Raw genomic sequence first — 144,179 nt, 5'->3', positions numbered from 1 at the left:
ACGATGGGAATACCCTTGATGGTGTTGTGCCAAGGAACAGGAAGCTGTACAAAAGCAATAAGATGCTCTCGTTCTGGTTGGCTTTCCCACAGATCACGAAGGCATCTAGGAAGAGGCTCACCATGAGCCTGGCCTACTCGGAGAACCACCAGGTCCGCGTATCCCAGCAGGACTACAGGCTCTTCCGCACCCTCTTCCTGCTCATGGTCTCCTTCTTCATCATGTGGAGTCCCATCATCATCACCATCCTGCTCATCTTAATCCAGAACTTCAAGCAGGACCTGGTCATCTGGCCATCCCTGTTCTTCTGGGTGGTCGCCTTTACATTCGCCAACTCAGCCCTGAACCCCATTCTCTACAACATGTCCCTCTTCAGGAATGAGTGGAGGAGAATTTTCTGCTGCTTTTTGCTCTCAGAAAAGGGAGCTATTTTTACAGACACGTCTATCAGGCGAAATGATTTGTCTGTTATTTCAAGCTAGCGAACCAAGCCAGATGAGCCACGCTGTGCCTCTGCAGGGAGTAAGGTCTGGGGACATAGTGCTTGTCTGAGTCAAGTGCTTGTCCTGCAAGTGTGAGGACCAGAGTTCGACTCCAAGTACCCAATGTAAAAATGCCAGGCATGGCAGCTCGCACCTGCAATTCCAGTGCTGGGAACGTGGAGACACGAAGGTCCTTGGAGTTCACTGGCCATCCACCCTAGCTTAATTGGCATTCTCCAGGCTGATGAGAGAGGAGACCCTGTCTCAAGAAGAAGTGGGTGACCTTCCTGAGCATAACACCTGAGGTTGTCCCCTGGCCTCCACCTGCACGTATGTGCATACACACCTGCACACATACATCCCCCCCCAGACGTGCGCACATGCACACACACACACAAAGTTAATTCCCAGGACTGCTCATGAGTGTACCTGCTTTAAGAAAATGCAACTTGGAACAGTACACATCGACAGCACCACCAAATTAAGGAATGATTATTCAGTATAAAACACATGTCATTTATAAAAGACTTACTATAAGATTCTTTTCAACATGAACTTTTTTGTGTGTTTGTCATAAGATTAATAAATTGTTATTTATAACTGTTCCTATATTGAAAGCCACACCTCTGGTTTCTGCAACGAGCCTTGTAACTGATTGTGGACTCAGATATCCCTGTAAAGGCCCTGACCTTGGGCTCACTAGACTTTGGGGTCACTCATTAATGTCAAGACTGCTTGAGGAATTTCCATGAGACAACCAAAGGTGATTTATTTTCATGTTTTAAGAGATGAACTGGGGATACAGCTAAGTCATAGAATGCCTAGTAAATGTGTGGATCTAGGTTTAATCACCAGTATAAAAAATGTCATAGGGAAGCTGGGGAGATAGTTAAAGGCACTTGCTTGTAAAGCCTGATGACCCAAGTTCCCCAGTGTTCATGAAAAGCCAGAGGCACAAGGTGGTCCATGCACCTGGAGTTCATTTGCAGGGGCAAGAGACCCTAGCATGTCTATTGTCTCTCTGTTTCTCTCTCTCTCTTTCCCTCCTCTCTCTCTTAAATCAATAGTAAAAATTTTAAAAGCTGGGCATGGTGGCGCATGCCTTTAAGCCCAGCACTCGGGAGGCAGAGGATTGCCAGGAGTTCGAGGCCACCCTGAGACTACATAGTGAATTCTAGGTGAGCTTGGGCTAGAGTGAGATCCTACCTTGAAAAACAAAAACAAAAAATAAAATAAAAATAAAAATAAATAAATAAATAAAAGTTTTAGAAAATGTTACAGAGCCCTTTAGGAGAAGCAGTGCCATGGCATCAGTGAGGTGAGGGTGGACCCAGATATTAGAGAACGAGATCAGGAATGGATCCTTCATCATTCCACCCATCAGAGGCCTGTGAAACACCTGCTGTCTCCATGCAGTGTTCTACGCTGGGAATACAGTGTTGAAGCAGACACCCCACCCTGCTTTCAGTGAGCTTACCTTCTCATTGGGGTCAAACACCAAACAGAAGGCAATAAATCACGTAGCATCCTCAAGTGAATAAGCATCCAGGAGAAAACGCAACAGGGTAGTGCAGTCATTCAATGAGAAGGGGAACGTATGAAAGCCATTGAGGTTTGCAAGTGAATAGCAAGAAAGAGTCGGCCATGTGGTCCAGGACACAGAGCTTTGCGGGCAGGAGAGAGAGACTGAATCAAAGAGCTGGCTTGCTTGTGGGACAGAAAGAAGAGCGCTGTGTGGTTGAAGCAAAGCACGGCTGACTGAGCCACCTCCGCACTAGACAGTGTCCTTCATGCTAGAGTAGTAGAGTGCCCTGCTGGACCCTGTCAGTAAATGCCAAGGAAGTCCCAGGGTTCGGTCAGGCAGGGCCTTGGAGGCCAGCGTAGGGAGTTTGTTCAGTGCTCAGAGGGCAGCACTGTTGGTTTGCACTTGGAGATTGATATACCTGATGAATGAGTTTATGGCTGCTATGTAAGATGCAGATTTTAAGAAGTAAGAATGAAAGTAGAGACCAGTTATGTCTCTTATAGCAGTAAAAGTTGATGGGGACCATAGAAGTGTGTGGTATTAAAGAAGGATTATGGAATGCACTTTGGGAAGATGGAACAAAGACACTTTATTGATGTGTGAAGGGATGCACAATGCAAAGGAAAAAACAGGACTCCCGGGAGACTCCAAGATTTTTAGCCTAACATTTTTCAGATGGTGGGGCAGGCGATAAAAATGAGACAGGCTGGCTGGAGAGATGGCTTAGCGGTTAAGCGCTTGCCTGTGAAGCCTAACGACCCCGGTTCGAGGCTCGGTTCCCCAGGTCCCACGTTAGCCAGATGCACAAGGGGGCGCACGCGTCTGGAGTTCGTTTGCAGAGGCTGGAAGCCCTGGCGCGCCCATTCTCTCTCTCTCCCTCTATCTGTCTTTCTCTCTGTGTCTGTCACTCTCAAATAAATAAATAAAAAAAAAATGAGACAGGCTAGGAGGAAAATGGAGGATAAAACCAAGTTTCGTTAGGGTGTATGTTTGAAATCCCAGTGAGGATCCACACAGAACAGGCAGCTAGAAGCAGAGATAGAGAGTCAAACCAAGAGATAAAGTTTTGCTGGGAGACACCAATGGCGTCTGGAGACCTGTGGTTTTCCAAAATGTCCTGGGAGAGGATGGAGAGGAAAGAAAGCAGAGCCAGAGACTGATCCTTGGGTCAGGCCAACCCTTGGAGGCTGGGCCAGTGGAACACACAAGGCCTGGCTCAGAGTAGGTGCTTAACAAATGTCTTTAAAAAAATTTTTTTTGTTGTTCATTTAATTTATTTTATTTTTTTGAGGTAGGGTCTCACTGTAGTCCAGGCTGACCTGGAATTCACTATGGAGTCTCAGGCCTTGAAGTCATGGTGATCCTCCTACCTCTGCCTCCCAATTACTGGGATTAAAGGCGTGCACTGCCATGCCTGGATTTTTTTGTTCATTATTTATTTATTTATTTGAGAGCAACAGACACAGAGAGAAAGGGAGAGAGAGAGAGAATGGGCGCGCCAGGGCCTCCAGCTACTGCAAACGAACTCCAGACACATGCGCTCCCTTGTGCATCTGGCTAATGTGGGTCCTGGGGAATCGAGCTTCGAACCAGGGTCCATGGGCTTCACAGGGAAGTGCTTAACCACTAAGCCATCTCTCTAGCCCAACAAATGTCTTTTTCCCTAGGAATTAGCATCATTCATGGAGTTTCTGGGATAGTTGCTTCTGAGGTAAGATTTATAGCAGTCATAAGCTCAAGGATGAAATGACCTTGGCTCTGTAATTCAGCTAATGTATTTGGTAAGTGGGTGTTCTTTTTGAAGGGATGTATGGCATCTTTTGGGTCATTGGGGTTGTCAAACTGAAGCTGAAGATCCAGGCTCTGCCAACTGGTTGTTCCATGAGAGGGAATTTGTGCTGTCAAATGCATGGTCATGTCTGTATGTCTGTCTTTGGTGAGAACAAGGTACATGGGAGTCAGGGGCCCGGAAGCTCCCCCATGGCCCCTGGAAATACCAGCATCCCCCCACTCCCAACACACTCCACAGATGCCCATCTGGTACAGGCAGTGTGCCCAGCTTCTGAGCCCCTATCAAACATTGCCTCATTGACGCTTCACTGAATTCCACCAGGCAGGGATGGCTTCCCCACATTTAATGAGAGAAATCACATAATCTGCCCAAACCATACGGCCAATATCTGAACTGGATTAGACTTAAGAAGGTCCAGAGGCCCTTTGCAGCAACTTTGCTGCTTTTCTACACTGAGAATAGTGTTTCTGTTTCTTGGAACCGCTGGGAACCGAGGCAACGGGCTCTGCACCCAGTCACGCCCCCTTGGGAGCATCAGGTGGTGCAGGACACTGCTGCTCTTCCTCAGCACCTCCCACCGCTGCTGCCTATTCCCTGCCCACTCCAGCTAGGGGGCTCTGGCTTGCAGGCCCCTTCCCCAGCTACCTCCAGATTTGCCCACACCTGAAATCTGAAAGAAATGGCACACTTCAGACAATGATGGGCAGGGCTGTTTCCTAGAGCTCACCCATGCATCTTGGCCACTCAACCCCATTCAGGGTAAGCCCTCCATCCTACCCACTTTGTGGGCCCTGGGCTGACTGAGCCCTGGGTTTGTTGGTCTGGCCTGGTCATACTCACTTCCTCTTTAGGCTTCAGTGCCTTGGCCAGACTGATGTTAAGGTATTCCTGGAATACTGAGGAAGTCCCTTTCTCAGGAAGTTGGGAGAAGGTGGTGTTTCATCATGAAAATCAAGCACCCAAATGGACCAAATGACACAGAAAGTGAGAATTAACAACATTTTGGAGGCTGAAGAGATGGCTTAGCAGTTAAGGGGCTTGCGTGTGAAGTCTAAGGACCCATGTTTGACTCTCCAGATCCCACCTTAGCCAGACACACAAAGGTGAGGCAAGGTACCAGATGCCACTAGGTGATGCAAGTGTCTGGAGTTTAACTGCAGTGGCTGAGGCCTTGGCGTGCCAGTTCTCTCTCTCTCTCTCTCTCTCTCTCTCTCTCTCTCTCTCTCTCTCTCTAAAATTAACAAAAAAACCCCACAAGAATATCTTGGAATCTAAACGCACATCCCACCTGCAATTGGACCACAAATAAGACTTCAACCAAGAGGAAGCTGGTCTCTATATTTTAATGAATCAAAGTTGGGAATCCCAAGCCTCAGATAGTCCCTCAGGGAGCTTAAGTAAAGTATACATTTGGATGAGAAGATTCAGTCATTCCTGCATGTATTTTGTGTGTACTGAGGGGACATGGGAGGGGGAAACTAAACTTGTAAGATAAATACAGATAAAGACTGAACGAAAGTAAATCACAAGTTGTAAAATGTAACTACATCCTTGATGGTGCTACAAAATGTTTCCTGAGAGTTTGCTTTGACAGTAACCTGAAACACAGAAAACAAAGCCATTAGCGGTGGGAAGGGGGACCAGCATTCCTGCAGCTAATGCCACGGCTGCCTCAGAGCCCGGCGTCAGCCCTGTCCTTCTGCCCTGGCTGTGGATGATAAACACTCAGAGCTGTTTCTCACGGGCAGCAGGGCTGAGAACATAGGACCTGCTTCTGTTTAATTCTGCCAAACATGCCTCTCTACTGTTATCTGAGACTGCCTCGCTGCCCGTCCTCCTGCGTCAGGACGTGAGGAAATGTCAGCTTGACCCCAGCCTTACTGCTGTAGTTTCATAGTTGTCACTATGTCCCTTCTATGCACTGTATCCTTGCTACGTGTCACAACCATCTACGTTTTGCCGCCACCCCAGCTTATTACTGGAGATCTTGGGCCATTTCCCTTGTGGAGAATGTGGATGACAAGTATCAACTTCACAAGGAATTTTCAAGGGTTCCCTGTGGTGATTCAGGCAAAGGGTATTGTGTGATGCCTTGGATGTGATAAAATCCTTCATTAGCTCCTCATGCAGGCTGCTCTGCAGAGAGGCGCCTCCACTCCTGTCTGTGTTTTAGGTCTGAGTTCACATGTATAGTGGGTTGGTCAGGTGCTCAATAGAAACATTCTTTTGTCTACCCTTTAGCATTACCCTGTTTGGATTCTGGAACTCAGCTTCCCACAGACGTGAGTATTAATTCAAAATAGCACACATTTCCACTATGTTCCTCACTTTGAAATCCAGGGTCAGGAAAGGGCAATATCTGTCAAAAGGTTCTATAGTTGTTCCAAAAACGCCTAAGTGATTATTTGATCTCACAGAGAATGAAGAGCATTGGCTGGCATCATTTCTTCTGAACTTGCTATGCTGATGCCTCAGTTTATAATTTTACATAAAATGGCTGTACAAATTGCCTGTGGTGGTTTGATTCAGGTGTACCCCATAAACTTAGGTGTTCTGAATGCTTGGTTCCCAGCTGATGGAGATTATTATTAATTGGGAATTAATACTTCCTGGAGGGAGTGTATTATTGCAGGTGGGCTTATGGGTGTTATAGCCAGTGTCCCCTTGACAGTGTTTGGCATAGTTTCCTGTTCCTATTGTCTACCTGATGTTGGCCAGGGGGTGATGTCTACCCTCTGCTCATGCCATGTTTTCCCCTGCCATCATGGACCTTCCCCTTGAGTCTTTAAGCCAAAATAAACCTTTTACTTTTTTCCCCACAACTGTTCTTGGTTGGGTGATTTCTGCCAGCAATGTGAACCTGACCGCAACACTACCAAATACTTCACTGGGGACCTTCCTCTCCCATAAATGCTAATTCTGGCACAATGGTATTTTATTTGTTGTTGTTGTTGTTTTGCTTTTTTGAGGTAGGGTCTCGCTCTAGCCCAGGCTGACCTAGAATTCACTATGTAGTCTCAGGGTGGCCTTGAACTCACAGCAATCCTCCTACCTCTGCCTCCCGAGTGCTGGGACTGAGCAACATGACCTGGAGTAGGAGGATGAATAAAAGGTAGGGTGGCCCCTACAGCTTTGCTTATTACAAGTGCCAGAGTTTGGGGAAAAGGCCTTTGGTCTCTCTGATATAAGGCCCAAGAAGAACCAAACCTTAGTCTAGAAAGAGGGACCTCAGACTCCTTTCTTTCTCTGGTGTGCAGATACCCCCCCTTTCTCATTGGACCAGCCCTGCTGAGTGCTCAAAACAAGTCCCTCACCGTTGTGTTCGATCCACCGGTACTGCCTGTCCAGGCACAGCTCCTCCTGCCGCTGCCTCACCAGCTTCCGTGTCTCCGGGGGCAGCCCATTGGGGTCACGGGAAAACACGAAGGAGTAGCTGTCAGCACAGGTGCCATCCAGGTTTAGCAAGCGGCAGGAGTACTGCAGGGCGTATGTGTCGTAGTCAGTGTCAATGATCCAGTGGTCATCGTCTGCAAGTCAGAAAGCCACAGGCTCATGCAGAGATTTATGACAGCCTGTATAAACCTGGGCAGCGAGAAAAGGCACGCTTCCCTCCTTTACAGATAAAAGTCCTGGCATAGAAGGCACCTCACTCATGTCCATGACTGTCCCTGACAATAGGTGACACAGGACCTGTGAGACTACGGTCATCTTCAACAGTTACCCTGCAACAACATCTGTGTCTCTGCCTAATGGCTGCCAGCTTGTTATCCCCAACGTCAGGATGCGTCTTCTGTGACGCACTGCAGAAGCTGCCTCCGCATCTCTCACTTAGCTCCCGTGTCTTCCAGCCTGCGTGGGCTCGCAGGCACTTCTCTGATGTGGTCATTTTCCTGGCTGCACCTTCATCATACCTGCTTAGGCATTTTACTCACTTCCCTGGACTGGCAAGAGAGTTTTTGCCTTGGGGACACAAGATGCCCAGGATCCACCATCCTTAGAGCTTGTCCTTCTCACGACTCCCTGGCAGAGGCAGAGTAGAGACCCTAGGGAATTTAGGTTACATCCATTCTTTTCAAAGCGGGTGTGTGAGAACGCAGAACAGGGTGAAAGAACAGGAGGGAAACATACCCGCAAAGGCAGGGTGGGGACGAATGTTAATGAAGCTGTCCAGGAGTGGTCAGAGAAAGATAGAGGCAGCTTTATCAAAGGCCCTGTGTGGATAACTGTTCAGTATCTCAATTTTACCTCTTCAACACAGACCCAAGGCTGGACCTCCTGAGTACTAACCATGTGTCAGTCTCGGCAAGGACATTTGTCATATGCTATCTCAGGTATTTCTTGCATTGGCCTCAAAGCACACACCCTGTTTTACAGATGAAGAACCCTGAATAATGCACCTAGACTCCTAAAGAACAGGGCAGAGAGGGGCTTAAACCAGAAGGTGGACTCCCGAGTCCACATGCTTAACATACATCACAGTACGTCCAGACACTAGGCAAACTGGGAGGACAGGGGTGAGAGCAAAGGGGCTTATGTCTCCACCTCTCACGCAGGTCTTTAAGCAAGGGACGGTTTGCCCATTTCAGACTCCATATTAAAGCAAGACAGAAGGGCCCAGATGACCCAAGCAGTGGAGGGGGTGGGGCCATCTCATATGTTCACCCCTAAGTCACCTTGGGGTCTGTCTGCCTCTTTGAGAACCTCTGAAGTGCCAACCTAGGATGGGACTCAGCCCAAATCCAAGCCCTGCGGGGGACTGCACAGGAGATGTGCAACCTCTTCCCTTAGCTCACCCCTGACCTGACAAGAGGAAGAATGAGCCAGATACATGCCTTTCAGGCTTTCAGAGGCCAGGCTTAAAGGGCACCCCAGACTCATGACTGATCTGCTCAGAGTAACCATGAAGTTCCTCAGCAGATGGGCCAGTAATAGAAGCAATGTAGTAGCTGCTGGTCTCTTCCTGGCCACAGATGCCCCCTCCCAGGCTCCTGAATACCTGGGTAGTCTGTCCATCCCTGGATGAAATCATTCCTTCCCTATTACGTCACCATGGGCAGTCCCAGGAGTCTGCCCTAGACCCAAAAGAGCTCACCTTTGAAGTCTTATCTCTACTTATGATCTAGGTAGCTATTAGCTCGGTAAATAGACAGCTTAATTTTTTCCCTCAAATTGTTACCAGAATATGAAATGGGACATAGGAACCAAGTAACTTTCAATGCATGATATCAGTTCAGTGCACTTGGTTACTATTCTTGGCATAAAAGAAGGGATAAGTTGGTTTGGTGTATCTCCAGGTTCTTTTTGGAAGAACAATTGAACAAAGAAAAGTTTAAATCTTAACAACTTTGGCCAGACTCTCAGTAATCTCAAGCAAAGATCTGCCCAGGGCCTCCAAGAAAAAGTGAGTTCAGCCCTTCAGCTCCCCTCCCACTGCTAGACAGGGAGTCCTTTGGTTTCCTCTCCCCTAGCTAGACAGGTCCCCCTGAGAACCAGACACCCCAGCTGAACACGGCAGACATTGAGGTTGTGCTGGAGGCAGAAGTTATGTGGCTGATAGCCCCTAATGACCCTGAAGCACCCCAGGAAATGGGGTTACATTACAGCTGTGGTTTACAGGTTTGGATTGCCAGGCCCCAAGTGCCTGGCAGAGGGAACTATCATGCTGAAATGTTTCCTTGGTTCCTTAGAACAATGTTCTTCAGTTATCCCAAGTTACAAGACCAAGTGAGATGCTGTCTGAAAACTTCTGTGAGGACTTAAATGTTCAACTGGACCAGCTAGGAGAGATTTTTCCACCATTCCTAACTAATCATCACAATGACCCCACAGCCCAACCAAAGGAATGGAGGATGAGACCAGATGCTCCAGTTACCTAGACAAGTGGTTCTCAAGCTTCACTGAGCAGAAGGAGTACATCTAAGGAGCATATTAAAAAGGCAGTCTCCAGAGCTCCACTTCAAGAGTTCCTGTCCTCAGTAAGACTGGATCTGGACCCATTAATCTGCACTTAAAAAAAAAAGTACTGCAGGTCTGGGGAGATCGTTCAGTAAAGACACTTAACTTGCAAAGCCTGCTGGCATGGAGTTTGATTCCCCATTTTCCACGTAAAGCCAGATGCACAAAATGGTGCATGGGTCTGGAGTTCATTTGCAGAGACAAGAGACTCTGGCACACTCACACAATCTTTCTCTCACTATTTCTCTTCCTCCCTGTCTGTCTCTCACAAACAAATAAATAAATAATATTTTTTAAAAAGTACTTTAGCTGCCAGGCATGGTGGTGCATGCCTTTAATCCCAGCACTCAGGAGCCAGAGGTAGGAGGATTGCCATGAGTTCGAGATTTCGAGGCCACCCTGAGAATACAGAGAGAATTCCAGGTCAGCCTAGATTAGAGTGAAACCCTACCTCAAAAAACAAACAAACAACAAAACAAAACAAAACAAAAAGGACTGTAGCTGATTTAGATATAGGCACTATGACTTTGCAAAACCCTGCTCTTCACATTCAAGCCTGTGTTGTTATGCTGCTTGACAAGGAGCTTTTTGCCAACAGAGTGACAAAGTTTATTTGGAACAAGGACAAAAGTAGTCTTTGTCTATGTCTTTTTGGGACAGCCCACCAATAATAATGATAAACTAATATTTGCTAGGCACTATGATTATTCTTTCAACAATCTTAAGAAATGGAAACTATTCTCTGACAACATTTTACAGCAAAGGAAAATAGAATTTCAGAGTCTACTTCACAATGAAGACTGCGTTCAGCAGGACAGGTTGATGCCAACAATCTTAACTCCTGAGATGTCTCAGTCAATGGCGGCGGAGCTGAGGGAGAAAGTCACCAGACCAGAGCATGTCCAAGCACTCCAAAGCAGTGTGTTAACACTGATATTGAAAAGTTAACTACAGTTGGCCATGTAGCTCAGTGGTAAAGCTCTTCCCTAGCATGTACAGGTTAGATCCTCAGGCCATCCATACCAAGAAACAAACAAAAAAAGATAAAAAAATGAGGAAAAGACAATTCAAAAGGACCAGCCCTTATTTCACTCAGGTGACAAGCTCAGAATAAGCAGCTTGCCTTTAGCTCTCTAGCCTACAACTAGGGTTCAGAATGGCTGGAATTTTCCTACAACTCCAACTAGAGAGGTTTATAGACTTTAATTTGCCTCTGTGTTATTTTCTGCGCATAAGAATGCCTCGTTGCAAATACACCCTTTTGGGGAGATGCAGTTGTAGACAAGGGGAGAAACAGAGTGCTGACCTCCAAGTGGCCTCTCACATGTGGATCCCAACTCTCCTGTCCACCTGCACGCTGAGTGTGGGCATAAGGGTGCGGAAGAAAGAAGTTAGCATAGGGCTGGGGTGATGGCTCAGCAGGTAAAGGCACTTGCTTGCAAAGCCTTCTGGCCTGGGTTCAGTTCGCCAGTACCCACGTAAAGCCAGACGTACAAAGTAGCCCAGATGCCTGGAGTTCATTTGCAGTGGAAAGAGGACCTAGTGCACCCATTCATTCTCTCTCTTTCTCTCAATAAATAAATCAAGTTATTTTTTTTTTCAAAAGAAATTAGCGGGCTGGAGAGATGGCTTAGTGATTAAGCACTTGCCTGTGAAGCCTAAGGACGCCGGTTCGAGGCTCGGTTCCCCAGGTCCCATGTTAGTCAGATGCACAAGGGGGCGCATGCATCTGGAGTTCGTTTGCAGAGGCTGGAAGCCCTGGCGCGCCCATTCTCTCTCTCTCCCTCTATCTGTCTTTCTCTCTGTGTCTCTCGCTCTCAAATAAATAAATAATTAATTAAAAAAAAAGAAATTAGCATGAGGAATGCAAGTAGAGTTTGTGATGCAGATCCCAAAATATGCATCTAAGAGTGGAAGGAAAACCCAACAAATGATGGTCTGTGATACCCTCAGAAGATTGGGTGGGGTGGGGACACAGTTGTTGTCACTAGATCCACTGATTAGTTGTGTTTAACTTCTTGACCACAGGGGTAGCTAAGAAGCAACATTGACAAAGAGAGCATTTATATCCCAGGTACTTCCCCAAGTACTTTCTACAAGTGAATTCATTGCAGTCCCATAACACAACTCCATGAAGTAGGTGCTATGATTGCTTCCACTTTACAGAAGGGAAACTGAGGAACAGAAAGAGCAAAGAACAATTCAAGGTCCCACAGGTGATGGTCTAGTTGGGATTTGAACTCAAGAATGGATCTGGAAAATACCAGACTGAATGAAGTTACTCAGGCCCAGAATGACAAAGCCGTGGATGTTCTCGCTCATATGAGGATCCTAGTTTTGAAATTTTAGCTATGTGTTTAAACTGAAGTGAATGTCTGTAGAGGCCAGGAAGCTAGAAGGAGGCCATTGAGGGCAGAGGGAAGAGCTTAAGGGGGGAAAAAATCTCAAGCAGTCTAGTGTGTGTGTGGTGCCTTGTGCCTATGGGCAAGCACCCCACCACTGAGCTATGTCCCCAGCTATCTGGATGCTTCTACTCAGATTACCAGTTGAAGAGCATCTCCCTGAGCAGCTGCTCCAGGGTGCAACCTTACCAACAGGACTTTGCAAAACCTGGTCTATATTAGAAGACTCTATATTAGAAGTTCAGGGCCACCAATCTGAACCAAGGAGTTGGAAACCCTGGCTTCTGATATTGGCGCTCACAACCCTGATACATGATCTTGAAGAAAACACTCCCTTGTTTGGGCCTCAGTTTATGCACCTGTACACTCAAATATTGAATCTCTTGTTTAAGGTTAACGTTCTCTCCCTCTGTGAGATCCCATGATATGTATTCCCTGGTCTGAGTTACTGTAGTTACCAAGTAGCCTCCAGATTGGAAACTCAGAAGGCTTTGGAGAGAGTGTGTGTAAGAGCATGTAGATTGTGTGTTCTTACAAGTAGCCTAAGTTTTAGGATGCCGTGCTGAGAGTTCTCCATATCCTGACTTACATTAGGGAAAGGAAACAGGCTACTGCCATAAGAACACTACCTGGTTCGTCATTGCCCTGGCAGGGTACTGGGCAGTGAGTCAACCAGATTCACAATGGTCCCTTCATTAGGCTAGGAGGGGTCCTGGGTTGTCACACTGTCTCAGGGATTGCACCCAAAGGGACAGAGTTGGGAAACAAGAAGGAAAATTATGGAGCAGGTTACATACCTTAGCACAGTGGGCTGCCATTGAAAATGTCACCTGGCAAGCCCAAAGGCCCTTCTGAAGTTGGATGGCTATTCCTAACCTCAATCCCCTAACCTCAGCGGGACTCAAGGTTTCCACCACTTGCAAACCTTCTCACTGGCAGTTCTTTCCAGTGAGGAGAATAGACCAATCACTGGAGACGAAGCCCAGCGATTTGGCCAGGTATGCTTCCCAGGCCCAAAAAGGCCTGGCAGAGCTAAGTACTCACTTCCCTTCTGGAGAAAGGAGGCTACTCCCCAGTACTTCATCTTGAACTTGGCAGGGTCTTCGGTGTCTGTGAAGGTGCCCACCATGTCTGCACACACTTCCCAATTACTGCAAGAGCCAAGAGGATCTTGAGCCAAACCAAGCAAAGGGTTTCTCCCGCCATCCCACCCAAGGTGCTCCCTTTCCCAGTGAGTGAGGTGTGGGTGTCCAACCCGGCAGGGGCAGGAGGGACCTTGGAACACGAGGCACACAGCTGACCACAGTCCACTGACCTCAGAAGACGGACTCGACCCTTGGCCGTGGCGCTCATGTGGCCATTCTCGTCCACGGCGAACTCAGCGATGATGTTGTCTTGCAGAAAGAGGCCCTCGGGGTCTTTCTTGGCTATGGCGTACCATGTCCCAGAGAACTGATGAGAGAGAGAGAGAGAGAGAGAGAGAGAGAGAGAGAGAGAGAGAGAGAGAGAGAGAGAGACACCGTGAGGGAGAGAGAGAGACAGAGAGAGAGAGAGAGAGAGAGAGAGAGAGAGAGAGAGAGAGAGAGAGAGACGGAGAGAGAGAGGATGAGACAAGTGGAGTTTGCTGTCTTGGGGGGGGTCCAAGAGTGCAATTGAGCTGGGCTTCCAAGGCCGATACCTACCCGAGCCTTGTCGAAGTTCTCCTTGACTCGGAAGCTGCTCACCCTGCAGTCGCGCTCGGCCCGGCCGCTGCCCAGCGCGGCCAGCAGCACGAGCGCCCACATCCACTCCATCCTGATCAGGCCCACGAGTCCGCCCTGCGGGGAAACGCGCCGTGAGCGGCGGGGCCCTGGAGACCCCCCTTCCCCCCCGTCCGCCCTCCTCTCCCGTCCCGCCCTGGGGCCCGGCCCGGCCGGCCGCCGCTCACCGGCGGGAGATGCTCAGTTCGGGCGCGCGGGCGGGCGGGCAGCGGCGGAGGCGAGCGCCGGGCCCGCGGCTTTATAGCGCCGGGGGAGGGGGTCGCGCTTTCGTAACCGCGCGGGGTGAAAGACCGCGGGGAGGCGCCGGCCCGGGCGGGCGGGCGGGCGGGCGGGCGGCGGGGCCAGCACTTGCATCACGCGCTGACTCACCGCCAGAGTCCCCCGGTGCCAAACTCACCGCCAGTGGCGCTGCCACGCAGGGTGGTCTCGGTGGGGCCAAACTCTCCCGCAGAGGCGAGCCACCCGGCCAAACGCTTGGCTGGGCGACCCAGCCTCTGTGCCAGCCGCCGTGGCAGGCTGGGGCCTCCTGGATCCGATGCTGAGGTTCAGATCAGTCTGGTATGGAGACAGTGGCCTCACTGAGTGAGAAGGGCTCTAGGATGCAGCCTGGTACATTAGTGCCCAGGCCCTGGTTGTGCCAAGTTGGCCCCTGCATCCTTTAAGGGCCAGTGGTGCAGGGTTTTGGGATATTTGGGTCAGGTTGTTTTTCCTTTGATAAAGGTTATATTTTACTCTTTGAGAAGAGTTGTGGTGCCCTGTGCGTCAATATTTGCTCTTTAGTTTCAACATGTTTAGAAGAACTAAAATGCCCCCTGTTAAATATTCTCTAGAAACGCAAACCTGGTCAGGACAGGAAATATTTTAGCAGCATTGGTGGCCCAGTGGTTGCTTGTCCACTTACATTGCCGGACTTCCCTGAAACCACTTTGAAAGGCCTAACTGCCAATTGTTTATGGGACTTTTGACTTCTAAGCCATATTGGAATTTTATTTTCAAAACATTGAAGTCTATTGGCTCAGCAGTGCTCAAAAAGAGTGAATAAAATTCAGTAATGTCAATAGTAAGTCACAAGGCTGCTGACTTGTTGATTTTTCTTTTTCTTTTGCCAGTTATGGCACAATTTATTCATTAATTTTTTTCTTGCTATTTATTCAAAGTTCAGTAATCTGATCAAAGCAGCTTAACAACAGATTTCAAATGAATAAGAATTAGTGATACTGCAAGAAATGTCCTTTATTAAAATTCCTTCCATGTATCAGTTGCATCTACATTTGCCCAAATTCCCAGGAATGGAGATCAATCTGGACCATTTTGTTGTAGGTAAATTTGAAATAAGAGGAGATGGAAACACCGAACAATGAAGCAAGGAATTGATTTATCCTTAGACCAGCTGCTTCTGACACCCCTACCCACTAAAAGTAGTTTCCATCACCTTCCTGTGACTTTTTGTTTCTGTTTGTCAAGGTAGGGTCTCGCTCTAGCTCAGGCTGACCTGGAATTCAGTATGTCGTCTCAAGATGACCTCGAACTCACGGCGACCCTCCTACCTCTGCTTCTCAAGTGCTAGGATTAAAGGCATCTGTCACCATGCCCAGCCCAGAAAATATTTTTTTATTTGTGTGTGTGTGTGTGAGAGAGAGAGAGAGAGAGAGCACTTGACACTGCAAATGAACTCCAGACACACCTTGTGCATCTGCCTTTATGTGGGTACTGGGGAACTGAACATGGGCAGACAGGCTTTGTAAACAAGTGTCTTTATCTGCTGAGCCATCTTCCCAGCCCTCTTATGACTTTTAAGTCATCTATCTAGGCCTGGAGAGATGGCTTGGTGGTTAAGGCACTTGCCTGCAAAGCCTAATGACCCCAGTTTGATTGCCCATTTCCCACATAGAGCCAGATGCACAAAGTGGCACATGCAGAGTTTGTTTGCGGTGGCTGGAAGCCCTGGCATACTTAGTCTCACTTATGCTTACTCTCTTTCTCTGTCTCTCTGCTTGCAAATAAATAAAATAAATAAATAAATACACAAATACATAAATAAACAAACAAATAAATAAAAGACCTCTATCTGCCTGGTTCTCTGCTTCTATTTTCTATTATCCAGTACTGCATCCACTGGAGTCCCACCTGTCTCTGTGGTGCCAAAAATAATGTGTTTAACTCCATACTACTCTAGAGTTAGGAAAGACTGTATTTGGTCAAGCTCACTAGGAAACCTGGTTGGGTTACTTATAGAAAAAGATATACATACTTGTCCCTCTATATCTGCAGGAGATTTGTTCCAGTGTCCCCACGGACACTAAAATCCAAGGATGTTCAAATGTCTTACATAAAACAGTACAGTGTTTGAGTGTGATCTATGCATAATCTCCCATATATTTTGAATCATTTCTAGATCACTTATAATACTTAACGTGATACAAAGCTATACAAACAGTTGGCTTGCTGTAATTTTAGGTCATAACAACAAAATGATGTTTGATGCACCGATAATTTGTAGGGTAGTGTTATGCAAAGAGTTGCTAACTATATTGTTTGGGAAATAATGACAAAAGGTCAGTACAGACGCAGTCATCATAGGCTCAACTCCATAGTCCTAAACAAGACTGAAGGTGTACATTGTTCCAGCGCAAGTGCTGGGGACAGGCTGCAGGTCTGTGGGATGGTGCAGGCCACAGCAGGGTGCACCAGGCATCACTTCAATCGCAGGGATTCAGCTGAGGGCTGGGGATTCTGCACATTTAAGTTGTTTTGTCTTATTTTTAAAAATCTTTTTGGATTTTTTTTTTCTTCCAATGCTTTTGGTTCACTGTTAGTTGAACCCACAGATCAAAAAGACTAAGTGTAATCCTCAAATAAGGTGTGCTCCAGAGCTTCTCCTGAAGCAGTCATGTGTTTGGCTGTATAAGTGGTTCATAGTTATGTACCCTGGATGGGAGAGGACTTCAGGGCACTTCTCTGTCTCCCATCCAATGCTGTTTTCACTCTTCATACTCCAGAGCAGAGGTCTTCCTGTTTCTGCCTAATTCCTCCAGAGACAGTGAGCTCCTGGCTGACCATTGCCTTTGGACTGGGATTTTTTTGTCATGCAAATTATCTTACTGCCTTCACTCCTTTCAACTCTTTCTCCTAGAACACATTATGGCCTTGTGCATTGACAAATGCAGGGGGTTTAATGCATCTTATGGTGCTTGTTTTAGCAGCAGCAACAATAGCATGGCTTCATTTATATCTTAGTTGTTTAAAAGGCTATGTAACTGTTCTGTTCATTTCTACCCACCCTCACTCTCTTCTCTAACCTCAGTGTTTTAGACACTGGCAAAGAAAAACAGTTTTTTTGCTGTTCTCTCTTGGATTTCTTCATGATCACAACTAAGTGAATTTAGGTCAAATGGTGTTTTGAAACTGATCCTCAAAAATCAACTTTCCAGGGCTGGACAGATGGCTTAGTGGTTAAGATGCTTGCCTGCAAAGCCTAAAAACCCAGGTTCAATTTCCTAGTACCCATGTAAGCCAGATGCAGAAGGTGGGGCATGAGTCTATAGTTTGTTTGTAGTGGCTAGAGACCCTGGCATTCCAACTCTCTCTCTCTGTGCCTCTATGTCTCTCTCAGATAAATCAATAAATAAGTGAAATATTTTTAAAAATAATTTTACAAATGTAAATTTTATATTTTATAAATTTTATATTTTACAAATATAAAGAGTATGTAAAGGAACATATTCACAATGTTTTTACTCCTAGTGACAGAATTTGAGACATTTCAAATTTGTTTATTTATGTACCTTTTGTATTTTTCAAATTTTCTACAGGTAAGGTATTTACCCAGAAAATAAAACTAATACTTTCTTTGCCACCATTTTTCTTTCCTTTTTTCTATAAGCAAAATTATGCTCTGAGTTATATCTTACTGATTGCATGTAATGCACTCGGAATTCATTTCTTTGTCACACTCCTGGTGAGTCAGATCATGTTTCATTAATGTTGGTATCTGCTCTCCTTTTCCATGGGGTTCATCTGTGGAACATGTCATCTGTTCCAGACAGTTTGCATTCAAGCTACCTGCGCAACCAGCCCTGTTTGCTCTTCTCTTCTCTGCTGCTCAGTGGAGCTTCCAAAGCCTGGGTCTCCTCTGGTGATGGAATTTACTGCAGGAGAACTAAACAGCTACTGGATGAAACAACTGACATTGAAGGGATTGCCTGTAACAGAAATTAATTTTAACACTTACCACAGCAAACAAGCAACCTACTCCTAGAGAATACTGGAAGATGTTTTACCCATAATGGAGAGAAGATTTAGTTCGAGTCATTTATGTTCTCACCATCAAACAAATCGGCATTTCCATCCACTCCATTTTGTACACATTAACATTGAAATCAGCAAGTTGATTGGGATGTCAAGCAATATGAAATACAAGGAAATCAGGCAGCATTTGTTTTCTGTCTACATTTAAAAGATGCCAAAATTATGGCTAAAAAATAAAAAGGTTAGTTATCCAATATTTTCAAGAGCTCCCCCCACCAAAGTTAGGGTCTTGTTCCAGCCAAGTCTGACCTGAAATTCGCTATGTAGTCTCAGAGTGGCCTCAAACTCATGGCAATCCTTGCCTCCTACCTGCAGTACATTTCAGGCAGTATGGACATTTCAACAATATTAATTCTTTCAATCCATGAACATGGGAGGTCTTTCTACCTTTTAACATACTCACCAATTCTTTCCTTCAGTATTTTATAACTTTTATTGTGTAAGTCTTTCACATTCTTACTTTGGTCTATTCTTAGGTGGGTTTTTTTTTTTTTGTTTTTTTTTTTTGTAGCTACTGTGAGATTGCTTTCCTTATTTCTTTCCCAGTAAATTTATTGATGTATAAAAAAGTCACTTGTCTTTATATGCTAATTTTGTATCTTGGCTATTGTACCAAATTCATTACCTATTCTAATAATCTTTTGTGGGATATTTAAGTTTTTCTCCATCTAGAATCATACCATCTACAAACAGATAATTTGATTTTCTCCTTTCTTATGTGAATACACTTTGTTTTCTTCTTGCAAAATTTCTCTGGCTAAAATTTCTAAAACGACCTTGAGTAAGAGTGCTGGGATTGATACCTTTTTGTTCCTGATATTTGAGAAAATGCTTATATTTTTTCCCCATTCAATATGACACTGGCCATGTGTTTGTCATATTTTTTAATATATATATACATATATATATTATTAACAACTTCTATACTTACAGACAACAAACCATGGTATTTCCCTCCCCTACCCCAGTTTCCCCATCATAACTCTGTTCTCCATCATATCCCCTCCCTCTCTCTATTAGTCTCTCTTTTAATTTGATGTTATCATATTTTTCTTCTATTATGAGGGTCTTGTGTGGGTATTGCTAGGCACTGTGAGGTCTTGGATATCAAGGCCAAATTCTGTCCAGACAGTTGTGTGTAAGGAGTGGTACCCTTCCTTAGGCTTTTACATACTTTCTGCCACCTCTTCCACAATGGACCCCAAGCCTTGGAGGGTGTGAGATGTTCCCGTGCTGGACACCCCTCCATCCCTTCTTCTCAGCATTATGTTGCCTTTTGGGTCATCCCAGTGGTCATCGCCATCTGAAAAGAGAAGCTTCTCTAACCAGACGTGAGAGTAGCATTAACATATAAGTATGAACATTAGGTGTAGTGCTTTCAGGGCAATTTGATGAGAGTAATATATGCATTTATCCAGAAAAGAGCAGGGTTTATACCCCTAAGGCTCATGATCTCCCTGCCATAAGGCTTTTGATTATGTTTTCAGTACCAGGCATGTATTCCCTCCCATAGAGTGGGCCTTCAGTCCAATTTGAGAGCAATTGGTTTCCCCTAGAGCATGCATGCCACTATTGCACTTGTTCAGTCATTTGGCCTGTCTGGCCAAACTTGAGGTTTCCAGTGTCCACTGCTTACACTGCTAATGACTTCTGTCTCCCATAAGGTTGCATATAGTGCAGCTTTTTCCAGGTTTCAGTAGGCTGGGCTACAGGGAGAAGGTTTTCTGCTCAGCACCAGCTTTATTTCTGAGTGACTTTGCCACTTAGGCATGTGAAGTCTTCAGCAATAGGATTCTACCATCTCTTTCTCATGGGAAACCAAGGGCCTTGGAAATGGCCTATAATGTTTTGGAGGTAACAAGGACCTCCCAGGCCAAGAATTCACTGGAAGGTATCCCATCCCTGGCACTGAAAATTTTCTAGTAACGATCTATGGCTTCTGGATGTGCCATTATTTAAGAAAGTAGATTTTCATATGTCTTATTCAGAATATCTTGAGTGTTGATTGACCCCCCCCACACCTTTCTTTTATACAATCTCTTCCCCTGACCTTGCTTAGGCCTTTCACCTCCTGCAATTATTTCTTCTACTTACATATATACAATACTATCCCCTTAAGACCTTCCCTCTCCTCCGTCCCTTATAGCATTTTTCTAGCTTATGGGCCTCTGCTACTGAGTTTTGGTTCCAGATCACACACAAGTCTATACATTCGTAGCTAGGATCCACATATAAGAGAGAACGTATGATGTTTGGCTTTCTGGGTCTGGGTTACCTCACTTAGTATAATCCTTTACAGATCCATTCATTTCCCTACAAATTTCATAATTTCATTTTTCTTTACCACTGAATAGAACTCCATAGTGTAATGTACCACATCTTTATTATCCATGCATCTGTGAATAATATAATAATCTGTGGCTGGTTCCATTTCCTAGCTATTGTGAATAGTGCAGAAATAAACATGGTTGTGCAAGTATCTCTAAGGTAGTGAGAAGAGCCCTTAGTATATATGCCTAGGAGTTAGCTGGGTCATATGGTGAATCTATTTTTAATTGTCTCAGGAATCTCCACATTGATTTCCACAATGGCTGTACCAGATTACATTCCCACCAACAGTACAGAAGGGTTCCCCTTTTGCCACATCCTCACCAACATTTATTGTCATTTGTTTTCTTGATGGTAGCCATTTTCCCTGATGGCTAAGGATGTAGAACACTGTTTTAGATGTTTACATGCCATCTGTACTTCTTCCAGTGAGAACTCTCTATTTAGTTCCATAGCCCATTTTTTGATTGGGTTGTTCAATTTCTTGTTGTTCTGCTTTTTAAGTTCTTTGTAGATCCTGGATATTAATCCTCTGTCAGATGTTTAGCTGGCAAAGATTTTCTCCCATTCTGTACGTTGTCTCTTTGCTTTATTCACAGAGTCCTTTGCTGTGGAAAAGCATTGTAATTTCATGAGATCCCAGTAGTTTATTAGTGGTTTTATTTTCTGAGCAATTGGGGTAAAATTCAGAAAATCATTACCTGTGCCAATATGTTGAAGGGTTTCTCCTACCTTTTCCTCTATCAATTTCAGAGTTTCAGGTCTGATATTAAAGTCCCTGATCCACTTGGATTTGATTCTTGTGCATGGAGAAAGACAAGGATCTATTTTCATCTTTCTTTTTATTTTATTTTATTTTTTATTTTATTTTTTAATTTTTATTAACATTTTCCATGATTATAAAATATATCCCATGGTAATTCCCTCCCTCCCCACCCCCACACTTTCCCATTTGAAATTCCATTCTCCATCATATTACCTCCCCATTACAATCATTGTAATTACATATATACAATATCAACCTATTAAGTATCCTCCTCCCTTCCTTTCTCTTCCCTTTATGTCTCCTTTTTACCTTACTGGTCTCTGCTACTAAGTATTTTCATTCTCACGCAGAAGCCCAATCATCTGTAGCTAGGATCCACATATGAGAGAGAACATGTGGCGCTTGGCTTTCTGGGCCTGGGTTACCTCACTTAGTAAAATACTTTCCAGGTCCATCCATTTTTCTGCAAATTTCATAACTTCATTTTTCTTTACTGCTGAGTAGAACTCCATTGTATAAATGTGCCACATCTTCATTATCCACTCATCTGTTGAGGGACATCTAGGCTGGTTCCATTTCCCAGCTATTATAAATTGAGCAGCAATAAACATGGTTGAGCATGTACTTCTAAGGAAATGAGATGAGTCCTTTGGATATATGCCTAGGAGTGCTATAGCTGGGTCATATGGTAGATCACTCTTTAGCTGTTTTAGGAACCTCCACACTGTTTTCCACAATGGCTGGACCAGATTGCATTCCCACCAGCAGTGTAGAAGGGCTCCTTTTTTTTCACATCCCGCCAACATTTATGATCATTTGCTTTCATGATGGTGGCCAATCTGACAGGAGTGAGATGGAATCTCAATGTAATCTGCATTTCCCTGATGACTAGTGACGTGGAACATTTTTTTAGGTGCTTATATGCCATTCGTATTTCTTCCTTTGAGAACTCTCTATTTAGCTCCATAGCCCATTTTTTGATTGGCTTGTTTGATTCCTTATTATTTAACTTTTTGAGTTCTTTGTATATCCTAGATATTAATCCTCTATCAGATACATAGCTGGCGAAGATTTTTTCCCATTCTGTAGGTTGCCTCTTTGCTTTTTTCACTGTGTCCTTTGTGGTGCAAAATCTTTGTAATTTCATAAAGTCCCAGTGATTAATCTGTGGTTTTATTGCCTGAGCAATTGGGGTTGTATTCAAAAAGTCTTTGCCAAGACCAATATGTTGAAGGGTTTCCCCTACTTTTTCCTCTAGCAGTTTCAGAGTTTCAGGTCTGATGTTAAGGTCTTTAATCCATTTGGACTTAATTCTTGTGCATGGCGAGAGAGAAGAATCTATTTTCATCCTTCTGCAGATATATATCCAGTTTTCAAAACACCATTTGCTGAAGAGGCTGTCTCTTCTCCAATGAGTATTTTTGGCATTTTTATCAAATATCAGGTGGCTATAGCTACTTGGGCTTACATCTGGGTCCTCTATTCTGTTCCACTGATCTACATGTCTGTTTTTGTGACAGTACCATGCTGTTTTTGTTACTATGGCTCTGTAGTATAGGTTAAAATCAGGTATGGTGATACCACCAGCCTCATTTTTATTGCTTAAAATTGTTTTGGCTATTTGAGATTTTCTGTGCCTCCAAATGAATTTTAGGATTGTTTTTTCTATTCTTGTGAAGAATGCCATTGGAATTTTAATGGGAATAGCATTAAATATGTAGATTGTTTTTGGGAAGATTGACATTTCACAATATTGTTTCTTCCATACCAAGAACATGGGATGTCTTTCCATTTTCTTGTGTCTTCTGCAATTTCTCACTTGAGTGTTAAAACACTCAAGTTATCATTGTAGAGATCCTTTACTTCCTTAGTTAAGTTTATTCCAAGGTACTTTATTTTTCTGAGGAAATTGTGAGTGGGAGAGATTCCCTGATTTCATTCTCCTTATGTTTGTTTTAGTACATAGGAAAGCTACTGATTTCTGTGTATTTATTTTGTATCCTGCTACTTTGCTAACAGTGTTTATCAGCTCTAACAGTTTGCTGGTAGAGTTTTTAGGGTCTTTTATGAATAGAATCATATCATCTGCTAATAGTGATAATTTGATCTCTTCCTTTCCAATTGGTATCCCTTTTATGAGTGCCTCTAACCTCATTGCTATAGCTAAGACTTCCAGTACTATATTAAATAAAAGTGGGGACAGTGTACACCCTTATTTTGTTCCTGAATTTAGTGGAAAAGCTTCGAGTTTTTCAACATTTAGTATTATACTAGCTATAGGTTTGTCATAAATAGCTTTTATGATGTTGAGATATGTTCCTTCTATTCCCAGTTTCTGTAATACTTTTACTACCATGAAAGAATGTTGGATTTTGTCAAATGATTTTCTGCATCATGCAATTTTTGTCCTTCAGAGCATTTATATGTTGTATTACATTTATTGATTTGTGTATGTTGAACCACCCCTACATCTCTGGGATAAAACCAACTTGGTCAGGGTAAATAATCTTTTTGACATATTCTTGTATTCTGTTCACCAATAATTTGTTCAGAATTTTTGTATCTATGTTCATGAGGGAGATTGGTCTGTAATTTTCTGTTTTTGTTCTGTCTTTGCCTGGTTTTCATATTAGGGTGATGCTGGCTTCATAGAAGGAGTTTGGTAGAATTGCTTCCTTGTATATTTATGGAAAAGTTTGAGAAGCATTGGTGTTAGTTCTTCCATGAAAGTCTGGTAAAATTCACCAGTGAATCCATCTGGATCTGGTTTTTTTTTTGTTTTGTTTGTTTTTTTTTTCAGTAGAGAGACCTTTTTATAACTGTTTGGATCTCTGTACTTGTTATAGGTCTATTTAAATGATTTATCTCATGTTGATTTAATTTTGGTAGGTCATATGAATCAAGGAAATCATCCATTTCTTTCAGATTTTCAAACTTAGAGGCATATATATTCTTACAATATGTCCTGATAATTGTCTGAATTTCTTTCGTATCTGTTGTCATGGTGCCTTTTTCATCTGTAATTTTATTAATTTTTGTCTCTTCTTTCTTTCTTCTGGTCAAAATTGCTAAGGGTTTATCAATCTTGCTTATCCTTTCAAAGAACCAACTGCTTGTTTTGTTGATTCTTTGGAATTTTTTTTCATTAATTTCATTAGTGAAATTAATTTCATTAATTTCTGCCCTAATCTTTCTTCTCTTCTACTGATTTTTGATTTTCCTTGTTCTTCTTTTCCTAAGGCCTTAAGGTGAAGCATTAAATTGTTTATTTATGAACTCTAATTTCTTAATATAGGCGCTTAGAGCTATAAATTTCCCTCCTAGAACTGCCTTCATTGTGTCCCAAAGGTTTTAGTATGTTGTATTATCATCATTATTTGATTCTATGAATTTATTGATTTACTTTTTGATTTCCTCAGTGATCCATTGATCATTCTATAATGTACTGTTTAGGCTCCATGAATTTCTGTATGCTCTGTAGCTTTTCTTATTGCTGATTTGCAGTTTAATCCCATTGTGGTCAGATAAAGTACAAGGGATTATTTCAATTTTCCGAAAGTTGTGGAGATTTGCTTTGTGTCCTAATATATGGTTATTTTAGAGAATGTTCCATGTGCTGCTGAGAAAAATATATATTCTGCAGCATTTGGATGGAATGTTCTATAGATTTCTGTTAGATCCATTTGTTCCATGACATCATTTAATTCAGATGTCTATTTATTTTTTGATGGGATAACCTCTCAATTGATGAGAGTTGGGTATTGAAGTCTCCCACTACAATTGTGTTTGCTTTTATCTGTGACCTTAAGTCTAATAGTGTCTGTTTGATGAAACTGGGAACCCCCATGTTAGGTACATATATGTTTAGGATTATAATGTCCTCCTGCTGGAGTGTTCCTTTAATCAGTATAAAATGACCTTCTTTATCTTTCCTCACTAATGTTGGGTTGAAGTCTATCCTGTCAGCTATTAGGATAGCAACCTCTGCTTGTTTCCTAGGCCTATTTACTTGAAATACCATTTTCTATCCTTTTACCCTAAGGTGATGTCTATCTTTTATTGAGAGATAAGTTTCCTGGAGGCAACAAATGGCAAGATTCTGCCTTTTAATCCAGTCTGCAAGCCTGTGTCTTTTGGATGGTGCATTGAGGCCACTGATATTAAGAGTTATTATTGAAAGGTATGCATTTATTCTTGCCATTCTTCTTATTTTGAAGTGTTTCCTGTTTTACCTTTACTCATTTGTTTTAACTGTTATTTGGGTGTGGTTTATTTTTCCTATTTCCTCCTGTGTGTGTTTTGCTTTCTCTTCAGTATGAAGGATTCCTTCAAGTATTTTCTGTAGAGCTGGTTTAGTTGTCATAAATTCCTTTAGCCTGTTTTTGTTGTGGAATGTCCTTATTTCTCCATCAATTTGGATAGATAGCTTTGCAGGATAAATAATCTTGGTTGACAGTTATCTTTCAGAACTTGGAATACATCATTCCAAGCCCTTCTGGCTTTTAAAGTTTGTGTTGAGTGATCTGAAGTTATTCTGATGGGCTTGCCTTTGTAGTGACTTGTTTTTTCTCTCTAGCTGCTTTCAATATATTTTCTTTGGTTTGTGTGTTTAGTAGTTTAATTATAACATGGCGAGGAGAGTTTCTTTGTCTTTTTGGTGCTCTAAAAGTTTCTTGTATCTGCATTGGCATTTCTTTCCCAATTGGGGGAAATTTTTCTTCTATGATTTTGTTGAATACACCTACTAAGCCTCTGGATTGAAATTCTTCTCCTTCTGTTATACCCTGAATTCTTATGTTTCATCTTTTCATAGTGTCCCAGATATCTTGAAATTCCTATTCATACCTTGCTACTAGCTTGTCTTTCTCTTTGTTGGACTGTATTAAGTCCGCCACCTGGTCTTCTAGTTTAGCTATTCTGTTCTCTCCTTCATCCATTTTACTGGTGAGACTTTCTACAGAGTTTTTTTTCATTTCATTGACTGTATTCTTCAGAACCAGAATTTAGCTTGGTTTTTCTTCAGTATTTCTAATTTCTTACTCATGTCTTGTAATGACCTCTTTTTTCCATTAAGTTGGTTTCCTGTGTTCTTTTTCAGAAGTTTGGTTTCTTCTTTAATTCCTTTGTTTTCATCTTTGATTCCCTTCATTTCTTCTCTGATTCTTTTGAGCATAGATACCAGCATTTTCTTGAAATCTTTGCAGGCATTTCATATAAAACAGTCTCATTGGTGGCAAATTCTAAATTTCAACCAAGTAACATACACAATCATTAAAACCAGCACAATTTATGCAATTGTGAGGATTAAAACAAACAGATAGATGTATAAAGCCAAAATCCCTAAGGGTGTGTGTTGTTCTATATCCTTAATCTTGTCAGCTGGGAGGCAGAGATTTCTGTTCTAAATTGGGTTTCAGGTCAACCTGGATCTGGATCAGACCCTGCCCCCAATAATGACAGAAGTAAAAACAAAGGCCCTATATATGAAAGCATCAAAGGCAACAATATTCAACCCCCAAATACAACTTATTTGAAAATGGTAAAGCCAACCAAGAATATATACCCCATAATCTGCCCTGCCAAGGAAAGAGAAATTAGCTCTTGCATAATCAAACATTCCTGAAGCTATGGGGGCCATTCACATTCAAACCACCACCATGATCTAGAAGCTGCAGCTTCAACCTCTCACTTTCCTTTGTGTGTGTCCAATAAGATTATTATCATTCTGGTGAGGTAGAACTTTATGTTTGGAGAATGAAATGAAACCTGTACCTTGTTCTTTAGAAGCCAACACAAGGGTGGATATACTAGTCATTTTTTGAGTCATCTTAACGTTGTTATGTGCTTTTCATCTAAAACAAGTTGCCCTGGTAGGTTTGTAGCTTTAAAGAAAAAAAAAAAAACACTTAAAAGTTCTTTACCAAGTTTGAAAAGAGCATTTAAATATTTAGGGTGATTCAATCATGACATGTTTAGTTTGACTTATTAGATATGTGATAGTGCTTAAACACTTGGGGAAATGTACTTAATAGATTTAAAAGCTTAATAAACGGAACATCAAACAAAACTAAGTAGTGCTAAGTGTTCTCTCCACATCAGCCACCCCTGAGATTCAAGGATCTTAGCAACAAACAAGATAACTAGTGTCCAGTAGCTTTCATAGACCACTTTGGAGCAAAAATCATACTGTACTACAACTACTATTGAAAACAAGTTTCTTTTCTAAGATCCAAACAGATATATTTAGCTGGAAAACTCAGCATCTGCAGGGTCACTGAATATCATCATTGAATCTGTGTGTCAATTGGACTTTGATTGGAGGAAATTTTTTTTGCTATGTTCACCTATCTTGGTAATAAGCCCTAATTTTTTTTTAAATTTTTTATTTAATTATTTGAGAGCGACAGACACAGAGAGAAAGACAGAGGGAGAGAGAGAGAATGGGCGCGCCAGGGCTTCCAGCCTCTGCAAACGAACTCCAGACGTGTGCGCCCCCTTGTGCATCTGGCTAACGTGGGACCTGGGGAACCGAGCCTTGAACCGGGGTCCTTAGGCTTCACAGGCAAGCGCTTAACCGCTAAGCCATCTCTCCAGCCCCTAATTTTGTTTTTTTGAAATACTTTTGAGAGGGCTGGAGAGATGGCTTAGCGGTTAAGCACTTGCCACTGAAGCCTAAGAACCCTGGTTGGAGGCTCGATTCCCCAGGACCCACGTTAGCCAGATACACAAGGTGACGCATGCGTCTGGAGTTTGTTTAAGTGGCTGGAGGCCCTGGCGTGTCCATTCTCTCTCTTTCTGCCTCTTTCTCTCTCTGTCTGTCGCTCTCAATAAATAAAGAAAAGAAATTTAAAAAAAATACCTTCTGAGAGCAAGATTTTTGTTTGTTTGTTTTTTGAGGTAGGGTCTCACTCTAGCCCAGGCTGACCTGAAATTCACTAAGTAATCTCAGGGTGGCCCCGAATGCATAGTGATCCACCTACCTGTGCCTCCCCATTGCTGGGGCTAAAGGCGTGGGCCAGCATGGCCCGCTGTGGTCAAACTTTCTAATGTGAGGATAGTTGAAAGGGGCAATTTTAGAGAAAGCGTTGAGCACGCAACCTGAGTGATCAAAGGACTTTTAAGACAAGGAAAGATTAGTACTCATTTTTATGTAGTGTGGTTGCTAAACCCTTGCGCCTCCCACTGAAGTTCACTAAAGTTGCCATATAAGCAAACCAAACAGTTCTGATGGCTGTCAGGCCAGAGCAACTCAAATTTCAATCAATGCCAAGGTAATGTAGTTAAGGGATAGGTCAGCACTGTTTCATGGCGGAAGACAGCATCAGTTGTTAGGCGTCTGTGGTAGACACTTGCGCCTGACACTTGACTGGCCTAAGATGACCTAAGATGCTAGGAGGATTCTCTTGGGCCTGAGCTAATCACGCTCAGGGATTTAGTGCCTATAAAGACCTCCTCAATCCCTTACTTCCTGTATCCCGCCATAAGCCAGGGCCTTCTGTCGACGTCCCAGGGGTGACAGACAGTCGGGGAGCTCTCCTCCACTTGGGGGCTTTTCTGAGGTACCCCCTCAGTCACTTTTCCTTCCAGGATGCTTTTCCTTCTTGTCACTCTGCCCCAGTAGCTGCTCCCTGAACAGCGCAGAGCCAGCAGCCACGCACGCACCATGGGCGAGATCAGCCAAGACGCTGTGGAGAGGTACCTGCAGGAGAACCCTGCCTTTGCCAAGGAGTTCTTCGACAAGAAGCTGCGGGTGGAGGTGCTGGGGGAGGGCTTCAGGAGCAGCCAGCCGGGGGCCCCGGAGCCGGCCCTGTGCCTGGAGCTGCTGGGCTGCCTGCAGGAGGAGGCGCGCGGCGAGTGGGCTGCGCACAGGGCCCTGCAGAGGCTGGCCCAGCTGCTGCGCGCCGACCGCTGCAGCCTGTTCGCGTGCCGGGCCCGCAACGGCGCACCCGAGGTGGCCTCGCTGCTGCTGGACATCACCCCCACCTCCACGTTTGAGGACAACCTCGTAGCCCCTGACAGAGAAGTCGTGTTTCCACTGGACATTGGGATAGTTGGCTGGGTTGCCCACACGAAGAAAGCCTTTAATATCCCGGATGTACAAAAGGTAGGTGGCCTTCCTTCCCAGAGCCTGGCAGAGGTCTCCGCAGGCCCAGGGAGGAACTGATGGGAAAGGGACAGAGGCCATCCTTGCGGCCCCGATTTGACTAAAATCGGGGAAGGGTGGGTGGGTGGGAAAGAGGACCCCCCAGGCCTATCCTATGGCAAAGTTGGCAGATCCGAACACAAGGTGACCAGATGATCCTGAACTTCAGGCGAGTAGTGAATGTTGTGTTTCAGCGTTAGCAGATTCCCGTGATGTTTGTCATTTTACTAGCAGAGTCCTGTGTTGCTCGCCTACCCTTCGACCACCTCCATTGCTTTGGGGGCTAGCTGGAACAACTCCACCAGGAGACCAGCCAGCATGTCCAATTCCAGCACCAGGGTATATCTCCCATGCTTCTCATTCACAACGCTTTGACGGTTCTCTGGGGGTGGATTGGCTCTTGAACTGATTCTTTCATCCACAGGCCAAATTGCAAGAAGGAAACATCTATACTATTTGAAAGGTCAAGTATTTTACTTGTGTCACCATTACTGGAAATATAAGCCATGGTTAAGTGTGGTGGACCCCTGCACCATAAGGATATGTCAATCATGAATTCAAATCAATTAAATGCAGCATTTGCACCCCCCCCTGACCTAAAGTACACTGTACTAACACAAAATATTTTTTTATGTCCCTTATAAAAACAGGAAACATAGCTCTTTATTCTTACCATTGCAGCATGTAGTTTTCACTTTAGAAAAAAATTATAAAATGCTAATCACCCATAATCCCTCACTGGGCAGCAGATCTAGAGAACCAGGCCAGACTCTCTCCTGGCGGTGCTTTCCTCTAGACCTGTGTCCCTTTACTATGACTGACCATTAGCAGAAGGGAAGAGCAGCAGTATGACAGCGCAGAGCTGCGTGTCCGAGAGCAGTTCCTGAGATGCTTTCCGTGCAGGGTCCATCCCAGGCACGTGACTAGGGCCGCTTAGAGGCAGGAGGATAATCCCCAAATGCCTCTTGAAGCTGATTACAGGAGGAAGCTCACACAGACGGGAGCTGGGGGGAGAAGTGCATCAAACATTAGGGCCACCCGGCAAACATTGCAGGGCACTTCTGGGGTACAAGGGTTGGTGTACAGCCCTAAATGGGCTTAAGACAAGCCTCTCTTGACCCCAGCTAGTAGGCTGTGTCCCTAGACCCTGAGTTCTTGGCATAGGGATGGGCTTCTTCACAGTCTCCAACTGAGCCCGCCTCCATAATTACTAGAATATTAAACTTCAGCAACTAACATCAAAAAATTTTTTTCCAAGTTTTTTTTTTAAAGACATGTGGGTGAAATGTTTCTGCTATAATATGTAAAGAGCTCAGTTCTCCATGATGAGGACACAGTCTTAGGAAGAGATGCTTAAAAGATGAGGTGGGGGCTGGAGTGATGGCTTAGCAGTTTAGGCGTTTGCCTGCAAAGCCAAGGGATCCCAGTTTGATTCTCCAGGACCCACATAAGCCAGATGCACAAGGGGGCACATGCGTCTGAAGTTTGTTTGTAGTGACTAGAGGCCCTGGCATGCCCATTCTCTCCCTCTCTCTCCCTCTCTCTCTCTCTCTCTCTCTCTCTCTCTCTCTCTCTCTCTCTGTCTCTCTCTGCCTCATTCCCTCAAATAAATAAATAAATAAAATTTAAAAAAATAAATAAAGGTGAGGTGGCCCCGATCTGTTATTGTCCTTGGGGCTTTGGTATAAGAATGGAGAAAGATCAGGAGGAAGTTCTGTCTCTCTCTTCTCCTCAGCAGTGCACTTGTTCTGAGTGGGAGGCTAAGAAGCTGGTGTGTTAAAGACCGAAGCTCTGCTGAGCTGAGGCGTGGGGGGGGGGGGGGGGAGAGTGGCAAAGGCCTCGTTTTCTCTCAATTTTTGCACTTTGTAAACATTTTCTCCCAGAGTGGTGCTCTTGAACTCCAGCTGTACATTAAATCAAATTAATAATAGCTTTAAAAAGTACTGAAGCCTGAGACCAACTAGCACAACTCTGAGGTTGGGACACGGATGCCCCAGATGATACCAATAAGCAACAGGTATTGGAAACCCATGCTCAGGTTCCATTGCGTGAGCAGGTGCAGGGTGTAGGATGTGAATCCCATTCAAGCGTGGCATAGTATAGATGGGAAGGGCTTGGTGAGTCTTGAGTCCAGTTCTGTCTTAGGGCAGACAGGAAGCTGAGGTTAAGGAATAGCATCTTGCACAGAGCCCCTGGTACCTAGCAGTGGCTGAGGAAGTCGGGAATAGAATCGAGGCCTCCTGACGGCCCAGTGCCCTCCTCCCTGTTCTGCATTGCTGCAATTCCACCAGGCTGTGATCACTGTTTTGTTGCACCTCTGCAACTAGAAAATGGTAGGAAACAGGGCCAGAGAGATGGCTTAGAGGTTAAGATGCTTACCTGGAAAGCCTAAGGACCCATGTTCAACTCTTCAGATCCCATATAAGCCAGACGGACAAGGTGACATCAGCACGCAAAGTCCCACATGTGCACAAGATAGCGCACACGACTGGAGTTACATTACAGAGACTGAGGCCCTGGCATGCCGTTTCTGTGCCTCTTGCTTTCGCTCACCCTCACTCTCACTCTTGCTCTCACTCTCTTGCCCAAAAAGAAAGCCAGTCTGTTGGGCTTGCCTCAAAAAAGAAAAAGGTAGGAAATAAGGTGTTAAGTGAAATGCTAAAGTCAGCCTTCTTCTTGCCACTGCACTTGGCCAGTTATGAAGCATTTTCACTTTCTTCATCGTATTTGATTTTGACGAAGAGCCAGTGCAGGTGGCAAAGTTTACATTGCTATCTCTGCAGTAGGAATCTGCACAAAGTCATGGACATAGGATGTGCTGGGTGTGGAACAGTAGCCAGGGTCTTGGAGGCCTTCTTTCTGCCACACCACTGACTTTCCTCTGAACTTATTCTGGTTAGCAGGGTGGACACAGGCGGGGCAGACTTCTCACACCTAGACAAGGAGGTAAAGCTTGAGACTCCTGACCTTCAGAGCTATGGCAATGGAAACAGGGAAGCCACATGATAAAAGCGAGTTCTCTGGAATCACTACACACAGTTCCTAAGCTTCAGAAACTAATAGACTGAATTTCCACCGCTGAGAAATAGAGGCAACCTACGGAACAGATTAGGTACAGGAGCACCAAGTGTCTGGCTCGCAGTGGAGGCTCCATTGATGACAGCTCGGCTGTGATCATCTTTATATCAGCAGGAGTTTGGGCTGGATCTGGATGGCCTGAAAAGGTCAATGATTATTGCCTGTTTTAAACCAGGTGGAAAGAAGAAAAACTTGACAACAGGAAGCTCAGAAACATCCCCCTCAAGCTAATTGTGTCTTTTTTCGACTTGAAAGCTGTTCATTAACTACATGGCTGCTCCAGAATCCAACTGCCATTTGAAAGAAAACCGTAGAAGGCTGCTGTTTTGCTTTCAATGATTAACCAGGAGCTGATAGTCCCCCTTTCCTCCCTACCTCTCTTTCTGCCTCTTGACCTCAGGGGTTAGTGGTGTTTAAGTAGGATTTAGTCATAAGGAGGTTAGGAGGGATCCACAGCCTGCTTGCTGCTCTAAGCAGTGTGCTCCAAGTGCTTTTAGGACTTCCTGTGGGAAAAGACCATAGAGAGAATTTGGGAATGAGAGAAACACAAAGTATCTATACATATGTCCTAGAACACCTGACCGCCCCTGCTTTAACACATGGCCTACCCAGGGCTTTCAGGCGTTACAACAAGCCAACATCTCATTGTGAAACATATAAAAAATTTTCTCAACATAGCCAAGGAAACTTAAGAATATATGCTTGTATCTAAAATCCAGGATAGAATGGTGTCAAAAATAAAATACATTTAGAAAGAACCACCACCTCCAATTCCAGGGGCATATTTCCAGGACTCATGATTTTTTTTTTCTTTTAGTGCCCTGGACTGCTGTGTAAATGGAGGTGACCACAGTAGGTAATGGATAGTAGAGTAGGAGGAAAACAGGATACGGGCTGGCCCAGGTGAGCAGTGAGTTCAAGAGAAAGAATCTGAAGAGTCCAGAGGCGTCCTGGGCTGAGGGTAAAGATGCTACGAGAAGCCAAGATAACAGAGAAAGTGGTCAGTAAAGAAACGTGCCATGAGGCAGAGTGTTGGCCCTTGGATGAATGGCACCCCTAGGTGCAGAAGACCTGTATTCTGCTAAGTGCATCTAACTTCTTCACTGACTAGATTTGAGTTAGAAAAGCTAGGACTAAAAGCAAAATGGTACTTGCAAAAAAGAACTACTTTTTCTCTAGGTTGGCCAAGCAAGACTCTCATGTTTCTCTTTCTAGCATTTCTGGAGCAGCGGTTGTGTGTTGGGCCCTTTTCTGAAGAGTATCCTCACTCTATCATTCCCACTTCACATCCCAGACTCTGGAGAGTATCATTCCCTCCTTCTTCTTCTCCTTTTCTGTTTGTGTAGTACATATCGTGTAGGGTGTGTGCGGGTGGTGTGTGCATGTGCATATGCAGGTGTGTGTACCCTGTGTGCACAGGTGTGGAGGCCAAAGAAAGGTGTCACATATCCTCTATCTGCCTTACTTCCTTGAGACAAAGCCTCTCATTGAACTTTGAGCTTCCCACTTTTCAGTTAGACTTTGTGGTAGTTTCAACTAGGTGTCCTCCCCCCTCCATAAACTCATGTGTCCAGAATGCCAGGTCCCCAGATGACAGCAACTTGGGAATTAGAGCTTCCTGGAGGATGAGTGTTGTTGGGGGTGGGCTAATGGGTTTTGTAACCACTTTCCTTGTTAGTGTTTGGCATACTCTCCTGCTGTTGTCCACCTGATGTTGGCCAGGAGGTGATGTCCACCCTCTGCTCATGCCATCATTTTCTCCTGCCTCCATGGAGCTTCCCCTTGAGTCTGTGAGCCAAAATAAACCCTTTCCTCCCATAAACTGCTTTTGATCAGTTACTTTTGCCAGAAATGAGAAGTCAACTGACCAGGGAGCCCCAGTGGCCCTCCTATCTCCACCCCCATCAGCACTGGATCGACTGTTGCCATGCCTGACTTTTTACTTAGATATTGGGACTCCAACTCAGGTCTTCATGTTTGCATAGCAAGCGCTCACATGTTGAGTCCTCTCTTCAGTTTCAATTCTGCCATTTTTAGAATATAAGTCAAAGACACAAAAGGTAACATGGGATCAAAAAGATCATAAATTGGAACTTGGTTTCAGCCCAGGGAGTCTGACTCTAGAACCTTCTTCTCCATTATACACCTCTGTCTCAAAAAAAAAAAAAAAAAAGGCTCCGGTGATTCCATTTAGGGAAGGGACTAGATGAGATTCGAGTGACAAGGACAAGCTTCACCTGATTCCTCAGCGTCACACATGTGCTTTGGGAGCAGGGGCCTGGCCAGGGCCATTCCACTGGGTTGAATATCAGGATGACCTAGAGCACATAAAAGTGCAGAGAATACAGAGATTCCGTCAGTACACAGTAAGGTGTTGGAGTCTGATTGATCTGCCAGGGATCCTGAGGCATAGCTGCAGGCAGTTGTTTTGAGTGAAGTTCTGCGTGTTATGGGTCAAGCAGCTGTTGTTCCTTGGTGGAAGTTCTAGCCTGGAAATCACACACCGATAAATAGATTCTTCTTTTCACTCTGGGAAACTGAACAGAGCCCAGCTTTCAGGGTCTGTGCTGCCATTAGGAGTATGATCAGCAAGAGAAATGAGAACAATTTGGCTTATGACAGGAATACCACATTCACTTTTGCCCAGCGAATCTCATCATCTCAAGCAGGCATTTTCTGAAACTGCAGCGTGTAGACTGAGCACCTTCCCAGACATGTCACTCAAGCCCTTCCCTTGGTGAACTTTTTCAGCTAACCACTCAGCACCTGCCATCCAGGGCAGTAGAGTCACCTCCTGCAGACGCTGGAAGAGGTTTATATCTGGAAGACCCACTTTTTTATTTCTCCACAAAAGATGAAATAAAGGCCTTATCTTGGTAGAACATTGAAAAACTTGTATATAGACTGAAGAGACAACCCAGTGATTAAGGCACTTGCCTGCAAAGCCTAAGGACCCAGGTTCAGTTCCCCAGTACCCACATAAAGCCAGATGCACAAGATAATGCATGCATCTCTATTACATCAGCAGTGGCTAGAGGCCCTGCACACCCATTCTCTACTGTCTCTCTTTCTCTCAAATAAACAAAGAAAATACTTTTAAAAAAAAAAATCTGTATCTAGGGCCAGAGAGATGGCTTAGTGGTTAAGGCGCTTGCCTACAAAGCCAAATGAGCCTAAATTTGATTCTCCAGAACCCATGTAAGCTAGACGCAGGAGGTGGTGCATGAGTCTGGAGCTCATTTGCAGCAGCTGAAGACCCTAGCATACCCAATTTCTCTCTCTCTCTCTCTCTCTGTCTCTCTCTCTCTATTTGCCTCTATCTCTCAAATAAGTAAATAATAAAATAATTTTTTAAAAATTATTTTTAAAAACCCTGTATCTAATAATGGTGAAATAATCTTACAGAGTCAATGGCAGTAAGAATTTGAGCATTTCATAAAACTAATCTGTGTAGGGTATGGGAAGGGAGCTCAGTTGATAAAGTGCTTTCCTTGAAAGACTGAGGGCCTGTGTTCAATCCTAAGAACCCACATTAAAAAGCTGCCAGGCATGGCAGCTCATTCATGTGATCCCAGCACTGGGAAGCCAGAGACAGGAGGATCCCTGGGGCTCACTGGCAGCCAGCCCAACCTAATCAGTGGTTTCCAGGCCAGTGAGAAACTGTGCTTGTAATTTTTTTTAAAAGAATGTGGGTAGCATCTTAAAAATAACACCAGAGGGCTGGAGAGATGGCTTAGAGGTTAAACGCTTGCCTGTGAAGCCTAAGGACCTCAGTTTGAAACTCTTCCCCAGGACCCATATAAGCCAGATGCACAAGGTGGTACATGTGTCTGGAATTCATCTGCAGTGGCTAGAAGGCCTGGCCTGCCCATTCTCTCTCTCTCTCTCTGCCTCTTTCTATCTCTGTCTGCCTATTGCTCTCAAATAAATAAAATTTTTTTAAAAATTAAAAAAAAACAATGACACCAGAGGCTGACCTCTGGCCTCCATATACAGAACTCTAATTTCTGCAAAGAAAAATTGTATATAACCTAATGCTACAACAAAAGGGGTTTCTGTTTTGGGCATCCATCTTATACAAATGAAAGTGAAAATGATTGGTGTGGGGATGTTTGTAGTGAGGAAAACTATGAACAGCCCAATCAGTAGAGGACAGCTGCACTGATCCGAGTGTTGATAGTGTGGAGAAGCGTGCAAGAATCTAAGAGGTAAGTTCCCAGGCATGGGCCTCATCTCAAGGGAAGCCCACAGTGATAGAACGTATAGTGATAGAAACATGTTTATCCAAGCACAGAGAAAGGCCTAGAAGGAGACCCATGGAGCAGTGGGAGACTAGAAGGAATCTGGGGATTATTAATGCTTTATTTATGTTACTACAGGGAGTTGGCCTGCCTCAAGTGTATGTTTTGCACTTGCAGCTAAAGACTGATGCCTATGATCCCAGCTTGCTCTCCTTCCCTGCACATGCTGTCTACTGGAGCCCTGTGCACCCCCTCCCTCTTAGCACCCCACTTTCTACTAGGTTGTGCCCTTGCCTCTTTCCTGCTCATCTAACCCCAGCCTCACCTAGAAAGGCCTCAGCTCAGATGGGATATTAACATTCCACAGTGGAAGTGTCATTCCGTGATGGCACAGAGTGAAATGTATGCAGGTGGCAGGGGGTGACGCCACCATAGGGGGGCTCCCGTCATCTGTTGGCAGGATTTGCAGTAGAGAGACTGTCTTGGTTCTATCACTCCATGATTCTGTGCTGTTTTGGCCAACACATGAATATTTTTTTCAGAATAGCCATTTTTCTGACTTCATGGACAAACAAACTGGATATGTTACCAGGAACTTGCTGGCAAGCCCGATCATGATGGGCAAGGAGGTTCTTGCCGTGGCCATGGCAGTGAACAAAGTCAGTGCCCCTGAGTTTTCCAAACAGGACGAGGAGGTAATGCTGACCCGGGCGTCCATCCCAACACACTGGAAATAGACCTGGTGTGGCATCAAAGGGCTGTGTCATGATCACAGTTTGTCCTCTGCTGTCTGTAGGTCTTTGCCAAGTACCTCAGCTTTGTCTCTGTCTTCCTGAGGCTTCAGCACACCAGTTACCTCTACAGCGTGGAGTCCCGGAGAAGCCAGGTAAGGGGAAGGCCGCGTCAGTTGCCCCATGCTCACAAAGGGACACAGATGCAACAAGAGGATGGGAGAGACTTAAGCCACATAGAGCAGATCTCCAAACGTTAGTCTGGGGTGTCTTCTGGTCTCCCTTCCCCTCCTTCTGTCCTTCTTGTATGTGTACAACAGGCTGGTCTTTGGATTCCACTCCCACAAGATGGTGGCGGTCACTTTATTACCTACCACATAAGGTTGGTGTAATACTAAATACTTGTTAGTTCTCACATTTCTGGGTCACAGTCAAGCTATTCATCTAAGGAGAGAATCACTCTTCTGAGGTTCTTTTTAAAATTTTTTTGTTCATTTTAATTTATTTATTTGAGAGCAACACAGAGAAAGAGAGAGAGAGAGAGAGAATGGGCGCACTAGGGCTTCCAGCCACTGCAAACGAACTCCAGATGCGTGCGCCCCCTTGTGCATCTGGCTAATGTGAGTCCTGGGGACTCGAGCCTCGAACCAGGGTCCTTAGGCCTCACAGGCAAGTGCTTAACCACCAAGCCATCTCTCCAGCCCTCTTCTGAGCTTCTTGTTTCCATAAGGGAGAGAGTTAAAGAATCTTCCTGGCCAGGACCCTCTGCTTCCCCATCCATACCACACAGGAGGAGCTGCTGGCACGGACGGCTTCTCAGACCCGCCCCAACTCCGACTCTTCAGGTCAGGTTATCTCTGACTAGCTGCAGACACATGATGGAAGCCTGTGGCTTTCTGCCCGCATGGACCAGTGGGAACCAAGAGACCCCCATATCCTTCGCATGGGGCATTTTTCAACAATTGACATTTCGAGCCAAAACATTTGACTATAGGGCAAATTAATGTCAGAAACACATGGCCTCACAAAGATCTACTCATCCCACTTTGAGAACCTCAGAAGTGTGTTGGATGTTGGATGTTCAAAATGGAATTTCAGCGTACAGTGATGTGTATTCATTTTCTTTGATACACCTCATATATTCATCATGCTAAGACTCTCTGATATGTTGTGCTCTAACTGTTTTCTTTTAATGCCCACTTTCAGATTCTTATGTGGTCAGCCAATAAAGTGTTTGAAGAGCTCACAGATGTTGAGCGGCAGTTTCACAAAGCCCTGTACACAGTTAGGACGTATCTGAACTGTGAACGATACTCCATTGGACTGCTGGACATGACCAAGGAGAAGGTTCTCACTGTTCCATATGTCTTGTCTCATCTCAGATCACCTAGAAAAAGAGCACCAAATAAAATGTGACCCTTTGAAAAACATTTGCTATGTAAATAATCCGTTGTGATTGGCGGCAAGATGGTGAGAGGTAAAAGGATGCAGGCTGGAGCGAAATGATACAGGCGTGACTTTTGATTTTTCTATCCCTGGCTGTCTTTAACAACAAGCTTGTTTTCTTTTTGATCAATTAATAATCTTTAATTTTTAGGCCAGTTTCAGGTTCACAAGAAATGGAGCTGGGGTGGGGGAGGTTGGAGAGATTGCTCAGTGGTTAAAGTGCTTGCTTGTACAATGTGACAGCCTGGGTTCAATTCCCCAGCACCCACATAAAGCCAGATGAACAAAGTGGCACAGGCATCTGGAGTTTGTTTGCAATTGCAGGAGGCCCTTGCATAGTCATACTTTCTCAATCTCTCTCTCTTTCTCTTTGCATATAAGTAAATAAAATTTTTAAAAATTGGGCAGAAAGCACAGGGTCTCCACAGACATCCTCATCACTTCCTCCCACCCCCAGTTTTTCCTGTTGTTGCTGTGTTGCATTAGCGTACACATTGGCTCTTGTGCCTTGAAAGTCCTGACCCCATCTAGCCGATTTTCAATTTCTTCCTCCAAACCTTTGGCAACCACTAATTTGTTTCCTCCATATCTCGCCATGGTTTGCTAGCTCTTTGCTTCTGTCTGTTTCTTGGTACTGGGTCTTAGTGCGCATCTCTGGTTGGCCTGGTACTTGCTATGGAGCCCAGGGTAGCCTCAAACTTACAGTAACCCTCCAGCTTCTCTGTCTTCCAAGTACTAAAATTACAGGCATGTACTAACACGCCCAGCCTTTTGATAGCTCATAAACATGTAGTTCTTAAAAATTAAAGGGCTAGAGAAGTTCATCAGTGGTTAAAGTGCTTGCCTGCAAAGCCTAAAGACCCTGGTTCAATTCCCCAGTACTCACATAAAGCCAGATGCACAGAGTCGTGCGTGCATCTGGAGTTTGCTTGCATTGGATGGAGGCACTGGCACACCAATTGTGCCTGGCTCTCTGGCTGGCTGTCCTTCTCTGATTGCAAGTAAAGAAATAAAATATTTTTTAAAAAACAATTAAGAGTTGTGGAGATTGCATGGTGGGTAAGAGTGCTTGCTGTGAAGGCATGAGGACTTGAATTTGATCCGCAGCGCCATGTAAGATTCTGGCATGGCTGTGCAGGCATGTAACCCACTGCCCAGGGAGAGGAGATGCTGCAGCTCTTTGGTCAGCTAGTCTGACCGAAAACTGAGGAGCTCCTGGTTTAGTGAGACTCTGTCTCGGAGAAAGAAAGCAGAAGAGCAATAGAAGTGGACACTTAACATCTTCTTTTGGCCTCCGCATGTGTGCATGAAGTGCTTACACACACACACACACACACCACAAATTAACTAACAATTGCATGTGTTTGCAGGGTGCCATGCAATATTTAGATATATGAATCCATTGTAAAAATGGCTACATAAAGGTAATTAATATACCTATCACTTTATATGCTGGTTTTTTTTTGAGTGAAAACAGTTAAAATGTGTTTTTTAAAATTTATTTATTTAAGAGAGAGAGAGAGAGAAAGGGAGAAATAGGCAGGGGAAGAGAGAGAGAGAGAGAGTGAGAGAGAATAGAAGTGCCAGGGCCTCTAACTGCTGCAAATGAACTCCAGACACACATACCACGTTGTGTGCATCTGGCTTTACATGGGTACTGGGGAATTAAATGAGGGTCATTAGGCTTTGTAGGGAAGCATCTTAACTTCTGAGTTTCTTTAAAAAAATATAAAAACCTTTTATTTATTTATTTGTTTATTTGTTTAGTTATTTACTGGAGAGAGAGAGGTAGATAGAGAATGGTTGTTCCAGGGCCTCTAGCCACTGCAAACAAACTCCAGATGCATGCACCACTTATGCATCTGGGGAATTGAACCAGGGTCATTAGGCTTTGCAGGCAAATACCTTAACTGCTGAGATATTTCTTCAGCCCCTATATTGTTTCTTTACTTAAAAAAAATTTTATTCTTTATTTTTATTATTTATTTATTTATTTAAGAGAGAATAAAAGAGACAGAGAGAGAACGGTGTGCCAGAGCCTCTGCAAGCAAACTCAAGATGCATCTGGCTTACGGAGGTGCTAGGGAATCAAATCTGGGTCCTTAGGCTTCTCAGGCACATGCCTTAACCACTAAGCTACCTCCCCAGCCCCACTGTTTCTTTTTAAAGGCAGAATTGTATTTCATTATAGATATATTCCATAGTTTTTTTTCCATTAACTCATTGATAGATGAATGCTGATGTTGCTTTTATGGCTTGTCAACAGTTCAAATATTTTTATTACTGAGTCATATTCTGTTGTATGCCTCTCACCTGTTGAAGGACATTGTAGTTGCTTCTAATTTGTAGCAACTATGAAGTTGCCACAGACGTTGTGTGTGGACTTTCGAGTATATTTTTTTGGAATTTTTTATGGGGGGTGGGGGAGAATTGGCCTCCAGCCACTGCAAGCAGAATTCAGATGCATGCACCACTTTGTGCGCATGTGTGACCTTGTGCGCTTGTGCCACCTTGGGTGTCTGGCTTATGAGGGATCTGGAGAATCATACATGAGTCCTTAGGCTTCACAAGCAAGTGCCTTAACCACTAATCCATCTCTCCAGCCTGTGTATAAATGTTTTAACTCATTTGAGTAAATGCCAAAACAGTCAACTGACAGGCCATATGGATACTCTATCTGTCAGTCTGTCTTGTCAAGTGACTGACATTTTGTATGCCCACACCCTCACAAGGAGCTCGTGGTATTTTACATTTTGAGTTTTAGAACATTAAGGCATGTGATAGTAGATGATTATTGTTTTATCACTTCTTGATTACATCTGATATTGAATGTCTTTTCATATGCCTACTTTCCATTTGCATATCTTCTTTGGTAAAATGTCTGCTCCGACTCATTTTTTAAATTTGAGTATTTTCTTATGGTAAGTTGTAAGAGTTCTTTGCAACCAGATAAGGCACGTGCACCTATAGTCCTAGCTCTCAGGAGGCTATGGCAGGAGCTCAGGAGTTCAACACCAGCATGGGCAACATCGGCATATTTTAGATGCAAGTCCCTTATTGAATATGTGTTTTATAAATACATTCTCCCAGCTTGTGGCTTGTCTTTTCATTACCTTACAAGCAACTTTTACAGAGAAGAGGTTTTTAATTTTCATAATGTCCAATAATTGTTTTCTTTCATAGAGTGTTCCTTTCTGTTGCGTCTTAAAAGTCTCACTGATGCCAGGCGTGGTGACTCATGCCTCTAATCCCTGCACTCGGGAGGCAGAGGTAAGAGGATCACCATGAGTTCAAGGCCACCCTGAGACTACATAGTGAATTCCAGGTCAGCCTGAGCTAGAGTGAGACCCTACCTCAAGAAAGAAAACAAAATAAAACAAAAAGCCTCACTGAGCCCAGATTCACCTAGATTTTCTCCCGTCATTTTTTAGAATTTTTGTAGTTTTGTATTTAAGCCTACAATTCATTCTGAGTTGTTTTATGAAATAAATACGGTCTGTGTGTAGATTTCTTGTTTTCTTTGGCTTGGCTTTAGGCTTATGGTTTTCTACTTCAACACGATTTGGTGTAAAGACTGGCCTCCCTCTGGGGCCTTTGCTCCTTTGCCACAGATCTCCTCCATGCATCTACTGTGCTGTCCTTTCGCCAGCGCCACACTGTCTTGCTTAATATAGCTTTACAGTCAGACTTGAAGTCAGAAAGTGCCAGTTCTCTGTCGTTCCTCTTTTCAGCAAAGCCTTTAACCTCTCTGACTCTGGGCTTTTGAATTTTAAAAGTAGTGACATTTCTCTTATTAATTGTGAAAACTCAGAGATAATATGAAGTGTCTAGTATGTAGGCAGGTGCAGAATAATGTTATTACTACCAATTTGGCATTTTGTGTTCTGAATTTTGTTTTGTTTTGTTTTTCAAGGTAGGGGCTCCCTCTGGTCCAGGCTGACCTGGAATTCACTATGTAGTCTCAGGGTGGCCTCAAGCTCAAGGCGATCCACCTACCTCTGCCTCCCAAGTGCTGGGATTAAAAGTGTGTGCCACCACGCCCAGCTCTGAATTGTTTTAAGTTACTTTGAAGTCTAAGTGATGAAATAAATAATGCATAGAGGATAATGTTCATTCTTCATTTTGTGTAATTCTATTGGAGATATGTGATTTTGATATAAACGATAATATTTCATTGATATTTCTTACCATCCTTGTGATTGGTAGTTGTTTTCCAAAATTGTGTTTTAAGTGGATAGACAGGACCAGACATCAGGAGGGCTGGCCTCCAGTGCTGGCTCTGGAACTGTCCAGCAGAATATATTGCTTAGGACGCTTTGTGCTACAAGGAATATCACTTCCATTATTTTTCATCTAAGGAACATCTTTCTCCAGTGGTTCCCCCAGCAAACTCCTCTCCCTTCTTCACTGGCCAGAACTAGGCCACAGACTTGCCCGTAAGCTAATTTGGGCACCTTGTATAGCCCTTTATGGGCTGGGCAGGACTTACTTCCCATGAACAAATTACCACCTGATACCCAAATGAGATCAGGTTTTGCTGGCAAGAATGGCAAGAGGCAGAGTGGAAGTTGAATAAAGCAACTGATGCTGCTGGCTGCTCTAAGTGACCTGAGCCAAGCCTCATAAGCTACCTGGGTTGAGTTTAGTTGTCTGTAGGATAGCTGCTATATACCAAGTGTCTTGTGCTATGTGCAGGTGAAGGTGTTTGGCATTACTCATTTAATGTTCTCAACAAGCCTCTTGTGTAAGTTCTCCTGTCATCCCCATTGTATAGATGAGTGAAAGTCACAGATTCATCATCAGTATTGCTGGGAGTTAGACACCTTTTCAGGTCTCAAGTTCTAGAGCTGTGTACATTCAAACAAAGTGTACAAGTACATATAGTTATGATAGGTAGGATAAGGCATGGCACAGTTTGTTTAATGATGCTTCAATATAATTGCCTGCAGGAATTCTATGATGAGTGGCCAATCAAGCTTGGAGAAGTAGAGCCTTATAAAGGACCTAAGACCCCGGATGGCAGGGTAAATGCCAACATTACCCTTGGTGCTGTCTGTGTGTGGTGCCAGGTGCTATGTGTGAAGGGACTGCAGTGCACAGGAAAGACACTTGAGAACCTGCCCAGCTCTGCCCCAGCCAGCTGGGTGGTGGGTCTTAATTCATTATATAATTTCTCTGCTTCTTTTTCCATAAAGCCATGGCTTAGTAGATTTGTGATTCTCTGCAGGAAGGGATCAGAGCCACATACTTAACTTTTTAAGGAGTATGTGGGCCCTTTATCAGCTGTGCGGGATGGGGAACCCCAGGAAGACTGGGTTAGATTTACTTTCACCCTCATCTGCCACTTCATGGAGCAGGAGCTGTGTTTACTTTTCTGCATGGCATTCCCGGAACATAGACAAGGGAAGTTAATGGAGGGATTTATCCGGGCCTTACGTTCTTCATCTGCTCCAGTCCCTTCCAGCTATGACCATGAGTCCGCTGCCCTGTTTTGGAGTCACCTGTTCAGAGCAGCAAGTGCAGGAAGAGTGGAATGCTCACTGCATGATGCACAGTTGATTGCAGTTGAGAAATTCAGTGATATTTTATATACTGAAGTTATCAGCATGAGCTCTTTTTTGGACAATGAAAAGTGATCTGTTTAAAGTAAAAATAGACTAGCTAGTGAACTGGTGGTCAGGTTCCACCTAAAAGCTATTTGGTGAATTAAACTTCTTAAAATGAAGTTTAGTGTGTGTAGGGGGGGGAGGGTATTACCATGGGATTGTTTTTTTATAATCATGGAAAATGTTAATAAAAATTAAATTAAAAAAGAAGTTTAATCCAGCCTGAGTGCACATGCATAGTTAATGCTGTTTCTGGCTTTATTGTAAGCTTCTAACTAGTGTTTGAGCAATTTATAATAATTTATGCAGAAAACTATGGCTAGGAAATCAGGTAGTACTTATAAGAATTTTAAAGTACAAGTTCTTCAATGAAAATTACTTTCTTTGGGAAATAATATTGTGCTCATTATCTCCTTTTCTCTTAGGAAATCATCTTTTATAAAGTTATTGATTACATTTTACATGGAAAAGAAGAGATCAAAGTGATTCCGTGAGTGTTGTCACATAGTGGCCATGGTCGTTGCCATTTTCTTTTGGCACATGGTACATTTCTCTATATTGCAATGATCTTCTTCTAATTTCCTTCAAGGACCCCTCCTGCAGACCACTGGACACTCGTTAGTGGATTACCAACATATGTGGCTGAAAATGGATTTGTAAGTTACTGGACAAATTTAAATTCTAAATAATTTTGCATGAAACTCATTACCTAAGAGACAGGTACAATTGTTGAAGCAAGAATATACAAGATAAGGGGCTGGAGAGATGGCTTACAGATTAAGGTGCTTGCCTGCAAAGCCAAAGGAGGTTGGTTCGGATCTCCAGCACCCGTGTAAACCAGATGTAAACAAGGTGGCACAAGCATCTGGAGTTCATTTGCTGTGAAGCCCTGGCACACCCATTTTCTATCTCTCAAATATATAAATAAAAATAAAATATTTAGCCAGGCACTGTGGCACACACCTTTAAAAAAATATGCAAGCTAAGGATAGACACTTCCTTTGGCATAGGACAAAGGAAGAAATATCTTGACAGAAGAAGGCAGGTTAGCTGGGACTTTGAAACTATATGAAAATATTTGGTCAACAGGAGAAAGATTCATTTATTCCTTAACTTCTTATTCTGAAGCACACAAAGTTCAGACATCCTTTTCAAGTCAGTGATATTCAAAGTCAGCGATGATGATTCATGCATGCTAGGTTTAACTCTACTTCAAGGACCTTGGCCATTTTTTTTTATGGGTGGGGAGAGACAAAGGGGGCAGACAGGACAGACAGAGTGAGGGGCATCGGAATAGTGAATTGAAGATTTGGGTGTCTAAGGTCTTTGTCCTCCAAATATGGGCTGAAAAACATATCTTAGATAGACATAATTTATAAATATAGTCTTTAAATAAAAAGCTTTTTATCCAGGCGTGGTGACGCATGCCTTTAATCCCAGCACTCAGGAGGCAGAGGTAGGAGGATTGCTGTGAGTTCGAGGCCTCCCTTAGACTACATAGTGAATTCCAGGTTATCCTGGGCTAGAGTGAAACACTACCTTGAAAAACCAAAACAAGAAGAAAAAAAAAAAAAGTCAATGTTCACAAATAAAGAAAGAAAGGCATTGAAACATTTTCACAGTTTTGTGAGAGTAGTGTGAAAATAGTTGATGTGGCTCACTACTCTTAGAAAGTACTTGCCATGGAGCTCTGGGGTGGAACTCGCAGTGGTAGGTGAGATCATTCACACCTAAACACAAGGTTGTTAGAGATTTTCAGGAATTTTGTGAGCCAGAAGCCAAACTGTTGGGGACTTGAACAGTCCTCCCCCATGGTGGGAGTCTTTGGACTGTGTAAATGAGCAACTAGCACAACCTCTGGCCAGGAGAGCCGATTCCACCAGGCCCTCTCTGGAGATGACACGTCTAGTTTCATCCCATGAATGGAACAAAGCGCTTAACCTTTTTGGACTTCTATTTCCTCATCTTTAAAAGGAGAAGGTTAAACTTAATCATTACCATGTGGACTTAAAAGGCTACTAGTACTAGTGTCTAAGATAACTGGGCATATAGTCTTGCATTAAAATCCATTTGTAGATGTGAACTGACCCGAGGTACAGGAATTCAGAAAACAGACGAGAGCATAGTCTCCAACTTCCAGTAGTGACATCTTTCAGTGAGTCTTCACTTTGGTCCAGCTGCCTGGCTATTTCCTCCTGCCTCTTAGCCACCTTCTTATTTGGATGTCACTTTAAAAAAAAATAGTTGAAGAAAAAGAGAGGAGGAAGGAGGTAGGGAGGGAGGAAGTACAGAAAGAAGGAAGGAGGGAGGGAGGGAGGGAAAGAAGGAGGGAAGAAAGCAATCTTGGCATCCCTGCTTACCCCTGCCCTGGCAGAACAGCCTTTCTGTTCATTTTTCTTCCTTCAACTTGGCCCGAGTAGCCAAATGGCTTGAAGTGGAAGGGCATTGCACAGAGGCCAGGGGAGGGAAGGAGCACAGAAGGTGCAAGATGTCAGCCAGTGACTTAGCAGAAGAGAAAGAAGTCCCAATAAGCTATTATTAGCAAGTGTGGCTTCACCTAGGGCCCATGTGAAGCATTTGCCTGCCAAGCTGCCAAGGGCTAGGTGGGGAATCCTTACTCCCAGGGCACTCCTTCCTCTCCTCCGTGGGCTTGAGTGGCTCCAGCATACAATGTTTCAGCACTGTGGCCTTTTCTTGCTTTTCAGATATGTAACATGCTGAACGCCCCTGCAGATGAATATTTCTCATTCCAGGTAACTGCAACCTCGGCCTGACCTTCTCTTTCAGGGCTGGGTAGGGAGGGCGTGGAGAGTCTCCTCTCCCTCTAACCCCAGAGTCTGCCTTATGTGCGCCTTGGGTGTGGTCAGCAAGCATTTGCAGAGGCCAAGTCCCACTCCCCTGGACAGGCCATGATCACCAAGAAGCAGATTCCTCAGTGGCAAAAGAAAGGGCTGCAAAAAAGATAAGAGGGGGGGCTGGAGAGATGGCTTAGCGGTTAAGTGCTTGCCTGTGAAGCCTAAGGACCCCGGTTCAAGGCTCAGTTCCCCAGGTCCCACGTTAGCCAGATGCACAAGGGGGTGCATGCGTCTGGAGTTCGTTTACAGAGGCTGGAAGCCCTGGCGTACCCATTCTCTCTCTCTCTCCCTCTATCTGTCTTTCTCTCTGTGTCTGTTGCTCTCAAATAAACAAAATTTTAAAAATTTTTAAAAAAGATAAGAGGGGAGACAGGGGGCAGAGGCCACACTTCTATTCTCCCCACTCCTGGTTTTCTGGTGGAAACTACAGAGGCAGCACACTCTTAGTGCCCAATAAACCTTCTCAGGAATGCTTGGAGACATTCTATGACTGGCATTGAGTCCTGTTGGTGGCTTTCTCAGTAGCGTTTCCATTCCGCTTACTCTGTCTTCTACAAAGGGAAATATTTTATCTACCTTTGCTCAACATTCAGAGACCTTCCTGGAGAACCTGCCTGCACTCACCACAGGTGAGTCCCTGAACCCATCCTACCGTGTATCTCAGCCTGGCTGACGCATGCATTCCACCATTGTAGGGGCTATAGCCGGCATGTGTCTCGTCAGAGTTCCTGTGTTGAAAATTTAATCCCCAAATTCATATGTTGATGGGTCTTTTGGGAGGTGTTTTGGGATGGGTGAAGGTGGGTCCAGCAGGGACAGAGCATTGGCGGCTTTATAAGAAGAGGAAGAGAGACTGGAGGTAACACTTGTGCCCTCCCACCCTTTGGTGCTCTTTGCTATGTTACAATGCAGCAAGAAGCCCACTCCCCGCCCACGCCCCTGATTATGGATCCACGCTGCCCTCTAGAACTGTGAGATATTAAATTTCCCTTCTTCATAAATCACCAGTCTGTGGTGTTTGCCTACAGCAGCAGCTTTTGTTTGGACTTGACTACAAGCCTGCTGGGCTCATTTTTCCCCTTCCCAGCTTCCTCTAGTTCTCCAAAATGGCCAACTTGGCATCTCTGCTCTCCCTTCCAGGCCCTTTTGGAGAACTGGGCGAGGTCACCATGACAGAACACCATCTCTTCTTTCCACTTGCTGGCGTGTATCTCAGCGCCTTGGCTTCATGACTTCCAGAACCCGGGTCTGGGTCAAGGGTAGAGAGCTTGATCGCTTTCCCCAGTGAGCGCCGCTGTTGCCCGTCGTTCTCTGCCACACATACCCCCAGTGAGAGCTCCACCTATGCCTGGATGGAGCAGCCAGCCTCCTGGGGTGCAACCCCAGCAGCCAACGAAATCCGGCCTTGGAGAATCCTGCACACACCTGCCTGCGTCCATGGAAGGCTTCCCTCTCCTCTGCCTGCCCATGCTTTTACTTACTGAGGAGGAAACATAAAAACACCATATGCTTCTATTGATTTACTTTCTTCCAGCAGCCACAGCCTACTAGTGAGCGTGTTGTGCCCAGCCCTAGGCCCTAGTATCTATGGCAATTGAGTGCCAGGGTGGCATGCACAGGCAGGCGAAAGGGACGCTGAGTTTTCAAGTGTCTGGACTTCGAGCAGCTGGTGTGGAAGTGGGCACTGGGGATGGGGCTCCAGGAGAAGCAGGAGCCCGCCGAGGTTTGAGGGGCTGCACTTTCTCTCAGGCCACGCTGTGGCTAACTGTGAGAGCAGGATCCAGAGAATCGGCCTCTCTGGCCACCCCAAGAAGAGGCTGGGACCTCTCTGGAGCCTCAGGAGGCCCCATGGTGGGACATACATCCAGTACAGAGGAATCGCTGTTCCAGCAAACCTCGGTGTGAAAGAACACACGTCAGAGCTCCAACTGTCCCAAGGCTGCCCTGCTTCGCAATCCCATTTGTTCTAAGGCCCCGCCCTCCACAGGCTCTCTTAGCCACTGATTGAATGCGGCAGGCCCATCCCTGAAGATGTCTCCTCTGTTGAGCAACACTGGCCTATGCAACCACAGCAGCCTCGCACACTGTTCTAGATCTGCACTGAGATCTATTCCCCCTTGCATCCTCCTTTTCTCTTTAGCCCAGGTCAGTACTATGTCTCTTACAGCTACCTCAGCCCCCAGGCTCCCCTTTTCCCTCGCTGGCAGACACAGGATGGGGCACCTGCCATCTCCAAGGGCATCTCCTGTTGTGGTCTGCCTGTCCATTTTGTCTCTTCCTGCTCATGCCCTACCAGTTCTCACTATTCTCCTTTGTACCCGGCGCCAACGGGTGGAAAAGCCACTGATCTAACGTGAGCTCTTGTCAGAGCCAATCTGCAAAGGATACGGTTCCCAAGCCGTATTCCTTGGATCACAATGTACTATTTGCTACTGCTGTTGTAACACTTTACCGCTTACTGCGAAAAACAACACAAATGTATCATTTTAGTCCTGAAGTTCAAAAATGTAAAAATTGGGCAAGAAAGATGGCTCAGTGGACAAAAGCTCTTGTCACATAACTCTGAGTACCTGAGTTTGGATCCCCAAGTGTGTGCATGCACCCCACCCCACCCCACACACGATTTTTAAAAAATTTTTTTGTTTGTTTATTTGAGAGTGACAGACACACAGAGAGAAAGAGACAGATAGAGAGAGAGAGAATGGATGCGCCAGGGCCTCCAGCCACTGCAAACGAACTCCAGATGTGTGCGCCCGCTTGTGCATCTGGCTAACGTGGGTCATGGGGAATCAAGCCTCTAACCGGGGTCCTTAGGCTTCACAGGCAAGCACTTAACCGCTAAGCCATCTCTCCAGCCCTAACACACACGATTTTTGAAAATATAAAAATGGGTCATATAGCACTAAAATCTAGGTTAGAGGACTCTATCCTTTTCTGAAGCTGCAGGAGAAGACATGTCTCCTAGCCTTTCCTGGATCCTAGCTGCTCAGATTCCTTGTCCACACTCCCATCTTCCAACAACTGCCCTGACCTTGTGATCACATTTCATTCTCTGATTCTGACTCTGCCTTCTTTACGCTGTTAATGTTTCTTGTTATCACATTGGGTTCACCTGCAAAACCCCAGGGAATTTCATTATCTTAAAGTTAACTGATTAATTAGTAATTTAATTCCACTAGCCACATTAATTTCCCCTTACTATGTGAAACATGGCATTCACAGGTTCTGGGGATTAGCACATAGGTATGTTTGAGGAGAGAGGCTTTGTTCTGCCTACCAGTGTTCCTTAAGTAACACAGTGGCTCCAATTCACCAATTCATGGTGTAGGAAGGAAAAGGGTGAATACATGGAATTTTCTTTTAAACTTTTTCTATAAAAAATTAATTTGTTCATTTATTTGACAGAGAGAGAGAGAGAGAGAGAGAGGAGAAGATAGAGAATGGGTATTCCAGGGCCTCTAGCCACAGCAAACAAACTCCAGGAGTATCTGGCTTATGTGGGTTCTGGGAAGTTGAACTTGGGTCCTTGGGCTTCACAGGCAAGTGCCTTAATGGCTAAGCCATCTCTACAGCCCTGTTTTATCTTATTCCATTAATTTTTCCAAATCTTAGGTTCCTTCTATCACTTTTCTGCCAAAAGCTCTAACTCGAGACAGCACACATGAATGTGAGCAAGAAACAAGTTCACATTCACTAACGCATTCAGAAGCAGTCAGCAAAGCTTACTTTTGACAGTTTAAGAAACTTGCATGAGGTTCTGAGGGTGTAGTTCAGTTTGTACAGTAGTCACTTAATACGTGAAAAGCCCTGGATTTGATCTCTCTCTCTCTCTCACACACACATATGAACTTTAGACTATGAAATAATTTCTCACACGTGGTGTTTCCTGCTAATGATTTTATCACTAATCCATATGATGGTTTGAGAATATAAACATACTTAGGGGCTGGAGTTTCCCAGTGGTTAAAGGCTCTTGCTTAAAAACCTGCTGGCTTGGGTTCAACTCTGCAGTACCCAAGTAAAGCCAGATGCACAAAGTGTTGCATGCATCTGGAGTTCATCTGCCGTGGCAAGAGGCTCTGCCTATGCCCATTCACTCTCTTGCTTTCTCTCTCACTGCTTGCAAATATATAAGAAAAAAATTTTTTTTAAATTTTTTTTTATTTATTTATTTGAGAGCGACAGACACAGAGAGAAAGGCAGATAGAGGGAGAGAGAGAGAATGGGCACGCCAGGGCTTCCAGCCTCTGCAAACGAACTCCAGACGCGTGCACCCCCTTGTGCATCTGGCTAACGTGGGACCTGGGGAACCGAGCCTCGAACCGGGGTCCTTAGGCTTCACAGGCAAGCGCTTAACCGCTAAGCCATCTCTCCAGCCCAGAAAAAAATTTTTAAATCTAAACATTTCTTAGTGTTTTCCAAGGACAGAGTGCAGGTTGCATATTTTTTTCTGAAGTTTTGCCTGTTAAGATGCTTAAATTGAGGTTTGGTTTCTCTGCCTTTTGCTCTAAGGATAATGACTAGTGAGCATTAGTTAACAATGTACTTCTACTTGTTTATAAAGTAACTTTTTATTGCAATTATATGCTCAGCAGGTTCCACTGCTTATGTGAAATTTAATACTTTATGCAATAGTCCCTGCCCTTTGATTATTTTTTTTATTTATTTATCTTGGTTTTTCTGGGGTAGGGTCTCACTCTGGTCCAGGCTGAACTGAAACTCACTATGTAGTCTCAGGGTGGCCTCGAACTCAGTGATCCTCCTACCTTCGCCTCCCAAGTGCTGGGATTAAAGGCGTGTGCAACCATGCCTGGCCCTTTGGTTATTTTAGATGTCAGCCTCAGAGATCAAAATTAAGAATTTTGAAACATTTAGAAGACATCAAGACAGTAACTTATGTGATTCGGAAAGTAAGTGCTGTTGGAATTTTGAAAAATACAAGTTCCATAAGGGTTAGAAAAGTTAGAGAAGGCTTCATTCACTTAAAGTCTCTAAAGATGACCAGGTGACCACAAGAGGTTTAAAGAACCATCAAGACAATGTGTTACAGGCTTGTCTCCACTTGTCTTAGCCATTTCCTATATGCGTGTCACCCTCTAGTTCTCTTACTCGAGATGGCCATCAAAATTACCCAGGGAGCTTGTTTAAGACGGATGCCCAGAGACTATGAAGCAGATTAGAAATCTGTTGCATGTTGTGGTGGTTTGATTCAGGTGTCCCCCATAAACTTAGGTGTTCTGAATGCTAGCTCCCCAGCTGATGGAGATTTGGGAATTAATGCCTCCTGGAGGGAGTGTATTGTTGGGGGCGGGCTTATGGGCTTTATAGCCAGTTTCCCCATGCCAGTGTTTGGCACACCCTCCTGTTGCTGTGGTCCATCTTCTGTTGGCCAGGGGGTGATGTCAACCCTCTGCTCATGCCATCGTTTTCCCCTGCCATCGTGGAGCTTCCCCTCGAGCCTGTAAGCCAAATAAACCTCTTTTTCCCAGAAGCTACTCTTGGTTGGGTGATTTCTACCAGCAATGCGAACCGGACTGCAACACATGTCGTCCTTGGACCACATCGTGAGAAACACTCCTGAACCTTTTTGTCTGCATGTCCCTTCCACTAGACTATTCCAAGCATATTGACGGAAGGCCTAAGGGTTGTTCACCTTTGACCTCTAGCAAATGCCTAGTTCTTGGCATATCACAGATGTTGCTAAACTCAACAAGCCATAGAATGAAAGATTATCTTGATGGATCAGTCAGAAAAGCAAAAACTGCACTACCTATTTCAACAGAGAGAATTAAACATAAGAAGTTGGGAAAACAGGCCTTGCAGGACAGGAAACATGACCAGGAAATAGTGAGGGAATGTAAGAGTAAAAAGAAAGGAAATGAAGGTTAGGGTTTTCAGAGTTTTAGCTCCTATATATTTGAATGGACCTTCTAGAGTATTTGTAACGTGTTAGCTATGTTCAGACGCAACAGTAATTGCACATCTAAACCCCATAGACGTACTTAAAGATAAACTCAACAGTGGATGGGTAAGGGTGGTTGTCAAGGGGTAGTATAAGTGTGCCTTGTGTTGAAGAATAGCTCCATGTCTCGAATCTAATGGTGTCTGAAAACCTACACAAGGGAGCTGGAGAGATGGCTTAGCGGTTAAGCGTTTGCCTGTGAAGCCTGAGGACCCCGGTTCGAGGCTCAGTTCCCCAGGTCCCACGTTAGCCAGATGCACAAGGGGGCGCACGCGTCTGGAGTTCGTCTGCAGAGGCTGGAAGCCCTGGCGTGCCCATTCTCTCTCTCTCCCTCTATCTGTCTTTCTCTCTGTGTCTGTCGCTCTCAAATAAATAAATAAAAATTTAAAAAAAAAAAAACCTACACAAGGGAGAAACATATATACATAGAAAACCAGCACATGTCAACGTGGTAGACTCCAATCACATTCTGTGGGTTGGATCCTGCCTGTTTCCTGATGTGATGTTGCACAAGAAGATATCACTCTTGGTGGAATTTGGGTGAAGAGTACGTAGGACTTCTCTATACATTTCTTTTGGAACATCTTACATATCTGTAGTCATTTCAAACTCAAAAGAAAAAATATTAAAATAACCTAAGTTCCCATATTCTTTGTAGAAAGGACCTGTAGATGAAACTGGCTGGGTCATTAAAAACGTCTTGTCTCTACCTATTGTCAATAAGAAAGAGGACATTGTGGGAGTCGCTACATTTTATAACAGGAAGGATGGGAAACCCTTCGATGAGCATGATGAGCATATTACTGAGGTAAGTGCAATAATAAAATAATGAGAGTAAGTGAAATTTCTCAAAATAATGGAGAGGCATAATTATTTGTTACTCTGGGTGCGTATTTTGAAGGGAAATTAAGACATGAGTCACATAGTTGAAATCAAAATGTTATTGTGTCATTTCTATTTCTGGACTGCTATAGACTACAGTAATTTTGTAAAAATATGAAGTGTCTGGGCTTAACCCAAATTCTTTCCAACCCTATGTAAACAGGAAGCACTATTTTTTTAGAAAGATTTAAAAAAAAATTTTAGTTTATTTTTATTTTTTTATTTGAGAGCGACAGAAAGAGAGAGAGAGAATGGGCATACCGAGGCTTCCAGCCACTGAAAATGAACTCCAGATGCATTTGCCCCCTTGTGCATCTGGCTAAGGTGGGTCCTGGGGAATCAAGCCTCAAACCAGGGTCCTTAGGCTTCACAGGCAAGCACTGAACTGCTAAGCCATCTCTCCAGCCCAGGAAAAAGACTGTTTTTATATTCTTCCTCCACTTCCTCCTTCCCATTCGCTCTCATTTTCAGCCCCAGACTTCTAATTTTTAGGTCCTACTTTATTTTATTGTGTTTATAATTTCTCTCTCACAGTGGAATATTCACAAAGCTAGTTTAATGCTCATATATTTAAAAATATTTTTATTTATTCATTTGTGAGGACAAAGATAGAGAGAGGAGAGTATGGGCATTCCAGGGTCACTTGACCACTGCAAATTAACTCCACATGCATGCCACTTTCTGTATCTGGCTTTACATGGGCACTACGGAAGTGAATGCAAGCTGGCAGGCTTTGCAAGCAATCACCTTTAACCACTGTGTCATTTCCCCAGCCCTCATGTGGTTTTTCCTCAGGTTAATACAAAGAACTGGGTTGTTGATGAGAAAAGCTCCTCCCTTCAAATCAGTTTTGGTGTAACTTTAGAGAACATGAATGGCATTTTTTTTTTTACATTTCAGACTCTCACTCAATTTCTTGGATGGTCTCTTTTAAATACTGACACCTATGAGAGAGTGAACAAACTAGAGAACAGAAAGGACATTGCTCTGGAAATGCTCATGAGCCATGCAAAAGCCACCCCTGATGAAATCAAGTCTATTTTGGTAAGTGGGGAATTCAACCTGAGGACATAGTGTTCTGGGACAGGGAGGCTCAGAAAAAAGGAGTAGTGGAAAGAAGACTTCAGTGGTCTTGTGAATACATCTTTCCTGGAAATTCAGGCTGCTTGGTTAGACTAGCTTTTTGTAAACAAAAAGAAATAAACAAAGAAGGAAGGAAGGAAGGAAGGAAGGAAGGAAGAAACAGGGTACTTGCTTGTGAAGCCTAAGGACCCATGTTTGACTGCCAGATCCCATGTAAGCCAAACGCACAAAGATGGTGCAAGCAGAAGGTTGCACATGTCCTCTAGGTGGCACAAGCATCTGGAGTTCGATTGCAGTGGCTGAGGCCCTGGCATGCCCATTCTCTCTCCCTCTCTTGTACGCTGTCTAAAACTAAAAAAAATGAAAAAGAGGACCATCTTGCCCTGATTGCAAGTGACTTAGGAAAGAAAGGGAGAAAGAAAGAAAGAAAGAGTGAAAGAAAGAGGGAAAGAAAGAAAGAAAGAAAGAAAGAAAGAAAGAAAGAAAGAAAGAAAGAGGGAAAGAAAGAGGGAAAGAAAGAGGGAAAGAAAGAGGGAAAGAAAGAGGGAAAGAAAGAAAGAAAGAAAGAAAGAAAGAAAGAAAGAAAGAAAGAAAGAAAGAAAGAAAGAAAGAGGGAAAGAAAGAAAGAAAGAGGGAAAGAAAGAAAGAGGGAAAGAAAGAAAGAAAGAGAGGAAGGAAAGGAAAGGAAAGGGGAAGGGGAAGGGGAAGGGGAGGGGGGAGGGGAGGGAGGGAGGGAGGAAGGAAGGAAGGAAGGAAGGAAGGAAGGAAGGAAGGAAGGAAGGAAGGAAGGAAAGAAGGAAGGAAAGAAGGAAGGAAGGGCTCTTGCCTTTGTAGGGGCTAAAGTAGTGACATGTAGATTTAAGTGTACTAGCAGGGAATAAAAAGTATTTTGAAGAAGGGCAATATATCTGTCAGTCATTATCATATAATGCTGTGTAACAATCATCATAACATCTCAGTGGCCTAAACAATCAGCATCTATCTCTCACTCATCTATGTGTGAGTTGAGCAGGCTTGGTTTGAGCTAAGGGTGGTCCCAAGCTGTGTTTGCTCTGTTCTATGTCCTCTCAACCTTTGTGGGCCAGCCACATAACAATAGCTAAGCGTTTGCTCACATAATGGTCACCAAAATTCCCATTGCCCAAACTAAGGCGTATGACTAGTATCATGAATGATGGGGAAGCCGATGGTTTTTGCTAACAGTGTTATAATTGCCATAAAATTACAGGGAAAAAAATCACAGATCCACGATTTCTATTTCTTCCATTTCCCAGCTTTTAGAATGGGTGTATGGATATAGTTTTGAGTGGAGGCAGGGGAATTGTTAGCTTTGGTTTGCAGAGGGCATTGAGTGTTAAAAGGTATTTGACTTCTGCAAGATCATAAAAATGAGAAAGTCTGTAGGGAATCATGTGAAATTGCTACGAGTGATTATAAAAGTGGGAATAAGCTACTTAATTTTCCTTTTCTTTTCGACACACACATGTTCCCATAGATTTTTTGGTTCTGTTTTTGTCTTGTTTTTGCAGTACTGGAGATTGAACTGCAGAGTCTCACGCATACTCAGCAGGTGCTCTACCAATGGAGGATATCCCCAGCCCTCATAGCTTTTCTTCTTCCTTTTTAATAATTCTACTTTTGGGCTGGAGAGATGGCTTAGCGGTTAAGCGCTTGCCTGTGAAGCCTAAGGACCCTGGTTCAAGGCTTGGTTCTCCAGGTCCCACGTTAGCCAGATGCACAAGGGGGCGCACGCGTCTGGAGTTCGTTTGCAGAGGCTGGAAGCCCTGGTGCGCCCATTCTCTCTCTTTCCCTCTATCTGTCTTCCTCTCTGTGTCTGTCTCTCTCAAATAAATAAATAATTTAAAAAAATAATTCTACTACCAGTTTATTTGAGAGAGAGAAAAAGAGAAAACAGGTGCTCCAGGGACTGCAAATGAACTCCAGATGCATATTCTGCCTTGTGCATCCAGCTTATGTGGTGCTGGGGAATTGAATCCAGGTCCTTAGACTTTGCAGGCAAGCTGCCTTAACTTCTAAGCTGCTCACCATACCCAGCTTTTTTGTCAAGATAGCTACTACTATATTTTAGGAAAATAGAGAAGTCAGTTGTATTAGGTTACTTCTTTAGCTCAAGGCTTCTACCCATTGGCTCCTGGTCTTTGTATTCAGAGCATGTCTTTGCCTGTGACTCATGTGAAGCATATTTTAAATATGTCTTCAATGCCTTCAACAGTAGAGGAATCACACAGAAATCTCTATAGGAATTTTACACCTCAATTGCTTTTCCATTTTAGAAATTTAAAGAGAAGTTAAATGTAGATGTAATTGAGGACTGTGAAGAAAAACAGCTTCTCACAATTTTGGTAAGTAGTTTCCGCCCCTCCTTGGTGCTTTTTTAATAAAATGTACTTGGACACATGTTATCGGTTTTCCAAGTATATGCTGAGTTTTTTCATCCTTAACAGTTTTGAGGCTATGAAGAAAGATTTCTTCCAAAGGCTGATCTTTTCATTTTCTGTGTTTCTTCATCTTTTTTCCCTACAGTTCAATTCACAAAGATGATTTACAAAGTAAATGAGACTAGTTGAAGAGGGATTTCAGGCACAATTGAACATCATGACCTAGTTTATTTTCTTCTTTTTTTTACTGAGAACTTTAATACATGGATTTATTATAAATTGGTCATATTTCCATTGGGTTATACTCTTATGTCTCCTGTCCCCCACTCCCATTCCACAGCAGGCCCTTCTCAGTGGGGTTGTTGGTATTCATTGTGGGGATCACTCTGGGGTGGGGGCAATGCCTCAGGATGTTCCCTCCCACCCTGTGGTCCTTACAGACATTTGGCTTCCTCTTCTGCAATGTTACCCGAGCCTTGGAGGGCATGTTACAAGTCTCCCTTAGTGTTGAGCACTTGGAAGCCTCTAAGTTTCTGCTTTTATGAGTTTTGAGTCTCCTCAGTGTCTACCCCAATCTCTCTGGACGAGGTTCTCTGGCCAGCAGTGACAGCAGTACTCAACTTTAATCTTCTACGTCCTCTTTAATGCTTTCTGGACCCTGGTGAGTGTGATAGAGATGGCGTATCTCATGCTGGGCCCTCGGCTTTCTCTTCTTGTCATTCCGATGGGTTCTGGATTTCCCCCAGCTTCACTGCCATTCATAAAAAGATTCTCTAGCCAAGAGTAAGCACAGCATTGATCAAAGGGATAAACATAGTGACCACAAAATTTTTCTTGTGTTCTCTGTATAGGAGGAAGGATTTTATGTTGCAAAAGTAGTAAATGGGCAAAAGACTTACCAAAAACATTCTATTCTGAATGTAATATCTACTCTTGAACCATTGCTTCATCAAACTTTGGAACTTTACACGCAAACAAGTGCATCAGAGGAGTTGGCTGAGATCTAGCACCATTTCCCAGCTCTATACTGATTGCACATCCCCACTCTGATTCTCCATGGGGTGCACTTTAATTTTAGGCTTGGGAGGCTCAGCTGTCCTCTCTAGGGATGCCATGGGCTCCAGTCTGCTGGGAAGGACAGGGATGGCAACACTCTATCTAAGGCAAAGGCAACAAGGAGCACTCTCCTGCCCCCTTTCTTCCACTCACCTCACCTTGGCCACTCATGGATGCCGGGCAGCTGTCATTTACCTGGCCAGAGATTTGCAAAAGTCAGAGAAGAGCCTCCACCCTTTACTGAATTCTTTTCACTCACTCAGCAGTGATGGAGAGATGGTGTATTACAAGGGACAGTGAGGGCTAATGAGACTATTAGGGAGTCAGAAATGCAGGTAAAATTTCTCTCTCTCTCTCTCTTTCTCTCTCTCTCTCTCTCTCTCTCTCTGTGTGTGTGTGTGTGTGTGTGTGTGTGTGTGTGTGTGTGTGCAATTTATTTGAGAAAGAGATAGATAGAGTGATTGGGCATACCAAGGCCTCCAGCTGCTGCAAATGAACTACAAATGCATGCACCACCTTGTATACCTGCCCTACATAGATCCTGGGAAATGGAACCTGGGTCCTTCGGCTTTGCAGGCAAACACCTTAACCACTAAGCCATCTCTCCAGCCCAAGTTCCTGGTTTTTATTCAAGCTCTGTGCCACACACTTAAAATTGTGGTTCTCCAAACTTGTGATTTCTCTATTGGAGTAGTGTGTCTTACTGGATAGCCTGTGACTATAATAGGACCTACAAGCCAATTCTGGAGAATTTGCTTAATGTCCTATTAACATGCACATTTACAATGTCCTTTTATCACCACATGACACTCAGAACTGTGGGGCACAGGAAACCCCACAACTCTCTCAGCTTCCTTCATCTCTCTTAACTGATTTATGAAAGAGATGTTTTTGATCTATCTCTCCACATGAAGTACAGGTTTCAGCAATAGAAACTATGTCAGCTTCATTCATTGTTCTGCCTGGAACACATTTGGGTACGAGTAGATACTTGTGAATTAATGAAAATAGAATGGTCTACCTGGGCAAGGAGTCCAGAAAGTCCTTGAGGAAGATAAGGGTTAGAAGAGGGTCTAAGCAGTCTCTAGGAAAAAATAGGAAGAGAGAGAGGATCATATGAGGTGGTGCTATGGGCCATGAATGAAATCCTCTCTGGGTTCTTTCAACAGATGTAAATAAAATAGGAATTGCTTTTTAACTAAAACAACAAAGATGATCATAGTATTACTGTTGTATCTCACAGATGAGAATACCGAAGACAGTTCAGGTATGGAAAGGCATGTAAGGAAAACTGAACGCTGCTCCCTTGGCTCCAAGTTTTTGCTTTGCAGGAAAAAAATATCTCAGTCAAAAGTGGCAAGTCAGAGAGGGGTAGTGGTGAGGAGGAAGCACAGGAGGCCATTGAGAACACAGCACAAAAGAGTCCCGAGAGTGAGGGGACAAGAAATCATACCTCAGGCATATACCATTTGGTATTGGAAAAAATTGGTGTGTGTGTGTATGTGTGTGTGTGTTGTATGCATGTGTGTGTGTGTAGATGCATGTACACACATGCATAGGGCAGAAGAGAATTTCAAATATTCTTCTCTATTGCTCTTCTACTTTATTTCCTTCAGACGGAGTCTCTCACTAAACCTGGAGATGTCTGTTTATCAGTTAGACTAGCTGGCCAGCCATCCTCCTGTCTCCACTCCCCCATCACGGGGATAGAGGCATGCCTGGCCATGCTCTGCTCCTACATGAGTGCTGGGGGCTGGACTTGGGTCCTCAGCTTGTGCAGCAAACGCTCCGATCTGCTGATCCACCTCCCCAGTCCTTTTCCACAGAAATTTATCTGAATTGTTTCTTAGGAAACAAACTTAGCAAGGGAAGTGAGCTGCTTTTCCCTGCTCTCATGTCTCCTCAGTATGGTATTTGGGATATTCAATGTAAACGGCCATTGAGTCTAGTCTCCCTTGCAAGTCAGTCAGTAGACACGCACAGCTGCTGCCAACTTCTGCCTCTTGGTGCTTTCTCTTCCCCAATGGCACCTTCTCCTCCCTCCCTCCCTCTTTACCTCTCTTCCCATTTACTTCTACTATGTCATACATGTCCCTCTAAAGACACCTCATTTAAGGAACAGGAACCTGTTCCCAAGCATCCTGTTCTCTCACAGCAGCAGGTACAAGATGTTATATTCTCTGATTAACCTAAGCTTTCACCTGTACTTTTGTAAACATCTCTATAGATTAATTTTCATGATGAAAAGATGCACATTTTTATTCCCCAAGACATGGTCATGATCATGTACCTTGTTCATAAATTTTCCCCATCCTCCTAAACCGTAGTGAGAGGTGAATGAAAAGAAATGTCTGCAAGGGCACCAGTACACTGTGGGGAATTCTCTCAGCGTGTTCCCTGAGTGCCTTGACGGAACTGCCCTGTGGGTTCTGGGATATAGCAGCAAATAAGAAGGTGACTCCTGCCTTTGTAGAGCTTGCAGTTCAGTGGGAAGGCATCCCTGAGAACACAAAGGAACTAAGACAGCGGAATTAAGTAATTACCCTGCTGTGTCCTCAGAATTTCAGGTCTAGGAAGAAAGAGAAATATTGAAAATGAGGAACACTGCTATAGCTAAACTTTACTCTGCAGTATAGAAAGGAAAGCACTGGGGTTGAATCCCACAATTCAGTCAGCTTTAAAATATGGTTCTGAGTCTCAGTTTCACTACTTGGCACATGGGGATAATTGTGTAGGCTTGTTGTGAAGGTAATCTATGCAGGCTAGACAGTCCAGTGCCTGGAAAATGCCGGTCCGTGACTTGCCTGTGGTGTCCTATGTCATATGTGTTCCTTACATGTGATGTTGTTTATGTGAACAGAAAGAGCAAAGGCCGAACACAATCTGAAATAATCTGTCCTTCCAACAGAAAGAGGACTTGCCAGACCCAAAGGCCACAGACCTGTATGCATTCTGCTTCAGTGACTTTCCTATTACAGAGCACGAGCTGGTCAAATGTGGGCTACGACTGTTTTTTGAGATAAACGTGGTGGAGAAATTCAAAGTACCAGTAGAGGTCAGCTGGTATTTCACTTAAAAAGCTGTTTGATTCTGTTGCTGTGTTCCCCTAATGTTTTCTGCTGTTCAAAAGATTAACTTGGTCTGGGTTTTAAATTATCATTAACTTTGTAAAAACATCAGCTTAAGCTCTGTCAATAAGACCAACACATCTTTTAAGATAAGATTGTCTCAGACTTTCCAGCCTTTAGAATTCTACTCCAAAGTCTGAATGGCTGTTATTGCCTTTGGAAAACACAGGTTCTTACCCGATGGATGTACACAGTGCGGAAAGGGTACCGCTCTGTCACTTACCACAACTGGAGGCATGGTTTCAACGTGGGGCAGACCATGTTCACTTTGCTGATGGTACGTTCTGGAAGCCGTTCCGTCTTTGTTAACCTCCATATTTCCCACATGGTGAGGCATAAATAGGGTCCGTCATATCAGATCTTCCATTTTGCCATTTGTGGGCAAAATCCCACAAACTCCAACCCCCTGCAGGTGATTCAGGGACCTGGGTCTCCATGGCCACTTGGCAGGATTATCACTCAGGTATTCATCTTGTACTTACATTCTTGTTTTAATCTTTTTAAAAAATATTTTATTTTTATTTATTTGTTAGAGAGGGCAGGGGGAAAGAGGCAGGTAGAGAGACAGAGAGAGAATGGACATACTAGGGCATCCAGCCACTGCAAATGAACTCAAGAATACCTGGGCCACCTTGTGCATCTGGCCTTTGGCTTTGCAGGCAAGTGCCTTAATCCCTAACCCATCTCTCCAGCCCTTGTTTTAATTTTTTAATTTATTTATTTGTGAGGGTGAAGACACAGAGAGAGTGAGTATAGGCACACCAGGATCACCTGCCACTGCAAAGGAACTACAGACACATGTGTCACTTTGTGTGTTTGTGTCTATGTGGGTACTAGAGAACCAAGCTCAGGCCATGAGGCTTTGTAAGCCAGCACCTTTAACTGTGGAGCCATCTCTCCAACCCTGGTGCTTACACTGTTAAAGGAAGATTCAGCTAACCTGCTAGGTTGTGGAATTGTCCAGAATGCTACAAGACTTGCAAGAACTAAAGCTAACTTGTAAAATCATGGTGGACCCCCTTTTCCCACACAGGCAGTCCTGGGTGAACTTGTTATAACCATGGGTATGTGTCTGTATATACTTCTAGACAGGACGACTGAAGAAATACTATACAGACCTTGAAGCTTTTGCCATGCTCGCTGCTGCCTTCTGCCATGACATTGACCACAGAGGCACCAATAACTTGTACCAAATGAAGTAAGTGAAGACATACGCAGAGTTGACATGTGCTGTGCCTAGGGAGGGAAGAAAGGTTTCCCTTGTCTTCCCTGTACCCTAGCCCAGTGACTTCCTTTGCACCGTGTTTGGAAGACTTGGGGGTCATAGTTCGTTCTCAAGCCTCAGCCCTCAATGACAACTGTTTGCTCTCCCTTGTGCCTGTATTCCTTGTTCCTGTCTTTCTGTTTCCCTTCCCAAGGTGCCTCTGCTTCATTTATGCATGCCTTCCATTTTATATTCTACATCCTTGTCTAATGGAGTATTGAATTCAAATATCAAGGGGGTCTAATCTTAAGCTCACACTAGTGTCCACTTAGGGAACACTCCCCAGCTCAGGCTAGAGAATATGTCTTCCTGGGATCAAGACCCTTCACTTCCTGGTCTTTTGGTTCTGCCAAGCTCTCTTTCAGCTGGTCTTCCATCCCAATGTCAATGCCATCTCCTTCCCTTGCCCCAAGAAGAAAGTGCAATAGTGAGGGTAAAGGCTTGGGCCAGGCAGATTTGGGTTCATATGTTATTCACCTTCTAAGCTTTGATATCCTCTTCTGAAAAAATAGAATGTTATGTAGCTTGCAAGGCCACAGTATTAGATAAGATTATGCATATAAAACCTTCAGTTTATAGTAGAGTCTTAGCTATTAATAACTATTAGATATTGTGTTAGCATCATTATGTCATTGGCATTCTTCAAAATTTACAGCCAGCCTAGCTTCTTCATAATGGCTTTAAAGATGCTCTGTCTAGCCAGGCGTGTTGGCGCACGCCTTTAATCCCAGCACTCAGGAGGCAGAGGTAGGAGAATCGCCGAGAATTCGAGGCCACCCTGAGACTACATAGTGAATTCCAGGTCAGCCTGGACCAGAGTGAGACCCTACTTCAAAAAACAAAAAATAAACAAACAAACAAAAAAGATGCTCTGTCTGTCTCAACTACACATCACCCTCACTTCAGACCCCCCGACATACCCTTTCCAGAGGTAGACACATGTAACAGAGCTGCCAGGCTTTGGTTTTGAGTTTCTGGAAATCAAATTTCTTCCTAGTTGAAGGATCTTCAAAAAATCACTTATTCTATTTGAGACTTGGTTTCTAAGCTGGAAATGGGCATAATAGTGGCCTGTTGAAGATGGTTGTAAGAGGAAAATGAAATTATATATGTAAAACCTATGTAGCAGGTACACACACACAAAAAAAAAAAAAACTTACATGGTGACTGAAAAGTATAGTGTGAATAGTAACCACTCACTTTCAGAAAGAATTTCTACTTGTTGGCTTTTGTCTTGAAAGGAGGATCTCTTCTGAGGCTTAGCCAAAGGTCATCTTCACCCCCAGAGAGTTTATCCCGTGCTAACCGTGTCTTCCTAAGGGCAAGTGTTCTGGTGCTCACTGGAGCTCCCTCCTCCTGTTCCTATCTCTCATTCAGCAATGTATTAGCCCATTCAATATCAAAGAAACTAACTTGTATCAAGCACTTCATTTTCATTTGATTCTTTTTAATTTTTTTGGTTTTTCAAGGTAGGGTCTTGCACTAGCTCAGGCTGACTTGAAATTCACTATGTTGTCTCAGGGTGGCCTCGAACTCATGGCAATCCTCCTACCTCTGCCTCCCGAGTGCTGGGATTAAAGGTGTGTGTCACCACACCCGGCTGATTCATTATTTTTTGAGGCAGGATGTTGCTATGTGGACCAGACTGCTCTTGAGCTCCTTATCCTCCTCCCGCAGCCCCCTGAGTGCTGGGATTATAGTCACACACTGCCCTACCCAGCTATCTGGTACCTCTTGTGTGCTAGAGACAGCCTCAGAATCTGACACCCATTGCTTCATTTTATCCTCACAGTGCCCCTACCAAGGGGGCATTATTATTTCCTTCTTTCATGGATGAAGAAGGAAACTCAGAAAGATGAAATCACACTTGTCCTAGGTTATAGCCAGTAGCAAGATCAGCTATGGCACCTCACCGGCAGGTTTGCTGGAAGAGTGAGGTCACATCTCAGGCCTCAGCATCGGGCTGTTGGAATTCTTCAGCCATTTATTTTCTGTAAAGTGGAAAGAAGGAATTTATGGTGACAGAAGAGTTTTCTGACCTCACATTGGGACAGGTGTATCTTTTTTGGCCTTAGCCTGAGTGAAGCCTCTGGCAGCTCAGCTAAGCTCCTGGGATTGACTGAAGTCACTGTGTACTGTCCTTCAAAAACAAGTCTTAGTGGACTTGTTTGTGGCCCATGTGTCCTTATTGGGTCGAATAATTACTCAGGAGTCCTCAGAGATGTTGAGGCATTGTGTTGGCAAATGTAGTTAATGAAAAGGTTGACTGAATTACTTTTCTACTCTGATGGTACCACTAAGACCACCTGCCTAGTGACCAGAAACTGTTGGGACACAGATGACTCTGCTCCCGGGCTGGACCTTGTGGCCTTGGCCTGATTACTTGTCTCCGACATGTCTGACCTCCTCGGTTCTGGTTTGCCTCCTTATCTCTCAGACTTAGACTGTGCCCTCTGACAACATCCTAAAACTTTTCCATTCTCAAAATTTTCTTATTCCCTCAACTGCTTGTGTTTTCTCTGTTAACTTTACCTTTCTTCCTAGACGGTTTTCTATTTCATGCTTTTATGTGCTTATAGACTTCTTTTTCCTCTTATCCCCTTTTCTCTTTCATTTTTTTAGTTCTCTGGTCTTTTTCTTTTGCTTCTTAATCTCAGAGAAATGCAATTGTCAGAAAAATGTTAGCAATTTTCAGATTTATCTCATCCTCTCATCCACAATAGGCCTGTATTCTCTTGTATGTCTCCCTGTATTGTCTAGCCTGTATTTGAATCCACTTGCTCACAAGGCAAGGTGCCCTATTCCAGAAGGCTTCTGAAAACTGAATATGCCTCAGGATATTGAAATGAAATCAGCCTCCTGTAAGTTCTCTTTCTTCAGGTCCAGTTCAGGTCTCTGGACCTGCTAGGATAAGCATGATTTCTTACCCACAGACTTCTCCTTACATATTAAAGATAAGTATCATATCCTTCTCCCCTAAGAACTCCCTTTTCCAGGTTGACCACATCAAGTTTTTAAAGGTTTTTTTGGGTGGAGAAGGGCAGAGTCTCACTACGTAGCACAAGGCAGCCTCACACTCACAGTCCTACCTCAGCCTCCCATATGTTGGGATTGCAGGCATGTACCACTGCATCTGGCCAGAACTATGTTATAAATATCAGCTTCTACTATGTAATTTAATTTATAATTATTCCCTGAACCCATTTCTGTGTTTTTATGTCATCCCTAAAATGTAAGTTCTGGAGTCTGACAACATTAATCCAAACATGTTTTGAAGTACTTTATACATAAATCCAACTAAATTTCATCTTTCTAATTTAATTCTTTAGCCTACTCTTAATTAAAAACTCCATTTAAGTCATGCTTTGTCAGCCAATGAACTGTTTTTCCCCTTGTTTTTGTTATATTGGAAATTAGATGGTTTCCCTCGATGCATATCCAAGTCATTGATAACATGGTGCTTCCAGGCAAAGCCAAAGGCAGCTCTGGGACACAGGGCTGAAGCCTACTTCCCGACACTCAGCCATGCGGCAACAATCTTTGGGCTCTGTTTCCCGGCTCTTTGAGAGTACACGGTGTGGATAAAAATCAGGATTCCAGTGGCACAGAAGGCACCCTGAGGTGTCTTCCCACTGGGCTTGCTGAACCTGCACTCGGGCTGCCCTGGCCGTCCTTCCACAGAAGGGCGCCTGACACTGACTTCCCTGGTTTTCCTAGTCTCTGCAGCTTACAGTGATGACTGTGGAAGGGCCAGAAACCATCTGGCAACTGCAGAACCAATCTCCACATTTGCACATCCACAAATTAGCACCATTTTTGACCTCTCAAATTTCAAGATAGAATCCATGTGTAATCACTAAGCCACCATCTCAGAATTTCCTAGGGAATACTGAAGATGCCCCCCGGCCTGCCCCAGGACACACACCCTTAAATATCCACAGGAAGATTGGGTGTTAGTTATCAGTGACTGCACACTATTGCCACCCGTACTGGATTTTTAAGTTTCAAAAATTATTCTTGGAAAGACAAGAAAACCTGTGAGACATACATTTCGCCTTTGTGGCTTGAGGTTCCCCCTTCTCTCATTTCCTCTTGAAGGGTTAGATGGCATGAGTCCAAACCATTTTCAACACTTCAACTTCACTGTTGCCAGACATCCTAAATATAGAAAATTTTGGTTTTTCTCTCCACAATAACTTTGAACTCTTCTGTAACTTTTCTGCAAACCATTTTTTTAAAAAAAAAATTATTTGACAGTGAGAGTGGTAGAGAAAAGAGAGAAAATGACGGCATTCCAGGTCCTCTTGCCACCAGAAACGAACTCCAGACACATGCACCACTTTGAGCATCTGGCTTTACTGGGGAATTGCATCAGGGCCATCAAGCTTTGAAAGCAAGTGCCTTTAACCACTGAGCCATCTGTCCAGCCCCAAACTATTTTTTTCTAAGTAAACATCTTGTCAAGTTAGTTTTCTTTGCCCCAAATATGTAGAATACAAGTATGTCAACATGCATATAAATTTATTTTTTACATAAGAATTTGTGAGTCATTTGCAAGCATCAGGATCTTCCATTTCTAAGTAGCTAAGCATATTCTTCTTCAGAATAGAAGGGAATACACCTGCATAGATACAATAGAGAGGCATCTTCAAGAATTTCACATGGACATTGTGCTTTTAGCTGGAGTGCTCTACTTAGATCTTTCTAGTTTCTTCAATAATGTCCTTGATAGATTTACCATTTTGATTTTGATTTAGGATTTAACCAAGGATCATACATCACATTCAGTTGTCAGTATCCTTAATCTTTTTCTCTCTCTTTTAGTGTTCTCAAGGTAGGGTCTCACTCTAGCTCAGGCTCACCTGGAGCTCACTCTGTCATCCCAGGCTGGCCTTGAACTCACAATGATCCTCTTGTATCTGCCTCCTGAGTGCTGGGATTAAAGGTATTCACCACCCTGACTGGCCTTAATCTATTTTAACCTAGAGTAGTTCCTTAATCTTCTTGTATCTTTCAGGATATTGGCATTTTAGAAGAATGTAGGCATGTTATTTTGCATAGTACCCCTCAATTTGGATTTACCTAATTGTTTCTTGATTACTAAACCCAGTTTAGTAATCAAGCTTGGGTCCTTAGGCTTCTCAGGCAAGCGCTTTAACCAGTAAGCAATCTGTCCAGCCCTACATTTTAATTTTCATTGTAGATTCTCCTTCTTGTCATAGGAGGCATTGAAAAAAAACCAGTACCAAAGTCTGCATTTTCACTCACACTCACACTTCACAAAGGGAACTTTATACCCAAATTTACATTCCTGTCTTAGGGAAGTAAGGAAAGCATGTTGCTTTATAGTGATTTTCATTTTTTTTTCCTGGAAATTTTATTTATTTATTTGGTTAGTGATTTTTTTTTTGAGAGTCTTGCTATAAGCCCAGGCTTACTGAAACTTACAATCCTTCTACCTCAGCCCCCCAAGTTTCTGTGATTACAGGTTTGTACCACCACACCAAGCTTGGAAATTATTAATGAACTCTTTCTATGCAGATAGCTAACAGACTTCCACGGGTTTACTAGATGCTATGTGCTCTAGCACAAGCCGCCGGGCACATGGAATGGGCAAAACATTCTAGTTTAAACAATCACTTAGGCAATCAATCAACAGGGACCCCCCGCAAAAAGTAACACAATATCATCTCCTAAATTAACAACAACAAAAAAAACCTTTCCCAAACTTTTATATTTGACCATTTCATAGCCACCGGGTGTCGAGGGAGACAGCACATGAAAAAAGATTCCTAACAGTGAAGATTCTGTATTGTCTGAACTTCTGTGTAATCAACAGATGCTGAAGTTACAGCCTATCCCTTCCTCCTAGATCCACATCTCCACTGGCAAGACTTCACGGGACTTCCATTCTAGAGAGGCACCACTTGGAATATAGTAAGACCCTCCTGCAGGATGAGGTAAGGGAAGCTTTCTCTAGGGCAGCTCAGGGGTTCTGGATCCAATCACTAACCACTGCAAGTTCCAGGGAGAGAGGAGAGAGGGGGTCTTGAGCTCGGGCACCCGTAGCATATCACCCTATCTCAACATAGGTTGCAGACCCCTCTGCCGGTCCATTGACACAAGTTGCTACTTTCAGTAGGACTTGAACCGCTAAGCTGCAAGTGGCTGGGACAGAGGAGAAGGGAGGCTGGCTAAGTCACAGAATCTCTAGATCCATGGGGGAAGGTCTGAAATGCATGTGGTGGATGTACAAGACCTCTGTCTACACTAGCATGCACATGGATGACTGTACAGGGAGGAGGGGGCACTTGTGACCTCTGATTCTTTGCTACTCACTCACTCACAGGCACACGCTGCAGAGCGCGGGGTGTACCTTGGAGAAAGGGGAGGGCAGGCTGTGTGCAGATGAGGATATAGGGTGCAATTCAACAAATGGCATCCAAGAGGCACTGCACCCTAAGAGAAGGGAAGGGGCAGGGGCAGATATGGCTTAGGCAGGAAGTGGCTTCAAGTCCCTGGAATTCGTTGTGATTGACACTTACTGTATATGACTAACTTTCCATAGGGAGCAGCCATTCTTCTTCCTTTATCAATTTTATCTGAACAGTTTATAGGCATGTGGAAAAGGTGTGAAAGTAAATCTAACCACACTTTCCTTTTTAAATATTTTATTTTTATTTTGTTTATTTGAGAAAGAGATAGCGAGAGATAGGGAGAAAGAGGAAGGAGGGAGAGAATGGGTGCTGAAGGGCCTGCTGTGACTGCCAACAAACTCCCAATGCATGTGCCACCTTGTGCATCTGGCTTATATGGGGATTGGGTACTAGGAACTCAACCCTGGGTCCTTAGGCTTTGCCAGCAAGTTCTTTAGCCAGTAAGCCATCTCTCTAGCCCTAACTACACTTTCTTAAGAAAGTTCTAGACCAAAAACAACTTAAATGAGTCATTATGAGACTGAAGGAAACAAAGTTTCTCATAAGCAGAGAACTGCTTAGACTCATGTACTCAGGAAAAATACCTAGTCTGCTGAGTGGAGTTTTCCTCAGCTTCTACAATAGTCTTTTGTTAAAGACTCGGGGACTATACAGAACTATATGCAAGTCTAAAGATGACACTAAATTCCTCCAGGTAATAAGAAACTGCACATGCCAACTGGCAGAATTTTGTAAGGCAGAAGGACTGGACAGAAAAAGGAAAAGAAGAAAATGATTTGAGTAGTTCTAAAAATCCATTATTAACACAGCACTAGTAACATGTATATCCTAAACCTGTAGGGCATTTCTTAGTCCATAGTGCTGGAACAAAGCACCAACTTTGTGTCTTAGTCTGTTTTCTGTTCCTATAACAAAATACTGGAGACTGGGTCATTTATAGAGAATAGAAGTTAATTTTGGTTTACTGTCCTGGCGTTTGGGGAGTGCAAGATCAAGCAGCCCCCCACCTCCTTGGCTGCTGGTCAGAGACTCATGATGGGAGGGCCAGTGGACATACAGAGTCGACCAAACACAGGGATCCCAAGGATCTGTCTCTGTCATGCTCTGGTGTGAACAAACCCACTCCCACAAGAAAGGCATTAATCCCTTGCAATAACAAAATAGCTTCCTAGAGGTACCGAACCACCTCTTAACACAATTACACTGAGCACCAAGATTCAGTGTGAGTCTTGGAGAGACAAGCTGTCTTCCAGTTGTTGAACCTGTGCGGCTCAGACATGACTGCTGGACCTCTTCCTCAGAATCAAGTACTTATCAGGGTGTGGTGTGGGCATTCTTACCATCATAGACCTAGGGCCACATTTTCTACTTTCCAATCAGGCTGCATGGCGTTGGGGCCTAGGTGTCTCCATTTTAGGCCAGACCTTTATGAATTTTGATGTGCAGACAGAACCTTTCTCTGCAGATTTCAGAGCTTAATTAGTAATATCATTCTATGACAATTAGAAGGAGCATGTTGCAGTTACTTTCACATTGCTAGCACAAACACCTGACCAGAAGTCACTTACTGAATCCTGGGAAACGCCATCACGGTGGAAGAAGCTGGCTCACTGCCATAGATCCAGAGCGGAGAGACGCCACCCAGCAGCCAGTAACACAAACAGCCAGAGCTCAGACTGGCTCTGAACACACTTTAGGGCCGGACTACAAGATCCACCACTAGTGATATCTCCTCAGACAGGCTGCTGGAGACTTAAGTAGGAAGCTTAACCTTAATCAGGAACCCCTGAGGCTATGGTGGACATACATTCACATTCAAACCACCACAGAGCAGAACTGGAAATGATTCTGGGAGGTAAGAATAACTACCAAACTCTAACTTGCTAGATGTCTTTGTTTTCCTTGCAGGATAATCTTTTGTTTCTAAAAAAGAATTTTCTGTACAATCAACTATTCCTAGTGCTGTGGTTTGAATATAAAATGTCTTCCTAAACTCATGTGTTTCAACACTTGGTCCCCGGTTGGTGACACTCTCCGGAAAGATTGTGGAACCTTTAGGAGGTAGAGCTTTGCTGGAGGAAGTGGATTACTGGGTCTGGTTTCACTTCCTGTTCATCCTCTGCTTCCTGAATGCCTAGGCAACAAGACCAGCTCTGCTCGGGCTCAGGCTCCCATAGCTCCCTGCCTCCAAACTTCCCCTTGAAACTGTCACCTAAATTAAACCCTTTGCTTTTTGTAAGTTCTTCTGGCAGGGTATTTGTCCACAGTAACAAGAAACTAATCCATACACCCATGACACGACAGCAAGGTAGTGCAAAATATAATTTGTCACTTAATCACATATTTACTTCCTAAAACAAAATACAGGGCTGGAGAGATTGCTTAGTGGTTAAGGCATTTGCCTGCGAATCCTAAGGTCCCAGGTTTGATTCCCCAGTCAGTAACCATGTAAGCCAGATGGCACAAGGTGACACATGCATCTGGAGTTCGTTTGCAGTGGCTACAGATCCTGGCATGGACATTCTCCCTTGCTCTCTATCTGCCTCTTTCTCTTTCAAAATAAATAAATAAACAAAATACATTTTGAAACTCTAGCCAAATATCTAGGCACTTCACATTGTAAGGCTCCTGGTATTTTTTATGCTTTTTTTCTCTGAGCTTTGACAGCCTTATAACAGAGGAACAGTTTTCCGTCTTAACTTTTTATATTTACTATTCAGTCAGTTCTGCTTTGATAGCTATCTAAGTACATGTTATTCTTTCTAAAAAGGAATATTTCATCTCAGTAATCCATACCATCTTTTGAAGGACCTGTCTACAATACTATTCCACCTGCTAATTGCAGATGTTTAAAGCTTTGTCAACAGTGTTGCTAGGCAATGCAGTCATGAAGCCTGTTTATGAGCAGTCAAATTGAGCACAAAAGAATGAGACTTTTAGCTGTTATGTATACTTTCTACATTTTGGGGAAATAATGTAGTTCTTTTTATTATTCTATAAAGGAAATGAACACACTAAATTTAAATATTTTATGTCATTAGTTTATTTACAATCATATTTTGTAGGAGTTTAAGAGTCTGATCTATTTCTGAGATTATGCCTCTCAAATATCTTCTCACCTCTTTTATCTAATTTACCTTCTAAATCGGAGGCTAACACTGAAGACCTTAGTCACATTTCTCTCTCCCTGTGCAATTCTTCCTTTACACAACCAGGCTTTCTCTGTGCAGCCATCTCTGCCTTCACTTGCTGGCACTTTAGTCTCTGATGTGCCACATTCAGGGACTTTAACACATCCACTAATCCTTCAACAGTTTTCAGGGCATCTCTGTGGTCCCACAGCAGACCCCACTTTTCAAGAACACATTCCTCTCCATAGCACATAGAAGAGGATGGCCACCCTGGGATTCCTCCCATAGACACTCTGCCCTCTGATGGCTCAGCCTCAGTTACATGTCTTACCACCTATAGCAAGATCCATGCATCCACCACGACCACCAAAAGGCACATCACCCCACACCACAGAGGGAGGGATGGCCATGTTGGGATTTCCCCCACAGATGCTCCACCCTCAGCCTCAGTTGCGTGCCTGCTACCCATAGCTAGGACCATGCAGTTGCTCTTCCCAAACTCATCTTTGGTTTTACTATGCCCCACGTTGGGTACCAAGTGCCATGGAAAAACCTTTTCTCTGGGGTGATCTTCTCCCAAGATAGGGCACAGATGACAGACCAAAGGCCAATTATACCAAATTTGGTGAGCCAGTGAGTGTATTGGGATTACTTCCAGACCAGGGCGAGGGGCTGCTTACAGGACCAATAGATGACTCCCACGCACCCACTCTGTGAGAAGCCTCACCCATCTTGGATGACGACCTCCCATGGCTGCTTGGACTCCAAGGCAGCTGTATCTCGGGAACACACTGGAGCACTTGCAGGCAACTCCACTGAAGAGTCTTTCCTAAAAAGCGCTTTTAAAAAATTGTTTTCCAAGATAAGGTCTTTCTGTAGCTCATGTTGATCTACAATTCACTATGTAGTCTCAGGATGGCCTTGAACACTCAGGGCAATCCTCCTACCTCTGCCTCCCGAGTGCTGGAACTAAAGGCAATATGCCACCATGCCTGGCCTAAAAAGTATTTTTAACAAAGGAAATCTTTGGGATTTATTCAGAATTTTTATTTTATTTATTTATTTATTTAATTATTTGTTTTGGTTTTTCAAGGTAGGGTATCGCTCTAGCCCAGGCTGACCTGGAATTCACTATGTAATCTCTGCATGGCCTTGAACTCATGGTGATCCTCCTACCTCTGCCTCCAGAATGCTAGGATTAAAGGCGTGTGCCACCACACTCAGCTTTATCCAGAAATTTTGAGCCAAGTATGGTGGCACACACTTTTAATCCCAGCACTCAGGAGGCAGAGGTAGGAGGATTGCCATGAGTTCAAGGCCACCCTGAGACTACATGTGAATTCCAGATCAAGTGGGCTAGAGTGAGACCCTATCTCACCACCACCCCCAACCAAACCCAGAAAGTTTGGCATCTGTGAGTTGTTTTTTATATTTAGACTGAAATGCCCTTATATACCTATACAGTTGAAATCACTGCTTTGAAGAATAGAGCCACCTATACTCTAAACCAGACAGAAATCAATTTTGACCTATGAATAAGTGGCAACTGTTAGTGGAATTTGCGTGTGTGTGCCGTGAGTGGCGCTGAACTTCAGACTCATGCATTTTTGTATGCTAGCAAAGTGCTTTAACAGTGAGATGTATTCTTAGCTCAAAGCATAAGTTTTAAGACTAAAATTTCCCGTGGAAAATGAATTGTTCACCCTAAAAAAAAAAAAGAAAAAAAAACAGAACCACGTTATCACTAAGAACCACTCTTTACAAAGCATGTGATGATTTGGTTGCTGGTCTCACACGCTATCGGCCCACACCCTTGTGCACAGGGAGGCGGCGAGGAAGAACCGAAGTGCTGAGTGTCCAGACACCAGTGAGCAAGAACATACTGGCCTAGGGTTGCCCTAGGCACCACAGAGAGCACTAGAACGTCTATCTGTTTTGATGTGCTACATAGAATTCAGAACTTACTTCCATGTTAGTAGTCAGAGAACAAAAACATAGACTCTTTCTATGCGCTTAGGAAAAAAGGGGCTGGCCTGGCTGGATCTGGGCTGGGGGTCTATTGTTTGGGCACAAAAGCCTCTAAAATAATTTCAGCACAAAATGAAAGGAAGGGGAGTGGAAAATCGAGTGCTTATAAATTTTAAAAAGTGGGTTAAGAGTTGTAAAAATGGGAGAGATAGTATAGTTGGCCAAGTGCTTACCTCACAAGCATGAGGACCTGAATTTGATCTCCAAGTACCTATGTAAAAATTCTGAGCCTGGTGGAGTGCTCCTGTAATCTCAGCTCTAGGGAGACAGAGGCAGGGGGATTAAAAAAAAAAAAAAAAAAGAGTTGTAGGGCAGGGAAGATGCCTCAATGGTAAAGCACTCACTGCTCAAGCAGGATTACCTGATTTTGATCCCCTGACACCATGTAAAAAGCCGGAAGCCATGCCAGGCTCCCGTAATCCCAGCGAGCTCATGTTGATGGCAGATGGAGACAGAAGAATTTCCTAGAAGCTCGTGGCAAGTATAGCAGTGAGTAGCGGAGTGAATCGCAAGAGAAACCCTGCCTCAAGAAAAGTGAGGTGGAGGGCTGGAGAGATGGCTCAGCGTTTAAGCGCTTGCCTGTGAAGCCTAAGGACCCCGGTTCGAGGCTCGGTTCCCCAGGTCCCACGTTAGCCAGATGCACAAGGGGGCGCACGCGTCTGGAGTTCATTTGCAGAGGCTGGAAGCCCTGGCGCGCCCATTCTCTCTCTCTCCCTCTATCTGTCTTTCTCTCTGTGTCTGTCCCTCTCAAATAAATAAATAAATAAATAAAAATTTTTAAAAAAAAAAGTGAGGTGGAAAAATGAAGACTGACCCAAAAGTTTTCCTCTGACCTCCACACGTGCTGAGGCACACATGCACCCTTAACCCCCCCCCACTGTCTCTCACATACAAATAAAAAACTTTTAAAGAGTTGTAACAACAACCTATTCCAAACAAAAATTCAAGAAAAGGGAAAAAGTTGCTCAATTTCATTCCTTATGTATTATAAATGTTGCACAGCACATATTTCCTTTATTCATCTGTTGACAGGTATCAAAGCTGATTCCACAGCATTGCTTTTGTGAGAAGCACTGCAATAAACATGATTATGCAGGAATCTCTTATGCCCACTGGCTCCATTTCTTTTTGGCATATACCCAGGAGTGGTTTAGCTGGATCCTATGGGAGTTCTATTTTTAGTTTTTTGAAGAACTTCTATACTATTTTCCATAGTGGCTACATGAACTTACATTCTTACCAACGATATCTAAGGACTTCTCCGCACACATCCTTGCTAGCATTTGACATTTTGTTTGTGCTTGTCTTTTTGACAGTAGCCATTCTACTTGGGGTGAGACAGATTCTCTGTGTGGTTTTGGTTTCATTTTCCCTGGCAGCTAAAAATATTGAGCATTGTTCCCATATGTTATTGGCCAATTGTACATATTTTGAGAAGTTTTTGTTTATATCATTTGTCCATTTATTGATTGGATTACCTGTTCTTTCATTATTGATTTCTTTGTGTTCTCTGGATACTGCCCTCCCTGAGATGAATGACTGGTAAAGACATGCTCCCATTCCATAGGCTGTCTCTCCACTCTGTTGATTTTTATTTAGTCCCTTATGCTTTTGCCATGCAGACTGTTTTTGATTGGCGTAGCACCACTGGTTAATTCTTGTTAGTCTTTCCTGAGCTTCGAGAGTCCTCCTCAGGAAACCAGCATGCCTCTATCCTGAACTGTTTTTGCCTAATCATTTTGGTCTTATCTTAGGTCAGATTTTTTTGAAAAAAAAAATATTTTTTTAAAAGGAGTCCAGCAGCATGGGTCCTGTTGATTTCTACAGCTGCGTGTATATGTGGTTTTTCTTTCAAATGCATCAAATAGAAACAGGTGTTCAGGTTTAAAAATATAAGCAATATGAATTGAAATGATTGTTGCATCATGAATATTGGTTGACTTGGCCATTGGTTGTAGATTATACACTGTGTAAATCTGGTCTGGCAGTGTAGACCTGGAAGTACTGTCCCAAGTAATTGTTTCTTTGGATTTAGCACTCTCTCTGATTTTTATTTATTCATTTATTAAAAAAAAAATTTGAGGTAGGATCCTGCTCTATCTCAGGCTGACCTGAAATTTGCTGTGTAGTCTCAGAGTGGCCTCGAACTCATGGCACTCTCCTATCTCTACCTCCAAAGTGCTGGGATTTAAAGTGTGTGCCACCACGCCTTGATTCTTTGATTTAAATGATTTTATGCGCTTTAAACATTAATTTTCCTCTAAGTTTAAAGCATTTCATAGTTTTCTGCCTCCTTCTCCATGTTTTCCAGTCAAGATTGGCTTTCAATGTTATCAAATCTATAAAAAGTGTGTGACTTTGTGTGTGTGTGTGTGTGTGTGTATGTATTTATGTGAATGTGGGTGGTGCATAAACCCCCAAATTTATTTTACCCAGATAATTTTTCTTAATTATAATTTGGAGTGCTTGATAGCCATTGCTTTACCAATCTAAAAAGGCTGACCACAGTTGGTATGATGAACTCAATGTTTAAACATGACAAATCACACATTTTCTTTCTGTTACTTAGATATACTTTGTAGAATATCACTTTTTTGTCCTAGATGTTGTAAAAATTATTTAAGTGAATATTTATATAATATAGTCTTTAGAACTTTGTTTCTTGTCTAATTATTACAATCTTCTTGAATGACTGACAGGCATAATTGGTCTTAGAATTGCAGTACTATTTTAGCCTGGAGCTAGGCTCAAAGCTGTATGTAATAATAAATGATAATTATAGGGCTGGAGAGATGGCTTAGCAGTTCAGGCATTGCCTGCAAATGCCCTGGGTTTGATTCCCTAATGCCTACATTAAGCCAGTTTCACCAAGTGACACTTGCATCTGGAGCTTGTTTCAGTGGCTGGAGGCTCTGGTATGTCCAGACTCTCTCTCTCTTTCTTTGCTTGCAAATAAGTAAATAAAATAATTGATGGAGAGATGGCTTAGTAGTTAAGGTGCTTGCCTGCAAAGCCTAAAGACCCAGGTTCTTCTCTGAAGAACCCACATAAGCCATATGCACAAGGTGGCACATGCATTTGGACTTTGTTTGCAGTGGCTAGAGGCCCTCTCTCTGTCTTTCTATCATAAATAAAATAAAATTTATAATAGCAGGCAACAATTCATTCTATAGCAATTTGCATTTTTATTAAAATACTTTATTTATTATTTTCAAGCAGAGAGAAATAGAGACAGACAGAGAATGGACACAGCAAAACCTCCAGCTACTGCAAATGAACTACAGGTGCATGTGCCACTTTACATCTGGCTTTACATGGGCATGGGGAAATCGAACCTGGGTTATTAGGCTTTGTAGGCAAGTTCCTTACCCACTAAACCATCTCTCCAGCTCCCACAATTTGCATTTTTGAAATGACTTCCTGGTTTTGCCTATTGAAATCAGCACTCCATAGATGTTTATTGTGCACAGACTGAGTGATCAGCGGGTATTAAGGAAGCTATTGTCATCCCCAGTGGAGAAGGCAGATACAGATATGAGGGGCTGGGCCCAGGATATACAACAGCCAAAGAATGGTAAGGCCAGGACGTGACCCCAGCTCCTTGCTGAGAGAGTGTGTGGTAAAGACAGAGCACACTGACTCTAGTCAGGCTGCCTTTAGGTCAGATACAAGCTCTGCTCTGTTCTGGCTATTTAACCTTGAGCTGCTGAGACTGGGCTGTGGTTCAGTGTGAGGAGATTAAGTTCATTCATAAAGCACTTAGAATCTAGTGGCAATGAGAACTGTCTTTGCCCTTATTGTTTGATGGCTAGTCCAGTTTCTTGTCTTCATGATCCTCCTCCTGTCTCTATATAGCTCCTCAAACTATTGTCTCTTCCTTTCTAGTGATTTTTTATTTTTTCTGTATTTTGCCACTCTCACCTTCATTTGGTAATACCATTGTACTTCTGTCCGCTGGCCTACATAACTAAAATGGCCTGTTTGGTCCTATCAAGGCTTTTAATAACCAATAAAAGTTTTGTACTTTGGTTTTCTAGAAAACCAAGATATGAAGCTGGTCCAAATGTGAAGAGATTATTAATGAGAAACTGAAGAAAGATCTACTGAGGTCTTTGTACAAATAGCATTGCAAGAAAACATTTTAAGGATAACATGTTAAGATTTCATTATTTTTTTTCTTACATATACATGAGTTTTAGTGTAACTTGTAACTTATACTTTTTGAAAGTAGAATGGTTTCTATGATCACTGTAAAGGTAATTACCTGGCAGATAATGCAACATATGCAATAATTGACTCTCCCAGAAATTCCTTATAAAAGTACCTCAATTAATGCCAGCAAGTTTTTACTGTGTTGTATTTTCAAATGGTCATGAAAGAAAACACTTGTTTAAAATAACTATACTTGAGCCGGGCGTGGTGGCGCACGCCTTTAATCCCAGCACTCGGGAGGCAGAGGTAGGAGGATCGCCATGAGTTCAAGGCCACCCTGAGACTCCATAGTGAATTCCAGGTCAGTCTGGGCCAGAGTGAGACCCTACCTCGAAAAACCAAAAAAAAAAAAAAAAAAAAAAAATAACTATACTTATTTTTAGAGTTTAAATTGCCTTAAACTAAAATAAAAGGGGTTTCCCAAAGGGGAGTAAAAGGGTTTACTTAAGTCCTGAGATAACTGAAAGCAAAAATGTGTTTAAAAGGTCTAGATTTGGGGCTGGAGAGTGGCTTAGCGGTGCCTACAAAGCCAAAGGACCTCATTTCATTTCCCCAGGACCCATGTAAGCCAGATGTACAAAGTGAGCATGCACCTGGAGTTCATTTACAGTGGCTGGAAGCCTTGGCACACCCATCCTCCCTCTCTTTCTCTCAAATAAATAAGCAAAAATAAAACTATTTTTTAAAAAATATCTAGATTTGGGCTGGAGAGGTGGCTTAGCGGTTAAGCGCTTGCCTGTGAAGCCTAAGGACCCTGGTTTGAGGCTCGATTCCCTAGGACCCACATTAGCCAGATGCACAGGGGGCACACATGTCTGGAGTTCGTTTGCAGTGGCTGGATTCTCTGGCCCATTCCCTCTCTCTCTCTCTCTCTCTCTCTCTCTCCCTCTTTCTCTCTCTGTCTGTCGCTCTCAAATACATAAAAAAAAAAATTAAAAAATATATCTAGATTTGAAGCTAGAGGAATGGTTCAGTAGTTAAAGGCACTTTGTTGCAAAGCCTGCTAGCCTGGTTTCAATTCCCTAGGACTTACATAAATCCAGCTTATTTTGAACCAAAAGCAACATAATGATTATATTTTGTTATGAATTTTGTTAACTTACAGAGTTTAAACATCTTCCAGAACCTAAATAAGCGGCAATTTGAAACGGTTATTCATTTGTTTGAAGTCGCAATAATAGCAACTGACCTGGCATTGTATTTCAAGTAAGTACGCAGCCATCCAACAGAACGCAAGCCTGCTCTGTGTGGGTCTGCCTTCTGCGACTGAAAGGCATGCTCACAGACCCGGCTGATTGCCTTTTGGAATATCAGGCACAATCTCCTCAAGATAGTTGACTGACAGAGAACTTACAAGACCATCAAAACAAAATTTAAGGGCTGGAGAGATGGCTTAGCGGTTAAGCGTTTGCCTGTGAAGCCTAAGGACCCCGGTTCGAGGCTTGGTTCCCCAGGTCCCACGTTAGCCAGATGCACAAGGGGGCGCACGCGTCTGGAGTTCGTTTGCAGAGGCTGGAAGCCCTGGCGCGTCCATTCTCTCTCTCTCCCTCTATCTGTCTTTCTCTGTGTGTCTGTCGCTCTCAAATAAATAAATAAATAATTTTAAAAAAAGCAACAAAATTTAAACTCCTCATGTTAAAGAGCTTGTGATGTAAAGAAGCCTGAATTGAGAAAGGCAGCAACATTTGTGAGTTTCCCAGACTCATGATCCAGAAAGCTCATGCTGGCTTATGCCCTGGTGAATACACGGTGGTCCAGAACCTGGTATTTGGACCAGCAATAAAGCTCGGTGCCAGAGTACTTGCTTAGAATCTGGTATGTGGTGTTTCAGGATTTTGATCCTGTGAGTTTGGGAGTTGAACAATGTTTTTTTTCTTAAAATTTTTCTTGAAATGATTCACATAATCCCCTTCCACCATCCTCCTCTATCTCTCATCCCTGCTCCACTGAGCCCTTTCTCCTTTCTAACTACTTACTCCCTTTTCTATTTTAATGTTGTTTTTTTTTTTTGGTATATGAACATATAGCAATGTTATTATGCCCTTTTTTTTCCCTCTCCCCAACACCCATCTCCTGAGGTTCCTCCTCTTTAAAGGTAGTCCTTCCTCTGTTTTGTTGTCTCATTCCTTTTGTCCTCCTCCAGCCTCATGTTAAATGTTGAGGGGCTCGGAACCATGCTGCTCTTGTGGGGATGTTGGTAACTACTGTGGGGTCATGAATGCACCAGTGAGTTCATGTTGGAAGTATAGAACCTCAGAGTGCATGCCCACCCTGTGGCTCTTATATTCTTTCTGCCCCCTCTTCCACAATGTTCCCTGGGCCTTGGAGGATGTGTTAGAAATCTTCTTTAGTGCTGAGCTCTTGACAGCACATTATTTTCTACTTTGATGAATTTTGAGCATCCTCATTGTCTACTACCATCTCCATAGAGACAGTTCTCTGGCTCGATAGTTCTAACACACAAACCAAGCTCACAAAACAGAGCTGTATGCCCCAGAGAACCTGGACACACCATTTGCTTCTAAGTGAAATAGGAAGTTGCTCCATGATTCTAACAAGTTGAGCTATTTTTTAAAGCGTTTTAAACATATCTATTTTTTTATTTGAGAGAGATAGAGAAAGCGAATGGACACGCCAGGGACTGCTGCCACCATAGATGAACTCCAGATACATGTACAACTTTGCCCAGCTGGCTTTGCATAGATCGTGGATAATCAAACCCAGGGCTTCAGGCTTTACAAACAGTGTCTTTAACCACGAGCCAGCCTCCAAAGTGAGCTATTTATAGGGTCCATTTACTCAGTGACTTGGGCACTGTCAAATTTTGCTTTTAATGATCCTTCTCAAAAGTTAAACTATTAGAGACTCCTGATATAAAGACAAGTATTTAGAATAACATAATGGGTAGTCAAATACACATAGCTCAGATTCATTCACATTTGTTTTGGGTCTGGTTTTAAGGAGGAAAGAAAATCAGTGATGCATCTGAAGCACTTCATCCCTATTCCTTCATGAACATTCCTCCCATTCTTCCAAAGATATTATCACCAGACATTGGTGCATACTCATCCTTTCCTTTCTTGTTCCACTGGCCTCTACATGCACACACACACACACACACACACACACACACACACACACACACACACGCACACGCACACAAAGATTTACCCTTGGAATAGACAAAGAGCCAATTCATGTGTTTCAGTTTACAGAGTTTCAACTGTTGAATATATCATAACTCCTTTACTCATTCCTCGACATATAAACATTTAGATTATCTCAAATTTTCACCAATGCCTACCATGCGGCCTTGCATGTTTTTGTACCCATGAGTCTCTGTACCTAAAATGGTTGTGTGTAGGATTTGCATATGTTCCTGTTGCGCCACTTTGCAACACTGGGCTCTTGAGTAGCTGCACCATTTACATTCCATTCCCCCACCATCCTGCGAATCTCAACATGAGATATATCTTGTTATTCAATTCTGTATTTCCCCAATTACCAATAAGAGCAATCCCTGTATTTTAGGTTCTAGTATTTTATTGCGTGTGTGTGCTAAGATACCTTACCACAGCCCGTGATCTTTGTGTTTATGCTGTGGCCTCTTCTCACTTGAAGTTTTTTTTTTTTTTTTTTTTTTTTTTTTTTTTTTCTGACTAAGGTCTCACTCTAGCCTAGGCTGACTTTGAATTCACTATGTCATCTCAGGGTGGCCTCCAACTCATGGTGATCTTACTTCTGCCTCCCAAGTGGAGTGCTGGGATTAAAGGCGTGTGCCACCATGCCTGGCTGAAGTTTTTGTTTTAATGTGCTCAAGCTTGCATGGTTTTCTTCCTGATTTATGGTTTGAGCTTTTCTGTCTTCAGCCCTTGCCATGCTAAAGCTAGACAGCCATTACATATTCCCTTATCCCAGACCCCTGGACCCAGCCATGTGGACAGCCCAGTACAAAGCAGAAACATGAAATACAAAGACTTCATATTTAAGATACCTTTTTATGTGGAAAAGTGTTGTATGGCTCTGTCTTAAAAATATTTTATTTACTTCCTTGAGATACAGAAAGCAAAGGAGAGAGAGACAGAGAGACAGAGATGAGGGATTATAGGCACACCAGGACTTCCTACCCCTTTAAAGGAACGCTAGATGCATGCACCACTTTATGCATCTGGCTTTATGTGGGTACTGGTGATTCGAACCTGGCTGTATCTTTTCTAGGAAGAGAACCATGTTTCAAAAAATTGTTGATGCCTGTGAACAAATGCAAAGCGAGGAAGAAGCCATCAAATACATAACTTGTGATCCAACTAAAAAGGAGATTATCATGTGAGTAGTCAGAATTTCTTTCTTGCCGGAAGCAATACTTTTATGTATCTTTCAATTTTAATGGTTCTCTTCTTCCTAAGGGCAATGATGATGACTGCATGTGACCTGTCGGCCATAACCAAGCCCTGGGAGGTTCAAAGTCAGGCAAGTTCAGCTGCGTTTTCTTGCCCTTCACACATGGGTGCTGCCTAAGCCCCACAAAGAAGTCCATGGAAAGATCTTTGGCAATCCCAGAATCCTATTCTGACATTTTCAAATAGCAGCGAGTCAATAAAATACTTGATCAAGTCCTAAGACAAAGAAGATACAGGAAAATTTGGAAAGAAAATGCTGCTTTGAAAGCATTCCTTATCGTTGAATAGGCTGTAATGTTTTCTGTAAAATTGCCATGCATGGTGGTACACACTTGTATTCCAAGCACTCCTGAGGCTGAGACAGGAAGATCTGGGGTTCAAGAACAACCTGGGCTATGTAGCAAGAGGTTTTTTTTTTTAAATTCATATTAAGATAACTCAAATAATGTCTTAGGTTTTCTGCTTCAGGGAAGAAGCAGTGGGGTGTGGGAAAGGCTAGTATGACCTACTTCTAAGGGTTTCTTAGATTCCTTCAGCTTAAAATATTTTGGGATAGCATACCCTGAACCTCACCACCATCAGGTCTAAAACTAGATACTCCTCTTGACATACATGTCTGCTCTGCTTCCTAGATCCTATATTCCTGCACCATCATATAAGCCAGAAGCCTGAGGTCTCCCTTGAGCTTATTTCAAAAACCTTTCTGTCTGTCACACCTGATGTGGTCTCTGTTAAGACTGTACCCAAGCTTTGTTGCGAACCCTGGTGTCCTGGCTCCTCTTCCTCCTTGTAGGCTCCCTGTCCTCTGTGAACTGCTGTTGGGTCACGTGCACAGCTCTGTACTACACTCTCAACAGCTCAGTGCCAAAACTTTCCAACTTTGTCTTTTAAAAAGTCCATGCTTGGGCTGGAGAGATGGCTTAGAGGTTAAGGCATTTGCCTGCGAAGCCAGAGGACCCAGGTTTAATTCCCCAGGACCCACGTAAGACAGATGCACAAGGGGCACATGCATCTGGAGTTTGTTTGCAGTGGCTAGAGGCCCTGGCACGCACATTCTCACTCTGTCTCTCTTCTCTCTATCTCTCTCTGTGCTTGCAAATAAATAAGTAATTTTTTCTTTAAAAAAGCGCATGCTTGAGCTGGGTATGGTGTGCTCACCTGCAGTCCTAGCATTTGGGAGGCATAGACAGGAAGATTATGAGATCAAGGCCAGCTTGGGTTACATGACAAGATCCTGTCTCAAGACACAAATAACACTTGGCCATTCTTCTGGGCCCTAGTGTACTTCAGAGGAAGTCTAGAGTTCCAGCAATCACAACCATTGGGCTAGAGATCCAGGTTCCAACTTCCCAACACAGTGTACAGACTTGTCACTACCTCACCCCAGCTCACATTCCCAGGGTCATTCCCCATCAGGCATGTCTCCTACATTCTCAGCTCTTATTCACATAAGCCTCAGGCCTTCCATCTGTTCCTGTACCTTGATTTCCCTCCTCTTTCCCTCCCTGCTCACTCTTAATGATGTGGCTTCCCCCCATCATGACACTTCTGTCCTGCCCTCGCCTTCTCCATTGCACAAGACTATTAGTATTGTAGCACTTACCACAGTGAGTACGTAATTGTCTCCACTACACTGTAAGCATCTGGAATATGTCCTATCTTATCCTTCTTGGCAAGCCTGGCTCCTGACAATGTTGACAAATGTTCATCAATCATGTTATATTTTCTTTGTTGGAGCTGCCTTTTTATTATGGGATAAATCACCTGACTGAAAGCAGCTGATGGGAAGAAAGTTTTTTATTTGGCTTACAGTCTTGAAGGGAAGCTTCGTGATGGCAGAGAAAAGATGGTACAGCAGGACATCCCCTCCTTGCCAACATCAGCTGGAAAGCAGCAGCAGAAGAGTGAGCTAAACTCTAGCCAAAGGGAACTGGCTATAACACCCCTAAGCCCAACCTCAACAACACATACCCTCTAGCAAGGCTTCACACCTCAAACTGTCATCAGCTGGGAACCAAGCACTCAAAGCACATGAGTTTATGGGGGACACATAATTCAAAGCACCACATTCATTATATGTTAATTCTTAATTATCCTCACAATGGAGTGGAGTAAGCCTGTGTATCAGTCTAGGCATGTATATTTATGCGTACACAGATCTATGTTAGATGATGACAGGTTACAGGAGAAAAAAGATTGAAAAGTGTGAGTGCTTGAAGCACAGTAGTTGTTGGACTGAGCATCCTCCTGCCACCCTCTTTATTGAGAAATGGTGCCATAAAACTAGACAGACACTCAGGGTTTGCCTGGAGCATTGAAGTAGGAAGATAATTCCTTTCCCACTTCAGTACAATCTGTAAACAATACCTTTTTATAATGTCAGAGCAGATGGTTTTCCAGCACCTCCAGTACTGACCTCCCTTAAATGTTGCCCAGGTGAATACAATGCAAGTTGTCTGTTAATAAGTGGATGTGGTGAACCAAGCCCTTTCTCTTTGCAGGTGGCCCTTCTGGTAGCAAATGAATTTTGGGAACAAGGAGATCTGGAGCGAACAGTACTGCAACAGCAACCTATTGTAAATACCTTGTCATGAAATGCATTACTTCTTTAAAATTATCAGTAGGAATCAGTCTGTTTTGTTCACTAAATCTTGGGAAGGCATCTTATAAAGATTTACTTCTCTTTCTAGCCTATGATGGACAGAAGCAAAAGAGATGAACTACCTAAACTTCAAGTTGGATTTATTGATTTTGTTTGCACTTTTGTATATAAGGTAAGTTAACAAGTTATGTTGGTGAACTATACAGCCATTTACATGAGAATTCTAACTGAAACTAGGGGAGTTAGGCCGATGCAGTCAGATCAAGCATTTAAAGTAACCCTGAGCTACACAGCAAGGTCTTGTCCAAACAAAAGCATCAGAAGAATGTAACCACGCTGATCAAGGAACCAGCTGAGAATGTCACCAAACATATTGCTGTTTCTCCATAATAGTTTGAATACTGACTCTGTTCTCATTCAGAGTGGCACAGAGGATGCAAGAACTCAGATGCCACCATGGCTGACACCACACAAGACCTGCATAACATGAGGGCAAAAGATGACGACACGGAAGAGACTAGTTGGAAAGAAGGGGTCCAGTGCAGGGGGGACTTTGGAGGGGGTAAAAGGGAGGATGGTGGGAGGGGATTTTGATCATGGTATATTGTGCATATGTATGGAGGTTGTCAATAGAGGAGATTTAAAAAAAAAAAAAAGAAAGAAAAATACTGAAAATCAGCTACGTGATTTAAGTAGCTTCTAACCTAAAATTCTCTCTAGGAGTTCTCACGGTTTCACAAAGAAATCACACCTATGCTAAACGGCCTTCAGAATAACCGAGTGGAATGGAAATCCCTGGCTGATGAGTACGATGCAAAGGTGAAAGCGATGGAAGAGGAGGCAAAAGCCCAGGAAGGAGGAGCCAACACAGCTGGAAAAGGTTACATGGCATCTGCTTTTGTTCTGAAAGGGCCAGTCAGCCTGGTTTACTATTTTTCTTTTTATTTCTTGCATGTGTAATATATGTTGTGTGTGTGGTGTATGCACATGTATGTCCAGATGCGCACACCTGGCACACGGAGGCCAGGGAATAAAGTGTCCTACTTCCATCGCTCGATTGCCCGCACATTTGGTCAAGATGGCAGCTCTGAACATAGAGCCACAGTTGTCATGAGCCTCAGCAATTCCCCAGTGTCTCTCCCCACTTCACCCTACGCACAGGACTGGGGTTGTTGTAGATGTGCATAGCCACACCCAGCTGCCTTTGTGGCTCCTGGGGTACTGAGTCAGGCTGTCCCAGGCCCTCAGGCTTGCAGCTGCAGTCTCCCGCTGAGCCAGCTGCCCAGCTCCGAAGTCAGCTTTTTGTTCTGGCACATGACAAAGCATAACCGGTCCTCCTCTTCCCAGATAAGCTCTTATGAGTAACTCCAGAAGAGTCGATTGGCCAGGTGAAACAGAGGATGGAACTAGGTGTCATCTCTCTAGAAAATGGCTCCTAACCACCTGTAAGAATACTTGGTTTTTCAGAATAATATAAGCACCACAGGGTGGGTGGGGTCAGAGGCAGGCGAGGAGCCAGCGCTAGCTAGAAGCTCTGGGCACCTTACTTAAACTCTCTGGACTGAGTATTCTCATCGACATAACATCAGAGTTTTATAGAGCGACAGTTTAAGGAAGTCCTACATGTCAAGGCCGTCCTCCCAAATGAAGTGATTTGACCATTTCCTAAGACTGTTTTTCCCCAGATGTCTTCACACGGTGCTACTTTTCCTCAAATGTCCTCTCCTATAGTCACTCAGCAGGTTTAACGCTGTTTGCAGAAAGCCTGGTAAAATGTTTAAGATCAACTCTTCTTTCATCAAAACTGACATGTCTCCTTGAATGTTGAATGCTGGCCGGGGCTGCAGCTCAGGGGAGGCACTTGCCTAGGACATGCAAAGCCCTAGGTTTGGTCACCAGCGCTGCAGGAAGTGGAAGGCTCAGTTTTGTTCTGAAAGGTTACCACTCTGAAAGTATCATCAAGAATTCCTATTGCGGGCTGGAGAGATGGCTTAGCGGTTAAGCGCTTGCCTGTGAAGCCTAAGGACCCCGGTTCAAGGCTCCATTCCCCAGGACCCACGTTAGCCAGATGCACAAGGGGGCGCACGCGTCTGGAGTTCGTTTGCAGTGGCTGGAAGCCCTGGCGCGCCCATTCTCTCTCTCTGTCTGTCTGTCTCTTTCTTTCTCTGTCTGTCGCTCTCAAATAAATAAATAAAAATGATAAACAAAAATTTTTTAAAAAAAGAATTCCTATTGGAGGGCTGGAGAGATGGGTCTGTGGTTAAGGCGCTTGCCTGGAAGCCTAAGGACCCTTGTCCAAGTCTCCAGATCCCATGTAAGCCAGACACACACAAAGGTGAAGCATGCACAAGGTCACCCATGCCCACTAGGTGGCACATGCATCTGGCATTTGATTGCAGTGGCCAAGGCCCTGGTGTTCCAATTCTCTCTCCTGCTTTCCCTAAAATAAAAAATAAGTAAATAAAAAGAGTTCACACTGGTAAAGAAACCATCTCTGTATAGAGAAGCATTGAAAGATAGATGCATTTCCTTTAATCAATTCTCATAGGATGAGGATATTTTCCTTAACAGATTTAGGGGTGTCTTTCCAGTGAATAAAACTAGGAGTCCTGACTCCTCCATACACACTAATGTATTCACTGGGTGTCTGTTCTGGACCAGGCCATGGTGAATAAGCTTTGGGGATAGATGAGGACCTTCTCTAAGCACTTAACTCTGGAGGGAAGACCTGGGCAGTAAGTAAACAATGGATACTTGAGAGTTCACCAGTGAGCCTCACAGAAAACACAGGTATATACCTGAGACATAGCAAGGCTTCCTAATGAAGTATTCTTATGCTCAAGTCCCATGATAGATAGCTTTGGCTTACCAAGGAGCAGGGGTATAGGAGGAAGGAAAAAAAAATGGAAAAGTTATTGAAAGGAATAAGCAAAGTGTAACTGAATAATTTAAAATGTGTATAGCTGGAGTCAGCACAGGGCTGCATCTGACCTGCACTTCAAAAAGGAAGTGGTTTTTTCTGAGCAGGTAACAAGTAAGGGTATAGGTTAATGTTACTAGTCTTGTGAGTTGACATCTGTATCATGAGAATTATGAAAATAAAAACACTGTATTTACACTGACTCCTAATAATACTGTGTTTTGTTTTTTACTAGCTGCCGAAGATGTACGAAGAAGTAATGATGACAAAAAGTCCAAAACATGCTCAATACTGTGATATAATCCAGCTCATCTACATTTCAAATGTCATTTTAGTTCCTACGAAAACAAAACAGCTGGGTGTGGTGATGCACGCCTTGAATCCCAGTACCCAGAAGGCAGATCACTATGAGTTCAAGGATAGCCTGAGACTACATAGTGAATTTCAGGTCAGCCTGGGCCAGAGCAAGACCCCACTTCAAAAAAACAAAACAAAACAAAACAAAACAAAACAAAAACCCAGAAAGAAGAACACATTCACAAGAACTTCAGCAAATTTCATCTGGCAACCTATGCAGTGAGTAGGAGGATCTTCTGAGAAGCTACCCCTGACTTCCAAGACCTTAGCTAGAAAATTCTACAAAAGGACAAAACATGTGAATTTTTATGTCTGCTTTTGCAGTGAGCACAGGTTAACGCAGAGACACACATCTGACAAGGGTGCTGAGAATGAGTGACTATGGTTTGATCAGCCCCAAATGGGACATCTACAGTGACCCTTCAAGGCTCAGGGAACAGCAGATGCTAAGAACTGAAGATGGGGAAGAGAGCTGTGGACACATGTTGTTACTTCTGGATACAATGTGGCCGTCACATCCCTGAACTCATGGCAGCTGTGGTTTCCTGCACAAGACCGAGCCCACCAACATCCCATTATAGATGGGCAAGGGGTCTCATGAGATGAGAACCCTCTCCTCTCAGAGGAGCTACTGACAGGCAATGGTTGCTGGAGGAGGAGGAGTCATGTTCTTTAGTGATGTAGCCAGTAGTAAATTATTCACCAACCAGTAAATAACACCCCAGCCATTCTCATACAAGCAACCCTGATTCATTCAGTGGAACACACACACTGAAGGTAGGAAGGAGAGTAGGAGGGAAGAAGAAAGGGTTTAAGCAGGAATGGGGAGGGTGTAAGAGAGAGCAATAGGGTACACATAATCAAAATTCGTTGTACACATGTATGTAACTGTCAAGGAGAAAATGAATTTTAAAAAGTATATAAGCTGGGTGTGGTGGCGCATGCCTTTAATCCCAGAGGAGGCAGAGGTAGGAGGATCGCCATGAGTTCGAGACCACCCTGAGACTACATAGTGAATTTCAGGTCAGCCTGGGCTAGAGTGAGACCCTACCTCAAAAAACAAAAAAAAAAAAAAGGGCTGGAGAGATGGTGTAGCAGTTAAGTGCTTGCCTGTGAAGCCTAAGGACCCCGGTTCAAGGCTCGGTTCCCCAGGTCCCACGTTAGCCAGATGCACAAGGGGGCGCACGCATCTGGAGTTCATTTGCAGTGGCTGGTAGCCCTGGCGTGCCCATTCTCTCTCTGGCTCTTTCTCTCTCTGTCTGTCACTCTCAAATAAATCAATAAAAATCTTTAAAAAAAAAAAGTATGTAAATATGCAATCCTGAAACCAGTCATAAGTTTTAAAGATTTTATTTATGTTATCCACTGGCTAAGACTACTTTGACAAAGTACTATAGACAAGGTGGTTTAAACTACAAACATTTATTTTCTTATAATTCTGGACACTAGAACCCAGAAGTTCAAGATCAAAGTATTGGCATGATTGGGTTGGATTAAGACCTACTCCTATGACCTTATTTTGCTACCAATAATTTTTAAAAAATCCCACGCATGACAGAGTATGCCTTTAGTCCCAGCACTTAGGAAGCACAGGTAGGATTGCTGTCAGTTCAAGGCCAACCTGGGACTACTGAGTGAGTGTGTATATATATATGTTTCATCATATATATTAATGTAAGAGTATATACAGTTCAGAAATAAGTATATAAATACAGTATAGGAAAGAAAAAGGATATCAAATGTTATTCTACCTGAAATGTTTATTCTCTTTACTTTTTATGTATTTGACAGAAAAAGAGATAAAGGATGCTCCAGGACCTCTAGCCACTGCAAACAAACTTCAGACACATGTGCCACCTTGTGCATCTGGCTTACATGGGTATTGGGGAATTGAACCTTGGTCCTTACACTTTGAAGGCAAGCACCTTAACTGCTAAGCTATCTCTCCAGCCCTCCTTCATTCTTTTACCCTTGACAGTGGTATAGTGATGACCGCATCATTTTTTCAGCTTATAAGAACTGTATTTTTTTCCTATGACTCCTCCACTTCAAAGTCTAAATTAACTATCTTGTGTGTAACTGAGAATTTTTTTAAACATTCAGAACTATTCTTCTCATTTAAAGAATTAATTACAGGATATTGCTGGGATATTCCTAATACATGTTAAATCGGTTAGCAAATATTCAACAATGACAAGCATGTGATTTGAGTAAGAATTTCCTTACTGAAAGAAGTCAAGACTTCAATTAGATGGCTGTTTTTTTTTTTGTTTGTTTGTTTGTTTTAATAATTAGATGCCATAGCAGTTAAGGCACTTGCCTGTGAAACTAAAGGACCCAGGTTTGATTTGTCAGGACCCACATAAGCCAGATGCACAGGGTGGCACATACTTCTGGAGTTCATTTGCAGCAGCTGAAGGCCCTGATATGCTCATTCTCTATCTGCCTCTCTCAAATAAAATAAAAAAGTACAAAAAATAATTAAAACTATTGACTTGGCATCTAAATATTAAATTGCCAAGAGAAACTATGGTCAATCATCTATGTTCACTACATGATATATATCTGTCTAGGTTTCAGAGACATTTTAGATTTCTTCTTTTATCTAATGTATCATTACAGATGAAATGAGAAAACAGGGCTGGAGATAAGGCTCAGAGCAGTTAAAGGAGCTTTCTTGCAAAGCCTGTAGGTCTGGGTTTGATTCTCCTCTAGACACATAAAGTCAGGTGCACAAGGTGGCTTGTGTTATCTGGAATTTACTTGTACAGGCAGGGAACTCTGGCTTGCCCATTTTTCCTTCTGTCAAATAAATATTTAAAAAGAAAAAAAGCAAACTACAAGTGTAATTATATAGAAAAGTATTCAGAAAAATATTTGTTTAAAAAGGAAAAAAAATATGTAAAAATCAAAAGAAATTAGAAAACATAATAATAAACACTATGTATTTAGCCAGGATTTTTGTCATGAAAGATCTAATTATAATACTGAGCTAAAGATCAATGCACCACTAATATTTCATGTTATACCCATGATTCAGATTTAAGTAGCCAAGAAGTAAATCACCACTTGTTTCTTTTTTACAATCTAGATACACTGTCTCTCACATTATAAGGTAAAGTTCATGAGGAGTGGTTGTGTTTGTTTTGCTCACAGTTCTATCCTTCTACTGATAGTAGTGCCTGGCACAAGGTAGGCACTATGTAAATATGAATGAATGATATTTGGAAAAAAATATTAGAACAAAAAGTTATAAAGAATGGCTAAGTCATCATCTGGGCAAGGGATGCATGCACTCCCTTCTTTCTATTACTTAAAATAAGTTTAAGAGGGCTGGAGAGATGGCTTAGCAGTTAAGTGCTTGCCTGTGAAGCCTAAGGACCCCGGTTCAAGGCTCGGTTCCCCAGGTCCCACGTTAGCCAGATGCACAAGGGGGCGCACGCGTCTGGAGTTCGTTTGCAGAGGCTGGAAGCCCTGGCGCGCCCATTCTCTCTCTCTCCCTCTATCTGTCTTTCTCTCTGTGTCTGTCACTCTCAAATAAATAAATAAAAATTAAAAAAAAATAAGTTTAAGAGGGCTGGAAAGATAGCTTAGCAGTTAAGCGCTTGCCTGTGAAGCCTAAGGACACCGGTTCGAGGCTCGGTTCCCCAGGTCCCACATTAGCCAGATGCACAAGGGGGCGCACGCGTCTGGAGTTCGTTTGCAGAGGCTGGAAGCCCTGGCGTGCCCATTCTCTCTCTCTCCCTCTATCTGTCTTTCTCTCTGTGTCTGTCGCTCTCAATTAGATAAATAAAAATTAAAAAAAAAATAAGTTTAAGAGCCGGGCATTGTGGCACACACCTTTAATCCCAGCACTCAGGAGGCAGAGGTAGGAGGATCACTGTGAGTTCGAGGCCACCCTGAGACTACATTGTGAATTCCAGGTCAGCCGGGGCTAGAGTGAGACCCTACTCAAAACAACAACAAAAAATAATAATTTTAAGACTCAAATCACCTTTAATTTAGGAACCAAATTTTTTTTAAAAAGAAAACTTACTCTTTTAGCTTTGTTGTTTTAGACTCCTTTTGAGGACAGTCAGCTCTCAACTTCCCATCCTTGGTCACCAGAAACTGAATCAAGGATACAACGTGCCCACTGTAAGTCTACGGAATCTATGAGCCTGCTTTAGAGCCAGTGTAAGGGAGCCAGCCTCGCACCCTTCCACCAGGGGCCTGCTGACCATCACTGACTGCAGTGAGCCATGGTGTGAAGTAGGCGTCTAGAGAATCAGTGTTTAAATTCATTTCCTCTGAGGGCTTTTCAAAGATTCTTTAAAATATGACTCCCATTGTCTGCTACTGTGCCGAATGAAGTGTTGTGATTGTTATATAATGACCTAAATTTATAAATGAACTTCATAAACCATACTCACATTACCAAATGTACTGTTCTATTTTCAAAGGGTATGGGGATATTTTTCATACTTATATTTAATTTTGTAGGAGTTCTATTTTATGATGTTTTTAATAATAAGAATATTAATGACATATATCCCACTCCTGATATCAATTCTGCTGTTGGATATTTCAAGTAATTTTCCTTAGAAATCAGAATTGCTTTTCATTTACTATAAGCAGTGAGATGAAAAAACAACACTGTCAAGAGATGAGGTGACTGTGACATGTTTAACATCAATAAACCCAGCATTAATTTATTTTTCTGATAGTTCAAAAATTATTTACTAGACCATTCCTTTGTAATAATGCCCACCACAGCACCTCATATTATTATAGCCTTATAAATCTTAAGAATTAATGAACAATTGGTTTACAAAAAGATACAACTGGGGCTGGAGAGATGGCTTGGTGGTTAAGCGCTTGCCTATGAAGCCTAAGGACCCCGGTTCGAGGCTTGGTTCCCCAGGTCCCACGTTAGCCAGATGCACAAGGGGGCGCACGCGTCTGGAGTTCGTTGACAGAGGCTGGAAGCCCTGGCGTGCCCATTCTCTCTCTCTCCCTCTATCTGTCTTTCTATCTGTGTCTGTCGCTCTCAAATAAATAAATAAAAATTAAAAAAAAAAGATACAACTGGAGAGTAAACATTTTAAAACAAGACACTATTTATTTTTAGTTCAATGACAATCATTCACATTTAGATGCCATTTAAAACAGTATATTATAGAAAAAAACAGACTCACAGATAAGCAACTGTAAAGACAAACAACAGCCAGGAAAAGCGTCTGAAACAACCAACGCACTGCTGAAGTGTGCGCCGTCCTCGGATTCCCAGACAAACTGCTCAGAGCCCCTGCAGAGAAAACTGCCACGGAGGTTCAAAGAGCACTTTCCCATTACAGAACGCAAGAGTTCTCTCGCCCATCTCACAGAAACAAATCCTGAAAATACTCATCAAATTCTTCTTCCCTGTTTAAAAGAAAAAAGTACGTATATTGATTAAAATCAACTGAGTAAAAAATTATTCGATGATGAAATTAATAAAATCTTTTGAATCAACATACTTGCTGATTCTTCTCTTTATATATATTTCCATGACCTAGCCATCAAATAATTCTTATCTGGCTGATGAAAAGTATTCAACATGCTGGTACCTCTCCTAAGATGTTTTACCTGAGATTTTTCTTTTAAGTACTTTGTGAAGTAACACTGTTTCTCTTTACTTCTTTAGGTTTATCTCATACCCTCCCTGCTCATTATTTCAAATTAGTCTGTTTAAGAAATTAATGAAAAGAAACTATCTTTAAGGAAAAAAAATGTAAGTTTTACTCCCAGAAATGTGAGACAATTTGCTTAGGCTGCAACGTTTTATTCTGAGAATAGTAAGTATAGCATATATTTATAGCTAGCAAAGGTTAGATCTAAAATAAATAACAGGGGCTGGAGAGATGGCTTAGCGGTTAAGCGCTCGCCTATGAAGCCTATGGACCCCGGTTCGAGGCTCGGTTCCCCAGGTCCCACGTTAGCCAGATGCACAAGGGGGCGCACGCGTCTGGAGTTCGTTTGCAGTGGCTGGAAGCCCTGGCGTGCCCATTCTCTCTCTCTCCCTCTATCTGTCTTTCTCTCTGTGTCTGTTGCTCTCAAATAAATAAATAAAAAATGAACAAAAAAAAATTTTTAAAAAAATAAATAAATAAAATAAAATAAATAACAGAACCCTGAAAGGGGATATTAAATTTAAGTATAATATCTCAAAATACTATAAATATTATCAAATTCTAAATAATATTAGTGTTTGGAGCCAGCCCCAAACAGTGAAAACAGCATAGCTTTTAAGTCAAAGTACTAAGATTTCAGGATCGGAAGATGATTCAGTGGTTAAAGGAGCTTGCTTGCAAAGCCTGCTGGTCTGAGTTCAAGTCCCAAGTACCCATGTAAAGCCAAATATACAAAGTAGTGCATATATCTGGAGTTAATTTGCATTGGCAAGAGGACCTGGTGCACCATTCTCTCTCTCTCTCTCTCTCCTTCCTCCCTCTCAAATAAATAAAACATTTTTAAAAGTATTAAGTTCTCACTGTCACTCATTAGCTGTGTGAGAAAGTTGTTTAACTTCTCTAAACTCAACTTCTCCATCTGTAACATGAGACAATTTACATTACCTCCTAGAGTTTTAAGTGTATATAGAAGTGATTTTATTTATAGAAGTGATACAATTACTAAAAGAATTATCTGAAATTTGGTCTAGAGAAATAGCTTAATGACTAAGGCACTTGACTGCACAGTCTAAGGACCCAGGTTCAATTCTTCAGGTTCCACATAAGCCAGATGCACATGGTGGCACATGTGTCTGGAGTTTATTTGCAGTGGCTAGAGGCCCTGGTGTGCCCATTCTCTCTCTCTCCCCTCCCTCCCTCACACTGCCCCTAATAAATAAATAAAAATAAAAAAGAGTTATCTGAAATTTGCTTTCCTTACCTACCTTTTCACTAACATGCCAGCAAAATGCAGTAGGACATAAGAATTGTGTAAGAACTTATAGATAAAACTGGTAAAAAAATCTTTATGTGGGGCTGGAGAGATGGCTTAGTGGTTAAGCACTTGCCTGTGAAGCCTAAGGTTCGAGGCTCGGTTCCCCAGGTCCCACGTTAGCCAGATGCACAAGGGGGCGCACGCATCTGGAGTTCATTTGCAGAGGCTGGAAGCCCTGGCGGGCCCATTCTCTCTCTCTCCCTCTATCTGTCTTTCTCTCTGTGTCTGTTGCTCTCAAATAAATAAATTAATTAAAAATTAAAAAAAAATCTTTATGTGGAATTAATGCTCAGAACTTAATAATGTCAAAAGTGTTGCTACATAAAAGCCTTCTTATAAGTATCTTATTGTCTAAAAAGGTGAGCTGAGTCCATAACCTCTCTGTCATTCTCAGCTATAAAACTCTCCAAGGGAGGCCCTCAGTAAACATGTATAAGTCTATTTACTAGTTTGAATTGGATAGCAATATTTTATTTAAAGCACTAACATTTAAGTTAATCTGACCTACAAAAAAAAATCACACTTTTGGGGATTCTTATTTGGCTGAAAAAAGATGAAGGTCATAGAAAAAGAGAAATAGTAATCTTACTTTAAAATTTCTAATACACCTGAATTCTATTATACTAAGAATATATCATTAACAAAATGCTTTATAACCAGTTCAAATTCATGAATTATAATTGATTCAACAGGTCTCTACTGTGATCCAGTATGTCCTGGGCTAAACTTGCTGTGTTTATAGGTGTGTTATTATATACTTCATCTTTTTTATGTCATTTAGTCCTCACAATAAATTCCATGAGTTAGCATTTTCATCTCCTTTTAATATATAAGGTTATAAAGTTGCTCATTATATGGTACGGTCTTTATAAAGTTCACATGGTGAATTATATGATACATTCTTTTTTTGTTTGTTTGGTTATGTGCATGTGTGTTCATGTGTTCCCGTGTGTGGCAGAATGTGTGCATGTGAGTGCTTGCACATATGTGCCTGTGGAGGTCAGAGGCTGATTTTGATATCTTGCTCATCTGCTCTTCACCTTACTTTACTGAAGTTAGGTTTCTCACTTGAACCAGGCTCACCAATTCTGCTAGTCTAGCTAGCCAGCTAGTGGAGTGCTAGGATCATGGGTGAGCTACCACAGCTATCCAGCATTTCCTTAGATGCTGAGGATGCAAACCTATGCACTTTATCCCCTGAGAAATCCTCCCTAGCTATAGGAATTATTTTTATTTATTTAGCTTTTACTATTTTTATTTATTTGAGAAACAGAGAGAGAGAGAGAAATAGGTAGGTAGAGAGACAGAGAGCGAGAGAGAGAATGGGCACACCAGGGTCTCCAGCCACTGCAAATAAACTTCTCATGTAACCGGCTTACATGGGTCCTGGGGAACTGAACCTGGTTGCAGGCAAGCACCTCAACTGCTAACCCAACTCTCCAGCCCTAGCCATTCTTGATAAAGTTCCAGTGGCAAACATCCCAGTATGTGGCAGAGCTGATAACATCCTACCCCACATCCAACCCACAGCACAGAATGAATGCACTGAATAATCTGCTGCTGGGTGTGGGGAGGGACAGCTAGGATAGGTAATGGCAAGGACACTTCCATACCTGTGTAACCATGTGATCTGATGGAACAGCCTCTCCTGTCTGAAGGACTCCAAACAAACAGAGTTACCTGTTCAAGTGAACTGATGCAAGCTGGACATGCTGGTGTTTATGCACAATGTTTGGGAATCAACCTTCATCTTACCAGGCTTGATAGTCCTCAGCATGAAGTAAACATTCCTGATAGTGAAGTTTTTCATTAACTGCTATGAAGAATGGCTATGGTCATAGCTTCCTAAATTGATTAAAACAGACTGCACTATCTATTAAGATCAGCACTTACTGTGATTTTTCATCAGTCTCTGGTAGTGCACCCTTCCAAAGCTCAGATTCTGATGCATTTCCTTCCTCATCACTGTCTCCTGTTCATTGGAAAGAAAACAAACTAATGTGTTATATTTAAAACATATTCTAAACCACTTACCAGTGCAATTAAATTAATTATGAATTTAACGGCAATTTAATTTCAACTTAGGATTCTCTGAAAATTTAATTTACTCTTTCAGCTCCAATAATTTTTTTCAACAGTCAATAAATAAATAAGGACTGAGGAGAGAGCTCTGTGGGTTAAGTGCTTGCTGTACAATATGTGGACCCGAGTTTGAATCCCCCAGGACCCACGTAAAATGCTGGGCATGGTGGTGCACGCCTGTATTCCCTGTGCTGGGGAAGCAGAGACAGGGAGTCCCTGAGGGTCACTGGCTAGTTAGTCTACACAGGTCAGTGGTCTCTGGGTTCAGTGAGAACCTGTTTCAAAGAACAAGGCAAACAGGGATTGAGGAAGACACCTGATGTCAATCTCTGACTCCACATATATGCGCACACATGCACACACATGTGCCCACAAACATAAATACTCACACACACACAAAAAGTAAATAAATAGTGTAAGAAAACCAGAGTCTCAGGAAGAAGGCTAAGGATTTATTGTCTCATGAAAAAACTTCCCGGGCTGGAGAGATGGCTTAGCAGTTAAGCGCTTGCCTGTGAAGCCTAAGGACCCCGGTTCGAGGCTCGGTTCCCCAGGTCCCACGTTAGCCAGATGCACAAGGGGGCGCATGCGTCTGGAGTTCGTTTGCAGAGGCTGGAAGCCCTGGCGCGCCCATTCTCTCTCTCCCTCTATCTGTCTTTCTCTCTGTGTCTGTCGCTCTCAAATAAATCAATAAAAAATATTTAAAAATAAAAAAATTTAAAATTAAAAAAAAAAAACTTCCCTAAGTTACATGAAGCAGCAATTGGTTTAGTTTCTTCTTTTTCTTCATCATGCAGAAGACATGGAAGTTAAGGATTTTACAGAATATATTTATATTAGGACCAGCACCTTAACAGTAATACATTTTAGATTCATGGTCATTACTGGAGAGGAATTATTTGCTAATGTAAGTACATCATGGAATAGTTTTATTACCTAATAATACTTTATCCAGCCTTTAATAATTTTTAGTTGACTAATGTTATTTGAAACTAGCTTATTTTGTTAAGGTGGAAGTATATTATTTTTATAGAATTTAAAGGTAATACAGGGGCTGGGGAGATGGCTCAGTAATTAAAGGCATTTAGTTATAAAGGCCTATCAGCCTGTGTTCTATTTTCCACCTACTCATATGAAGCCAGACAGGTGTTCATTTGTAGCAGCAAGAGACCGTGGCATACATACATACATACATACATATGTACACACACGCACACAAATAAATAAATAAATATATATATATATATATATATATATATATATATATATATATACACACACATATATTTTAATGGCAATACAGGGCTGGAGAGATAGCTTAGTGGTTAAGCACTTGCCTGTGAAGCCCAAGACCCAGGTTCAAGGCTCCATTCCCCAGGACCCACATTAGCCAGATGCACAAGGGGGTGCATGCATCTGGAGTTCATTTGCAGTAGCTGGAGGCCCTGGTGCACCCATTGTCTCTATATATCTGCCTCTTTCTCTCTCTGTTGCTCTCAAATAAATAAATAAAATGAACAAAAAAATTTTTTTAAATGGCAATACACTAAAATACAAAGAATTTGAAAATGTTTAAAGTAGAAAGCAAAAGTGTCCAAGGCTCACAGGTAATATGATTCCTATTTCGGCTTGGTAGGCACTTCACAAAGTTATAAATTTACATGTATACATATAACATATATGAGTTTTATAGTAACTTGGATTACATTGTACTTACTTTCTATAACTATAAAAAATTGGGGGCTGAAGAGGTGGCTCATGGGTAAAGGAGTTTGCTTACAAAGCCTGCTGGTTCAGGTTTGATTCCCCAGTACCCACTTAACGTCAGATCCACAAAGTGACACAGCATCTCTAGTTCATTTCAAGTGGCAAGAGGCCCTGGCATACCCATACTCTCTCTCTCCCTTGCTTTCCATATCAAATAAGTAAATATTTTTTTAAAAACTGATATAGCATATACATTTTCCCTGGCAATAATTATAGCCATGTTAAGGGTTGTTAAACAGTTATGTAGGATTTATTCAACCAATCCTCAGTCACTAATTGGGGTGGGGATTACGGCACTGTTTTCAGTTACTTGTTTGTTTATTTTGGGCAGAGCAGGGTGCTCTACCACAGAGCCACACTTAGCCTGGCTCTCTCCTCTCAGGGGTGCAGTGCATGCTCTTCTGAGGTACTACTATTCCATATAAATAATCAACTCCTAAAAGCAGCACTGGTCACAGGATGTATTCTTTAAACAATTCATATTACCAGAGTCTTGAGAGAAAAGGACACAGAATTTTCACTCTGAACAATGTCTAAGGGAAATTAAATGTCTAGTTAAAAAATGTCTGACAAATATTGTTTTCATAAAACTTGGCTGGTTACATAGTAGCTTAGTTCTTGAGGTACTTTTTCTAATGTAATATATACTTCATAAAACTATTAACTTGACTTCATAAAACTATTAACTCGCATGTCTTTTATATGACTGAAAAAATATTGTAAAAATAAATAGTGGGGGCTGGAGAAATGGCTTAGTGGTTAAGCGCTTGCCCATGAAGCCTAAGAACACAGGTTTGAGGATTGATTCCCCAGAACCCACATTAGCCAGACACACAAGGGGGAGTTCATCTGGAGTTCACTGACAGTGGCTGGAGGCCCTGGCATGCCCATTTTCTCTCTTTCTTTCTCTGTCTCTCACTTTCTCTCTCTGCCTCTTTCTCTGTCGCTCTCAAATAAAGAAAATATAAACAAAAATTTTTTTTAAAAGAATTAATAGTGGGATTACTACTTTAATTCAAATTTGGCTTGTCAGTACAGAATGTTCTCCTTTCATCACAAGACAAAACAAAGCAGCATTGATCTGTCATGGTGGTTCCAGCCTTTTACCCACCGAACTTTGATCCTTGAGTCAATGTGTATGCCTGAACTTCGGTCCTGAGTCAGTTGTGGCACCAATTGTAACAAAAATAGAAGGGGGAAGGGTGTTGTCTAATGATCTACATACACATGATGAAATTATAAAGTCTTGGGAAGAAGATTCTTGTTGCACAACAGCCATCATTAGAATGCCAGTGTCCCAGACTGAGAAGAAAGGATAAATGTCTTCAACTCCTAATTTTATAAAACCTCATGGAGATAAAGAAAACATAGAAAACACCAATCAGGCCTAATAAAATCCGCTCTAAGGAGTCATCCTGGTAAGATGTCAGACAGCACAGACTACATGGTCTTTAAAAGCAGGCAGCGTCTTTCAAAGGTCTGACCACTGTTCCCTTGTTCCTACCAAGTCATCTAGCTTTCCTAAACAATGAGCTGAGACCAGGGACTACAGTTCTACTTAAACAAAAACAACCAAAGCACCTGAGAACATTACAAAACACCCCTCTGAAAGAGCGTCTACTGGCAAGTGAACAAATAGCCTCAGACAATCTAATCTCTAAGACTGGACTGGACCTTTTCGGTCCCTTCCAAACAGATGAATCTGAGGCTTCCTGGTTCCTTGAGGGTTACAGTCACTACAAATTACTGCTAAGGATGCAAGGAGAATGGCCAACACACAATGACACTCCCACAGCGTAGTCACCACTGTCAGGACAAGAGTCAGGACAAGCTGTAGTCTGTCGATCTCTTAGGTCTTTATGGCAACTTTATCCAGAGAATGAATCAGTCAACAACTTCAACAACAAACAACATACTAGCTGTGTGTGAACTCAGTACCTTCCAAGACAACCCATCTCTTGCTTGCCTTTTGTCAATTAGTTCTAAGTGACAATATATTCTGAAATTGAGACAAAACTCTGTTTCCAGGCTATTTTTATTCACATACCAGTCAATAACAAATGGACAAATTCTAACGTTCCATCTGATCAATGCCAAAGAGCACAGACAATCTATTTAAAGTCTGCTGATCTCCCTCTGCTGACAGAGCAACAGTGCTCAGATTATCAAAGACCTCCTTTGTGTCAGGTCATACTGTACACATATATTTTCATATTTGATTCACATAATAATTCAACAAAGTAGACCTCTTTAAATAAATAATCAAGCAAGTGAAAATAAAGACGCTTCTATATTACAAAAAGAAAAACAATACACAGATGGATGTCCCATTTGTAAGCCCACAGGAAAGTCTTCTCTCAAAGCTGTCAGGACACTGCTAACAGCTGAGTACTCTTGATTATTTTACAAATTTAGTTTGGCTGTGATGAACAGTAACAAATCTGTAACCCTCCTTTCTAAAAAAATATATATCACTTATTTATTTATTTGACAGAGAGAGAGAGAAAAAAAGAGAATGGGCGTGCCACTGCAAAGGAACTCCAGATGCATGTGCCACTTTATGCTTATGCTTATGTGGGTACTGGGAAATTGAACCCAGGTCCTTAAGCCTCACAGACAAGTGCCTTAATTGCTGAGTATCTCTCTAGCCCTGTAGGCCTCCTTTGCAACCATGTGAAATGCAAGCTTTCCTCTGCCTTTGCATTACTAGTATCTTTTATTTTGCATCTATTTATTTACAAGAGAAAGAGAGAGAATGAATATGGGAACATCAGGGCCTCTTGCAATTACAAACAAACTCCAGACACAGGTGCCATTTTGTGCATCTGGCTTTACATAGGAATGGGGAATTGAACCCAAACTGGCAGACTTTGCAAGCAATAACCTTTAACCACTGAGTAATCTCCCCAGCCCCACATTATTCTGATTTTTAACCCTAAAAAGTTTTCAACATACTTTTCATAAGCCATTGTGATCCTTTCTGGAATGTTAAGGGAAGTATAGAATTTGCTGTGGAAACTAATTAAAATAAGAACCAGCAACCAGCTAGTAGGCATTATACTTCATGTCACCCATCAAAGTCACCAAGTGAGGGTATGGTGGTTCACACCTTTAGTCCCAGCACTAAGGAGGAAGTGGTGGTTCACACCTTTAGTCCCAGCACTGAGGAGGCTGATGCGGGAAGATCACCATGAGTTCAACTACACAGTGAGCTTCATTCAGGCCAGGCTGGCTAGAAGGAGACCTTATCTTGAAAGAAACAAACAGACAAACAAAAATACCAAGCAAGCAAGCAAGCAAATGACAAAAACCCATGTAAAGACAAAATCACCAATCACTCAGACTCATGCAGTTGTCTTTAAATATTAACCTTTCTTTCTTACTACAACCTCATGAGCCTCTAGTTCTCCTCATGTCTATTTCCTAATGCAAAACTGAAATGTATAGCCATTGTATTTACTGAAAAAAAAAAAAGTTTAATGCTCCCTGCACTTAAGCAACTTTTAGCTCTTCTTAATTACAGACTAAACAATTCGTGAAAAACCCAAATCACAAATACTTTGAAACTATGTAGTTCTATTTGGCAAAAAAAACACTTGATACCTACTATGTAAAGAACCTTCTGATTTCTTTGAGGATGAATGCCCTGAAAAGGAAACAGCACTGTTTTATTAAGGGTCATCTTAATAACAGTTATGATTACATTACCTTACTAAGCATCATTTTAATAACAGTTATGATTACATTGCCTTATTAAGTATCATTTTAATAACAGTACCATCTTAATGACAGTTGTAGCTACAACCATATATTCTCCCCAAGTCTGGTTTCTTATGCTTTATAGAAAAGAATTTTACTATTTTCTATTCTTCCATGTTCCTAGACTGATAGCCTCAATTAAAATGCGAGGTCCTTTTAGGCAAGGATCATATCTTATACATTCACAGCCTAGAACAGCTAACATGAAACTTAAAAATGAGAGTTTATAAAGTATCACATACTGTTAAAAGATACTCTTAGCCAGGCGTAGTGGTGCATGCCTTTAATCCCAGCACTTGGGAGGCAGAGGTAGGAGGATCACCATGAGTTCAAGCCCACCCTGAGATGAGAGTTAATTCCAGGTCAGCCTGGACCACAGTGAGACCCTACCTCAAAAAAACAAAAAAAAAAAAAATACTCTTAGATTGTGAAGTAAATCTTTTACTTGTGGAGATTTTCAACATCTCTACTGAAAATAGTATAAATATAAGTATTCATTTCTCACAATAAATCAGGCTGGAGAGATGGCTCAGCAGTTAAAGCATTTGCCTGCAAAGCCTAATGGCCAGAGTTCAATTCCCCAGTACCAACATAAAACCAGATACAAAGTGGCAAATACAGAGTTCATTTGCAGTGGCTGGAGGCCCTGGCATGTCCATTTTCATTCTCTCTCTCCTTGCAAATAAATAAATATATTTTTTAAATTAAAAGAGATGTCTGCAGGGCATACTTCAGTGGTAGAGTACTTGCCTGGCATGTGCAAGGGCCTAGGTCCAATACCCAGTAAAGGGGGGGAAAGAGGAAGAGAGTGAGGCATAGGTAAGAACCCTGGGGAACTCCAACACCTGAAAGTAAGGTGAAAGAGGAACACTGGCAAAAGAAGCCAAGAGCAAAACCAGTACAAGGCCCAGGGAACAGCTCAGTGCTTATCTGAGGTCCCAAATTTGATCCTCACTATTAACATAAAAAATGCTGTGAGTGGTTTTTGCCCACTTGTAATCCCAGTGCTGGAAAGGCTAGAATCCCTGAGGCTCACTGCTCAATCATTCCAGCCCAATTGGTGAGCTCCAGGCCAATAAGAGACACTAATCTCAAAAGAGGTGAATGGCGTTCCCAAGGATAGCATCCAAGGTTGTACTCATCCTGTATACATACAAACATGAATGAACATAAAAAACACATTTTTGGGAAAAAAAAAAAAAACAGTATAGTAAGGTATGTCAGCAGTCCAAATGCAGCAGTAATGTTCAGTATTTATTAATCACTAATTAAGTTTGGTCAAATTAAGATAGCCTGGGTAATGTAGAGATGAAATCTCCTTTAATTTGAAATATTGCATAATATAATAATGAATGCACCAAAATTCTCAAACGTACATTAAATTGACTGTTAGCATGTTAGAAATCTCCTTTAATTTGAAATATTGCATAATATAATAATGAATGCACCAAAATTCTCAAACGTACATTAAATTGACTGTTAGCATGTTAAGACAAATAATATTAAAACTCAAATGAGATTTATATTAGCTAGGATTTACTTTAGAGTTGGGAAGTAATTAAGGCAGACATAAAAAAGCAGATTCAAATGCTCTCTATAAGCAATAGAATATCTTCTACTAACCATCCAAGTCTAAAACATTAAAACATTTTAGCTCCATGCACACTGTGATATGTAAGAAATAAAATGAAAAATATACCTTATATAATGATCTCAGCTAGAGCAAGAGAGCCCTCTCCTGTTCAAATACTATATTTACACTGGATTGAATCTAACTGAAGATAGCATTATCCACCCAGTTTATTTACTTGCAAGCAGAGTGAAAGAGAGAGCAAGAGAAAGAATGTGCATACCAGGGCCTCTTGCCATGGAAAATTAATTCTAGGTGCATGTGCCACTTTGTGCATTTCGCTTTGTGTGGATGCTGGGCATCAAACCCAGGCCAGCAGGCTGTGGAAGAAAGGGCTTTTAATCACTGAGTCATCTATCCAGCCCTCCACCTAGTTTTAAGTTGTATTCATTGTAAGTTACAGCCAATTTGACTTTATCATAGGCCAAAAAAGCAATTAGAAGTAACCTTCACAATAGCTAATTATGTGCCAGGCACTATGCAAATTGCTTAATAAATTATTTCTACTCTGAAGAATCCTATAAGGTAGGTGCTATTATCATGACTATTTTACATATGAAGAAATGGAGGCTTAGGCAACTTAAAGATTGCTGAGAAAAGTGTAAGCAGTGTTTCAATTGGTAATTATTTACTGTGTGTTTGTACTTAGAATTATGCTAGGTTCTGAGGACATAGGTCCATATCAACCTATGTCATTTTAAAAAGCTCAATAAGATAGGGAAAAACATAACCAAGACCATCATAGTAAGAACTACAATAGTGAACTATACAACTATTTTATAATGTTCAAAGTGACTTCACATTCTTATTTGATTCTCTTCAAACTTAAACAATATGGAGGCAGGATATCACATTACCCCAACATATATGGTAGTTAAAATGAGCTCAAGAAGTGAATTCAAAGTTTGTGGAGACAGCTTAGTGAGCAACTTGTTAGCTATCAGTTAAAACCTCCAGCATCTGGGTATGGTGGTGCATAAATGAAATCCAAGCTATGGAGAGGTGAAGACAGGTAAATCCCTGGGACTCAGTAGCTAGCTAAGTTATTGATCTCTAGATTCCATAACAGACACTAGCTCAAGGATCCTAGCTACCTATGACTGGACTTCTGTGTGAGTAGGAAGCAAACTCAGTAACAAAAGCCAGTAAGCTAGAAAAGAGATATAAAGGGCAGAGAAAGGAAGGGAGGGGAGTACTTAATAGGATGGTATTGTAGCCGGGCATGCTGGTGCACGCTTTTAATCCCAGCACTTGGGAGGCAGAGGTAGGAGGAGTGCCATGAGTTTGAGGCCACCCTGAGACTCCTTAGTGAATTCCAGGTCAGCCTGGGCTACAGTGAGACCCTATCTCAAAAAAAAAAAAAAAAAAAAAAGGATAGTATTGTATATATGTAAGTGTGTGTGTGTGTGTGTGTGTGTGTGTGTGTGTGTGTATGTAGAAGAATAGATTAATGGGGGTGAAAAGGCCCAAGTGAGGTCAGGAGAACAGATTGAGTAAAGGAAAGGTAGAGGGAGGGCTATTCAAAATCTAAGAGGATATATATAAATCATATAGAATCCTCCAGTTTTGGACAATGGAACACTTAGGAGCCATAAATAGTTGCTAGAAAATTCTCAGTGCCAGGGATGGGATACCATCCAGTGAGTTGTTGGCCAGGGAGGTCCCTGGTGCCCCCAAAACATTACAGGTCATTGTTGAGGCTCTTGGTTTCCCACCAGGAATAGATGGTAAGACCCTATTGCTGAAGACTCTACATACTTGGGCTGCAAGGCCACTGAGAAATCCTGCTGGAACTGAGCTGATAACTTCCTCCATACAGACCAGCTGACAGAAAGCTGGAAGAAGCCACTCTGCATGCAGTTCAATGGGAGAAAGAGAAAACACCAGTGAAGACACCTAGCAGTGGACACTACAAGACTTATATTTGGCCAGCCAGGTCAAATGAGCCAACGGGTACAATAGTGGTACATCTGTCATGGTGGAAACCAACTGCCCTCTAATTGGACTGGAGGCCCACTCAATGGGAGGGAATACATCCCTGATACCAAAAACTTAAAACAGGGGTAGTCATGAGCCCTAGGGGTGTAATGTCTGCTGCTGTCTGGCTAAATGTATATACTATGCTTATCAAACTGCCCAGGAAGCACTTCTCTTAAAGTTCTTACCCATATATTAATACTACTCTCACTTTTGGTAGAGAACCTTCTCTTTTCAGATGGCAGTGACCTTGGGATGACTCATAAGGCACCATGGTGCTGAGAAGAAGGGACAGAGGAGTGCTCAGCACTGAAATATCGCTATCACACCTTCCAAGGCTCAGGGCCCATTGCGGAAGAGGTGGTGGAAAGAATGTAAGAGCCAAAGGAAGGGTAAGACTCCTTACAACGTGCTCCCCCCAGACACAAAATGGCCTGGATATCCATGACCTCACAGTACCTGACACTACCTACAAAAGACCCATCATAATAGGAGGAAAAGATGATGACATCAAAATAAAAGAGACTGATTGAGAGGGGGGGATATAATGGAGAATGGAGTTTCAAAGGGGAAAGTGGGGGGAGGGAGGGCATTACCATGGGATATTGTTTATAATCATGGAAGTTGTAAATAAAAAAAAAAACTTTGAATAGAAAAAAAAAGTTCACATTTGGGGCTAGGAAAATGGCTCAGCCATTAAAGGTACTTGCTTGAAAAAAAAAAAAAAAAAGAAAGAGGATAGAGAACAAGTATAAGGACACTTAATACTGGCCTCTGGCCTCCACACATATGCACCCCCACACCTCCACGCATGTATACCACACAAACACACACACAAAGAAACTCAGTGTGTTGCCCAAGTAAACAAGTATTGGATGAAGCTAGGAATTAAAATGAATCAAGGACTCAAGAGATGTCTTAGCGATTAAGACGCTTGCCTACACAGTCTAGGAACCTAGTTTGACTTCCCCAAACCCACATAAGCCAGATGCACAAGGTGGCACATGCATCTGGAGTTCATATGCAGTAGCTAGAGGTGTTGGTGCACCTATTCTCTCTTGTTCTCTCTCTTTCTCTCTACCTGCCTTTTTTTTTCCTCGCTCTCTCAAGTAACCAACTAACTAAATAAAAATATTTAAAATGAATCAAGGGTCTGGAAAGATGGATCAGTGGTTAAAGGCTTTGATTGCAAAACTTGCTGACCCAGGTATGATTCATCAGTACCTACGTAAAGCAAGATGCACAAAGTGTTGCATGGGTCTGGAGTTTGTAAAAGACCCTGGCATGCCTATTCATTCTCTCTTTCTCTATTGCTGCAAATAAATAATTAAGAATGTTCAATAAAATAAAATGAATCAAAATAAATCATTTTCTTTTTTAAAACTCCTGTAAATCACTGTACACTCACATCTGAATTATCAACCATTTCCCTTCCAACTATTATAAAACAAAACAGTTAAATTCCACATTTGCATCCAGCAGATTACACTCATATACAGAAACATAGGCAGAGGCTATATCTTAATCTCCTTTTACCATCATCCTTTCTTGTGGTGGCTTCTTCTGCAGATGATATTCTGGACTTTTTATGTGATGACTCTTCACCATCTGTTTTGATTTTAGCCTTTCTTTTCTTTGCTTTGATTTCCTTTCTCCTTTATGTTAAACAATGCAAAATTAAAATTAATCTTTTCAACTGTCCTTATAGGAGATTAAAAACTAATGAATAAAAAATCAAATCAGTTAACTATTTCAAATGTAATTTACATGGTAAGTAACCTTGAATAAACATCTAAATATTTAGGTTAGGACACAAATTAAGATAATTGTGTAAGATAATGATGCCTAAGCACTGAGACAAAGAACTATTTTATATGTTCTGTACACCACACTAGTAAATATAAATCAGTTCTTTCTTGCTATGCACCAGAGTAGTAAATCAGAGTTTTACTGTAATTTGTTTTAAATTGCACCCTATCTCCTGGATTAGAAACCCAATCAAGAGCCCAGGGTCATTCTGAAGACACCCTAAATTCCCATATCCAAAGAAGGATATTGCTTTCAAAAGTTTACTTAATAGAACTTCCAAATTAAGGCATCTATGCGAATGCTATAATACTTTTAATAGCATTAATTTTACAACATTTTTTACTAATTTTACTGATTAGTGCTGTATAATCACATTAATTCCTTCATAAGTTATTTCAACTTTGAAATAAACCTCATAAGGGAAAACTGCAAAACATTTCTAGTTTCTTTCAATGTCACTGACATGGGAAATAAAGATTTAGGCAACTAGAGTAAAAAAGTTCTGCTAATTTTAAGAACTTAAAAATTGTTATTCATTTTTAACAGCTAAAATTCTAAATAGGAACAATTATAATAAAGCTGATTTTAAACTAGGTGTGCTAGCACAAGCCTATAATCCCAGCACTCATAAAGCTGAGGCAGGGGGAACACAAGTTTGAGGCCAGCCTTAGCTACACTGTGAGAGTACAATGCCAGCCTGTGCTACATAGCCTGATCCTGTCTACAAATACAATAAAAGATAATAATAATTTAAGAAACCAAGGCCAGTGATCTCTTATATACTGCATAGTAAGTACAGGCCTCAGAATCTACTCAGTACTGTAGATATATTCATGCCAATTCCATAACAGCTTCCTTTCAACATTTAAAAAGAGCATAATGCCTTTGTAACAGTGACAAACTCCAGTAAAAACAGTGTTTAAAGTCCTAAGAACCACTTTATGTAGTCTGCCTCATAACAGAGTTTCTAAGAATATTATGATGTCTGGACACTAATCTCAAACTAAAATTAAAAATTCTAACATCTATTATCCCACAGAGACCTTCACACTTCAAGCTGTTTGGCTAGAACACAGCATAGTGAACCTCCAATTCCCTTGTTTATGTGGTCACACAAAATGAACTGATTTTCTATGATATCAACCAGTTAAAACATCAACTACACAAGACTCCCTTTAGACACATCAGTGCAATTAAATGAATATGGCCAAGATTACTAAGCAGTATAAGCAGAATAAAAAAAAAAAAATACCTGTGATGAAAATTTAACTTAAAGGAACATTCCTGGCATAACCCTAAAAGAAAAATAAACACCACTGAATTGCTGAATTAAGAGTGACTACCCTGCTACTCTACTTTCAATAAGTTCCTATTTTCTTTTGTAAAAATATTTTCCTTTATTTGAAGAGAAAGAATGGGCATACCAGGGCCTCTTGACACACTGCAAGTGAATACCAGATACATGCACCATTTTGTGCATAGGTACTGGGGAATCGAACCCAGGCTGGCAGATCCTCTAAGCAAGTACCTATAACCACTAAGCCATCTCCCCAGCCCTCGTTTTCTTCATATCCCTCTATTATATGGGAAAAAATATAAAGAAGAATCTAATCCTCCACACCTCAATAAATGCACACTTAACCAAAATGATATTAAATGACGACTGAAACATGTCATCAATTGTGTTCCATGGGAAGCATTAGTATCTCCCATCAAAGATATCTAATAATAATAGCATAATAATATGATGTGGGCGTCTCCACAGAAGTGCTATGAGGACAGTAAAATAAAGGGAGAGGTTTTCCGAATTCCACCGCCGAGGCCTCTCTGCACACTGGCTGACTCCCTAAAGGCTCTTAGGAGTACGGACCTCGGGGGTGTGCTAACACCATGAGGGTAAACTGTCAGAAGGAAAACTCTGAGGATGCATTTACTTAGGAGCAGACTGGGGCTGGAGAGATGGCTCCATGATCAAAGGGGCTTGCTTACTCAGGACCCAGAGAATGGCAAAGGCTGTAGGTGTGACAAGGGAGAGAGCAGCCAACACATGAAAAGTAACTGAACAAAACAGCATAGTACATTCTCAACCCTACGTGTGAGGGGACTGCCACCTTCAGGATTTTCTGTACTTTTCAGACTGAAAAGGAGACATAAAGGGAAGAGAAAGGAAGGGAGGAGGGTGCTTAATAGGTTGATATTGTATATATGTAAGTACAATGATTGTTATGGGGAGGTAATATGATGGAGAATGGAATTTCAAAGGAGAAAGTGGGGGGGAGGAATTAACATAGGATATTTTTTTATAATCATGGAAAATACTAATAAAAATTAAAAAAAAAAATAAATAAAATAAAAATAAAAAAAGACTGATACCAAGAACAAGTACAGCTTTGTAAAATTTTTCTTATTGTCAAAGAAAATTTTACTTATGGTCTATACCACATTAGGACTGTAAAATTAGCCAACATGTGATCTCACATCACTTTTTCTGACACTCTGCCTCTGACACATGTAACTTAGGGACATTGTCAAGCTTGTCAGAAGACACTTCTACTCTACAAGTTACCAACCTAAATTTAACATTAGAATTATTTACCCAAATATCTCTGTAATGCTAAAAAAGAAAAAATTAGGCTCAAAAGTTCTCTGAGATTTTAGGAAGTTCTTAGGAAAAAGAGTCCTACATGGCAAATGTGTTAAATATTTTTAAATTAAATTAGCAATAGTATGCTCATTTCAATTCTAAATTAAAAATAAAAATTCAATCCTAACTATAAGCAGAGTAGCAATGTAGTTCCTAAAACTGGGAGAAAGCAACCTTATCTTCCCTAAAATTAACTTACTTAATTTAACAAGTGCATTTCTCTTTTCACCATGCTCAATATAACCAAAATTAACTTCCCAACTCTTCAAGCCTTCTTTTTCATCACAGTATTTATTTCCACAAAAAAACTGACCTGCAAAAAGAAAAGAATATTAGCTAACTAACTGACAGTATTTATTTATATAAGCTATTATCTCTAAAGTTTACTCTGAAAATGTACAACCTTAGCAACATAAAATCACAAAAAGTAACTGACTTTAACAATGGTAGAATTAACAAGAAGATAGCTCAACAACAAGACATATATACTTCCTACACATGTGCCCTAAGGACTCCACACTCTCCTACTATAGAGATCCATGTTTATTGCTACTTGATCACAATATCATTTATTGCACATCCATATTTGTTGCTGCTCTATTTATAATAGCTAAGAAATAGAACCAGCTTCAATGCCCACTGACAGATGAATAATAAAAATGTGATACATATATACAATAGACTATTACCCAGCAGTACAAATTAAAATATGAAAATTTCAGGAAAATGGGTAAATCTGGACAGAATTATATTAAGCAAAGTGACCCAAACTCAAAAGACCAAAACTGCATGTTTTCTATCATATGCAGATCCTAGCTTGTAAATAGCTTCATGTATGTGTATAAAGAGGGGGAAACATGGGTAAACCCTATAAAGCTAGAATGGTAACCAACAGTGGGTATAAAGAAATACCTAAGAAGGGGGCTAGAGGAAAGGTTAAATAAAGTCCACATATGACAGGAAAACACATGGGGGAGAGAGGAGAGAAGGCAACCAGGGAGAGAAGGGAAGGAGAATCAACTAATTGCATTTGAAAATACCAGAATGAAACCTAAAACTCTATTTGCAAGTTCAAAAATATATATACAAGTATCAAGTCAAAGAGCTGAGCTTCCTTTTTTCCAGAATTGGGCACTGAACTCAGTGCCTGGAGCATGCTAAGCATGTGACCTGTCACTGAACTGTATCCTCAAGCCTTTTCATTTTTTACATTTGTATTTTGAAACAGAATCTGCTAAATTGCCTATGTTAGCCAGGAACTTGTTCTGTAGCCCAAGCCAATCTTGAACTTGTAATCTTCCTGTCTTAGCTGCCAGAGCGGCCAAGCCCACAGGACTAGTTCACCAGACCTGGCTAAAGAGCATCCCCACAAAAAGAAATATGCCACAGAATTCTCATTTGATAAACTGACAGTTTATATTTAAATAAAATTTTAATGACTCTGTATTGAAGGATCTCAAATGAGTGGATGCATTAGAACCCTGGATGAAGAAATGCAAAAGTAGGGCTGGAGAGATGGCTTAGTGGTTAAGATGCTTGCCTATAAAGCTGAAGGGCTCATGTTCCACTCTCCAGATCCCACATAAGCCAGACATACAAAGGTGAGGCAAACAGAACATATACTCACTAGGTGGCAAAAGTGACTGGAGTTTGATTTAAGTAGCTGAGGCCCTGTCATACCAATTCTCTCTCTAAAATAGTTTGGTTTTTTTTTTGTTTTTTGTTTTTTTGTTTTGCTTTTTTTGAGGTAGGGTCTCACTGTAGCTCAGGCTAACCTGGAAATCACTCTGTAGTCTCAGGGTAGCTTTGAACTCATGGTGATCCTCCTACCTCTGCCTCCCGAGTGCAGGGATTAAAGGTGTACGCCACCACACCCAGCTTAAAATAACATTTTTTAAAAAGAAATACAGCCGTCCGTGGTGGTGCATGCCTTTAATCCATTTAATGCATCTGGCTTTACATGGGGACTGAGGAATCAAACTTAGTTCCTTAGACTTCGTAGGTAAGCATCTTAACTGCTAAGCCATCTCTCCAGCCCAACAAATCAAACTTTGGTTTGTACAAACAATAAAATAATTTACATCTCATTAGTTGGGAAGACGTCTCTGTGGATAAAGTACTTGCAGCACAACATAGAGGACTAGAATTTGCATCCCTAGCATCTGCGCAGGCGTCCCTAGCATCTGCGCAGGCGTCCCTAGCATCTGTGCAGGCGTCCCTAGTATCTGCGTAAGCGTCCCTAGTATCTGCGTAAGTGTCCCTAGTATCTGCATAAGCGTCCCTAGCATCTGTGCCAACCCCTGTTGGAAATGATGGCCTGTGTGTAATTCCTGTGCTCAGGGGCACAGACAGGGGATCCCCAGGGCAAGCTGGCTAGCAAGACTAGCCAAACTGGCAAGCTCTGGGTTCACATGAGAGACCTTGCCTCAATAAACAAAGTGGAGCAGGATTGAGAAGTCAGCCAATGCCAATGTCAGCCTCTGGCCTTCACACACATATCTGAACACATATTCCACACACATACATACCATATACACATACACAAACACATACACACACACACAAATAAAAAATAAAATTCAATTTAAGGTTAAAAAAGAACAAATACAAAACCACAAAAGGCTTTTCATAAAAATGTCAAAAACTACCAAAATGAATTTAGAACATTATCATCTAAAAGGCTAGTTTTAAAAGTAGATTTTCAATTTTATTCCAAATTGAGACTCAATTAATATATAAATATTTAGTAACAGCTATTAAATAGCAATGACAAAATTTCAATAGAAATCACAGCAGTAGCTTGCTCTCTGCTTCCCAACAGTTTATTCAGTTATATGAATTTGAAGATTGTTCAATTTTTAAAAATATTTATTTTTATTTATTTGAGAGCAACAGACACAGAGAGAAAGACAGATAGAGGGAGGGAGAGGGAATGGGCACGCCAGGGCTTCCAGCCTCTGCAAACGAACTCCAGATGCGTGCGCCCCCTTGTGCATCTGGCTAACGTGGGAACTGGGGAACCGAGCCTCAAACCGGGGTCCTTAGGCTTCACAGGCAAGCGCTTAACCGCTAAGCCATCTCTCCAGCCCAGATTGTTCAATTTTTAAAAGGTAACATTATAAACACCTGAAAATCTCATTTGATAAAAGTATAAAACTTGGGCTGGGGGCTGGAGAGATGGCTCGGTGGTTAAGGAGCTTGCCTGCAAAGCCAAATAACTCAGGTTCAATTCCCCAGCACCCACATATGCCAGATGCACAATGAGGCACATGCATCTGGAGTTTGTTTGCAGTGGCTCGAGGCCCTGATGCGCCCATTCTCTCTCTCTCTCTCTCTCTCTCTCTCTCTCTCTCTCTCTCTCTCTCTCTCTCAAACAAATAAATAAAATACATATTAAAGAAAGTAAAATAAAAAATAAAAAATGAAAAAAACGAGCTGGAGAGATGGCTTAGCAGTTAAAGCACTTGTCTGCAAAGCCAAAGGACCCAGGTTCAATTCCCCAGAACCCACATAAGCCAGATGCACAAGGTGACACATGTGTCTGGAGTTCATTTGCAGTGGCTAAAGGCCCCAGTGCACCCATTCTCTCTCTCTCCCTCTTTTTCTCTGTCAAATAAATAAAATCAAAAAAAATTTTTTAAGTATAAAACTTTGAAATTGTGACAAACATTTCAGAAGTTTTTCATTATTTGTACATAAAATACAAATTATAATGCAATCCTAAAAAAGTTAAAACTGCTTTAAATTTATGCTTTTCCCCCCTTTCTTTTAGAGTGCCTTTAAATGACAAAGGCTAATCCTGCAATATTTATAGAGAAAACAAAACTATTTTTAATTTCCTTTACTGGATATCCAGTTTCACACCAGGCATAAAGCATATCCAGCTTAAGGGAAATGCCTGATATTATAACTGCTTAATCACTTTAAAATGTTTAATCAGGGCTGGGGAGATGGCTCAGTGGTTGAAGGCACTTGCCTGCAAAACCTGCAGGCTGGGGTTTGATTCCCCACTCCCCATATAAAGCAATATGCATAATGTGTGTGAAGTTTGTCTGCAATAACAAAAGGCCACAGCACACCCATATTTTCTCTCTCCCATAAATAAATTAATTAATTTAAAAATGTTTTATCACTTCATTTTTGGTTTTGAACGTTAAGTTTAAAACTATTTCCCACACTGTACTATGTAGTTTTCAGAGATATTAATATTTAAGATATAATTAATCTATAAGGAGATATCTTATAGCATGAGACAGGATAGAGATACACAATTTCAGAAAAAAATTAATGAAGACAATATAGCAATGCATAGAAGATAACATTTACTAATTGCCAAGAAAATGTCTTTGACTATTAGACAAAATATTTGGGTTCAGTCTGAGGGACTTCCAAAATATAGACTACTGTCTTCTTCCCAATTCTATTGGATTTAAATTGGTATTTCATTCCTATTTTCAAATGTTGATTTGGCTGGAATACAGTTTTACTCCAAAAATTGATAAGCATTCATTTATTCCTTGCTATCAAATCTTTAGCACTCTAAACATTTCTACATATCCTCAAGTGAATGTTTAAAGGTGACATTCTACCGGTCTCCTCTGAACAAGCTGGCTAGCTAGATTAGCTGAAGCAGCAAGCTCTGAGCTCAAGTAAGAGACCCGGCCTCAGGAAACCAAGAGTAAGGAACAAAGATGCCTGAGGTCAGCTTCTAGCCACCATATGAATGATACATGTGCACACCCCCACCCACATAAGCGAAACACATACACACCACCCACACACAAATGCAAAAAACAAGAACAAATAACGACAAGGATGTGGACAAAAGGGATCTCATATACACCACTGGTGGGAATGTAAACTATTCCAGTCACTACAGAAATAAGTATGGAGGTTTCTTAAATAGCTAAAACTCATATAACTCAGCTATACCTCTCCTGGTTATTTACCCAATAAACTCCAAGTCAATATGCCACAGAGGTGCTTGCAACATTAAAGTTTACTGCGGTATTTACAAAAGCTAGGTATTTATCAACAAAGGAATGGATTTTAAGATATTGGTGAATATACATAATAGAATTTTTTCAGCCATAAAGAATTTATAGGAAAATGTAAGCAACTAGAAATAATCATATTAAGAAAAGTAAGCCAGTCTCAAAATACCAATCTCACATTTCCTCTCATTTGTAGGTCCTAGATTTTATACAGATACATAGACTCATACAGGCCCAGACGGCACGGAGCAGGAGCAATGGTCTAGGGGAGAGCAAGGCAGCAAAGGCTGCGAGGAGCGAGCTCAGAGAACATTATGTACCTGCATGAAAGTGGCCTCGTGTAACCCAAGTTAAAGTAAACTCTTCAAATAATTACCTTTTCCTGAAATTACTTCTTTTTCTATTCGCCACCTAAATCCAAACTGATAAGAAAAGAGTTATATTTATGCAAAAGTAAATTAAAACTATGTACATACCTAAACAGAATGTCAATAAGAGTAACATTTATCAACCTAAAAAGTAAACAATTCTCACCATGAACATTTGAAAAGACCTTTGTACAATTACCCACCTATCAGTTCAAAACAACCTTATTCGGCTGGGGAAAGATTTGGTGGTTAAAGGTACTTGCTTGCAAAACCTAATGACCCAGGTTTGAGTACCCAGTTATAAAGCCAGATCCACAAAGTGTCTAGAGTTCGTTTGCAGTAGCAGGAGGCCCTGGCACACCCACACTCACTCACTCACTTTCTCTATCTCTCTAATAAAGAATAATGAAAAGCATAATCATACCTACTTTTAGGATGCCCTAAAAGTTGTAAGTCCCAGGTCATAAAATGTGAATAAATAATATATCCTGGAAGCTACCAGAGAAAAAAGGTCACAGTAAAGAGCATTTTACTAGTGCAAAGAAATACAGCCTTTGGGATGAGATTACTTAGGTTTATATTTCACCCTTACCACTTCACAATGGTATAGAACCCCACAAGTTATCAATTGCTTTTTTGCCTATTTCCTCATATGCAGAGATTTGAGTAGAGAGGTTCAAATGAAACAATACATACAGAGGGCTTAAAATAGTAACTGGTACACAGCACACAAGGGGTAGGTAGACTATTGCACACAGGCCTGCTTCCTGATTTTATAAGTAATTTTGTTGCAATACAACCGTATCCATTCACTCATGTGTCTACCTTCTTCACTCTATGATGAATTAAGAGTAATTCACTGTACATCTGCTTTATTTTTCTGTGAACCTAAAAATGCTCCAAAAAAAAATCTACTAAGAAAAAGAGAGACATGTTCATGTTTAGTTCTAGAATCATGGAGAAAGTTACAATCCAGTCCTTTACCAAAATAAAAATAAAAATAAATAAGCCTGATGGGCTGGAGAAATTTCTCAGTGGTTAAAGGTGCTTGCTTACAGGGCCCTGCCAGCCCAGGTTCAATTCCCCATTACCCACGTGAAGCATTGTATATGTCTGGAGTTTGTTTGCAGCAGCAAGAGGCCCTGGAATATCTTTTCTCTCTTTCTCCCTCTCTCTCTCTCCTGCTTACAAATAAATAAAAATATTTTTTAAAAGCTTGATAAATCCTGTAGTAAATAGTCAATAGGTACCTGCTAGTTGATATTATTAAGATTCCACTTGGAATATAGGACATATTAGATATAGGCTGCTATTCCCACATACAACAAAAGTACTGTATTTTTAAAAATCAAAACCTCTCTTCTAGCAAGCTAAGACATCTCTGCGGGACATAAAATCCTACATTATACAGACCTGGCTAGAATTCAGAAGAAAGCCAGTCCCCAAACAGCTAGCCTGTCTAGTGCTGGAAAGTGCTGTATGAACTACTGGGGCCAACAATGGTCTGAGCAACCGGAAGTCTAAGCTACTCAGAAGGAAACACCTTGGCAGGATGCACAGGCCAGTGCAATAGTGGCACGCAGCCTTGCGGGATAACCAATAGCTTTCTGATTGGCTAAGAGATCTGCTCACTGTAAAGGAACCCATACCTGGAATTGGGAACCAGATTAGAATCATATAGATAAAGATTGTTCTCCAGTGTCAAGCTCTCACTAGTCTTTGGCTACATACATCAAATTCTCCCTAAATTAATAATGTGTATCCCATTTAAACTAAGCTGATATCACTCTTCACTGGAGAATCTGTTCTTTTTCAGAAAGTAGTGAGACCCAAGGAGATAAACTATCCCTCACCCTTCAGCCAAGCCACAGCTGAAACCAGCAAAACTGGGGAGGCGAACATGAGAGCTGCTTCCATGCTGAACCTGATAGTCAGTGCCAGGGTAAAGGAGACAGACAGGATACTCAACACCTACCAAACCAGAGATCCAGAGGCTTCTAAGTGCTTATCACTGAAGTAGACTTAAACACCCACCACAGCTCAGGGAATTTTGCAGAAGAGAGGGCGGAAAGACTGTAAGAGCCACAATTTGAGATATGCCCAGAGGCATTCCCTCCACCACTGCCCCCCCACTGCAAAAATAACTGACTGCTGCTCCCATGTTGCATAAACCACAATCCCATAGGGAATATTTGAAACCCCACTGAGGAGGGGCCCCAGTTGAATGAGGGCAGGGTCAAAGGAAAAGAGGGTACCAACATATGATGTAGGCATATGAAATATGTTGTTAATAACAATAAAGAAAAATAAACAAAAAAGAAAAAAGAAAAACTGTTAATACAATGTCTATAACCAAGAAAGCTATATACCAAGAAAGCTATAATTTTATAAAGGAATAAGAAATAAAACAACTACAATTCTTCAGTTAACCACGGAATATGTTTTCCTGACATACATTCCTTGCTGGAGGCTGGGTTGAAGCTGAGTTACTGAAGGTTGGTGTTGAGCTCCTCTTCTCATTTTGCCTTTGTCACGAAGAGGCCACAAGTAAGCAGCGAGACAAGATCTGCCTTCCTGGCAGCACAAAATTCCATGACCAGCTACTTGGAATTTTATGTAAAAAAAATATATTCTTTAGCTCATTTAAAATAGTGGTTTAATAAAATAATTTTATTTATTTATTTGATAGAGAGAAAAAGGGAGAGAGAGGGAAAGAATATGGGTTACCAGAATCTCTGCAAGCAAAATCCAGATGCATGCGCCACTTTGTGCATCTGGCTTATGTGAGTACTGAGGAACTGGACCTAGATAGGCAGGTTTTGCAAACAAGCACCTTTACCTCTGACGTCATCTCTCCAGCCCATAACAGTAAGGGTTTTTTTGTTTGTTTGGTTTTGGTTTTGGTTTTTTGAGTGTTGTCTTTTCCTTGTGACTGAATCTAACTGATAGACTATTACAAATATATTTTCAATGATGAAGTTTTTCAAAGAAAGAAAATGGAATATGGGACAATGGAGGAGAGTCATTTAAAATGCCAAAAGTGGGCTGGAGGGATGGCTTAGTGGTTAAGGTACTTGCCTTCAAAGCCAAAGGACCCAGGTTCGATTCCCCAGGACGCATGTAAGCCAGATGCACAAGGTGGTGGCACATGCATCTGGAGTTCGTTTGCAGGGCCTGGAAGCCCTGGTGCACCTATTCTCTCTCTGTCTCAAATAAATAAATAAAAATATTTAAGATTTTTAAAAATGCTGTACTTAGACACTGAATTAAAAGTTGGCTAATTATAAGTGAATAAAACATCATCTGTACAAAAAAAGCTAAAAGAAAGTGCATCATAACACTGTAACCAGGATATTACTCAAACTCTTTCAATACCTCAAACATGGTGTGCCAAAACAAACATTATCTTCCCCTAGCTATAGCCCCTCCAAATTTCCTATTTCTCTTAGTATCCACACTTGAACCTGTGAGTGTTCTCTGAGTTCTTATTACACTTATACCCTTAGCCAGTCACTTAGTATGTCTTATTAAGAAAATATAATTTGCTTGAAAAATAGTCTTCTTAAACTATGATTTCTAGTGATATGCTTTTAAAATGGAGAATTTAAAGAAGTGGAGAATTAAAATACTTAAGTTTTTGGTATTATCTCCCCTCAACTAGACAGTAACCCCGCTGTTTTAAGACAGGATCTCACCATATAGCCCAAGCTAGTCTCAAAACTGCTATGCATCCCAGACTGGTCTTGAACTCACAATCCTCCTGTCTTTGTTGAGTGTGGGAATTTCAGGTGTGAACCACCATACTAATAGGCTGCAGCTTTATCCAAAGGGCAGTTACTAGGCACAGTGTCCAGTCCAGTGCCAGTACCAACGAACAACCCACAAGTAATCCAGGGCTGAAAACATGCTTTGCTATATAAGCCCCTAGAAGACAGTATTTCATACTTGATTCGCAATGCAGGAACCTCAAGTGACTAAAGTGTTGTGATGGTTTCCAGATTAGACACAGTAACCAGCTAGTTAGAGGGGAGAACTGTCAACTGGGGCCCACAACTCATTCACAAGAAACTCGTAACTCTCAGGATACATCAAGTGCATGGTTTTTTAAAGAAGGTTATTCAAAACGAGTATCACTACTGTTTGTTAGGAACTGGAAAATAACATATACACTCAAGGCACTACTGAAAAATCTTATTAAACCAATTCAAGTCTTTATGAGGTTGAACAAAATGAAAAGTCCTTAGAATTTCTTTGATGATAACATTTTATGAATAGGTTCTTTTTCTTTTTTATGAGTTTATTATTTGATTACTTTACTTACTTATTTGAGAGAGAAACAGAAAGAAGTAGAAAGTGGGACTGAGTATTGCCAGAGCCTCCTGCCACTACAAACAAACTCCAGATGCATCTGCTACTTTGTGCATCTGGCTTGACCCAAACCCAGGATATCAGCCTTTGTAAGCAAGTATCTTTAACTGCTGAGCCATCTCTCCAGCCCCATTTTTCTTAGTACAGATATGCACTATCCATACATAAATATTTCTGCAACATTCCTTCCTTTTACATTTCCAACTGAGACCATCTATTTCTGGGTTACCTTCTCTAGCTCCTAACCGGAAGTTGAGCTAGGAATAAAAGTGACAGTAATGTAAACTAAAACAAGATGTAATGTGGGAAGAGAAATCTGCTACTACTAAATAGCACTGATTAAAAAGTTCATTTTATTAAAATAGACATATTTATGTAACAAAAGATGTGCACCTGCCTCTACAAAAATGGAAAGCAATCGAGAGCATTATTAATTTCAATCATTACTTGTGAAAGGAGGCATCATTCTGCCGTGTTAATCATTCATTACAATCAACAGAGGCTCACAACCAGAGTCAAGATGAAACAGGATCCAGTTGCCACTGTGTTCAATTTTAGGCTTTTCATGTCTCTGCTTCCAAACAAAAAACAGCTCTGTCCTTTATAAATTCTCCAAGCCCTTTGTAAATGCGCAGCTGCTCTTAGAGGTTAAATGGTCAAAATAATCTTCCAGAGGTGCAGGTTAACTTACACCAGAATCAGCATCATAAAAGAATAATGTGGGTCATGATAGTATAATAAAAATTAATGCTGCACTTGGATAAGTCTATAAATATTCAGAGAGGCATACCACATGCATACCTTATTTTCTTTGTATCTACTGAGATCTGCTATGCAATATTCCTTGAATAATTTATCATAGTATTTCTTTGCAAGTCTCTTCTCCCTAAATTCATAAAAAATAAGCATTATACATTTAGAAACCCAACCATAGTTTGCTACTTGAAAGTAATGTCAAATAAATAATACAGAGTATAAATATTAATGTTTTAAAAGAGGTCTATTACTTACATGCACACTGACTATCTGAACATTAACTATTAATGTGGTTCTCTCAGAAACTGAAGAACTTGTAGAAATGAGGAGAATTTCTCTTCATTTTTTTACCCTTTGTATTATTTGAAATGTTAAAACCACTTTCAAGTATTACTTTTTCACAAATTATTCAACAAATTTTTAAGAGGACCAAAATAAGATAGATGTCATGGTGCATACCTATAATCCCAGCCCCTGGGAGGCTGAGGCAACAAGATCATCATAAGTTCAAGCCCAGCCTGAGATAAACAGTAAGTTCCAGAATAGCTTGGACTGCAGAATGAATGATACTCTGTGTCAAACACACACACACACACACACACACACACACACACACACACACGCGCGCGCGCATGGGGCAGAGAGATAGCTCAGTCAGTAAAGTGCTTGCCTCACAAGCACAAGGACCTGAATTCAATCTACGGTATCCTGCACTTGTAACTCTTGAACTAAGGAGACAGACAGGATCCCTTGCTGGCTCACAGGCCAACATATCTAACCTAACCAGTAAGCTCCAGGTCAATGAGAGACCATGCCTCAATAAAAGGTGGACAGCCTTCTTGATGACCAACATTTGAGTTGTTTCCTGACATCCATACAGAATGCCTGAGCATGTACATATCCCTCTACACACACACAAGTGCATTCACACAAACACACACATTAAAAAAGAGAAGAATAGCCGGGCGTGGTGGTGCACACCTTTAATCCCAGCACTAGGGAGGCAGAGGTAGGAGGATTGCCATGAGTTCGAGACCACCCTGAGACTCCATAGTAAATTCCAGGTCAGCCTGGGCTAGAGTGAGACCCTACCTCGAAAAACAAAAAAAAAAAAAAAAAAAAAAAAGAGAGAGAGAAAAATATATATATATAACAGCATATTAAAGACAATACACAATATCATAAAATGTTATTGTTGAAATACTGCCAAATAATTACCAGTCGGTTACAACTGCCAAAAAATTACCAAAGGAAGCAAATTATATCCAGGAATTTGGAACATGAGTATCTGTCCTTGATTCAGAATTATCCTATGAAATGCTTTGAATAAGTGACAAGTAAAAAAGCACAAGCCTTTAGTCCCAGCACTTAGAAAGCTGAGGTAGGAGGACTACTATGAGTTTGAGGCCAGCCAAGGGCTACAGAGTAAGTTCCAGTTCACCTTGGACTGCACTGAATCTCTACCTTACAAAAGCTGGAAAAAAAAGAAAAAGACAAAATGAAAGCATGTGGCATATTAGAACACTGAATTACCAAGTCATGTCTGTTTCATCCTCATCATTCCATAGGAATCTATGATTTTCTCGAATAACATCCAAGTCTGTCTTATCATTTTCTCTGGAAAACATAGTATCTCAGTTTAGTATGAAAACAATATTGGTCAAATTTAGGAGGTTAAACAGTGCTATGAGATTTTTGAAAATGTGACTAAAGCATACACAAAAGTACAGTTGTATTTGTGTGTATGTATATAAGCTTGTCAAAAACTATGCCAGTGGGGCTGAAGGGATGGCTCAGCAAATAAGGCACTTGTTTTCAAAGCCTAAAGACCCAGGTTCAATTCCCCAATTCTATGAAAAACCAGATGCACAAAGTAGTCCATGCATCTAGAATTCCTTTCCAGTGGCTAGAGGTCCTGGCACACCTATTCTCACTGTCTCTCTTCTATTTCTCTCTGCTTGCAAGTAAGTAAGTAAATAAATAATACTATGCCAGTATTTTCAGACGGTTCTTACGGAGTGCAAGTAAATGGATAAATGAATCCATTCATCTCTAGTAGTGGTTTCAGTTATGTGAATGGTGCTGACTTATCAAAAGTAGGATGAACACCCTGAATAAATGGTAAGTAAGGAAGTGTGAAGTTTCAGAATCTAACCCATGTCAGTAATAACACACTACTGATGCCTAAGTTTTAAAAACATGAAAAATCACCTCTTTTATTAGTTTTCTAAGAGGAATTAGGGAAGTAGAGAATTAAAGATGATTTTTCAAGATAAAACTAAATTCTAACAGTTTGGGATTGTGGGGGGATACAGGCTAAGTTGGTAGGAAGTAAAAGTGAAATAGATGAGATGGTACTGAAGATTGTAGGGTTACTTACTCAGAAAATCAAGTCAGAGAAAGAAAATCTATGCAAGAGCAACATGCTCTGACTTTTATTTTTAAGAGCCTCAAAACAGAACTATCAGATGTTGAAAATTCCAGAAAGATATTCCTTCTTCACTCTACCTTTTAATTTTCTTAGATTTTTATTTGTGAGGAAATGGGTATGCCAGGGTTTCTTGCCACTGTAAGCAAATCCCAGATTCATGCTCCACTTTGTGTATCTGGCTTTACTTTAAGTACTGGGTAATGGAACCTGGGCTAGCAGGCCTTGCAAGCAAGTACCTTTAACTGGTGAGCCATTTCCCAAGCACTGTTCAACCTTTTAAAAAGCAATTCTAAACACTAAGGCCTAAATATCTCATTGTTTGAAAGGTCCTTGCCAACAAGATCCAACAGTATTCCCTATATATCCTATTACTGCCAGTGTTGTACCTGGCTCAGTAGGTGAGGAGGCTACCTGAGGCCTGCTGCCAAGGAAATGGGATTCATTAAAAGCTTCTGAGCTAGAAGCTATGTGACCTCTCCACCTTACAACATGACAAGGGAACTAGAACAGAGAGCAAGCAAGGACTAGTACCAGGATCAGAAGTCCCAGTAATGTTAGGTTAAAATATCCAGGCTTGCCTTCTCAACTTATGTTAACCTCATGATACTTACCCCAGTCGCTTGAAGTCTTCTCTTTTGCCCCCATAATATAAAATATAGTCATTTACAAACTTCGTATGTCTTTGATACTGAAATGTAAAACATTAAGGATTTTACTTGTTTACACGTTCTGTCATAATATATTACTGAGTGAAAAAAAATAAAAGCACAGTAGGAGGTCTACTTAGCTTTTTACTGTGGGTATGCACTATTCATGCTCACACATTAGAAATCTGAGTGACAAGTAGACAGTAGAAGGACTTGCACTTTCTACTGAATAATTTTTCAAGGATGTATTACTTACGTTTGGAGTATGTTCAAGCATACATTATTCTTGTGATAAAAAATACCTCACAATTAGAGAAAAATGAGAGCTTCCTGTTCTATTCTTAGACTGCATATATTATACTACCATTCATTCTAAAACTCATATAAAAATAATAAGGCTTCTCTGGAATTTCAAAGGGGAAAGTGTCAAGGGGGAGGGAGGGAATAATCATGAAAAATGTTAATAAAAATTTAAAAATTAAAAAATAATAATAATAAGGCTTCTAAAATTAAAGGCATGGAATAAAATTTATCTGTCATTATTATAAAATGAATTCAGCTAATCCAGCAATGATAACGCCTATAAGTACAAAATGCAACTTTTAAAATACTAAGTGCCAGGCCTAAAGAGATGTCTGAGCAGTTAAGGTGCTTGCTTGCGAAGTCTAAGGACCCATGTTCGACTCATCAGGTTCCACTTAAGCCAAACAGACAAGGTGATGCAAGCGCACAAGGTTGCACGCATGCATGAGGTAGAGCCCACATCTGGAGTTCAATTACAATGGCTGCAGGCCCTGACATGCCAATTCTTTCTCCCTCTCTCTCATTCTCTTTCATTAAAAACAAAACTGGAGCTAGGCATGGAGGGGTACACCTTTAATCCCAGCACTCAGGAGGCAGAGGTAGAAGGATTGCCATGAGTTCAAGGCCACCCTGAGACCACATAGTGAATTTCAGGTCAGCCTGGACTCGAGTCAGACCCTACCTCAAAAAAAACACATAAATAAATGAATAAAAATATTAAGTCCCAACAATAAGCTTTCCAAAAAAAAAAAAGCATACTTAAGAAATCAAAAGTCCAGGCATGGTGGCTCACGTGGGTAATTTTAGCACTTTGAGGCTGAAGCACCAGATCACAATGTGGGTTAGAGGCCAGCCTGAAAGAGTCAGATCCTATCTCAAAAAAACAAAAATAGGGCTGAAGGGATGGCTTAGTGGTTAAGGCACTTGTTTGCAAAGCCAAAGGACCCAGGTTTGATTCCCCAGGACCCACATAAGCCAGAAACACAAGGTGGAGCATGTGTCTAGTTTGTAGTGGCTGGAGGCCCTGGCTTGCCCATTTTCTCCCTCTCCATCTCTTTCTCTCTCTCCCCCAAATAAACAAATAACCAAACAAACAAAACTGTCAGATGTTACTTTTTACTTCCTTTTAACCTTTCAAGAATCCATACAAGCATGTGTATTTTCAATGCAGTTTAACAAGATACATGAAGATTTTATTTCTTGTTTTAAAAAGCTCAGTAGCAGTATCTGCACAAATTGAACAAAGCTGCCCTAACCTTCTGTGACTACATTCTTTAAAGACATAGGGTGACTGACCATAATATGTACTAATATAACAAGCAGAATATGAAAGGGAGAGAGAGAAAGAGAAAACTCCACCTCCCCATCCTCCTACCCCACCTGCAGAGCTGAATCCAAGTTCTTGCAATACCACTAACTGGCCATGTGATCATGGTACGTCACTTCTCTGACTGGAGCACCAAACTCTGCAAGAGGCTAGACAGTAAATTTTGCAGACTGTAGCAATATGGTCTCTGTTCTAACTACTCAACTCTGCTAGTTTAGCATGAAGGCAATAACAGACAACATATAGTGAGTAAGCATAAGTGGTCAGAGAGACTTTTCCTTCTAGGAAGATACAGTGGACCAAAGTGTACTTTCCCTGTCTCTCGCACTAATAACAACTGCTTTGGGCAGTACATACAAAACAAAGGTGGAGAGAAAAAGGAACACCAAGTAGCAGAGTCCTCAAGTCGAGCATTCCCCAGGTTTGCTTTTGGTCTTACATAGCCCAGACTTGAAGTTGAGCCTGGCAACATAAAACATGACCAGGCACAGACTGACACAACCGCCACAGAAGACTGCTCTCCCTCAACAAAAGGCCAAGAGTCTTCCTCGCCAAACCACAATCTTTTAACATGGTAAGTACTATACTCCAGCCAAACAGCCCAGAACAAACATGGGCCTCCTCACCCTTTGGCAGGGAAGGAATGCCCAGACTTTCATTCTCACCAAGCTGCCACTAGACACCCCAATGCCCACACTGATGGTGTCAGAGGAGGCACAATAGATGTTTACATGAAATCCATTGAAAGCTGAGCTACTAGGTTAGGAGGTAAAAGAAATTAAAAAATAAAAAAAGCTAAGGACACAGTAACTTAAGAGTTAGAATGACAACCAAGTATAATAGTTATCTCTAGGGTGATGTCTCCTTTGCTCCATCCTGACCATGGCAATGAATAAATATCCAGAAATACTTCAGGTCTTGCTTGGCTTCACTTTATATTCTACAATATCCACACAGAAATATAGTTGGCCATATAACAATGTCAAGAGGCATAGTCTTACTGATTTACAGCTTATAGTCTCAAATTATATCTGAGAACCAAAGCCTCAGCAGGCCTGGGGATAGAACACAGACAAGAGCTCATTTTATAGAGAAGTTTTATAGAAAAAGCAAAGGACCAGGTAAGATGATTAAAAATTAAAAGAGATTAAAGATGACAAGTTTAGAAAAAAATGGTGAAAGCCTGACAAAAACATTTTGGAAAAAAATATCTGTAGGATACTAACACTTATTATTGGTGTCTCTAAATCTTTACTACATGTTAATTAAAGGGAATGCTACTCAAAAAATATGAACGGCAAAATTCTACATGAATAAATGCTTCTCTCTAAAAATATATTGGTCGGGCTGGAGAGATGGCTTAGCGGTTAAGCGCTTGCCTGTGAAGCCTAAGGACCCCGGTTCGAGGCTCGGTTCCCCAGGTCCCACGTTAGCCAGATGCACAAGGGGGCGCACGCATCTGGAGTTCATTTGCAGAGGCTGGAAGCCCTGGTGCGCCCATTCTCTCTCTCTCCCTCTATCTGTCTTTCTCTCTGTGTCTGTCGCTCTCAAATAAATAAATAAATAAATTTTAAAAATAAATAAATAAATAAAAGTATATTGGTCTGTTTAACTTTATAAGATTTTATAATTAAAACAAGGATGGAGCATATTTTAAAATATTCTTCTAGGACTGGGGAGATGGCTTAGCAGTTAAGGCACTTGCCTGAAAAACCTAAGAACACACGTGTGACTCTCTAGGCCCATGGAGCCAGTCACAAAATGATGCAAGTGTACAATGTCACACATGCACACAAGGGGACTCACACAGCTGGAGTTCATTCACAATGGCTGACAAGGCTCTCTCTCACTCACTTACTCAAAAGCAAAATAATTTTTAAAAATTAAAAACTATTCTTCTAGTCATAAAACAGGTCTACGGCTATTAAAAGGATACAGCATCCATAGCTATGAGATGAAACCTTCTATTTCTTGCTTCTTCCCTGTTTTTAAAAAAAAGTTCAAGTAAATTCAAATTCCATATTTTAATTAATATAATCAAATATCATAGTCCTTAAGTTTATGAAACATCATAATCCAAAGAATATCATTTACACTGAAATGCCATACCTATCCAGCAATTCTGCTGCCACTTGCTTATGGGCCACCTTTCCATGTTTTTCCTTTTGAAATGGTTTTGTGAGCAGGAAATCATCTTCCACTGTCCTGGTGTATAAAGAAGAAAGATTATCAAGAGTTACTTTTCCTCTAAGATTCCCTCCTATGTTCACAGTTGCTAGGCAGCACTGAACTGTACTCCAGGCTGCAGCAGTTTCAATGTGAAATGCCTCATACCCCCTTCACAGGCTCATGTGTCTCAACACTTGGTTCCCAACAGGTGGCACACTTAGGGGAAGTAGTTAGTTCCTCTAAGGAGGTGGAGCCTCATTATAAGAAGTGGGTCACTGGAGGCAAGCCTTGGGGTTTTATACTTTTTAGCCTGGCCCCACTTCCTTGGTGCTCTGTTTCCTGAATGTGGACACAAGATGGTTGGCCACCTCACACTCCTACTCCCACGCCTAACCCCCCACGGTGGACTGTACCCCTTCTTAAACTGTGAGCTAGAATAAACCCTTCATGGCTTAAATGACTTCTTTCCAGATATTTGGTCACAGAAACAAGAAAAGTAACAAATACAACACGCCAATGAATTCAATATATAACTGTTAAAAAGACTCACTGATCTTTAATGAAACACTTTACGTATCCTTAATTTTATTTAACTCCTATAAAATGAAGGCAAAAAAATAACAAATGTGTGGGTTTCAGTGTCACACTACCCACTTTAATTCCTGACCTAACCATTTGTCACCTTATTTTTAATTTTTTGTTGTTGCTTATTTATTTGAGAGTGACAGAGAGAGAAAGCGTGTGTGTGTGTGAGAGAGAGAGAGAGAGAACGGGTACGCCAGGGCTTCCAGCCACTGTAAACGAACTCCAGACGCCTGCGCCCTTGTGCATCTGGCTAACGTGGGTCCTGGTGAATTGAGCCTTGAACTGGGGTCCTTAGGCTTCACAGGCAAGTGCTTAACCACTAAGCCATCTCTCCAGCCCAATCACCTTAATCTTAATGTGATTAGGTTATGTAATTTCTGTTTGTCAGTAGGAATAAGGAAGCCTTTGGCAATACACAAATGGAAAGGACAGGCTGCCTATAGGCTGTGTCAATATAGACAGATGTAACCCTAGAGCAGAGTACCTATGGCGGTTTGAAAGGGGAGTCTCACCTGTAGCCTCATGTGTCTGCGATGAAGCCTCACACCTGACCCCCAGCTGGTGAGTATTTAGGAGGTGGACCCTGTTGCGGGAGGTGTTTTGCCGGGGCAGGCTTTATATAGCCCTTCTCCCCCTTGCCTTGCCAACCCACTTGTGCTGCTCCCTCCTACTGCTGATAGGTGACAGCATGTGATGCCTAGGTGTTCTACATGCTTTCCCCACTCTGACGACACTTCCCTTTGAGCCTGTAAGCCTTAAAACCTTTCCCTCCATAAGTTACTTCTAGTCAGGTGTTTAGTCCCAGAAACAAGGAGTACCCAGCTAAATTTGCTTGCATTCTGTTCTTACCAAGTAATATTTTAAAAATATTTATTTATTTACTTATTCATTTGCAAGCAGAGAGAGAAGTGAGACAGAATATGGGCACCCCAGAACCTCCAACTAATGAAAACAAACTCCAGATGCATGCACCACCTTGTGCATCTGGCTTTATGTGGGTCCTGGGGAAGTGCAACGGCTGCTGAGCCACCTCTGTAGCCCGATGCAATATTAATGTAAACTTAGAAAAAATGTGCTATACAAGGGAGTGCATATGTCTAGAGTTCGTTTGCAGTAGCTGTAGACCCTGGAGTGCCCAATCTCTCCCTCTCCCCCCCCCCCATATAAATAAATAAAATGTGTTTAAAGAGCTGTAGTTTTTACAATTATTACTATTTTTGGAGATTCATAGAACTGCTCAGTTGCAATCAGTATGTCTTAAATATTGCATTCATTGTGGAATAATAAGCCAATTTCTTTAAGTTCAGTTAATATGTCTCAGCCAGCCACTCCTAAGTTAATAAATAAAATCAAGTTTCTAAGCCCTGAAAGCTGAGTACAACATCCCTAAGCACAGCAACTTAGCCAAAGTGTAACCTTCAGCTGTGCAGGGTAGCTCACAACATATGCTAAGACAGGCTTATAATGAGAAACTAAGACAGGAGGACTGTGAATTCAAGGAGAGCCTGGACTATATACCAAGACCCTGTCTCAAATAAGAAAACAAAACAAAAAAGAACGTAGCCTCCTTATGATACCCAGGCTGTATGAGCCAGCAGCTCTTGTCCTTCCAATTCAATTAAAACTTCCAAGAGCTTCCTCCTCTGACTTGTTCATGCAGGCAAACATAACAGCTGTCCTGAATTACAGTTTCATCACCCACACTAACCTCACTGTGAAGGCAAGTATTAGCTAGATAGTACCAACTAAGCCCTTTTAAGCTGTGACATTTGCAAATCCTTAAAAGCTGAAGGAAAAATACACTTGACAGAGAAATTGCAAGGAAACCTTTAATTTCTTCTTCTCTTCCCTTCCAATGAGCCCTTTCACAGCACAAACTTTTTCCCACAACTGCCTCCAATTTTGAATCAACATCTCATGCATATAGAAATAATGTGAACTGCAGATCAATAATGACCTACCTTTTCTTCTTTTTGCTTGACTGGCCACCATGTTCATCATCACTAAAATCAGAGTCATAGCCTCCATGCCCATGCATCTGCAAAGCAGCATAAGGCCAACTACTTAAGACTCAATTGTTCAAGAGGCAAAACAATTTTAAAATTAATGCTCTTACACAATCCCAACAGTATTAAGGACCCCAGTAAGCAGATTTGTGTATGGGCTATCCAGCCATCTAAAACTTTCAATTACTTTGAAACAACAAGCTTACCCTGCAGAAAGAAGGGCATCAACATGTTCCACTTTTAAATACCATTAAGAAAGCAAGGAAGGCTACTCTTTGGCCTTTCCATTGGAAACCAGGCTCAAAAGCTGCAGTGATGGCACAGATGTTTTGGTCATGTTGCACTTTGATTCCATCATTTACAGTGGAGTCATGCACCCCATCAAGACAATGCAGCGAGAGATCACAGTGCTCCTTTAAGATTATAAGAAGGCCAAAGATTTCCTACCACCCAGTGCTTCAAGTCTTCCTTTGCTATGTTTAGATATGCTTAAGTATACAAATACCATTGTGTTACAATTGCCCAAAGTATTCATTACAAATACATGCTGCACAGGTTTGTAGCCAAGGAAGATACTCAATCTTCAGGCTATCCCATACAGCCTACTTGTGTGGTAAATCAAATCATCTTTCACTTTGTGAAAGTACACTCTATGATGTTTTAACTTGAGGAAACTGCCTGAAGATGCATTTGTCATGTGCTTCTCTCATTAGATGATGCATGACTAAATGTATCACCAATTTGTTCCAGACATTGTGCTAAGTACTTTACGAGCAATGCTTGTGAGTCTGCAAGTTAAAGACCTCTATCTCCATTTTAGCCAGGAAAAAAAAAAAAAAAAAGACAAAGTAACTTTACAAAGCAAACCCTCATTTACAAAGGTCAAAATGATCTACTTGATGCTTAAGCTCATAATCTCATTCCAAATTACCTCTTTGAAATATGTACTACCAGCATTAGTTTTTTCTTCTTGCTTTACAATTTTTTGTTTTGTTTTTTAGGTTTCTTCAGGGTAAACTACCATTTGATTTAGTCAGTTTTATTCTGTTTCTTGTTTTTTTTTTTTGTTTTTTTTTTTTTTGGTTTCTTCGAGGTAGGGTCTCACTCTAGTTCAGACTGACCTGGAACTCACTATGTAGTCAGGGTGACCTCAAATTCATGGCGATCCACCTACCTCTGCCTCCCAAATGCTGGGATTAAAGGCGTGCGCCACCACGCCCGGCTCTCTGTTTCATTTTTAAATTGACACTCTGAAATGCTGGAGGGGTGTGGAACCTCAGCTGATAATGTTTGATAATAAAAAAAAAAATACCTAGTTCCAGAATTACATTGAATTTGGGACACACATTGATGGAAAATGTGTACGTTACTGACTAGTTGATGTCCTAAATAATCAATTCTCAAGGCGAAAGTTTTCCAAGTCAATAATATTATCAAATCTTTTAAACTTTTAATATTTGTGTCAGCAAGCCCAGCAGGAAAAAGAAATAGCTCCCTAAATTCATTGCATTAGACCTAGAACAGAAGATGTTCTAGTCGTAACTAGGTTGAATGTTTCACTTCATTTCTCTGGGCTTCATCTGTTAAAGAAGGTAGTACCATGCCAGAGACTTTAAAATGCCAGTGATCTTTGGATCATCCCATTTCCAAACTTAGGTATGTGAATATACACCTCTCTGTTATCCCTGCAAACCGGATAGAGACGAAGACTGGAGAGATGAAGGATGGAAAGTATTTCACGACACAGTACCAACTTTTCGTGGCTTGCATGTCAGATACAGATTATATATGTTACATATAATATATGAATATAATCTGGACTTCATATCTGGCTCCAGTGGTCTTATCATATACGTTCAAATCCTACACCCTCACTTTCCTCATATTTTGATGGTGGAAAGCCATAGTGTGGAGCCAGGCGATCATGTTGTATAGAATCCAAAGTCTGGCACAGTCCTTTTCGAGTCTATGGGGATGAGGGATAATGCTCCGGAGCTTCTCTGGGCTTCAGCTTTCCCATTTATAAAATAGGGCTCAGGGTTTTGCAACGGTGTCTGGTGCTACAAACCCTGTCAATGTGAATTAATCGATCATCTTGGCTCCTAATCCCTCATCGCCCTTTCCCCTTTGCTGACACTCTGCATGTCTCTTCCCGGGGCGGCTTGCTTCCCTTACACATCTTAACTCGGTGGCTGCACTAAAAAGCTCTCACTCACACCAAACCACGACACGGGGTAAGAAAACCTCGCGGATGCGCTCCCCGGAAACTGTCCCTTACATAAGAAACAGAATGCCCTGCTTTGAGGTCCTTCTCACGGACACCAAATACACCCACGGGGCTCCTTACACACCCCTGCCCTCTTCCGGTCCTCTCTGCCGGCCGAGTGTGCTGGGCGAGGGGCGGCAGCTGCAGCGACGACCCACGGCCGGAGCGAGCCGCTGCAAGGCGGAGCGCGTGCCCCCGTCCGCACCGCCCGACCACCGCCCGCTCCACGCCTCTCCCTACGGGTACCGACTGGGGGCCGCTTCCGGCCCGACTCAGCCCCGCGTCACACTTAAGAGGCTCCGTCCTGCGGTGGGCCGTCCGTGCGCTACAGCTAGAGCGGCTCGGGTAAACAAGGGCCCGGGAGAGAAAAGGCCCGGCGGGGGAAGCGGACGCTGTGTGATTTGGCAAAGTCTCATCCTCTAATTTCTCCCTGGGCCTCCTTCCTTTTCGTTCTGGGGGATCCAACATGTAATTCATACACTGTGACAGTGCCCGCAGCTCGGCCCACGCCCGTCATTTGAAAATATATCTTGTTTAAAGAGGGGGAAAAAAAAAACCTGCCTGCCTATCACCTGCCGTCCCCTCTAGTAACCTTAGTAACGCCTCCTCGGAGCATCCTCGCCGGCAGCTCAGCCTATCCCTTCCCCTCTTCCCTCAGTAAAACAGTTCTCATAATTAGAACAAAAATAACTTTTCATCGTTTTACACCCACATAATAGATACTGTTCCAAATGCAGTTCTGCTGGCGGCAGAAGAAATCGAATTTGTGAGGAAAGACAGAGAGAGATTTCGCAGGGTCATGGCTTCTCTGCCAACTAGCGACCTGGCATATGTGAAAGGGCATCCAAAATAGAATCTTTAAAAAAATAAAAAACTTCAGAAAAACAAGATTAAATTCTTTTAAGTTCCAGCAGGTTCTTCCTGCACTGAGCTTGTCCTCCATCGTAACGACCCGCTCTGCTTTCCACTCTGGTTACCGAGTTCAGATCTTGGCTCCCTCCTCCAGGAGCAGCTATTCATCTGTGCTTCGCCCTCAGTGCCCAGCAGCGTCTTGGAAATCACAAGCGCTCACTCAGTATTCGCTGAATAGAACTGGCTTGCCTCTGGCTTTTACAGCAGACCACATTTAAGGAAAATCTTGGTACTTAATACACATTAATTTTTACATCCGTATCCCCAATCGGTATATAGCAATAGCCCTATCAGTTTAAGGCTTCTTTTTATACCAAACAGTAAATTATAGATACATCCTGATTGCCTCAGTTCTGTGTAGGTGATCGTGTTAGTTAAATGATTATAAATCCAGTTATTTCAAATGCATTTGGCCTTTACATCAATAAAAATAGTTCCTAAAAATTTAAAGCAATAGGAAGCCTCATAATTAAATGTTATACCATATTGCGTTATTTTGTCAAGCACACCTTTTTTTGTAAATATCTAAAAGCCATATACTCTGTTCTTTGATTTATTATTAATAAAGTCAGTCAAGTCTGTATCCAATGGCTTTTGACATTTATTAGCCATTTAATCCTATCTCTAGTATCTTTTGTCAGTGCATTCTGTTCTTACACACTGTAGTCTTCTTTTATAGCCCCATTTTTATCCCCTTGCACATGAGGGAGAAGCACAGAACCCAAAGCCACCAATATGGTGAGGGCTTAGAACAGGGCAATATTTGTTACTCTATAAGCATATGGATTCGGTGAGAAGTCCAACTCCAACATCTCTTAAGAGTTTCATATGTGGTGTTGCCAGTTCATTGAAGCAAAGATCCATGTCCTCCTTTGAGGTAACAGCCTCTGAAAGACAACACACGGAAAACAAGGCCCATAGCAATTTTGATCCATAGAAAGATTAGAAATGGTTTCTATGAAGAAAAGTAGTAACCAGATAAGTTGAAGGGGAATTAATCAGAGTTGGGAAAGGCTTTGTAGAGAAACTGGAATTTCAATTGTGACTTAATTGTAGATACTAAATTAGAAAGCAGATGGGGGATAATAGTCAAGATACTGGAGTCTCAGGAAAAAGTGAGAGAAAAATGTACACACACTGTATAGGGAATTATGAAGGGTCACTTTAGCTAGAGTACAATTCTTGAAAAGAAGTAAAAAAGAAAATACAAAATTGAGACCATGTTTGGGGACTTCTTGAATACTACTAGGCTTTGACATTTGGTCTAGAGCTAGTGAAGAATTATAAAATCCAGGGTGGTGTGTTAGATGGATAGGAAAGTAGAAATAAATTTATATTTTAAATAGACTCTTCTATTTCCTAGCTATGTGACCTGGAGCATGACTTAATTTCCCTTAGTGTTTACTCACCTGGAAATGCGAATAGTAACAGTAACTACTGCACATCATTGTTGTTAAAAGCAATTTAGATATTGTATTTAAAGGATTTAGCCTAACAAATAATAAGGCCTAATATATGTTCACTATTGTTTGCAAAAGGAGACAATATATGGTATTTCAATAATATATTATCCTGTTAATAGCTGGAGGCAGAAAGGGCAGGAGGGAGGCTTATCAGAACAGATGGCAGGAAGTGCTGGGAACAGAGACAAAGAATTTAACTTAAAATATGTTATTATGTATTATTTATCATTAGAGAGAAAGGGCTCCTCTCCATCTCTCTTCCCTCCAACCAAACAATATCATTCCCTGTCCCGATCAGAAACTGCTCTGACTTGAAATTCAACCAGACCTTTCTTGGAGTCAGGATCTTGCACTTACTAGCAGACAACCGAGAAAAATTATTTAATTTTCTGGGCTATAAAATGGGATAATAATAGTATCCATTCCCCCAAAGACTGATGAAATTTGAAGGGAAATTATACCTAGTTTGTAGTAAGCGCATAGTAAGTGCTACTTGAAGACAGAATCTAACCAGGCATTTAGTTTTTTTAAAAAAAAATGTTATTTATTTATTTAAGAGAGGGAGAGAGAGAGAAAAAAAGAGAGAGAGAGACAGAGAGACAGAGAATGGGTGCACTAGAGCTTCCAATCACTGCAAACAAACTCTAGATGTATGTGCCACCTTGTGCGTCTGGCTTACGTGGTTCCTAGGGAATTGAACCTAGGTCCTTAGGCTTTGCAGGCAAGTGCCTTAACCTCTAAGCCATCTTTCCAGCCCAGGCATTTAGTTTAACAATTAACTGTTTCTCAAAATGCTCTAGAAAAAGGTTAGTACATATATAGTTCCTGGTAAATGGTAGAAGATCAAGTATTTACCTTAAAATAAATAGTCCTGGGTAAATTGAATAGCATGGTAAAAATAATTAAACTTAGCCAGGTATGGTGGCACACACCTTTAATCCCAGCACTTGGGATGCAGAGGTAGGAGGATTGCTGAGTGTCTGAGGCAACTGTAAGACTACATAGTGAATTGTAGGTCAGCCTGAGCTACAGTGAGATCCTTCCTCAAAAAGAAAAACAATTAAAATGCAAATAAATTAAACTTGATTTCTACCTCACATTGTATAGGCATCAATTTTAAAGAAGACAGAAAAATATCTCACAGTGTATATATATTTTAGAACCAGAAAATAAAACCTTTCCCAAATAGATTATGTAAGGAAAGCTCAGGGAAAATGTCTGTAATATATAAATCAAAAGGAAATATCTTAAAAAAAAAAAAAAAGCTTTTGTTTTTGAGGTAGGATTTCACACTAGCCCAGGTTGACGTGGAATTTACTATGGAGTCTCAGGCTGGTCTTGAGCTCACAGCAATTCTCTTACCTCTGCCTCCCAAGTGCTGTGATTAAAAGGTGTTCACCACCACGCCCTTTTAGAGTGACCATACTCAAGGCAGAGATCCAGTGGAAAATTGCCAAATACTTGAACAAACCATCCACAATAAAAGGCATCCAAGTGGCCAATGGATTTAAAACAAAATGCCCATCTTTATGGTCACCAGAGAAATTCAAATTAAGAACACAAGGCAGGCACATCACTGCACACTGGAACGGTGTGAGGAGAAGACAGATGGAGTATTGGTCAAGATGTGGTTCAACTTTGAACTTTTCTATGAGGACAGTGAGTTTAAAGTGCACAAAAACCTTGGAAATGTGTTCATGTTGAATAAACACATTCCATACCTCATATATTCAAGTCTTCAGCAGAGGAATGTACGTGTGTGTACGTTAACACACACACACATGCTCACAGAAAGACTTGAACTATAATATTCACAGCAAATATATTCATAAGAAAAGCAGCTACAAGCAACCCAAATGTTCTTTGGCATTAGAATAGCTACACTCATCACAGTTTAATTGTACAGTCGACTATTATACAGCAGTGACAGTGGACAAACTACTGCCACATGCAACAGCAAGGAGGAAGCTTGGAAGATTCTGGGCAAAAGAAGAACTGCAAATGCAAAATGCACATGTGGTTTCATTCATCTAGACGACAAAGCAAGCAAAAGCAGTCATGATGCCAAGTAATATGTATGCTGACTAGCTACATTTAATCATTCTAATTGCATGTATACTTCAAAGCAGTAGGCATTATCACCCAACAATTTGAAAAAGTAAATAAATATAAACAATCATGTGCCAAAGCAGGACAGTGGTTTCCCTAGTGTAGGGTAAGGAAAATTTCTGGAAAAGGCACAGGCAAGGGGTGAGGGCCCTGGGCAATGAGAATAGTCTGTTCACATGTGAGTGGCTTGCTTACACTTAGAATTTGCACACTTTTATGTATGCATGTTGTAATCAGCTAAAAGTTTACTTTAAAAAGTGTAACTAACTGGTCCCATTGGTTTTGAAATCTTTGATTCTGGGGACTGGAGAGATGGCTCAGCAGTTAAGGTGCTTGCCTGCAAAGCCTAACGTTCAATTCCCCAGTATCCATGTGAAGCCAGATGCACAAAGAGGTTCATGCATCTGGAATTTGTTTGTAGGGCTAGAGGCTATGATGCACCCATTATCTCGCTCTCTCCTTGAAAATGAATAAGTAAATTTTTTTAAAAAAAAAAAAACTTTGGGGCTGGAGAGATGGCTTAGCGGTTAAGCACTTGCCTGTGAAGCCTAAGGACCCCGGTTCGAGGCTCGGTTCCCCAGGTCCCACGTTAGCCAGATGCACAAGGGGGCGCACGCGTCTGGACTTCGTTTGCAGAGGCTGGAAGCCCTGGTGCGCCCATTCTCTCTCTCCCTCTATCTGTCTTTCTCACTGTGTCTGTCGCTCTCAAATAAAATAAATAAAAAAAATTATTAAAAAAAAAAACTTTGATTCTAACCGGTGATGGAATTTTTGTCAATTAAAACAATTTCAGGCATGAAAAAGCATATTAAAAGTGAATGGGTAGAATCTCACAGGGCCTTGGAAATCATGTCATGCAAATGCTTATTTATTTGTGGTGGCTTGATTCAGGTGTCCTCCATAAACTTAGGTGTTCTGAATGCTAGGTTCCCAGCTAATGACAGTTTGGTATTTAACACCTCTTGGAGGCAGTGTATTGTTGAGGGTGGGCTTATGGGTATTATAGCCACCTTACTCTTACCAGTGTTTGGCACATTTTCCTGTTGCTGTTGTCCATCTGATGTTGGCCAGGAGGTGATGTCCACCCTCTGCTCATGCCATTGTGTCCCCCTGCCATCATGGAGCTTCTCCTCTAGTCTGTAAGCCAAAATAAGCCTTTTTTTTCACCCCACAAGTTGCTCTTTGTTTGGTGTTTCCTGCCAGCAATGCAAACCTGACTGCAACAAAATTCAAAGACAGATTTCCATTAGGCAGAGAGACAGAGGCAGGTGACGGGTCTTCAAATGTTGGGAAAGACTGTGGGCAGCATCCAAAGACCACTGAACCTTGCAAGGTCAACCTATACTTCCTGACCATTTACAAACCCAGATCCTGAAGGCAGTTCAGAAATTTCCAAAGCTCTGCCCTTAATGTAGATGCCCCATCAGTGTATCTGTAAGCAGACCAAAGGTCAGTCACTCACTTGTATAAAAGCCATGTGGAGCCTGCACTGAACAAACACGGTGGTTCAAATGGCACTGGAGAACAGTGGGGAGACAGCAGATACCAATTAGCTAAATAATGGTCATTTTTAGGCCTATTCTCAGGAGATACAAGAGAGACAGGCTGTCTATAAAACCCTTCTGTGAGGCAGACCTGGTAAAGAGCCTTGTGATGAAGAGACAGGGAGATACTAAGAAAGTTGAGTTGTGAGACAGAAACCAGTGACACTAAATGTCACTGAAGCACAGATGTGCTGATTTTTCTCATATAATATCGATGGCTATGAAGATTCTGTGCCTTAGCCAGGAGTTTCCAAGGGGAAAGGTCTTCTAAGGGAATGAAGATTGGTGGGTTCTTTGTCTCAGGATCTTTCTTTGAGGGTTGGCTAGGCCTGGGCTATCATAATGGAAAGATATAATCCCACCAACAAGGCTTTCTTGGTTGGGACAAAGACACAGAAACAGGCTATTGCACACTTCTGGGATGAACAGGAATAACAACAGGACCAGAGAGCTGTGAAATTTTTGGAAAGGGGCCCTATCCTGAGAGAAGTAACAAGAAACACTTCAGAGATCGGTGATTTCGTGTTCATATGCTTAAACTCTAGGGGTTAACTCTGTGTTGGCTTTGCATGCAAAAGAAAAGGAATCTGGAAATATCTTCAAGGCTTCCACATTCACCAACGAACAACTGCCCCCCCCACCCCACCACCACCAACAGCTTCTCTTGCTACATAGTCAGTAGGCAAGCACCAAGTAGAAGTTAATCAAATCAAGTGATTGCACAATTCATGAGCACATGTCTTGAATCCCAGAACTCTAGAAGCACAGGTACAAGGATTCCTGTTAGTTCAAGGCCAGCCTAGGAGTACAGAGTGAGTTCTAGGTGAGCCTGGGTCAGAGCGAAATCCTACCTCAAAACAACAACAACAAACATTACACAAAGTCATCCATGGAATGTGTTTGTCCAATCAAGTAAAATTGAAGTGAAGCTTTAAAAAAAAAAGTTTTGTTTACACGCGTGTGTGTATACACTGGAGTCTCTTGCTGCTGTAAATGAATGTCCATCCTGGTTTATATATGTGGCTCGGGACTTGAACCTGGGCTGGCAGGCTTTTCAAACAAGCACCTTTAATCACTGAGCCACCTCCCCAGCACAGTGACGCCTTTAAGGTACGTGTCACGTAACATTTCATCAGAGGGATCCGCGTAAGTAGTTTGCCAACTGCCCCAAGTTATGCCCAGGTCGTGCTGTTACTAGAAAAGACTCTTGCCAGTGGGAAATGAAAATACTTCAACACACATGGGAAACATAAATGGGTGAATAGATTCAGGTGATCAGTGCTGAGGGGAAGGATATGAGAAGTCTGTGCTCCTTCTCGTGTTGAGTGCATAAAATCAACCTCACCCAAAGTGATACTTGTTTAATCAACAATGTCACAGTTCATTGTCAGGCTTTTTTAAAAATAATGTAGGGGACATAGAATAGGTATACAGGACAGAACTATTGGAACGATCTACTTTGCAGAAGAAGTTAGAAATATATATTTATTAGATTCAATATCCTGATTTTTTTTATTTTGTCCATTTTTTTTAATTTGAGAGAGAGAGAGAGAGAGAGAGAGAGAGAGAGAGAGAGAGAGAGGGAGAATGGGTGTGCCAGGGCTTCCAACCACTGTAAATGAACTCCAGACGCATGCACCCCCTTGTGCATCTGGCTAACGTGGGTCGTGGGGAATCAAGCCTTGGACCGGGGTCCTTAGGCTTCACAGGCAAGCCATCTCTCCAGCCCTCAATATCCTGATTCTTTATATGGGCTTTTAATTCAAGTGAAAAAGCAAAGCAAATCACTTTTGGAAATAAAACCCTTCTTGAACTGATTTCTGTTTGTAGGATGGAAATGTTCAAGGGGAGAGGCCATTCCCTTCGGGTCAAGACTGTGCTTCTATGGTAGGGTTTCAACACAGAGGGTATAAGACACTGTTTCGAATACAGCTCAGTCAGGTCCCAGGAACTCTTTCTGGGGAACAGTCAAAAATCTTACACACTCAGGAAAAAAGGCAGCTCATAAGTCCTAGGCTTGAATGTCCATTCTGGCTGAGAATACAGGAGTGTCACCCAGACTGGTGGGTTGCAATTCACATTTCAGGGGGCACTGACAGTGGAAAGCAGTGCCAGTTAAAGGAATCCTTCCCCCCTCCCCATGCCACCCTTTTTGGTGTTCTGAAATAAGGCTTTCTGCAAAGAATAACTCTTTCGCATACAATTTCAGTAAGACTCAGGGACATCCTTCATTTAGCCTCCAGCAAATGGCTAGTCTTTGTGCATATGGTTTTATGTGGGTGCTGGAGAATTGAACCTACATCATCAGGCTTTGCAAACAAGTGCCCTTAACCACTTAGCAATCTCTGCAGCCGGCAAATGGTTAATCTTGACTGTCAACTTCATTAGATTTAGAATCACCTCAGAGATACACCTCTAGGTATGTCTGTGAGGGAATTTTCAAGAAGTTCAATTGATGTTGGAAAACCCACCCTGAATGTGGGTGGCGCCATTCCAGGGGCGGGAGTCTCAAGCCAAATAAAAAGGAGAAAAGTGAGAAGAATGGAGCGTCCTGTCCATCGCTTCTTGGACACAGTGTTACGAGCTGCCTCAGGCTCCTTCCGTGCTGGGCTGCGCCCTCAAACTATGAGCCAAAAAAAGCCTTCTCTAAGGTTTTTCTTTCTTGCCAGAATTTTGTCATAGCAACTAAAAGAATCTAACAAATTCCCATTCTTTACCTCATCAATGATAAACCAACAGCTCATCCCCACTGATCAGATGGCAATATACTCATTATCCACACCTTGGTTCCTCTTTCCTTCCTGCAGGACCCTGAACTTTGACCATCCTCACCCCCAGTGAGCCTGGGTGCAGGAACTCCTAAAAGCAGCATGGCCTCTGGGTGGAGACACTCTGAGGTGCTAGCCCACCCTCATGACCCTAGGACCACCCTTTCATCCAATTTCCTCACACCATGTTCTTTCCTTACTCACCTCTGCAAAAGAAACCTATTTTGTCTAACTCGATTTATTTATTTATTTTTGGTTTTTTGAGGTAAGATCTCACTCTAGCCCAGTCTGATCTGGAATTCACTATGTAGTCTCAGAGTGGCCTCAAACTCATGGCAATCCTCCTACCTCCCAAGTGCTGGGATTAAAGGCGTGTGCCACCACACCCGGCTTGCCTAACTTTTTTTTTAAGTGTATATTGAAAACTTCCATAAATATAAAACTATACCATGATCCTAATCCCTTCCCACCACCCTCTCTTTTCTTTCTCCCAAATCGCCCTCCATTGAATCCCTTCTTCTTTCCCACTAGTGTCTCTTCTGTTTTGATGTCACTAAGGGGTTTTTTTCTTCCTCTTATAAAACAGGTCTTGTGTAGGTAGCATCAGCCACTGTGAAGTCATGATTATCAAGGCTACTTTGTGTCTAGAAGACAGTATTAAAAGCACTCCTCCCCTTCCTTGGGCTCTTACATTCTTTCCTCCACCTCTTCTGCAATGGTCCCTGAGCCGTAGAGGATGTGATAGAGATGTCTCATTTAGTGCTGAACACTCCACTGTCACTTCTTCTCAGCACTTTGGCAAGCTATGAGTCTCCCCAGTGGTCACCACCATCTGGAATGAGAAACTTCTCTAACTAAAAGTGAGAGTTGCATAAATATAGAGGCACAAACGTAAGTATTTAGAGGACAGTTTGGTGGAAAATATACCCATTTAGCCAGATAACAGTAGATGTTTCTCCACTAGGACTTATGAATGGCCTCCCAATCCATAGGCTTTTCATTAGGTGTTCAGTACCAGGAAGGAAGGAATTTCCACACACACACCTCACCCATGGAATAAGCATCTAGTCCAATCAGAGAGCAGTTGGTTTCCCCATAATATTGCACTAGGTAGTGTATTTTGCCTGGCTGGCCAGTCATAAAGCTTGCAGAATGCACTGCTGATGGCACCATTGATGACTTTTCTCCCCCAACAAACTGCAGAGGTCTTTCTAGCACCACAATTAGTCAACACGGAGGAGGTTACAGCT

General features: G+C 42.0%; 4 protein-coding genes across 8 annotated transcripts in view; 2 read left to right on the top strand and 2 right to left on the bottom strand.

Moving 5' to 3' along the window:
* Positions 1 to 975, top strand: part of Ffar4 (free fatty acid receptor 4) — a 21,200-nt gene extending 20,225 nt beyond the window's left edge. Inside the window, exon 3 of the mRNA XM_004653218.2 lies at positions 93 to 975. Within this exon, the coding sequence (XP_004653275.2) occupies positions 93 to 482 (390 nt within the window). The 3' untranslated portion in view covers positions 483 to 975. The remainder of the gene's footprint in view (positions 1 to 92) is intronic.
* A 4,151-nt stretch (positions 976 to 5,126) lies between these two features.
* Rbp4 (retinol binding protein 4) lies at positions 5,127 to 14,132 on the bottom strand. The gene is made up of 6 exons (XM_045130137.1): positions 14,084 to 14,132; positions 13,839 to 13,973; positions 13,472 to 13,608; positions 13,201 to 13,307; positions 7,114 to 7,326; positions 5,127 to 5,397 (listed from the first exon to the last, which is right to left on the bottom strand). Exons 2-6 carry the CDS (start codon positions 13,947 to 13,949, stop codon positions 5,360 to 5,362), a joined length of 606 nt encoding a protein of 201 aa, XP_044986072.1. The 5' UTR covers positions 13,950 to 13,973; positions 14,084 to 14,132; the 3' UTR covers positions 5,127 to 5,359.
* A 14,849-nt stretch (positions 14,133 to 28,981) lies between these two features.
* Positions 28,982 to 89,669, top strand: Pde6c (phosphodiesterase 6C). 2 transcript variants are annotated; one of them, XM_045134726.1, is made up of 22 exons: positions 28,982 to 29,422; positions 37,323 to 37,475; positions 37,577 to 37,666; positions 38,718 to 38,858; positions 43,907 to 43,981; positions 44,989 to 45,053; positions 45,153 to 45,219; positions 47,269 to 47,316; positions 54,039 to 54,188; positions 55,163 to 55,306; positions 57,640 to 57,708; positions 61,709 to 61,855; positions 62,098 to 62,205; positions 63,017 to 63,126; positions 69,065 to 69,152; positions 80,106 to 80,206; positions 83,219 to 83,326; positions 83,407 to 83,470; positions 85,902 to 85,976; positions 86,091 to 86,174; positions 86,723 to 86,882; positions 89,158 to 89,669. In XM_045134726.1, the coding sequence occupies exons 1-22, from the start codon at positions 28,982 to 28,984 to the stop codon at positions 89,217 to 89,219; spliced, it is 2,550 nt and encodes an 849-aa protein (XP_044990661.1). In that variant the 3' UTR covers positions 89,220 to 89,669. The 2 variants fall into 2 exon arrangements, with proteins under 2 accessions (XP_044990661.1, XP_044990664.1); XM_045134729.1 differs by lacking the exon at positions 85,902 to 85,976.
* Positions 89,670 to 94,360: 4,691 nt separating this feature from the next.
* On the bottom strand, positions 94,361 to 134,327 carry LOC101615233 (protein FRA10AC1). Of its 4 annotated transcripts, XM_045159804.1 has the most exons (14): positions 134,219 to 134,327; positions 131,823 to 131,899; positions 129,217 to 129,312; positions 129,044 to 129,089; positions 125,442 to 125,518; positions 123,933 to 124,016; positions 122,445 to 122,529; positions 117,284 to 117,329; positions 112,113 to 112,226; positions 110,522 to 110,564; positions 108,997 to 109,115; positions 103,702 to 103,740; positions 98,139 to 98,217; positions 94,361 to 94,682 (listed from the first exon to the last, which is right to left on the bottom strand). In XM_045159804.1, the coding sequence occupies exons 2-14, from the start codon at positions 131,897 to 131,899 to the stop codon at positions 94,640 to 94,642; spliced, it is 948 nt and encodes a 315-aa protein (XP_045015739.1). In that variant the 5' UTR covers positions 134,219 to 134,327; the 3' UTR covers positions 94,361 to 94,639. The 4 variants fall into 4 exon arrangements, with proteins under 4 accessions (XP_045015739.1, XP_045015735.1, XP_045015745.1 ...); XM_045159800.1 differs by lacking the exon at positions 110,522 to 110,564; XM_045159810.1 differs by lacking the exon at positions 112,113 to 112,226.
* Positions 134,328 to 144,179: the final 9,852 nt, after the last annotated feature.

The sequence above is a fragment of the Jaculus jaculus genome, chromosome 1 (genome assembly GCF_020740685.1).
Source record: "Jaculus jaculus isolate mJacJac1 chromosome 1, mJacJac1.mat.Y.cur, whole genome shotgun sequence".
Lineage (NCBI taxonomy): Eukaryota > Metazoa > Chordata > Mammalia > Rodentia > Dipodidae > Jaculus > Jaculus jaculus.
This window is presented reverse-complemented; position numbering and strand designations above follow the sequence as displayed.

Excerpts from the sequence above, each read along its gene's own strand:
- Rbp4 (XM_045130137.1), bottom strand. The coding sequence starts at position 13,949 with ATGGAGTGGATGTGGGCGCTCGTGCTGCTGGCCGCGCTGGGCAGCGGC. Across the intron at positions 13,308-13,471 it reads GGTCGAGTCCGTCTTCTGAG|TAATTGGGAAGTGTGTGCAG; the intron begins GTCAGTGGACTG and ends TGGCTCTTGCAG. Across the intron at positions 7,327-13,200 it reads CTCCTTTCTCCAGAAGGGAA|ACGATGACCACTGGATCATT; the intron begins GTGAGTACTTAG and ends TCTGACTTGCAG.
- Pde6c (XM_045134726.1), top strand. The coding sequence starts at position 28,982 with ATGGGCGAGATCAGCCAAGACGCTGTGGAGAGGTACCTGCAGGAGAAC. Across the intron at positions 43,982-44,988 it reads CTAAGACCCCGGATGGCAGG|GAAATCATCTTTTATAAAGT; the intron begins GTAAATGCCAAC and ends CTTTTCTCTTAG. Across the intron at positions 47,317-54,038 it reads ATGAATATTTCTCATTCCAG|AAAGGACCTGTAGATGAAAC; the intron begins GTAACTGCAACC and ends TATTCTTTGTAG.
- LOC101615233 (XM_045159800.1), bottom strand. The coding sequence starts at position 131,899 with ATGCATGGGCATGGAGGCTATGACTCTGATTTTAGTGATGATGAACAT. Across the intron at positions 124,017-125,441 it reads GAAGACTTCAAGCGACTGGG|AGAAAATGATAAGACAGACT; the intron begins GTAAGTATCATG and ends TATGTTTTCCAG. Across the intron at positions 109,116-112,112 it reads AAATGCACTTGTTAAATTAA|GAGAAAGGAAATCAAAGCAA; the intron begins GTAAGTTAATTT and ends TTTAACATAAAG.